This window comes from Schistocerca cancellata, chromosome 7 (assembly GCF_023864275.1).
Source record: "Schistocerca cancellata isolate TAMUIC-IGC-003103 chromosome 7, iqSchCanc2.1, whole genome shotgun sequence".
Classification (NCBI taxonomy): Eukaryota; Metazoa; Arthropoda; class Insecta; order Orthoptera; family Acrididae; genus Schistocerca; species Schistocerca cancellata.
The window spans coordinates 482173392-482317570 of NC_064632.1; the positions used below are offsets into that span (position 1 = coordinate 482173392).

Below are 144179 nucleotides of genomic sequence, written 5' to 3' on the forward strand. Positions count from 1 at the left end.
TGTTTATACTCAGCCTAACAGAAAAAGTGAAGAAGTCACGAAAGATGGTGGTATTTCAATGTAACTCCGTACACGCACACATCATTGTCTTGTATGTAAGTCATTGAAGTCACGATCCTCTGTGACAGGTACAGTGGCCACCAGAGCACATCAATGTTGGTCCATCATATTTCGGGCTTGCAGTCGGATCACGTTGACATCTTGGCACGATATTTCGCCTAACAAACATGCAGCCATCTTCAGGTGAGTACTCACCTGAAGATGGCTGCATGTTTGTTAGCCGAAATATCGTGCCAAGATGTCAACGTGATCCGGCTGCAAGCCCGAAATATGATGGACCAATCAATACGCCGGGAAAACTTCAAGATACACATCAATGTTGTTCGTGTTTAGATTGGTTACTAGGCATGGACATGAACAGAGGCGGATGTTGATCAGTCACTATGAAGGTCACTGAGAAGACTCGTTTCAACACATCACATAGGTTAAAATGGGCCTCATTGTGGGCACCCATTTGGGCTGCTGGTAGAATAGTGCAACATCTCGACTTTTGGGGTTCTCGGATGAGACAGTAGCCCGACGCTACATCTCGTGTCCATTTGCACCTCCCATCCGAAAAAGAGGAATGACCTCTCCCTGAACCGTTCTGTGTCATCTCGCAACATTGGCTGGAGATTAGCTGCAGATGGATTAGAGAAATATTAGTCTGTAGTCAACACCACAAGGGGAACGACTGCGTTTGGAATCGTGCAGTGCGTGGGAAACAAAGACTGTTGATGAATTGCGTCACAGTTGGTGTAGCGATGAATTCCACTTCTGGACCATCCCGGATGACCTTCGTCGGCGAATATGGAGGCGAACTTGGGAGAGGTCTCATTCATTCAGTGTTTTGGAGAAGCACAGAGGTGTTACTACTGGAATCTTGGTGTAGTGAGCATCGAATTGACTTCAGGTCACAGCTGGTGGTGATTGAGGGAACTCTGCCAGGACAATGGTACACTACAGACATCTCGTGTCCTCACGTGCAACTTCCCATGCGACAGTACCATAACGTGAGTTATTACTGTGCTCTTACACACATATGACGTGTCTTGTGTGTTGCGGTACTCCTGTGGCCAGCACGATGCCCAGATCAGTCCACAATAGAAAATGTGTGGGACTAGTTGGGATGTCATTTCTTTTCCAGTACCTCTGTCTAGGATATCACAGACTAGTTACATCGCTCATGATCCAGCTTGCCTCACCATACTAGGGCTGTATGAAACCTTTCCCACCCGAATCAGTGCATGGATGTATGCCAGAAGAGGGGCTGTAAAGTCATTATCACATGTGGACTCATACTGCCAAGTTATTTGTAATGTGATTGGATCTTGGAGCAGTTCATTTCCCCCCCCCCTACATCTATATCTAACTAGATATTCACCAAGCCACCGTACGGTGCGTGGCGGAGGGTACCATGTACGACTACTAACCATTCCCTCCCCTCTTCGACTTGCGAATACAGAGAGGGAAAAACGTTTGCCCGTATGACTCCGTATGAGCCCTAATTTGTCGTATCTTATCTTCGCAGCCCTAACGCGCAACGTATGTTGGCAGCACTAGAATCGTTCCGAAGTCAGCTTCAAATGCCGGTTCTCAATAGTGTTCCTCAAAAAAAGTCACCTTCCCTCCATAGATTGCCTTGAGAGTTCTCGAAGCATCTTCGTAACACTTTCGTGTTGTTCGCATCTAGAAGTAACAAATGTAGCAGCCCGCCTCTGAATTTCATTGACGTCTTCCTTCAATCCGACATGGTACGTATCCCAAACAGTTGATCAGTACTCAAGAATAGATCGCACTAGGGTTCTATATGCAGTCTCCTTTACAAGTGAACGACACATACCTAAAATTCTCCCAAGAAACGAAGTCGACCATTCGCCTTCCCTGCCACAGTTGCAACATGTTCGTTCCATTTCACATCGCTTTGCAACGTTACACTCAGATACTATAACGACTTCACTGTTGTAAGACGTGTATATTTCTATTGTCTATTGTCAAATCACAATTTATGAAAGATGTTTATATTTTATTAATAGGATTAAGCAGGAATAATTAATATTTGTCATGGAAATAATTGTGGTTGCAGGGAATGTCTGCACCAAAGTATTGTTGGCAGGAGAGACCGCACATTGATATAATTTTAAAAAGGGCGGAAGAGACCGCGTATGGATACATTTTAAGAAAAGAGCGGGGGAAGACCGCGCATTGATACATTTTTAATGGTAGCAGAGACTGTCTGCACCAGAAAGTATTGTTGGCGGGAGAGACTGCTTTCGTAGGAAATCAGTAGTAAGAGAGATGTGAAGCGAGTCGGTAGCAGGTCTGAAGCGAGAGGTTGAGAGGAGCGGTGTGCCTGCCAGCCACTAGCTATGATTTACAAGAGATTATAAACGGATGTACAGAGACATCAGCTAACTATTATCATAAGAGGAACTAATATTATTGAATTATTTTTTTTGAGAAACTCAAGACTACTGAAGGTATGTCTGCGCAATGCTAGTTATAAGATTATTGTAACAAGTAAGTCCCAGTTGAACGTTTGTAAATTCATTTCATTCAAAATATAATTCATTTTTGCCAGCAATATTGCAATACTAATTATAATCCATCCCAAAAACCATCAACGTAAAACTTTGCAAAATTTTATTGTTGTCAAGGAAAAGTTTAACTGTGAATTACGTAACATCAGTCAAATTAATTACAGAATAGCGTCAGCTTTGCTATTACAGAATAACGTCAGCTTTGGTAATAAATACAGCCACTTATTATGACAGCCCAATATTCATTTCGCAGTTTCATTTAGCAGTCAGATGGCGATCCAGTAACAGTAGAAAAGGTAAGGAGCAGTTTTGGGTTATTGCAGTTAAAGTCTGAGGGCCACGACGACGACGCATTCTATGTTTCGTCGAAATAATCAGAAAATCACTTTTAATAAGTAGTAATTAAATTTATACCAGAAGATAGAGAAAGAGAATAAACATCAAAGGGAAGGTTTCATTTGTTATTATTAAGCAAGAGATAGAAATCCTAAGGGAAGGTTTTATAGGTTATTGTAGAAGAGAAGGTTGCATAACAAAAGACATATAGAGGAGCGGGAAGGTTTCACTCTGTCAAACAGGACACTACTAATACTGTATCCGAAAATTACAGGTTTGCTCTTGCTAAGCATCCGATTTAACTTACATTTTTCCACATTCAGGGCTAACTAACATTCATTACACCAACTAGAAACTTTGTCTAATTGGTCTTGTATCTTCCTACAGTCACTCAACTTCAACACCTTACCGTATACCGCAGATCATCAGCAAACAATTACAGGTGGCTGCCCGTCCTCTTCACTAAATAATTTATGTATATAGTAAACAAGAGCAGTCCTGCCACACTTCCCTGGGGCACTCCTGAAGATACCCTTGTCTCTGATGAACGCTTGCAGTCGAGGACGACGTCTATCAGTTAAGAAGTCTTCGAGCCACTTACATGTCTACGAACTTACTCCTTATGCCCGTACCTGCGTTAACAGCCAGAAATGGGGCACTGTGTCAAATGCTTTTCAGAAATCTAGAAATACGGACTCAGCCTGTTGCCCTTCATCCATAGTTCGCTGTATATTATGTCAGAAAAGGACAAGCTATATTTCTCACGAGCGATGCTGTCTAAAACTATGCTCATTCGTGAAGATAAGGTTCTTAGTCTCATGAAAGTTTATTATGTTCAATTTAGAATATGTTCAAGGATTCTACAGCAAACCGAAGTTAGAGATATTGGTCTGTAACCTTGTGGGACCGTTCCTTTACCATTCTTCTAAATAGGAGTCAGCTGTGCTTTTTTTCCAGTCGGTTGAAACTTTGTGCTGGGAGAGAGATTCATTGTAAATGCAAGGTAGATAAGGGCCCATTACCGTAGAGCAGTCTTTGTAACACCGAACATGGATTTCATCCAGACGTGGTGATTTACTTTCTTTCAAATCTCTCAGTTGTTTCTCTGGGCCAGGGATGCTTATAGCTACCTCGTCCATTCGGGAGTCTGTCCGATGGTCAATTGACGGTATGTTTGAACGATTCTCCTGACTAAACGAGTTTTTGAAAAGGAAATTTAAAACTTCGGCTTTGTTCTCGTATACAACCACACCAGACTGGTCAACAAGGAACCGAATGGAACCCTGAGATCCCCTTTAAAGTCGGAAACGTAGCAACACATCAACTGTTTTCTTAACAATTATTTCTCAACACCACCCACCCTGCGACACACTTACATGCATTTCACATTATTTCTGACCACCTCGTATTCACACTGCCAGCATGACTGATAGATAAGCAGTTGTTGGAATCTCACTTAGACAGTGAACTGACGTCACTTGGTTCCAGAAAGATGGAAAAGATGGACGAAGAGGAATTATGGACAAAGTTTAAGCAGATTGTCTGGAGAGTAATGTGCCTAGTAAGCGCATGAGGGATGGAAAAGACCCACCACATTATAATAACGAAATTCGTAAGATGCTGAAGAAGCAGAGGCTTTTGCACTCACGGTTAAAAAGAGAAGGCACAGATAACGACAAGCAGAGGTTAACAGAGCACGGGATTCTCTGCCATATCTTTTGCCAAGATATGGCGGTGGCAGCTGACGTACACGAGTCGCAGCGTAGCTCGTGATGAGAAATAATTGTTATGAAAACAATCGATATATTGCTGCGTTTGCGACCGTAAGAGCATTGAAGTTAGCCAACAGCTCACTGCGCGCAAAAAATCAAGCAGACCGGCAAAGACGATCTCCGAGCTTGTTCTTATTTCGATTTCCAACAACAGAACAGGCGGATGATGCAAAGGCTGACCAGTCTCTTGTGCTGTTTTTATACGCTATAACAACAACTGACACTAACTGTATCTAGCGGGCAGCTTGAATTAGCTTGCGTAATGGCCCGATTGACTGCCATGAATGCTAATTATTTGCTTTCTGTCTTGATGGAATCTTTCTCCTTGTTCTTCACTGACAGCTCGAAGAGCTACCAGAATATACCCCTGATGAGAATGAAGGAAATGAACTTTAACGCTTGTGTTGCAGTTTGTACTTAGTTAACAGATACGCAACAATATTCTTGTAGTTTGGGACTTTTTTACTTCCTAGAAAGCCAGTTACCACTTGTTTAAAAGACTTCCATGCTCTGCTTTCGTGGTTTTCTATTTTCAACTCGAAGTTTTCTTATATCAGGCCCAATAAATACACCTTCTTTTATTTTTGAATCAGAAAGGCCACGGAATTTCTCACGAAGGCCTTTAAAACACTCTCCCTCTTTAGAGCAATTTTTCTTTCCAGACCTGTATTATAACTTCAGTATCTCATTTCGTACGATGTTAACAATTTATTAAGCTGTGACATAGTTTCTACAGACATGTGATCCTTAAAATGTTCTCCTGTCTAGTTCACAAAGAGTTTTTATTATACTAAATAAAATAAACATGGAGACACGCATCAAAAGGTCTCAAGAAGGGCAGAGTACAAAATAAAAAAAGGTCGACGAAAGTCAGCTGAGTTACAAGGAACAACACAATGAACTTTTATAAAATATTCAAAAATAGTTCGAAGAAGCGCACCACCAAGTGTACAGCTTGTAGATCTAAAATCACAAATGACGGCACACAATACTAAGAAATTTAAAATACCTGAGGAATGGTTCAAACTGCGATCCCACCAAAAGAAGAAATCTAATCCATTATCAATGTAATCCACCACCCGGAGAACCATGGACCCTCCTATTGGTGGGGTGGCTTGCATGCCTCACCGATACAAATAGCCAAACTATAGGAGTAACGATAACAGAGGGGCATCTATTGATACACCAGTGAAATTTGTAATTCCTGAATAGGAGCAGCAGCATTGTAACATTAAGCAAAAGGGCCTTGCTGCGCTAGTTCCGCGAACAGCTGAAAGCAGTGGGAAACTGCAGCCATAATTTTTCCGGAAGGATGCAGCTTTACTGCGAGGTTAAATGATGAGGAAGTGCTCTTGGATAAAAGATTCCGGAGGTAAAATAGTCCCCGATTCGGATCTCTCGGCGAGAGCTACCCAGGAGGATGTTGTCATCAAGAGAAACAAAACTGGAGTGGAATGTTAGCTCCTTGAATCGGGCAGGTAGGTTAGAAAATTTAAAAAGGTAAATGGATAGATTAAGTTAGATGTAGTGGGAATTAGTGAAGGTTAGTGACAGGATTTTGGGTCAGGTGAACAAGGTTATAAATAAATATATAATGAGGGTAATGGAGGAGTGGGTTTATTAACGAGTAAGAAAATAGGAATGCGGGTGACATACTATGAAAAGCTCCTGAACATATTTTCGAAGCCTAGATAGACACAAAGCCCACACATACCACAACAGTACAAGTTTATATGTGAACTGGCTCCGCAGATGATGAAGAGATTGAAGAAATGTATGATGAGATAAAAGACATTATTCAGGTAGTTAAACGACACTATACCTTCATTGTGATGGGGGACTGGAATTCGATTGTAGATGAAGTGAGAGAAGGAAAAATAGTAGGTGAATATGGACTGGGGAAAGGAATGAAAGAGGAAACCACTTGGTAGAATTTTGCACACCACATAGTGTAATCATAGCTAACATTTGCTTTAAGAGTAAAAAAAGGACGTTGTATTGTGGAAGGGACCTTGAGACGCTGCATGGTTTCAGGTTGACTGTATAATGGCTATACACAGAGACAGATTTTAAATTGTAAGACATTTACAGGGGCAGATGTGGACTCTGACCATAATTTATAAGTTATGGACTGTAGATTAAAACTGAAGAAATTGGGAAGAGTTAGGAAAAACTGGTAGAGGCCGCCGTCGGAGAAGAACAGTTTGGATTCCAGACTAATGGGGGAACACATCAGGCAATACTGACCCTACGACTTATCTAAGAAGACAGCTTATACGCTCTTTGAAATTCAGAAGGTAGCAGGAGTAAAACACAGAGAACGAAAGGCTCTTTACAACTTGTAGAAAAACAAGATTGTAGTTACATGAATCTAGGGGGAAGTAGGGGAAGCAGCGATTGAGAAGGGAATGGGACAGAGTTGTAGCCTATCCGCGATGTTATTCAATCTGTAGATTGCACATGAAGTAAAGGAAACCAAAGAAAAATTTGGATCAGTAATTAAAATTCATGTAGAAGAAATAAAAACTTTGAGGGTTGACGATGGCACTGAAATTCTGTCAGAGATAGCAAAGAATTTGGAAGAGCAGTTGAACGGAAGTGACAGTGACTTGAAAGGAGGACATGAGATGAACATCAACAAAACCAAAACAAGGATAAGGGAATATAGTCGAATTAAATCAGGTGATGCTAATTAGATTAGGAAATGAGATACTTAAAGTAGGAGATGAGTTTTGTTATTTGGGCAGCAAAATAACTGATGATGGTCGAAGTAAAGAGGATATACAATGCAGACCAGCAATAGCAAGAAAAGCATTTCTGAAAAAGAGAAACTTGTTAATATCGAATATAGGTTTAAGAGTTAGGAAGACTTTTCTGAAGGTATTTGTCTGGAGGGTAGCCACGTATGGAAGTGAAACATGGACGATAAACGGTTCAGACTAAAGGAGAATAGAAGCTTTGCGAATATGGTGCTTCAGAAGATTGCTGAAGATTTGATGCGTTGGTCATCTAACTAACGAAGAGGCACTGAACAGAATTGGAGAGACAAGAAGTTTATAGCAAAACTTGACGAAAAGTAGAGATCGGATGATAGAACACATTCTGAGACATCAAGGGATGACCCATTTAGAACTGGAGGGAAGTGTGGTGGATAAAAATCGTAGAGAGCGACCAAAAGATGAACACTGTAAGAGGATCCAGAAGGATGTAGCTTGTAGTAGTTATTCGGAGATGAATATGCTCACACAGGATAGAGTAGCAAGGAGAGCTGCAGCAAACCAGTCTTCGGACTGAATACCACAGCAGTAGCAACAATCAAAACAATGTAATCCACATACAATCAGACTCAAAGCCACCAACAATATAGGAAACCAGATAAATCGTACAATAGAAAAAGCTAATCATCAGAAGAAGAAAATAGTTCCTGAATTGTAGAAATAGTCTAGTGGCCACATTATTCAGTCTAATAGAAATTATTACTGAAAATTGGACAACACACAGCTTGCCAACAGAACGGACATCGGCATTAATACAATCACTACATAAAAATGGAAAGGAAACCAATCCTAACATAGAGGTATCTCCCTCTCGCCAGCGACGTATAAGATTTTGTCCTGGCAACTTTACGATAGCTGCAAGAATACTCGACCCACAACTAGGGAGTATCAAGTGGGATTTAGGAAGGTAAGATCTTGTACAAAGCGGTTATTAAATCTAAAGAACATAACAGAAATGAGAAAAATCAGAAACTTAAAATACGTGATAAGTTACATAGATTTCGAAAATGCATGTGACTCAATTGATAGATATGTCACTAACCGACATTAAAGGAATTCTGATTTGACAGTAAGAAAAAATAAATAATGGAAGGAATTTTAACAAAAACACAATATCAAAAGCAAAATTATTAGGTTATGGTCAAAATCTTTTAAAATAAAAATTAGAAGTAATACAGGGAGTTGGTTTATCACCCCTACTTCTTAATTGAGCGTTAGATACGGTAGTGAGAGAATTAAAGGAACCTTAACAAACACTACATCAAAAGGAAAATTGTGAGAGAATTGTGAAAACCTCTTGAAATAAAATGAGGGGTAAGACAGGAAAATGGTTTATCACACCTACTTCTTAACTGTGCGTTAGAGAAGGTAGAGAGAGAATGAAGAAAACCTGTCAATACTAAGAGTGCCCAACTATGGAGAATCCCAAATAAAATTCCAATACATCGTCTAACTTTTGCTGATGAACTGCCATTAATTACTTACTCGCTTGATGGTGACAAAGGACACATCACAGAGCTACATAAACAGGCAGACAAAAAAAGGGATATTAAATATCATTTCAACATTTCCTGACAAATGTCAATCATAACCCTCCAAATCTTAAAATTCATATCTAAGACAAACTATTTTAAACATATAGAAGAATGGATAACAAGCACCACAAAAGAAAAGATAGCCATAGAAAATAGAGTACATAAGATATAAATGGCATTCTAGATGACAAAATACACAAATAAGAAAGAACCGTGTTCTATGACACAAAACTAAGACGCCATCAAAGAGTGGTAGAAAATAGAGATCATAAGATGTAAATGCCATTCTAGATGATAAAATACACAAATAACAAAGAACCGCGTTCTGTGACACAAAACTAAGACTCTATCAAAGAATGGTAAGGCCAGAAATACTTAAACTAGTACGATTCGAGGATGTTGAAACATTGGAAGAGGAACTGCAAGAAAAATACAAGGACCTAGAAGTAGTAGTAACGTTGAATACAGTTTAAGATCAAACAGAGATGGAAAAGATAACTGATGTGGTAAGGGAAAGAAGGCTACAGGTATAGCGACACATATACCAAATGAATGACAACAGACTAACGAAGCAGATCTTCATCTTACTAAAAACCCACATGGTTCATTGAAATTAACGAAGATACGAAAAACTTAGTAATTAGAATGGATTAAGAGATAATTGAATACATTTTATGTAAGCAACGCAAAAATCTAGATTTCAGGAAAAAAAGGTGACTAGAAAAGGAAGAAAGTGGAGATAGGAAGAAATGGAACGGCAGTGTCAAAGCATGAAAGAAGTCTGGGACGTACAAAAATGAACCACTAAGAACCAAACCAAGGCTAATTTATCGTACCCTTCAAAACGGGTTTCGTATTACTGAAAAAGGAACATTTGTTACAGATGGCCCAAAATCATATGTTAACCATGTGCCAAATTTACGTATCCTCCTGCACAGTATCATTTGAAGACATTTTCGTTTCGATGTCATAAAAGCTTATGTAACAAATAGAGGATCATTGCTTATAATATGAAAAGGGATCCGGAAATTATGTCGCTTAAATGATCGCTTACGTAATTTCTTTGACGGCAGATAAAATATGTGATATTTTTCGACTTTTGAGCGCCTCATTGCTGCTAACGAATGTAGGTAAAAAGCAAATGCTAGCACTGACAAAAGGTCGGTGTAGGCGGAAGTCCGTGCGTTTGATGTAGGCTCACAGGAAGTGATTGTAGCCTGCCTCGACCGCTAGACGTCAATAGCTGGGATTCTCTCGGTAGCGGGAACAGCGGAGCGGATTCGTCTCTGTGTCCTCATTTCCAGCCTGCAGTGTGTTTGCTCTCACAGTGGTCGCTGTACAAACACGGACGTGAGCGTGGGTGGCCGAGCTGGGCAAACCCATTCACCGGCTGATCGCTACATCCCGTCTTACTCTTCTGTAGAGACGATGCGCAGAGAAAGAGTACGTTCTCATTTACAGAGTGAAGTTTATCTGAACAACTAGTAATCGTGCCATCATACCTGCAGCGAATAGTACCGCGTGACTGAAAGCGACAGCAGGACAGAATTGTTTACAAAGAAAATAAAAGGTGACACACGCGGATTTAAACACCAACATAGTTCGCATCTGCCTGTTACAGTTTCCTAGAGGATATTATAAACTCAAATATTACAACATTCCAGGAGTAAGACACGCTTGTGTGACAGAAATTGTGGTAAGGCTCTATGGGACCAAACTAAGCACTAACTACACTAACTTGTTTGGTGGCCACCGGAGTACTATAAAATCTTGCTGCTCATGGAACCACGCACTTACGGTGCGGAAGTGTGACTTTGCATTATCCTGCTGGTAGATGCCATCTTGCTGAGGATAAATAAACTGCAACGGTGGACAGGGTCCCAAGGGACACATGCATACTTGTTCCGATCCAGTGGGCCTTTCAGAATAATGATGTCGCCGGGGGGAATGCCACACGAAAAGATTTTCCCCAGACCATAACATTCCCTTATTGTTGGCTTTCAGACGTTTTTCGCCGTAGACGCCAATGGCAATCTGTCCGATGGATCACAATTCATGATTAAACTGAAAAGGCCACCTGATTCCACTCAGCAAAAGTCCAGTTACGGCACTGGAGTGTAAGTTCCAGCCTTCGTCACCAGTGAACTGCAGTCAGCATGAGTGCATGAACCAGGAACATGCTGCAATGGTCCTACACAACAACCCTCGCTGAAAGGTCGTTGGGGATACGCTTTTGATAGCCCCTTACTTGGTTCATCTGGGCAGTCAGTTGCTCAACAGTTGCACGCCTACTCACTTATACACGTCTCCGCAGCCGGCGTTCACCCTGCCATCTATTGGCCGTGGTGATCCACAGTTGCCTCGGAGCCGGTGTTGATTAGCTCCATTTTGCCCTGCACGGTATATCCTAACCACGGCAGCACTCAAATTCTCCAAGCTGTTTCGGAAGCGCTTCCACCCTTGGGCCGAAATCAACGATCGTGGACTTCAGGTGAATCGCTCCGTTTCCGCACTACGATAACGACCGCACTATTTTCCGCGTCCCCAGACACGTTTTATGAATCCTCCATCGCTAATGCTATCACAAGCCATCTGTGAGAGATTATTGCACGTGAAGTCGAACGTAGGTGGGTGTCACATTAATGTGACTCGACTGTGTATTCCACACTCATGCTCATAAATTAAGGATAATGCTGATACATAGTGAAACAACGCTCTGGTGGGCGGTTTGATGGGTTTAAATCACCTCGGAGGGGGGATGATGATGTTTCGGTTTGTGGGGCGCTCAACTGCGTGGTTATCAGCGCCCGTACAATTTCCCAACCTTTGCTCAGTCCAATTTCGCCACTTTCCTGGATGATGATGAAATGATGAGGACAACACAAACACCCAGTCATCTCGAGGCAGGTGAAAATCCCCGACCCCGCCGGGAATCGAACCCGGGACCCCGTGCTCGGGAAGCGAGGACGCTACCGCGAGACCACGAGCGGCGGACTAAAATCACGTCGGGGTATGACCATGCGGAGCATTTGACCAGCAGTCGTCGCATGATAGCGCTGGCAGCAGTCCACATACGCAGAGTTGTGTTGGTGCATGTCAGAGTACGGTGTAGCCAGTAAGTGTGCAACGTTTTCAGACGTGATAATGGTGACTGTGTGTTGGAAATGGCTCAAAGAACACATATTGATGACGTTATGAGGGGTAGAATACTAGCTCGACTGGAGGCTGGTCAAATACACCAGGTCGTAGCACGGGCCCTCCGTGTGCCACAAAGTGTGTACTCAAGATTACGGCAAAGATTCCAGCAGAGAGGAAACGTGTCCAGGCGCTACAGTAAGGGACGTCCATAGTGTAAAACACCACAAGAAGACTGATATCTCACCATCTGTGCCTGTAGACTGCCACAGAGTACTGCAGGTAGCCTTGCTCGGTACCTTACCGCAGCCACTGGAACAGTTGTCTCCAGACACGGTCTACAGACGACTGAACAGAAGACATGGTCTATTCGTCCGGAGACCTGCAAGGTGCATTCCACTGACCCCTGGTTACAGGAGACCCTGTAAAGCCTGGTGTCAAGTACACAGTACATGGTCGTTGGAACAGTGGTCCCACGTTATGTTCACGGACGAGTCCAGGTATAGTCTGAACAGTAATTCTCCCCGGATTTTCATCTGGTATGAACCAGGAACCAGATACCGACCCCTAATGTCCTTGAAAGAGACCTGTATGGAGGTCGTGTTTTGATGGTGTGGGGTGGGATTATGATAGGTGCACGTACACCCCTGCATGTCTTTGACAGAGGAACTGTAACATGTCAGGTGTATCGGGACGTTATTTTGCACCAGTATGTCCGCATTTTCAGGGGTGCAGTGGCTCTCACCTTCATCCTGATGGATGATAACGCACGGCCCCACCGAGCTGCCATTGTGGAGGAGTACCTTGAAACAGAAGATATCAGGCTACTGCCTGCCTGTTGTCCAGACCTAAACCCCATCGAGCAAGTCTCGGTCGACGTATCACTGTACTTCTTCAAACCCCTACGACACTTCAGGAGCTCCAACAGGCACTGGTGAAACAATGGGAGGCTATAGCCCAGCAGCTGCTCGACTACCTGATCCAGAGTATGCCAACCCGTTGTGCGGCCTCTGTACGTGTGCTTGGTGATCATATCCCATATTGATGTCGGGGTACATGCGCAGGAAACAGTGGCGTTTCGTAACACCTGTGTTTCGGGACGGTTTTCTCAGCTTATCACCAATACCGTGGACTTATAGATTTGTGTCGTGTGTGTTCCCTATGTGCATATGCTATTAGCGCCAGTTTTGTGTAGTGCTACGTTGTGTGGCACCACATTCTGCAGTTATCCTTAATTTATTAGTGGGAGTGTAGTTTAGGGGAGTGTGTTGTAGCTAGAAGGTAGGGTACCTGGGTCACAGGAAATTTTTTCGTCGGTACTTCAGTCTAGTAAGTGATTTTAGGCTCACATGGCGGAATACGTACTAGAGGCCACCATAGAAGTTCCCGTCATGTTCCGCTATTCTTACTGTTGTCAGTCATGAATGTGAGTTTTGTGCAGCATTTGTAGATACTTCGCATTCCACACATTTGTGTGCTGTATAACATGTTGTTGCTATTTGGAAATTAGTGCCATTTCTTCCGGTATTGAATTTCATGGTGATTAATGTGCTATATATTTTATAACTCATACGTAACATGTGGACAGTTAGGCCATGCTTCACCTGTCCTACACCATTCTGTAACTTGAAACCGAAGAATTTCATTTACCATGGAACTCGTGGTAATTGTAAATGAACTGAATTTCTTTAATATTGTTTTTGCATGCAATAGCTTCTGTTTTAAAATGTATTGAACTTTTGGCTGGTTTTGAGAATACTTCTGCTTAATTTTGATTTCATTTACCGATTTTTGCTGTGTAATAGCGTAATAGTGTATTAGTTAAATACAAAATGACAGAATTTTTCTGGAGTGCTACACTTTTTAATTTCAATAGAATATATGTTCGTGGGACCAGGACCATGTTGTAACTTGAATTAAGTTATCATATTATGAAAAACCTTAATTTTCCGGAATAAAACTGTGATTTCAGAAAAAGATTACAGTATATAAAAGTGAATGCCACCACTTACAAATGAAGTAAAAATTTATTATAACCTATATTACAGCGTTGGTTGGACACAATGTCTGGAAAGTGTAGCAACGTACAGTGCTCTCTCCTGCTGTTCCAGTGTTTGGACGCGCTCCAGTGATGTAACAGGCCCGTGTAACAGCAATGATCGGGAAACTTAAACGGGATACTTGGAAGCAAGACGACGTTCTTACAGCAAAACCATGTTGGATATGAAACTTCCTGGCACATTAAAACTGTGGGCCGGACCGAGACTCGGACTCTCGACCTTTGCCTTTCGCGGGCAAGAGCTCTACCAACTGAGGTACCAAAGCACGACTCAGGCCCGGTCCTCCCAGCTTCAATACCGCCAGCACCTCGTCTCCTACCTTCCAAACTTCACAGAAACTGTTCTACGAGGTACTGGCGGTACTGAAGCTGGGAGGACCGGGCCTGAGTCGTGCTTGAGTAGCTCAGTTGGTAGAGCAATTTCCCCCGAACGGCAAAGGTTCCGAGTTCGAGTCTCGGTCCGGTACACAGTTTTAATATGTCATTAAGTTTCATATCAGCGCACACTCCGCTGCAGAGAGAAAATTTAATTCTCATATTGGTTACATTCAGAATCCGGTATTCGACGATGACAGTACAACCACAATGCTGGCACCAGTGTTTACCAGGCGTCGGGTTCAAGTGACTAAGTGAGGTTAGCGTGCGTACTGAGTCATACAAACCAATTTTCCGTCACTCAATAAGCGAACAGCCGGCCGCGGTGGTCTAGCGGTTCTAGGCGCCCAGTCCGGAACCGCGGGACTGCTACGGTCGCAGGTTCGAATCCTGCCTCGGGCATGGATGTGTGTGATGTCCTTAGGTTAGTTAGGTTTAAGTAGTTCTAAGTTCTAGGGGACTGATGACCACAGATGTTAAGTCCCATAGTGCTCAGAGCCATTTGAACCATTTGAATAAGCGAACAGAAAAACAAAAAAACTGAAAAATATTCGTAACAAGTAAGCTCCGCCCTGCATGTTTACTACGGCTTGTTATGCATATATGTGGGTGTTAACTTAGAAATTTTGTCACGCTGTAGAAGCTGTGTACCATCCCTCAGATTTTATTTACTAAACTTTTGATACTGTTTCGTATGAACTAACGTGGGTCTTCTCCTCGTTGCTCCGTTTTTTTTTTCTAATTTGGTAAGTGGGTAGGGTCTACCGTCAACACAGATACACGTCGACAGAAACATTGCGGAGATTTCCATCATACAACCGATGTTAAATGATTACAATTTCACTCCCTTCGTAACAAATGTCCATCATCATCATCGATATGAGGTGTGAGGCCAACGGAATCCAAGAATATTCCGTCGTATTCCTTGTGACATTGAAGGAGAGACCATGAGAATGGCATCTAGAGGTATTCCTTGCAATGCGTGTAACATACGTAGTGCTTACCAACTGGATCCTGGCCTGAGTGTTCTTCCTTTTCCATCGAAAACCAAATAGGCGCTATATCCAAAAACGTGAGTTGACCAGGCAGGTCAGTCACGCTTTTTTAAGACGTTCATGATGTCAACTACAGGGTGGTGTCTTTCATTATCCTCTTTGGATACGCTATTTGGTATCCATCCCACAAATATTGTAACAACAAGTATCATATCTCCCTGTACACCTTTATCGGTTGTCTGCCTACTTAGCTGCATGGTTACGTGTTTGCGTCACGTACACCTGGCTCGCGTTCGATTCCGGCTGGATGTAAAATTTTTTCCACTCGTGGACTGGGTGCTGTGTTGTCCTCCTCGTCATTTCATCCTAGCCGCCTCATGTGGCGTCGACTGCAGTACGACTCGCACTTGGCGGCTGAACTCCCCCGGATGGGGCCACCCGGCCTGCAATGCCATACGATCATTTCATTTTTTTTTTTCATTTATCAGTTCAGTCCGTAAAAGTATGCTTCTCAATGGTCAGTCTGTTTTGCTGTCTCCATTTTTCTGCACAGTCGATCACTAACCCAGCTGCCACCTTCAGATGTAGCATTATGCAATGTCATAAGTTAATTAGTTTGTCACATATTCTCTTGGTCATTTGAACCATTCTCTTATGGAAATAACTTGCAATGAGACAGTTTACCGAATCTCTATATGTGATTGTTTGTAACATTAATAAATACTTTATTTTTAGTCCTACTTATGGGACTAGACTTAAAAGTAGGTTTTCTTCATTTTTAAAATTTTTTACAGGCTGCAGGGTTTTGAATAGAAATAAGTCCACGGAATTGAAGGAGTTGTTTAGGAGAAATGATTTTGGGTTAGATCTAAAACTATCTCTGCAACGTGTTAGACATTTTACGTTACTGGTGCAACTGATTAATAATATTTTGTTGTTGCAAACTGAACTTCTGTCTTAGCCACTACACGTTTAATAATGTGTAATAAAGGTCATTTTTCCTCAAGTGTTATAGGAATGAACACACTGTTGTTTTAGATTGGTGATGGATTATTTAGACGAATTTCGCTAGCGATGATATGTATTGGAACAGTGTGATATAAATGCACACCTTGAGGAGCTACCGGTTTGACAATCACAGGTGGAAACCACATAATATTGTTGCTCATGGCTTTTGTCGAATCAGAACTTTGTTCCTGAGTAAAGAGTTATCCCAGAAAACTATTCCATGGCCGGCCAGTGTAGCCGACCGGTTCTAGGCGTTTCAGTCTGGTATCGCGTGACCGTTACTGTCGCAGGATCGAATCCTGACTCGGGCATGGATGTGTGTGATGTCCTTAGGTTAGTTAGGTTTCAGTAGTTCTATGTTCTAGGGGACTGATGACCTCAGATGTTAAGTCCCATAGTGCTCAGAGCCATTTGAACCATTTGAACTATTCCATGAGATACTTTGAGTGAAAATATGCAAAATATGTCAGGAAGCTGATTGTTTGTGTGCAAGGCCAGCACGTGTGCGAAGAGTAAAAGTAGCTGAATTTCATTCTTTGAGAAGCTCAATAGCATTCCTCTCCCAATCCAAATATTAACCAGTATGCACACCCAAAATTTCGGAGCGTCCTACCCTATACGTTGAAATCTGTTTGTTTGCTACACAAATTACTGGTGTCACACTATTTGTTGTACACAAATGAATATAGTGCGTTGCCTCAATATTTAGGGACAGTCGATTTTCAGAGAAACAGTTAACAATTACTTGAAAAACATCGGTAACAATTTCTTCTGTTTCTGTGTTTCTAATAGAATTTGTTATCAACCTCGTGTCGTCTGGGAAGTATACAAGTAATGCTTGCTGAATGTTAAGTGGATGATGATTCCCTCATACAACCTGTAACGGATATACGTGCAGATATTTCTATTGATGACTGAGGACAGTGTACTGAACAATATCAGCTGCGCGAAGTGGACGCATGGTTTGAGGCGCCATGTCACGGATTTCGCAGCCCCTCCCGCCAGAGATTCGAGTCCTCCTTCGGGCATGAGTGTGTATGTGTTGTTCATAGCTTAAGTTAGTTTAAGTTAGTTCAAGTAGTGTGTAAGTCTAAGGACAGATGACCTCAGCAGTTTGGTCCCTTAGGAATTAACACACATACATTTGAACCGTATTTTATCAGTAATTACGTAATCTGTAAACTAATGAATATAGCTATTGCGAGTCACATATTCTTAGGCTGCACAGTATATCCAAGTACATGTGGTAATAGCAAGCCGTTAATGCTTGTTTTCTCCTGGACACCAGGTAAGGTGCTGAGGTGTGAACACGTGGACATAAAATGGTTACATTTTACGGAAACGGGTAGTCCACTTAGTGGTGCAATTAGGACCACGCAGAACACATCAGGTACATCCCGACGGCAACTCCTCATGGTACGTCAGACATGTAACTTCCTTACAGCTCCGAAGTCATCTGGTTGCTCTTCCACCTCCTGGACGCATCTACCCCAATCGTCCACGAGCAACGAGGCCGTTTCGGATCAGCGTGGCATCACTTGATATAGAGCGAGTACAATCCTAAATCCAGCGTTTTAACCGTGTGCCATACTGGTTACTGCAGATGCCCAGAATAATTTTAGATCTGGTGCTGTTCAGGAGAAATTGGACTCTATCTGATGCTTTTAGCATATTATCTTATGACATTTTACGTGAGCAACACAACTCCATCGCTGTCTTTACGGGCGGGTCGAAATTCGCCAATCTCCAATTCATGTGTTTGTAATTTCGTTTCTATAAAATTGTCTTCAAGTTCATCTCCCTTGTATAGACCCTAGATATACTCCTTCCATCTTTCGACATTCCCTTTTTTGCTTAGGACCGGTTTTCCATCAAAGTTCTTGATTTTCAGACAGCTGTTTCTCTTTTCTCCCAAAGTCTCATTAATTGTCCTGTAGGCTTTATCTATCTTTCCTCTCATGATATTTGCTTCTATATCCGTACATTTGTCCTCTAGCAATTCTTGCTTAGCCATTTTGCACTGCCTGTCAATTTGATTTTTTAAACGTTTGTATTCCCTTTCGCCTATTTCTCTTGTCGCGCTTATATAATTTCTCCTTTCATCAGTTAAATTCAATATCTTTTTCGTTACCCAAGGATTTCCGTTAGGAACTGTCCTTTTATCTGTTTGATCCTCTGCTGCCTTCATTACTTCATCTCTTAAACCTACCCATTCGGCTTCTACTGTATTCCCTTCCTCTGGTGGTTGCTCTGTTGTTTTCCCTGATTGTGTCCGCCAAGTCCGACTGCCTCGAGGCTTTTCTGTCTTGGACGAAGAATTATTTGCGACTTTGCAGGCGCTGAGACAGATGAGATGTTCTTAGAGTGCCAAATTCCTTGTCTATTCCGATTCTGGAAGTGTTCTTCACTCTTTACAGCGCTTGTACCGAGTAGATAAAGTAGTCCAGAATATACAGGACGCCATCCTCGAACTACAGCGGCTTCGGGAGAGGTGACTTTTTGCTGGGTACCAGGGGACATGGGTACTGCTGGGAAAAAAAGCGCGGATGTAGCAGCTAAGGAGGCGTATCTTGATACTCAGTGTTTTTGGTGTTCCGTCCCCCTGCATGCTGTCACCTCGATGTTGAGGTACAAAGTCATGCTTCGATGCTTCGATGGGAAGAAAATGGCTCTGAGCACTATTGGACTTAACATCTTAGGTCATCAGTCCCCTAGTACTTAGAACTACTTAAACCTAACTAACTTAAGGATATCACACACATCCATGTCCGAGGCAGGATTCAAACCTGCGACCGTATCAGTCCCACGGTTCCGGACTGTAGTGCCTAGAACCGCACGACCACCGCGGCCGGCTCGATGGGAAGAGGAGTAGCTGGAAGTGAGAGATAATTAGCTACGTGTGATAAAGCCCACTATGCGGCCGTGACGTACCTCCTTTTAGCTACGAAGATGGGATGAGATCTTGCTTGCTCGTCTTCACGAAGGCCTCAGTCCTCTGATGCAGTGCTCCTTGCTCCGGCGACAGGACCCTCCAATGTGTGGTGCTTATGGCGTACAGAATATTGTGAGCCAAATAGTATTCGACTGTGTTTTATTTTTAAATCAGAACGCAGCTGCATATTTGCCGGCGATCTGTCCTCTATTTTAAGTAACGTTGAAACGAATATGGCTAGAGTTCTATGGTTTTGTGATGTGTCGAACTTCTTTCCTAAAATTTTAGGGAGACGTTGTTAATCTGTTAATAGTGTGACTGGCTCACTCATGGTTTTTAGCAAATCGTCAGCCAGTAACATTTCCCTATGTCTTTCTTTTACCTCTTCTGTGGCTTTTCTTATGTTTTAATCTCATGTATGGCACCTTCTCCTTTATATCAAGGCCTTTGAAGAGCGGCACTGGAAAGAAATTCGAGAGAACCGCTACTCCATTTAGCACTTCAAACAAATGTCTCAGTAGAATCTGCTAAAGAGTACTGATCAAACTGAATCACAGACATTAGAAAATAATAGTAAAACCAACTATATACTGCTGTTCCGTGTTACTACTGCAGATGACTGCTGCAATCTATTGTGGTTGGTTGGTTGGTTGGTTTGGGGAAGGAGACCAGACAGCGTGGTCATCGGTCTCATCGGATTAGGGAAGGAAGTCGGCCGTGCCCTTTCAGAGGAACCATCCCGGCATTTGCCTGGAGTGATTTAGGGAAATCACGGAAAACCTAAATCAGGATGGCCGGACGCGGGATTGAACCGTCGTCCTCCCGAATGCGAGTCCAGTGTCTAACCACTGCGCCACCTCGAATCTATTGTGAGATAATAAATGATGTTGATATATATGTTACGACGAAAGGTGTTGCAGTTGACTTCTCCGGGTGACTCATAACTGTGAGGCGCCTAGAAGTGGAGATGATTCTATTTCTTAGGAATGTGTGAGAGGGATAACTGGCAATTAGGGAGAGTAAAGGCGCTGTCTGTGTCTCCTGAACCAGTAATTAAAGCTAGGATGGCGCACCTGGAAAAAATCAACATCAAGGCCAGTGCACTATATGCGCGTTACTTGGAAAATCAGTCTCGGAGTACAAACCTATTACTTGGCATGCAGTTCCGATAGGGTGAAGTAAATGAACACCACAATTCCACGAACTTAAGGGGACTCTGCGTCTTTGAAGAAACCGAAAAAATATCATGTCGTGGTTCAGAATTAAATCTATTTGGGAAAATACATGTGGGAGACTTAACAGTCTGAAAATAAGAAGTGTCAAATCTGAAATCCTCGATCGTTTCAGTTGGAATTCGTACACATATTGATTTATGGAGAAATAAACTGTTGGGGCATTCTAAACGTGGTCTAAGTCGTATTCTGGTGAGTATGGCCACTTCATGTGATGAGTGTTTCAGTTCAGAGTAAGGATATTAGACTGGAGGAGGAAGTGCTCTGAAGAAACGCTACAGCCGGCATTTCGGCCGAGACGGCACTTGCACCCCGCTTGCCAACAGCACTCGGCAACTAGATGGTCTCCAGTTCAAGTGCTAGCTCACTCCGACAGCGCTTAATTTCGGTGAACTGACGGGAACAGGTGTTACCACTGCGGCAAGGCCGTTGGCGAAACGCCTCTAACACTCAGGCAAAAATACGAGATGGTACTGCGAAAAATACTCCGGTGCACCTTTTTTGAACAATTGGGTCCTTACTGCATCAGTAATGCACACCCATAATACTATTTACAGTTACGGTACAGTCTCATGCTGTGTTGGTAAAAACTATTCGGCATCTATACATTCTGCTTAGAAGTTCGATAATGTGAAAACACGCTGGGCTAACAAGAACGTGAACAACAAATATGTTTTTCCATTTCAGGTGCAAAACGTTTAAATTGAAACGACGCTACGTCAGATAAAAGGAAGTCGGCAGCAGTTGTACTTTCGTGACGTGCAAAAATGTTTGAAGAAGTGACAAAAAGTATTCATAACACGTTCTTGCTGATTGAATGCCTCTCATGCATAACCTCACGAACAGGAAGCATTACTGAGATCAGTTAACGTTAATTTTATTGCAGTCAACAATAAACACCTAAAACTGAGAATTATGTCAGTAAAGTAACGAATCAAACAATTTTCTGTACAGGCATAACCTAATAAATATCTATGATGAAAAGATATGCTATTATGGAGTTTGTAGCTGGCCTGCTTAGGTGAGTCCATGAGAGATAAGATGTTAACGCCACAAATATGTGTTGAATTCACGTTCCTTCCTACTACATTGATACCAACTGTAAATTTTTACCCTTCCCTCAGCCTTTTTCTAAGTTAGTTCTTCTGTTGGCTGATGCAGAATATATTTCCATCCATCTGTCATCACACAGAAGACAATAATAGAGCATTAGTATTGTTTAGGTGTTTAGCATCGTAAGTGTTCCTCAAATTTTTGAGGTGCCCTTAAAATGCATTCATATCTACCTGGACGCAGATCTACTGTACCCTGCACTCAAATACATCATAGTTCAGGTCACTCACTTTGAGAATGCAACAAGGAGGTACAAATTTCAGTCAAGAATTTCATATGTTGTGTTGTGTCTAGTACAAATCACGCGAATACAATCTCTTTACCTCAAATTAGGAATCTTCCAGTTGCAAGCAACAGTCAAGAATTGCACCTCCCTATTGCACTATGCTATGAAGTTTCCTATGTACATGGTCTTCATCAACAGAAGTCGATTAGAATAAGCTCATTGGTTCATAGGCTCTAGCAATGAAAAATGCTCTCGAGGACAGATGAAGCACTTTCCTATGTACGTGGTCTTCATCAACAGAAGTCGATTAGATCAATAATAAATGCTCATGAGGGTCAGACAGGCACACAGAATGGGCTGCCTGTGTTCATGTTGTTACTCAGTGCTTCTTTGTCTGTGTGGTGAACGGTGAGCTGCCTTCATTTTTATAATATTTCTGATAATACGCGGGACAAGTTTAGCATCATTTATCAATATTTGTTTTATTTAATTCACAAAATTTGATGTAGTGTTATGCGCTGACAAAAACCTGCCTCCTACCCACCTGGAGACAGACAGAAGAGGAAGTACATGAGATTATTCAAACCAATATTCGAGGAAGAAATTTCATGAAATACTCAATTGGATTTTCCAGGAGTGGTGTGGCTATAGGCTACAGAAAATTTTCTGAAAACGTCATGTAACTCAGGCCTATTAGAACACCTAGAACTACCGCAAAATTTGATTTATTTTCACTATAACAAATAGATATGTTGCAAACTGTGTGTGAGTAAGATTGAAATCAATGAAAGCAATATCTCCATTTGTTGTTAGTTAACAATACACATGGATACCTTTACAATTAAACTTTGTATTAAACAGAAGAAAGAAAGACCAACATACAAGAGCATACGAAGTACTCATGTAGATTTTCTGCATACAGTAAGTGAAATTTACTCTCATTGTACAGATGTGTCGCTTGATGGTATGGAGTAATTTCAACCAGGACACCCACACCAAGAAAATAAAAATAGCCACACACAAATTCAGAATAAAGCTGGCGTGATACTCAATGCATAAACAGGACTGATGGACCTTTATTGGACATTGATAGCAAATCATTGATATCTAACATGCAGCCCACTGCATCCAGGTGGTATAACGATTCTTCCTCTGTACAAATTAGAGGACAATGAAAATGTAGGAAAGCACAGATCTGTCTCAGCACTGCCGGCCGGTGTGGCCGAGCGGTTCTAGGCGCTACAGTCTGGAACCGCGCGACTGCTACGGTCGCAGGTTCGAATCCTGCCTCGGGCATGGATGTGTGTGATGTCCTTATGTTAATTAGGTTTAAGTAGTTCTAAGTTCTAGGGGACTGATGACCTCAGAAGTGAAGTCCCGTAGTGCTGAGAGCCTTTTTTTCGTCTCAGCACTATCATCCTATTCAAAGGTACTGTAAATTACTGAAAATAACGGGTTCGTGACTCACTTACAGCAGGCTACTCGGTAATGAACAATTCGGCCTCAGGACAAGAAACTGGACAACAATTTCAGTAGCACCATTTGAAACTGTAGTTGTAGAAACGTCAGATGAACGAGAATATGCAGCTTACTAGGCCCAACTAAATTCCTTAACACACTGAACCATGGCATTTTGTTAAAGATAGTTGATGTGCATACAATGATGTGGATAATAAGAAAATTCTTCCTAAGCGAGATTTTCACTCTGCAGCGGAGTTTGCGCTGATACGAAACTTCGTGGTAGATTAAAACTGTGTGGCGGACCGAGACTGGAACACGGGAGCTTTGCCTTTAGGGCAATTGCTCTACGATCCGAGATACCTAAGCACGACTCACGCCCCATCCTCTCAGCTTTACTTCCGCCAGTACCTCGTCTCCTACATTCCAAACTTCACAGAAACTCTTCTGCGAACCTTGCAGAACTAGCATTCCTGGAAGAAAGTATATTGCGAAGACGTAGCTAAGCCACAGCCTGGGGGGTGTTTACAGAATGAGATTTTCACTCCGCAGCGGAGTGTGCGCTGATATGAAACTTCCTGTAGGATTAAAACTGGTAGAGCACTTGCCTCCGTGAGGCAAAGGTCCCGAGTTGGAGTCTCGGTCCGGCACGCAGTTTTCATCTGCCAGGAAGTGTCAATAAGAAAATGGTTTTTTCCCTACGTAGAAAACATAATTGAATGGACTGAGATCTTCCGTTTCACTGAAACTTTTAACTGTATTGGGAAACGTCTCTTAAATCAAGAGCATGTAAATGTAGTGGTTTCAGTGGATTGGATACAATGCAATTCCAAGTTTACGTTTAGGATGACGCAATAAGAGGAGGAGGAGGATATTAGCGTTTAACGTCCCGTCGACAACGAGGTCATTAGAGACGGAGCGCAAGCTCGGGTGAGGGAAGGATGGGGAAGGAAATCGGCCGTGCCCTTTCAAAGGAACCATCCCGGCATTTGCCTGAAGCGATTTAGGGAAATCACGGAAAACCTAAATCAGGATGGCCGGAGACGGGATTGAACCGTCGTCCTCCCGAATGCGAGTCCAGTGTGCTAACCACTGCGCCACCTCGCACGCAATAAGAAGTATATAGGTTATGCATCATGTTTGCTCCATGTAATGACTTCTTTCAAGACCTACATGTTTCCACACAGCAGAGAATGATGAGCAAGAGAAATCCAACCCCGACAAACTAATTTTCTTATAAATGAACTATATAACCCTGAATTTCCTGTTATGAGGCCCTTCCTCCTCGCCATCAGACTGCCATGTTTGATTATGTCACGGAAGGGACGACAGCGACCTGTGGTGGTGGTATTATGTACTAGACCCACCGCTCATGGTGAACACACACGATGGTGGTACTGTCTCTAATTGTTTAAATAAATAGTGCATGCAAAATAAAGACTTATGTCAAGTACAGGTCGAGCCATCTCCCCACCATTTCCCAGGATGAGGTATCGGTTGGGTCACAAGACCAAGTGACCTTTCTTTACTGCCAAAATTCAAATTTCCGGTCACTTCCTAGGACGAAGTGGCGGTCGGGTGACTAAGGTTAGAGGAGGTAACCCAAGTGACCTTTCTTTCCCGCCATTTTCTTAGGTTAGTAGAGGTTGTGTTGTCCCGATAGAACTTGAACTTCCCACCAGGAGGCACGTGGCAGTACTTGTAAGGCATTCTGTTTCGATGCAATGTCAGAGAGTCGGTGATACATCCACTGGGCTATAGGCAATCGTTGATTGAGAAGGATCACAAACAGTAGTAGATGGTGTGATGATTGAGGTCGTAAGAAATGTACACATACTTTTCAGATCTCTAATGCCACGCTCTCTGCTAGAAATGCTGTCAGGGATTTGGAATCAAGTCTTTCCATTCAATCTCATACCTATGGAGAAGTCCATTAATGATTGTGGCCACTAGTGAATCATATTTCTGGCACTCACATATCTCAAAACGAGTCACCTTTTCGTACCTATCTTCTACAGTAAAATTACCACCTCATTTTAGGTAGCCCCTATGCATCCTGCAACTGCCCCCTCAGACTCTACGCTATCATCCCTGCAGCTTTGCGCACGTGATTGTTCCATTGTAAGTCGGAACTGAGTAGGGGTCAAAGGAAACTATATCTACCACCTCCTGAATTCTGTGTAGAAACAGGCGAGGCTGAGCTACTGATACAGAACTGTGTTTGGACCATTCGACGGAAACAAAGCCTGCTACTGCAACACGAAGTAATATAAAAGACAGTATGGGACCTGGGAAAGTACGTGGACTTCGCTATTGCTTTTTGGTGCATCTCTAAACTACATACAAATACTACAGATCCACGTCCATTCACATCTATCTCCCCAACATGCTATCTTCGTTGTTCTGTACCATTCATCAGAGAAAAATTAAGAAAAGCTCAACTAACTTCATCCAATAGATAAGTAGATAAATCTTTTACCGCATCTCCCTCCTCCTATATATCGAAAACAAATATCACATGCATGCAGGCATTGAGCACATGCGACGATCCTATTAAATATATAGGTATTGATCAACTGCACAGATCATTTTAAAGTTCCATCACCTGTGCTGTAGGAGGATGATCATATCCCACAGACCATACTGTAAGCCTCAAGAGACGCTCCCTGCGACCCTATTTTGTTTTCTAAGCCACATCTGGGTGCAGCATTCGAACATCGTACACGGCACACTTTCTGTAACACTTTGTCCAGTCACTTTACCTCATAACTGTACCAACTACATCACAAAACAGAGCAAGTGCTCAAAAATGTAAATCGTTTGCACTGAAGCCAAAATCATGACTATGATCACCAGATAGCTCTAATGATATCAGGTTTAGCGAATAGCTTCAAAAATTTTAGATGAACATGTCAGGCAACAAGATTTTGAGGGTTGTATTAAACGTAAAGAGCTCCAAAACTTTTACATATCTGAGATTATGTAATTAAAACCGCAGACAGCTCTTAAACCGACAATTTAAAGGGGTCGAATCGCTTACAACACACATTGCAGCCAACACTGCTAAAACTATAACGTGTTCTAATTAGACATCGAAGTGTTTCAAATCTTTTGTAGTAAATGCATATGTACAGAAATGCTTGACGATTTAAGGAAATTGAAATGCTGCAAGAGTTCTTGTTGTTGTGTTCTTCTGTCGAAAGACTAGTTTGATGCAGCTCACCACGCTACTTTATCCTGTGCAAGCCCCTTTATCTCTGAGCAATTACTGCCATATACATCCATCTGAATCAGGTTACTGTATTCCCCTCTTGTCTCCCTCTTCGGCTTTTACCCGTCACGCTTCTCTCGAATACTAAATTGGTGATCCGTTGATGCCTCAGAATGTGTCCTACCAACCGATCCCTTCATTTCGTCAGGTTGTACCACAAATTTCTCTTCTCCCTCATTCTACTCAGTACCTCTTCATTAGTTACACGATCTACCCATCTGATCTTCAGCACTCTTCTGTAGCACCTGAAACGTCCCATTAGAAAAATTAATGAATTACTGTCCTGGTAAAGCCCTTACGTTATTTGATTTACAAACAGCTGAGCAAAATTAAACGTACTCAGACAATTCTCTCCTTATTTATTCTGATCATCAGTAAACTGACACACAATATTTTTAGCGCAACGCAATCTGACTTTCAATAATTCCTACAAAAGAATGGTCCTGACTAACAATAACCTATATCTTTCATGAATCACTTACCTCACAAAAATCTTTGTTACTCCAACTACTGCAATACAGCGAGCGCCAATACTGCCAGCTAAATAAAGGATTCTAATTACTGAAGGCACTAACTACTGATAGGCATAGTTGGCAAATGAGAGATTTTGATAGAGAACAAACAATGTATTTACCTTAACAGTGTTCAAAAGTCATTATATCAGTTCATGACATCCAGTCTTACAAATTTACTCTTTCTGATGGACACACGTCCTGATCATCCGCACTCAAAACTCCGCATCTCTCTCCCCACATCCACCACTGCTGGCAGCTCACCTCCAACTGCGCAACGCTACGCGCTGTTAACAGCCAACTGCCCAACACTACAATAACAAATTCCAACAATGCAAACCAGCCACAGTACAGTCAGTGATTTTCATACAGAGCGATACATGACGCTACCAACATAAAAACCTAAACAGCCTACTTACACACCACATATAAAAAGCTTCTAATCCTTTTCTGTCTCAATTGTTTGTCGTCCATGTCCACTTCCATATAGGCCTACACTCGATACAAATACTTTCGGAAGGGTCTTCCTGACACTTAAATCTACGCTCGATGTTAACAAATTTCTCTTCTTCAGAAATTCTTTTCTTGCCATTGCCAATCTACATTTTATATCCTCCCTACTTCGACCATCATTAGTTATTTTGCTTCCCACACAGTAAAACACACGTAGTACTTTAAGTGTTTCACTTCATAATGTAGTTCTCTCAGCTTCACGTGATTTAATTCGACTACGTTCCATTGTCCTCGTTTTGCTATCGTTGGTGTTCATCTTATGTCATTCTTTCAAGAGGACGATTCCATTCCGCACAACTGATCTTCCAAGTCCTTTGCTGTCTCTGACAAAATTACAATGGCATCGGCAAAAATCAAAGTATTTATTTCTCCTCCCTGGACTTTAATCCCTGATCCAAATTTTTCTATTGTTTCCTTTACTGCTTGCTCAATAGACAGATAGCATAACATTAGGGAAAGGCTACAAATCTGTCTCACTCCCTTTTTAACCACTGCTTCCGTTTCATGCCCCTCAACTCTTATAACTGCCATCTGGTTTCAGTACAAATTGTAAGTAACCTTTCGATCCCTGTATTTTACCCTACCACCTTTCGAATTTGAAACGGAGGATTCCAGCAAACATTCTCAAAAGCTTTCTCTATCTAAGTCCAGAAAATTCATAAACATTGGTTTATCTTTCCTTAACCTGTCCTCTATGAGAAGTTGTAGGGTCAGTATTGCCTCGCATGTTCATACATTTCTCAGGAATCCAAAATGATCTTCCCAGGGGTCGGCTTCTACCTACATTTCCAATCTTCTGTAAAGCGTCCGTATTCGTATTTTGCAACCATAACGTATTAACGTGATAGTTCGGTAATTTTCACACCTTTAAACACCTGCTTTCCTTGGAGTTGGAATTACTATATTCTTCTAGAAGTCTGTGGGTATTTCACCACCCTCACACATCTAGCTCACCAGATGGAAGAGTTTTGTCATGGCTGGCTTTCCAAAGGCTATCAGTAGCTCTAACGGAATATTGTCTATTCCCGGGGCATTCTTTCGACTCAAGTCTTTCAGTGCTTTGTCTAATTCTTCACGCAGCATCATATCTCCCTTCTCATCTTCATCTACATCCTGTTCCATTTTCATAACGTTGCCCTGAAATACATCTCTCTTATATAGTCTCTATATATATTCCTTCCACCTTTCTGCATTCCCTTCTTTGCTTAGGACAGGTTTTCCATCTGAGCTCTTGCTGTTCATACAGGTGGCCTCTTTAATTTGCCTTTATGCAACATCTATCTTGCCACAGGTGACATATACGTCTACATTTTTACACTTGTCCTCTAGCTGTTACTGCTTAGCCATTTTGCATATCATGTCGATCTCAGTTTTTAGACATTTGAATTTCCTTTCATCTATCTCATTTACTTCATTTATCTATTTTCTCCTTCCATCGATTAAATTCAATATCTCTTGTGTTACCGAAGGATTTCTAATAGCCCTCGTCTTTTTACCTGCTTGGTCCTCTGCTACTCTCACTATTTCATCTCTTAATGCTACCCATTCTTTTTCTACTGTATTCCTTTCCCCTGTTTTCGTCAGTCATTCCATAATACCTCCTTTAAAACTTTTTACAACTTCCGTTTCTTTTAGTTTCTCCAGGTCCCATCTCCTTACTTTCCTACCTTTTCACAGTTTCCTCAGTTTTAATCTGCATTTCATAAGCAATAAATAATGGTTAGAGTCCACATCTGCCGGTGGAAATATCTTACAATTTAAAACACAGTTCCACCATTTTTGTTTTACTGTCATATAATCAATCTGAAACCTGCCGGTGTCTCCAGGTCTCTTCCACGTGTACTACCTTCTTTCATGATTCTTAAACCAAGTGTTAGCTATGACTAATTATGCTCTGTGGAAAATTCTACAAGGCTCCTTCCTCTTTCGTTCCTTTCCCACGATCCATATTCATCTACTACTTTTCTGCTCTCTTCCTTTTCCTATATCGAATTCCAGTCCACAGTGTCTCTTAAATTTTCTTCTCCTTTAACTATCTGAATAATTTATTTTATCTCTTCAAACATTTCCTCAATCTCCTCCTCATCTGCGGAGCTATTTGGCATATAAACTTGTAGTACTGTGGTAGGTGTGGGCTTCGTGTCTAACGTGGCTACAATAATGCGTTCACTATGCTGTTCACAGTAGCTTACCAGTGTTCCTATTTTGTTATTTGTTATTACACCCACTCTTGCATAGGCCCTATTTGATTTTGTATTTATAAGCCGGTATTCAAATGACCAGAAGTCCTGTTCCTCCTGCCATCGAATTTCACTAATTGCCACTGTATCTAGATTTAAACTGTCCATTTGTCTTTTTAAATTATCTAACCTACCTGCCCGATTGAGGGATCTAACATTCAACTAAAGTTTTGTTTCTCCTGATAACACCCTCCTGAGTAGTCCGCGGCCAGAGATCCGAATGTGGGACTATTTCTCTCCAGAACATTTCATCCAAGAGGATTCCATCATCATTTAACCATGCAGTACAGTTGTATGCCCTCCGGAAAAATTACGGCAGTAGTGTCCCCCTTCTTTCAGTCGTTCGTAGTACCAGCGCAGCAAGGCCGTTTTGTTTGATGTTACAAGACCAGATCAGTGAATCATCCAGAATGTTACCCCTGCAACTACTGAAAAGGCTGCTGCCCCTCTTCAGGTACCAAATGTTTGCCTGGCCTATCAACAGATATCCGTCCGTTGTGGTTGCACCTACGGTACGGCTGTCTGTATCGCTGAGGCACACAAGCCTCTCCACTAAATGCATGGTCCATGGTTCTTTTAGGGGGCAGGGGATGCAAGAGTATTCAGGACTAACTTAAGAGTTGTGGCTCTATCGTAATTAATAAAATATAAATTGATGAGGGCTTAATAATCCCTTTAACTTTTTCATTCCATTATGTTTTTCACAACGCCCTACATATTTACTTGCCAACGGCCTTGCCGCAGTGGTAACACCGGTTCCCTTCAGATCACGGAAGTTAAGCTATGTCGGGCTGGGCTAGCACTTGGATGGGTGACCATCCGGTCCGCCGAGCGCTGTTGGCAAGCGGGGTGCACTCAGCACTTGTAGGGCAAACTGAGGAGCTACTTGACTGAGAAGTAGCGGCTCCGGTCTCGGAAACTGACATAAAGCTGGGAGAGTGGTGTGCTGACCGCATGACCCTCCATATCCGCATCCGGTGACGCCTGTGGGCTGAGGATGACACGACGGCCGGTCGGTACCGTTGGACCTTCATGGCTCGTCCGGGCAGAGTTTAGTTTAGTTTTTTACTTATTTACTTACTTCGTAATTCCACATATTTACAAAGTAATTACGCACACAGTGCATGCTGAACACTATTCATATATATATATATATATATATATATATATATATATATATATATATATATATGAATAGTGTTCAGCATGCACTGTGTGCAGCAATCAGTCGTCCTTTTTTAGATTTTATACGCAAATCCAGATTTCGGCTAGTAGCTAGCCATTCTCAGTGCACTATTTTCTATTCTCAATGTATGTAAGTTCCCCTTGTAAGGACGCTAGTCACAGTTTTTTGAATTTTGATAGATTTTGTCTCTGCATGGTCATTGAGTAGCTGCAGTGCTTCGCATCAGGTTCTTTTCCTGAATTAACCCATGACTTATCTCCCTGGCTAAGAACGTCTTTGTCGTCCTTTACCTTATCAGTAACCATCTGGCCAGTTGTTATAGTTCAGTATTGTCCTGTAACCTCATTTTACTTCTCATGATACAGTCATAACGTACATTTATTGTATGTTTTCTGCATCATTTGTGGATATTGCGTCGTTGGCATTTAGTACTGTGTTACAGAGCCATATCCACTGCTGCAGGTCTGAAGACAAGCAGAAAACCTAACAGTGGGGTTGTGGTCTAATCCTGAACCTTCTCTCGAAACTGTGTGAAATGTTCTTGTTTCATGTAGCCATACAAGAAGTTGATGATTTTGGCGCATGAAACGATGTGAATCGTTAGTAATCACATTATTGCTTGTGTGTGGCTCGACGTTTGGGCTGTTGGATTGTTTTCCATGATACATCTGTCGCGACATGTTAAATAGAAGTTATCACAATATTGTCCGATAATGAGTAAAAAATCCAAATTAGCAAATAGTTAGCAATTCTGAAAATGATAGACATCAATACTGGAATGTTATCATTTGAATTCCTATATCGTTCCATGTAAATCCTCACTGATGCACCCTAATGTTACGAAACTGATAATTTTTTATCCATAAATTCTGAGTATGTCTTGATTAATTATCCTCCGTTCTCTTTAATTCGGCCAGTATTTTTGAATGCCATTAATGTGACCTAAGTTGATAACAGCTATTGTATCAATAATATTTCTTCATTTTTGCCGCACATTTTATTCTTTGAATCAGACACCTTCCTTCTTCAACCTGCACTCCAATGTAGTGGGGGGATTTTTCTGTGATAATGATATCATTCAACATGCGGCTCATGCAAGCCTACATTAGAAATAGGCTGATAATGACCAAAATAAATTTTTAACGAGTCAGCAACTCGTTATCTCTTAAAAATATTTTATCAATTGTACACAGTTGTTTATATCTTGTGAATTCAGGAAAAGAATCGGCTATGCTCTGAAGCGTGCTTGTTTTCATAACTCGTACCCACATGTGTGGAGATACAGATTTATCTCAGTGTTTCCTTTCACTTAACCACGTGAAAGCTTTTTCCTGGGGGTTACGTACGTAAACAGAAGAAGAGCTAAGAAAACAAGACAGAGCGGAAGTCTGGAGAACACCTGAGTAAAAGAACACCTGAGTACATGCCCACGAATCCGGGAGTGTGTTCCATTCAGATAACTCACATTTTGGGGCCTCTCATATAGACCCAAGGCAGAGAAAAGGATTATACAAAGTCACAATATTTACGCAGAGAGTACTGCTGCTAAAGTAAATGAAATTATAACGTGTAAACATACTATTTGGTCGTGGGACGTGCAAACTGTAGTTCATCAATGTTCAGCTATTACCACTGATGTTCATTAAACTACTTACTCATGATACCACGTTCTTAACATCATTATTTTAACAAAACTATTGGAAAGGTGATATCCTAGTATGACTATAGTAGCAGTAACGTCAACTTACGATTTCAATGTGTTAATTATTAATTCTTCAGATTTAGCTTAATCCATCATCCCACTAAATTTCAAACTTTTTTAAGTATACGCTTCGTCACAGGGTTTCATTTTCACGTATCTGGCCAGATCTTCGAAATTATTTCAACTGACGTGAGTCAGAACTAAAATAAAACAGTGATAGCAGTATACCATAAGTGTCACATGCAGTCATATCAAAATGTCTTTCTTTTTTTTAAATCTGCTATCTTTAAACATAAAATTTACGTATCTGATTAGTGATTTTAAGTCGCTACGGATCTCAAGAAAGTGCCATTTAATATCTCAATTTCATTCCAACACCTTTAATTTTTTTAGACACAGTAACGTTTAATGACTATGGTACTATAGATACCTCTGGACACTTTTGTTACAGGTGTCGTCAGTTTTACAGTATTCGGGCGAAATGGTCTTATATTAACCCACAAAAATTTCTTACATTCAGCATTTATGTAGTACTAGCTTTCGCCTTGTAGGTCTCCTATCTGTAAGACAAGTGCTGTTCTCCCAGAATTTTTTGTCTCCAGCCTCTTCTCAGCATATTTTCTTTTTTTTAATTTTTCAACTGCCTGTCTCCTGATTTCATCTAAAGACGTCTATGCTCTAAGTGAAAATAAATACAGCGGTCACTAATTCTGTCTTGACTGAAAAAGTCCAAGGTCGATGATTTAAAGGAATGGGTGTTATCTCACTTTATTGTTGCCATGAGAAATCACGTGTCGTGCAGCAACATATTACTGACCGAAAGCCTCTACAGTGAAGATCACGATGTCTGCTCAGATACAAGAACTATATCAAATGAAATAGCAATCGCCACTGGAATCAGTATCCAACGAGGTGTTAACGCTAAGAGTATCAGTACAGAAAATTTTGAGCTACACTTAATACCACCGATGGTCTGCGACTTGTGGCTACAGCTGACTCTTCCGACTTAACACGACGGCAGACCCTTTCAGACTGAAGACTGTAGGGGACCACTTCGCCAGCACAAATTATAGTTCGTCAGTGATCGGCTATTACCACCCAAGTTCATGGTACAGTACTCTTACTCACCATACTACGTTCTCAGCATTCATTATTTTATCAGAATTATTAGAAAGATTAGTTGCTACTTGGACTACACTTTGCAGCAGGTAAGCTTATGTTTTCAACGTTTTAATGGTTAATATTTCAAACTTATCACAGTCCAACTTGCATCCAGTTTTCACTCAATTTTTTGTGTTTTTACATACGTGTCATACCAATGTCTCAAGTTTATCCCGCAGACTCACTCCCATGCACTTGGCAACCGTGTCTGACCATGCTAAGCCACGAGCGTGTTTTCTACCTATCTCCCTGACAAGCGTACCTGTGTCACTCGCTGTGACTCAGTGACAAAATGAAATGATGGCAGCAAAGTGGTATACAGGCGATAGCATGGTAGTCGTAGGACGCAGACCAATGCGGTCAGCAATGTAGCAGAACGACAAAGCACTGTCTTGGTAGTCTACCGTTCTACTGTTGTCGATTTCAGACACGCTGAAGTAGACCTATCTGCTACTGACACATTGCCTAACATAATCTTCTCACCAACAATAAACATTCGAATGAGATTTACGTGTGAGAAACACTGCTTGTCTACTTTTCTTACAAGCAGACTGTAGACTACGTTTTTACCATTGTCGCATGTGGTAGCGCTAAAACGCTTGTCACTTTTGTATACAGGTAGGTAGGCCAGTTCATTAGAATTTGACGATTCTTCTGCACGCTTCCTTCATGATGTTGCAATTTCAGTGGTCAGCAATTTATAACGGAGTGAATCAGTGCTTGCGCAGAAGGTGACTTTTACTGCGAATTTCATGACGCTGAGAATCGATGTTTGATTATCTTTTGTACAAAGTTGGCTTTCACAGACAACTGAGCAAATGTACACACCAGTTAACCGTATGATTTACTTCTAGTAGTATTATAGCAATCATACAATCATTCTCAGCTTGCTGCAGTCTGTGCTTTACATCTCAGTCCCGATCATGATGTATGTATAACCCAACGCTCGTTATAAGTAAGTTCTGTAAGGCCCATACTTAAATTTACTTCATCTTTTCTTTGAGAAAATGATGGTAATATACCGACATATTTTGACGAGTACTTACCCATTCCGTATAAGAAATGTAAAAGGGGGATAGATGTTAACTACGAGATGATAATTTAGCTTTTACATGAGTAAATAGTATAAATATAAAAAAACGTTCTATTTTCTATTTCCTGATACTTATCGTTATCCTGCATTCTACACTAATAATAAGGGATACTTGCACATGCTACAGTTTTGTCTGTTAGTGTCTCTTTTACGCAACTAGAACTCTTTGGCCATAGGACGACTCCATGCTCTGTGACGGTAATTGGACGGCTACTTTCAAGTTCTGCGATCCATAGTTCTGGCTACGAATACTGGCAGTACATGCAAACATAATGGGAAACGCGAGAGAACTGCTACGGGTAGCCAAATAGCAAAGGGATCCACTAATTGGCCCTGTCTGGGAGACTCCGAGCAGAAATGTTTGCCAATTTGGCAACAGGGCAGCGCTAAACCGGGGTCCAACAGACTGCGCACATAGTGGGGTAAATGTACACTAAAGGATGTTAAGTAGCGCAAATGCGTAATTTTGTACGTAGGTCAACAAAATTTTGGTTCGACCTCTACTAGTTTTTCATATAATTAATGAATTCAACATCCCCCCAGAACATGATTTTAGCATTTTGGTCCTTTTCACGTCCTAGCTAGTCGTGCAGTTTTAAGTCACGTGGATATTTATAATTGTTCATCATCAACCTGACTGCATTAGAGTATTATTTTCGAGATTTATCGTAAACTCTGTCATTTCAATTAGTTAGAAATGGAGGTATCTTCAATGGAAAACTGTTAATCAGTTGCAGTTGATAAAATAATTAATTATTTATCTTAATGAAAATACATTACAGTGTAGCTTCATCAGAACGCAAAGTGTTTAGCTTTCACATCGAAACTAAAAGCTTACCTTTGCACCAAATGCATGTTGCCGGATACTATTTCTCCATGCTCCTCGTCAGTCTGGAATAGCTATGAGATAGGATAGACAGGAGAAAGATGGATGATCCAAAGGAGAGAAGAGCGTTTCGCTACAGGTTCCTTTATAAGCACGAAATCATCACGAAGATGCTCAGCCAACACCAGTGTAAGACACAACACAACGGCGTCGTTTACTGCGAAAATACAGACTGTAGGATCCTGAAATAGTCAAAATTTTGTTTCCTCTCACTTATGTATCGAGAAACTGCCATAAACGTAAAATTACGTGTATTCGGACTCACAGTGAGGTTTACGAAAAATGATTCATTCCACCAATCATTCTTGACTGAAAAGAAGGGGAAAGTGACATTGGTATACATATTACCCGACGCGTAACACTTTAAAACGGCTTGCAGAGTGTAGTGTAGATCATAGTGTGGCTCATGGCACACTGCGACGTAAGAAGAAATAACACTGCCGTCACCACTGTGAAGAAGAGAAAGAAATACGGCCAGGTTTCACATGATGACACACTGTGGCAGCGTGGTCACAATTTAGAGCCAGTTGGGACAGGGAACTGAATCTTTTCATACCAGTATACGTAAATTGTGCGGAACATTATATGACGAACGCGAAATGACTGTAACGAATGTCTATGGAAGCTTTTTGTGAAAATGTTTCACTTCCTCATTAATCACGGGGGATTCGCACATAACCTTCATCAGTCAAAAATGACAGTCACCTCTGTGCAAGTGCGCTCAGTATTGAACACTAATCATTTCATCGACAGGCAAAAACGCATATACCACAGCGTCTACTAGAAGTTCATCACTATTTACACTCTAATGTGAAAAGTTATCGATAAAATATGTGGTGAAAACTCAGATTTACCTTTCAGTCACCAGGAAAATATTTGACTAATGCTAAGTTTTTCCACCGAATTTAAACACAATAGTACTGTATTTAAATTACAACAAATCGACATCTGCTGCTGGAAATATGATATATTTTGGAATATAGTGCTGATAAGTCTATCTTGAATAATCTGAATACAGATAATTGTCAAGAGAAGAATATATAATTTCCAAAAAAGGAAGAGTCAAAACGGACTTTTTTGGGATCTTCAGTCTTCTGACTGGTTTGCTGCGGTCCGCAATTTCTCTCCAGTACCTTTCTCTACCTCTCAGAGTAGCACTTGCAACCTACGTTCTCAACTATTTGCTGGATGTATTTCAATCTCCGTCGTCCTCTACAGTTTTTAACTTCTACAGCTGCCTCTAGCACCAAAGAAATTATTACCTCATTTCTTAACAGATGTCCTCTCATATTGCCTGTTTCTTCTTTTTCGTCAGTTTTTACGGCTTAGTCCTTTCTGAGCCGGTGAACCTCTTTTATTACCTTATCAGTCCACCAAATTTTCAACAATCTTCGATTCTCTAGTGTTCCGGTTTCTGCACAGTCCATGTTTCACTACATACAATGCTGTGCTCTAAACGGACATTCTTAAAAATTTGTTCCTGACATTATGGTCTATGGTTGTTACTAATAGACTTCTGTTGGCTAGGAATATCCTTTTTTCCAGTGCTAGTCTGCTTTTTATGTTCTCCTTGATCCGACCAACATGAGTTATTTACATCCTAGGTATGAAAATTCCTTAACATCATGTACTTCGTGATCACCAATTCTGATGTTAAGTTTCCCCCTGTTGTCATTTCTGCTACTTCTCATTACTTTCGTCTTCCTCTGATTTACTCTCAATCTATATTCTGTATTAATTAGACTGTTCATTCCATTCAGCAACTCCTGTACTTCTTCTTCTTTTTCACAGAGGATAGCAATTCCATCAGTAAATGTTATCACTGATACCCCTTCACTCTGAATCTTTAACCCACTCTTGAAACTTTCTTTTAATTCCGTCACTGTTTCTTGTATGTATAGATCTAACAGGACGAACAGGGTGAAAGACTACAACCTTGCTTACACCCTTTCTAATCCGAGCACTTCGTTCTTGGTCTTCTTGTCATATTATTCCCTCTCTGGTCTTGTACATATTGCTTCTTACCGGTCTTTCCTTGTGACTTACCACTTCTCAGAATTTCGAACATCTTCCATTATTTTACATTGTCGAGCCCTTTTTGCAGGTTGACAGCAAGTTGCATGCATGAGCTGCTAAGGTGACAGTGAAATAATTCTCGCAGTTGTCAACTCTGACTATCTTCGGGATCGTGTGAAATATGTTCTTCCGAAAGTCTATATTTCTAGTGTCATAGATTCCACACACCAACATGAATAGTTGTTTTTTTTTGCCACTTCACCCAATGATTTTAGAAATTTTGATAGAATGTTATGTATCTCTTCTGCTTTACTTGATCTTAAGTCGTCCAGAGCTCTTTTAAATTCTTGTTCAAATACTGGATACTCTACCTCATCCCTGTCGACTCCTATTTCTTCTTCTGTCACGTTATCGGACATGTCTGCCCCTCAGACGACTTCAGTGTACTCCTTCCACCTGATCGCTCTTTTCTCTACAACTAACCTTGGAATTCCCATGCCATCGTTAATGGTAGGACCCTTGATTTTAATTTCATCGAAGGTTGTTTTAACTTTTCCATATGCTGAGTCATTCTTTCCGACAATCATTTCTTTTTCGATTTATTCACATTTTTCATCCAGCCACTTAGTCTTAGCTTCCCTGCACTTTCATTCCTAAGTGATTTGTATTTCTGTATCTTCAATTTCGTCCTGTTACCCGTGGTTTCCTACAAGTTACCTTGCTTCAAGCTACGTTTTCTTTCCAACTTCTGTCATTGTCCTTTTCAGATATGCTCATCCTTGAGTTGCTTCCCAAACTGTTTATTATCTCAGACAACTTCAAGCAAATCTCTTCATTCCTTAGTATTTGAGTATCGTATATCTTTGCACATTAATTCTTCCTGATTATTCTCTCAAATTTCACCCCACTCATCATTATTACTAAATTGTGATCTGAGTCTATATCTGCCCTGGGAACGCCTTACAGTCCAAATGATTTCGAAATCTCTGCCTGACTATGATGTAATCTTACTAGAATCCTCCAGTATCTCCTGGCTTCTTCCAAGTATATTTTCTCCTCTTCAGATTCACTTTTACTGATATTTAATGAAGAACTCAGTTAGTCTTTCACTTCTCTCATTCCTACGACCAAGCTCAAATTCTCCCGTAACCCTTTCTTCTACTTCCTCCCATACAACCGCACTCCAGTCCCCCATGATTATTATACTTCCTTCTCCATTTACGTACTGAATTACCCGTTCAGTATCCCAGCATACTTCCTGCCTCCCTCTTCATCCTCTTCTACCGACGTCGGTATGTATAACTGCTGTATTGTTGTCGGTTTTGATTTACTGTCGATAATGATGAGAACAACCTATCACAGAACTGTTCACAGTCACTTACTCTTTGCCCTACTTTCTTATTCATAATGAAACCTACTCCCGTCGCACAACTTTCTTCTGCTGTTGATATTATCCTATACTCGCCTAACAAGAAATCTTTAACTTCTTTCCACTTCACTTCACTGATCTCCACTATATCTAGATTGATCCTGTGCATTACCACAGTGATAAGCGCTAGTTGGCTTTTGTTCTACGTATTAATTTGTTGTGTTAACCGGTTTTCGGCTTACAAGCCATCATCAGACATTTACTGACTATTGTCACCATAGAAGTTACAATGTTTGTAAACAGCGTTGGAAAAGAAGTTAAACATACAGATTGAAGCACAAACCCACAGTAAATGACATCTTTGGCAGCGTAGGTAATGCAATGTAAAAAGTAAAAAACTGAAAAATAAATAAGTGTAAAAGGAGTAACCAGGAAATTTTTTTTAACAAAAATTGGAAAAGTATACTTACGTAACAGTGTATATTAATAAACGAAACCCATAAAACAGGTACATGACAAGGCTACTTAAAGAGGTACAAAATATGGGGAGTGATACACAAACCAATTAAAGGAACAAATTTTCAGTTCTGGCTACAGAATGTATGAAGAACTTAAGTAAGATCAATAAGATAAACATACATGAATGAAGGCAGGAAAATTGAGGAATTTGAGGGACATACAGTAAATGCCATCTTTTAAAGTGTGGTGATACTACATTTTAAAAAGTAAAGATTTGATCAATAAATAATAAAGGGAACGAACAGTAAAAACATTAATACTATACTCAAAAACTGTCCCTATATAAGAGATTGCATTAAATAAATGAACCAAGTAAAATAATAATAGTACTTTACGAGACAAGTTCAGGAGATATTAAACATGTAAACTAATACAAGTACCATTTAATAGAAAGACTAACAACTGTAACTGCAAGCTATATGGATTACGTAGGCATTTTCAATAAAATAACAGAACTTAATGAATATAGGAAAATGGGGGCATGAAGGAACAGACAGTGTGGAAAGTAACGAAAAACTGAGAGGATTAAGAAGTTTAGAGGAGGGAAAAGTATTAAGCTGTGTCTGGTCATTTCAGATTAGATCTGTACTGAGAGCTTTATGTTTGTTAATTTCCAGAGCTCTGCATGAGCCTTTGCCAGATTTTGTATCTTCCCTACCATGTTGAAATTTCTGACGTTCCACGCACTGACTCGTAGAACGTTATCCAGTCGTTGGTTATTGAATAATTTTTCTCTTGGTCACCTCCTCCTCCCAGAGGTCGGAATGATGACTAGACTGAATTATTTTTCCAATGGAGATTTCATCATGCCAAGTTTTCAGTTACAGGACGTATCTCCTGTGACACATATTATGTGTCATTAATGCAGTAACTTCCATGGCCTTCTGAATTCTTTGATCGTTGCTCATTCTTCCGCCACATAGGAGCAGTTTCCCACCGCAAGGGCGAGAGGACCACTGTCCACTCCCCTGCCGTCCTTGACAAGGCCGTTGGAAGAACGATGGTGACTTCTTACGGCTTCTTCGGCCGCCATTGCTGATGATATGTTTTAGAAATTTAATAAGTGGCGAGGTTCGAACCTGGTACCGAGGGATTTTTGATTACTAGGCAATGATGCTACCCATAGACCATGTTTGCAACACCAAACACTGACTACAAAAGTTGAGAGGATGTGTGACATGAGAAGGCAGGAATGATTGAGGAGAACTACAAAGCCATACACGCATGTTAGAATATGGGATAGACAGATGCCGCTTATGGGAAATTAAAGAAACCTTTGGATAAAAGCAATACACGTATGTAACATCAAGTGGTTAAATGGAGTGTGTGCCGTGCGGAGAAGGGATGGCTGCAATTTGAAAGAATTATTCAGAAGAGCTAGAACAAAGAAAACGAACTTGAAGATAATATTATGGAAAGGGTCGAGGAATTACACTGAAGCCCCGAAGAAACTGTTATAGGCAAGCGTATTCAAATACAGAGATGTGTAAACAGGCAGAATAAGGCGCTGCGGTCGGCAACGCCTATATAACGAAACAAGTGTCTGGTGAAGTTGTTAGATCGGTTACTGCTGCTACAACGGCAGGTTATCAAGATTTAAGTGAGTATGAACGTGGTATTATAGTCGGTGCAAGAGCGATGGGACACAGCATCACGGAGGTAGCGATGAAGTCGTGATTTTCCCGTACGATCATTTCACGGGTCTATTGTGAATGTCAGGAATCCGGTGAAACATCAAATCTCCGACATAACTGCGACCGGAAAAAGATGATGCAAGAACGGGAACAACGACGACTGAAGAGAAATGCTCAGCGTTCAGAAGTGCATCCCTTCCACAAATTACTCTAGACTTCAGTCCTGGGCCATCAACAAGTGTCAGTGTGCGAACCATTCAATGAAACATGATCCATATGGACTTTCAGTGCCGAAGTCCTAATCGTGTATCCTTAATGACTGCACGAAACAAAGCTTTACGCCTCGCCTGGGCCTGTCAACAATGATATAGGCCTGTTTTCTGGTCCGGCGAGTATAGATGGAACTGTACAGGTGTAGAGACAACCTCATGAACCCATGGACCCTGCGTGTCAGCAGGGGACTGTTAAGCTGGTGGAGGCTCTGTAATTGTGTGGGGCGTGTGCAGATGGAGTGATATGGAACCCCTGATACACCTAGAAACAACTCTGTCATTTGACATGTACGTAAGCATCCTGTCTGATCACCTGCATCCATTCATGTCCAATGCGCATTCCGACCGTCTTGGGTAATTCCAGCAGGATAGTGTGAGACCAGCACTACCAGGATCGCAAGAAAGTAGCTACAGGAACACTCTTCTGAGTTTAAACAGTCCAGCTGGCCACCAAACTCCTCAGACATGAACATTATAGAGAATATCTGGGATTCCTTGCAATGTGCTGTTCAGAAGATATCTCCTGGCTCTGGCCTATTGCCCCCGCCTCATACATCGCAATAACTTCAAGCAACGCTGCAGTTTCCTGCCTCGCTCTTGCTACACACCAAACACACCGTGCCTGTAATAACGCCGTCGCAGCTCCGTACCCTGTTTACTCTGCCTGGCCTACTGGCTGCCGACAATTACCACACACTGTCAGCGGCCCCGGACTTCATCGCCCAACCTCGCCTTTACTGAATTTTAACCAAATTTCCCTTTTCTACCACTAAGACTAACACTAGCGCAGCACATCTCCCTCCTTTCAACAAGATTCGTCCCGAATCGACATATAACAGCCTGGCCTGTGGCTGCGTTGATCGCAAAACTTACATTCTACAGACTAAAACTAGCGAAAACATCAAAACATTAACTCTACACCTATATATTGTTTGCACTGGTTACCCATGCCGTAGGCAACTGATGTGTTGGCACCTCCTCTACGGGTGCATGTTTCCACACTATCCACAAAGCTACACTCAAGAAAAATAGAAAAGCGGCACACCCTGTGGCTGAAATGCTCACTGTCATTATTCTGTCGCTGCGATGCAGTTGTAACGTCCGAACATGTTCCAATACTCTATTAATCGTGATAGATCCTTCCTGTGCATTTATATAGGAATGCAACGTTTCCAAGAACTCTGCAGTAAATGTGGAGTTTAAATATGTCATATTCTGCATTCGTAATATCTCTAGAACCCCTTCGCACTACAAGTCACTACAACATCGTACGACATCCTCAGAAATTCCCGATAGTTCACCCTGCCCCCATCGAATTCTCTGAAAATAGTCTCCCCAGTACAATGACAAAACTAAAACAACAAACAAGAAAAACGCAACTATTATCTGAACCACCATAACACAAAAAAACGTTAATCATCCCTTGATACAAAAACACAAAATATTACACACATAATCATTTACTCCCTCCGTGACCATAACGCATACGGAACGTTACGCGTCCGCTGTTGTCCCTCCGCCGCGACCTTCTTCTTCCGTTTGCTTTGCCTAGCCTCTGTATTTGGGTCACTTCCTTGTAACTGAGATAATCTGTCCACCATTCCTTTAAAAGGCTTCAGTCTACTCACGTGGATAACGGATGATTCTGTTGGCAGGTGCACTTTAACAATTACAGGCGAAGTCATGTCGACGACCTAGTATGGTCCGTGGAACTTCGTCAAGAATTTTTTCGTCTTTCCCTTATGTGTATATTGATTCGTAATCAGTACCCATTGACCTACCCTGTACTGTGGTAAAGGTCCCAACCGCTAATTCTGCTCTTCCTGCCTTTCCAACACTTTCGTATCGGCCTTCTGTATCCTCTTCCAGACTTCCCGTATTGTCCGAGCAAATTTCCTCACTGCGTCCCCTTTCGCTCCCGATTTTCGACATACAGCGTCAGACGGTGATGGCATCTTTCTTCCATAGACCACCGCGAACGGTGACGTGCCGCCCCCCGAACGTATTTTGGTTTTATAACTCGATACCACGTACGGAAGGTAAACGTCCCAGTTATCATGGTTTCCATTCACATAATAACATCTCATTTTTGAAATTGTCTTGTGTACTTGCTCCGTTCTCCCATTCGCCTGCACATGAAATGGACTGGTCCGTAACTTTTTAATTCTCAATAACTGACACAACTGTGACATTAATTCGGACATGAAGTTCGTTCCTGATCCGTAACTATGCTATTAGGCACCCCAAACTTCAATAACCAGTTATTGACTAAAGATTGTGCTACCGTGCTTGCCTGTTGGTCTGGAATTGCGACCATGCTAGAAACCACGAAAAATTATCAGTTATAGTTAAAACGTAACGATTTCCGCAGACGTCTAGCCCGATAAACTCGAAAAGTTTCGAAGCCTCTGGTAACCGTTCCAATTGAATTCTTGCGCGCGTCACATCCGCACGCCTCGCACACGGTACACAATTTGTTACGTATTGTTCTACATCGCTTCTCCGAGTGCGCCACCACAATCGTTCTGCTACTCGTCTTTTCGTTGCTCGACGACTCCCATGCCCTGAAAGCACATGATCATGGGTCTGCTTCAAGACTTCCTCTCTCAAGCTCTTTGGTACCACTACCCGTGGTCCGCACCTGGTAACTATCGTGGTTGAGTTCTAAAGCCCTGGCACTCCTCACCCTCTGCTTGTGCCCTTTGCCATTCCGCGACACTTTTAATGCATCTAACTTGCGACTTAATGCATCTACATTCCTGTGTTTCTCCCTGGATCATGAATTACTTCAAAGTCAAACTCACTTAATTTTAGAGCCCACCGTGTTAACCGTGTTAACCGACTAGAAGAATCCTTGAGTTCCAGTAATCATCTCAACGCGGCATGATCTGTCACGACCTTAAACTTCCTACCATAAAGGTAACAAATGAAAATACGTTACTCCATATATTACAGGCAAAATCTCCTTTCCGTTGTGGAATAATTCCGCTCTGTCCTATTTAACTGTCTGGAAGCATACGCCACCGGATGTTGCTGTCCCTTTACCATTTGCCCCAGAACACATCCTACTGCGCCATTTGAAGCGTCGCAAGATAAGATGAAGTCTTCTTCAAGATTAGGATACACCAACGCCGGACCAGAAATTATTCTCATTTTTAATTCATCGAAAGCTTGTTGGCATTCGTCCTTCCATCGAAATTTAAGCCCTTTCTTTAATAGCTTTGTTAACGGCTCGGCAATTATAGCAAAATCATTTACCAATTTACGATAATATGAACATAACGCAATATATAACTGTAACTGTTTCGTTGTACGTGGTGTCGGAAAATTTTGAACTGCCTCTGTTAACCGAGGATAGGTTTGAACCCCTTGTTCACTGATTATATGACCAAAATATTTCACCTGCGTCTGCGCAAAATTACATTTTTCTAATCTTAATGTCAACCGTGCCCGCCGCAATCTTCTAAAGACTTCTCTTAAACGTGATACATGTTCTGGTACATCCTTCGATAATACTATAATGTCATCTAGGTAAACCATACATGTCTTTGGTTTCAATGCCCTTAAAATCCCATCAAATAATCGCTGAAAACTGGCTGGTGCATTCTTCAACCCGAACAGCATACGTATATTCTGATAGTGTCCCCCAGGAACAGTAAAACCTGTCTTTGCCCTATCCTCTGCCGCTACTTACAACTGGTGGTATCCACTCTGTAAATCCGTCTTCGTAAAATACTTACATTGTCCGAGATTATCCAATGTGTCCGTGATTTCGGAATCGGATACGAGTCCGAACCGGTTTTCGCATTCAGAAACCTGTAATCACAACACAACCTATATTTCCTTCTACCATCCACCGACTTCTGAGGTACATGAACTACATTGGTTAAATACGGACTATCTCTATGCTCTATGATTCCATCCCATAGGTGTTCTATAAACTCCTCTAGTAAGGATTGCATATGACCCTAAATGGTTTCCTAAACACTGGTGTATTATCCTCCGTTGGTAGGTGATGCTTCGTAATCGGTGTTGCCGGTAACCTGCCCTTTGTTTCGAATAAATCGCTAAATGTCAGTAACAGTTCCTCTCGCGCGACCCTGTCATCTCCCTGCAAATGCTGTAATTTTCCCCTCAATTGCGCTGCATCGACATTTTGCTTGTGGCTCGCCTCTAAATCCTGCCTATCGATGTCCATCAAAAAACCCCAATGTCGACAATAACAACCCTTTCGGCAAGGTAAAATCCGCTCTGCCGAAGTTATCTTTACTTACAGGAACCCTATAAACTCCTTCCGGATAACTTGCGTGAGCTAAACTCCTCCGCACAAAACTGTGCGCATTATCCAACTGCTCATTACTCGAGAGCGGCTCCACCATGTACAACGTCTCCTTTGGTAAGTCCATATATATCGAAACCCAGACCACTTTCCCTGTACCTGCCGGTATGTAATCTTGCTGATCGACCTTTAATGAATCCGTTCGCAGTTTACCTGTCGTCAGCCGGCCGCTGTGACCGAGCGGTTCTAGGCGCTTCAGTCTGTTCTACGTTCTAGGGGACTGATGACCTCACATGGTAAGTCCCATAGTGCTCAGAGCCAATTGAACCATTTGAACCTACAAGCGCATTACCTAATTTCATTGAGACCCCACTACTTTTACTCCTGCAGTTGGCTGCTCGTGACCCATTTTCCCACGTGAGTGACACCGCAACTGACGCTGACACTGCCTCCTAATGTGCCCTACCTGGCCACAACCAAAACACTTAATTTCCGCTGCCAGAACTTTATGGTCCACCCTTTGCTTCTTCGCATAATATACCTCCTCTAAGTATGTGGCAATCCTTAGAGCCGCCGTAAGATCACTGGGATTCCCCATTCTCACCCGACCTGACATCTCCGGCGGTGCTCCCCGCAAAAACTTACCCATTGGCTTCAGCTACTGTGATAATGTCATTAACGAATACCAACACATTCTTCGTTGTTTTACCCGAAAAGGGGTTAATCGATTCCGCGATTGCCGCATCAAACGGTCTATGACACTCCCTGACCTGCAGTTTACTTTCACCTAACGTCCCTTCCCCTACTTGCAATGCCTCAAATCTCCCCGCTAATTCTTCATATTTTTCTTTGTCCCCTATCCTCGCCTCTGACAATACCCGAATTAGCTCAGCTAGAGCGGCTACAGCTTCCGCTGTAGCCACTGCCGCAGCCTCCGCTGCTTGCCGTATTTCCACCATTCTTGCTTATATCTCTACTGTCAGTATTAATTCCACTCTGCTACTCCTAAAACTTAGTTCTTTCGGCGAATCATCGCCCATCTTTATTCCGAACAATTACGCACCAAATGTCCAAATTTGTTACACATAAAACAACTCTGTGGCATCCACTTTGCAGACAGTAATCCGTGACCTGACAGGTTACAAAAATTACATCGCTTAGGCACTATGTCGTCATGTCCCCCCATTTCCCCTGAATTCAGATAATCTACAGGCTCCCCTGGCTTTACAAAGGAAACCTCCAAGAATCTGTCCTAATTGACACTTAAACCCTTAAAACACAAAATAATGACGCATCAACAATCAATCAAACGTCACTCACCCGTCCCCATCGAGCTCGCTCGCAGGTGACAGTCCTGATGTCTTCCCTATACCGGTAAGGACGAACACTTCCCCAACAACGAGACGTAACAAGAAGTGTACAACCACCCATCACGAATGCAACCAAACACCTCAACTACCCCTCTACACAGGCACACCTCAACGCTTCTTGCTCGACCTAAAATGTGGGAGTGGAAATCCGGTACCCGCGTTGTAACCGGCACCACTTGTGATACAACTGTTGTGGGGTGTTGATGGTCGATCCTGGAACTTCAGGTGGCCGAGCTGAAGCCGGAACCCACTGCGCCGCCTTTCATCAGGAGGCCGAGCAAATTCAATAGCGTCCAGGGGCAGTAATACAGCGGTATTTGGAAGCAATGCTTTATTCAGTTAGTTTACAGAAGCGTGCTGTCGGCGCGCAACCCGCGCACTGTTCCGTGAGTCAGGTCGTCTCAGCGATCCAGAACTGCCAACACCACTGCTGGCCGGCCGCGGTGGCCGAGCGGTTCTAGGCGCTTCAGTCTGGAACCGCGCTACGGCTACGGCCGCAGGTTCGAATCATGCCGCGGGCATGGATGTATGTGATGTCCTTAGGTCAGATAGGTTTAAGTAGTTCTAAGTTCTAGGGGACTGATGACCTCCGATGTTAAGTCCCATAGTCCTTAGAGCCATTTTTGAACCACTGCTGCCCGTCATCAAGGCCGCCCGACGATGGAAGTCAACCACGCAAACTCGGGCGCCACTCACCAAGGCGTAGCGACTGACGCCGTTCCGTCCGCGATTCCGGAGGCTCTTACAGTCCCTGGTCCCAACCACCTCCGCCTCATTTGACCTTCTCTGTCCGTCCATGGGATGAGGGTCGTTGTACTGGTCACCGGTAGCCCTCGGGCCGCCACTGCTCCCTGGACAGGACTGGGCTCGAATCCGAACCTTTCTCGATGCTGTGCTGCAAATTCTCACTGGTGGTGTATGCCGGATGGCAACACTTGCCACCAACTCCAACGCTGTTACAGCATTGCTGCTCCTCCGGCAGCGTACGCCTCACCCAGACCCCGATACGCCAGCTGGGAAGCTCAAAATGGTTCAAATGGCTCTGAGCGCTATGGGACTCAACATCTTAGGTCATAAGTCCCCTAGGACTTAGAACTACTTAAACCTAACTAACCTAAGGACATCAGACACACCCATGCCCGAGGCAGGATTCGAACCTGCGACCGTAGCAGTCCCGCGGTTCCGGACTGCAGCGCCAGAACCGCTAGACCACCGCGGCCGGCTACCAGGTGGGAAGCGAACATGGCCCATCCTGGACCCGCTTCAGACCGCTGTCACTGCCCTCCTCCAGACAGACTGTACAGTCTCCAAGTACCCGGCTCCCATTCTGTCCCGGCCCGGTATTGCGTCCATGGAGGTGGAATACAGTCCGAACAAGTACATAGAAATAAAGAACAGGTTACACAGAATATTTACAACATTGCTGCCAGACTTCTCCCTATAAACATAGACCAACACAGGTCCGACCAAAGTCTCGACTGACCTGGCACACCCCTGTCTCTAGCTAAAATTGCCCGTCTATTTGTACTGCTTTTCCCCTCGCTTCTGATGTAGTGTTAGAGAGAGACAGAAATTATGGCAGGGGTTAATTCCCATACTTCAGCCACTTACACATCGCTCTCCTGGCTCTGGCCTAGTGCCCCGCCTCATACATCGCAATAACTTCAAGAAACGCTGCAGTTAGCTGCCTCGTTGTTGCTTCACATCAAACACACCGTGCCTGCAATAACGCCGTCGCAGCTCCGCGCACTGTTTACTCTGCCTGGCCAACTGGCTGCCCAATATTGCTACACACTGTCAGCGTCCCCGAACTTCATCACCCAACAGCGCCTTTACTGAATTTCAACAAAATTCCCACTTTGTATGACTAAGACTAGCACTAGCGTAGCAAGTGTATGATGAGATAAAATAAATTATTCAGGCAGTGAAGGGAGATGAAAATTTAATAGTCATGTGCGACTCTAATTCGATAGTAGGAAAAAGAAGAGAAGGATACGTAGTAAGTTAATATGTAATTGGAGTAAGGAATGAAAGAGGAAGTTGCCTGATAGAATTTTGCAAAGAGTGTAATTTAATCATACCTAAATAGTGAAGTCAGCTGAGAATCAAGCAGGTAAAAAGACGAGGGCTAGTAGAAATCCTTGGGTAACAGAACAGATATTGATTTTAATTGATGGAAGGAGAAAATATAAAAATGCAGTAAATAAAGAAGTGAAAAAGGAATACAAGCATGTCAAAAATGAGATCGACAGGAAGTGCAAAATGGCTAAGCAGGGATGGCAAGAGGACAAACGTAAGGATGGAGAGGCATGTACCAGTAGGGATAAGATAGATACTGCCTACAGGAAAATTAAACAGTCCTTTGGAGTAAAGAGAACCACTTGGACGAATATCAAGGACTCAGATGGAAAAGATTTCTAAGCAAAGAAGGGAAAGCAGAAAGGTGGATGGAATATATGGAAGGTATATACAAGGGCGATGTACTTAAAGGCAATGTTATGAATGTGGAAGAGGATGTAGATAAAAATGAAATGGGAGATATGACACTGCATGAAGAGTTTGATAGAGCTCTGAAAGACCTAAGTCGAATCAAGGCTCTGGGAGTAGACAACGTTGCATTAGAATTACAGATAAGCGTGGGAGAGCCAACCCTCATAAAACTCTGCCATATGGTAAGCAAAACGTATGAGGCAGTCGAAATACACTCAGCTTTCAAGCAGAATATAACAATCACGATGTAAAAGAAAGGAGGTGTTGACAGGTGTGGAAATTACTGAACTATCGGTTTAATACGTCATGACTGCAAAATACTGACACTACTTCTTTACAGACGAATGGAAAAGCTGGTAGAAGCCGACGTCGGGCAAGATCAGTTTGGAATCCGTAGAAATGTTGGAACACTCGAGCAATACTGACCCTACGACCTGTCATAGAAGACGTTTAAGGAATGATATCCCCACATTTATGGCATCTGTAGACTTAAAGAAAGCTTTTGACTGTGTCGACTGGAATAATCTCTTACAAATTCTGAAGGTGGCTGGGGTCAAATACAGGGAGCGAAAGGCTATCTACAGTTAGTACAGAAACCAGACGGCAGTTATAACAGCTGAGTGGCGTGAAAGGGAAGGAGTGGTTGGGAAAGGGAGGGAGACAGGGTTGTAACCTATTCCCGATGTTATTCAATCTGCATACTGAGTAAGCAGTAAAGGAAACAAATTAAAAAGAGTAGGAATGAAAATCCATGGAAAAGGAATAACAACTTTGAGGTTTGCCGATGACATTGTAATTCTGTCAGAGACAGCAAAGGACCTGGAAGAGCAGTTGAACGTAAGGGACAGTGTCTTGAAATGAGGATATAAAATGAACATCATCAAAAGCAAAACGAGGATAATGGAATGTAGTCGACGTAAATCAGGTGGTACTGAAGGAATTAGATTAGGAAATGAGACCCTTAAAGAAGTAGATGGGTTTTGCTCTTTGGGGAGGAAAATAACTGATGGTGGTCGAAGTAGAGAGGATATAAAATGTAGACTGACAATGGCAAGGAAAGCGTTTCTGAAGAAGAGAAATTTGTTAACATCGAGTATAGATTTGAGTGTCAGGAAGTCTTTTCTGAAAATATTTGTAGGGAGTGTAGCCATGTGTGAAACATGGACGATAAATAGTTTACAGAAGGAGAGAGTAGAAGCTTTAGAAATGTGGCGCTACAGAAGAATGCTGAAGGTTAGATGGGTAGATCACGTAACTAATGTGGAGGTACTGAGTAGAATTGGGGAGAGTAGGAATTTGAGGGCCGACCTGACTAGAAGAAAGGATCGGTTGGCAGGACGTGTTCTGAGGCATCAAGGGATCATCAATTTAGTAATTGAGGACAGCGGAGAAGGATAAAGATCGTAGAGGAAGACCAAGAGAATTTTTTAGTCATTGAGGTAATAGTTGGGAAGGAATGTAGAAAAGGTTCACATTCGGTAAGGATGAGAAACGGCAACGAAGGTGTTGCTCTACGGCAGCGGCCGGGAGATGATGCACCGGAGCATCACACTTCGGGCGGACGTAACTAAGAATTATCTCAGGAATATAAGATCTTGGTGTGACCCAGAGAATTGTTCTGGCCAAGATGGAAAGTGTCATAAGCTTGTGTTCAACGCCGGTGGAAACCCAGACGCCATTACCACTCTGCCGCCGGTGTCAAGAGAAAAGGCTGGACACACACCAGACCGGTCTGCATCTGCCACGCTCCAGATCGGCCTCCTCGATCGAGCAAGGGGCAGATGGGGCCTGAGCATCTCGCAACCCTCAGTCAAAATTGGGAGAAAAGAGGGAGAAGTATTCAATACAGGGCGAGTCCGGCAGTAACACCAGCAGTTGCTGCTCTCACAGCAAGGCCGGCCCCGTTCCGGAGCCGCCGCTGCAGCTTCGTCATGATCGGGCATTAGGAGTCCAATGACTAAAGAAAATACATCGCATATCAGTGTGTTTTGTATCCGACCTTGCCAGCATTAAGCTGATAAGAACAGATACTACACTTTGATCTTAGCCAAAAGGCCGAGGGCTGACGTGACTAGAAGAAAGGATCGGTTGGCAGGACGTGTTCTGAGGCATCAAGGGATCATCAATTTAGTAATTGAGGACAGCGGAGAAGGATAAAGATCGTAGAGGAAGACCAAGCGAATAATACACTAAGATGATTCACAAGGATGTAGGTTGCAGCAGTTACTTGGAGCTGATGGAGCTTGTACAAGACAGAGTATCATTGAGAGCTGCATCAAACCACTCTCTGGACTGAAGACCACCACCAGAACAACAACACAATATTTAAGAAACGCGCAGATAAAGCAAAAATCTTCAAATGGACGTGTACTCGATTCCGAATGGTTTCCTAGAACTAACACATTTATTTTTGAGCTAGTGGCACACACTTCTGTGTCTCACCTTCGGCGCTGGATTGGTCGCGGTAGTACACTTAACTGCCCTCCAAGATCGCCAGAGCTTAATCCATTACATGTTAGTTTATGGGAATGAATGAAGACTGAAGTGTGTAAACGAAAAGTAAGTGAGATGAACTGCTTGGTCGTATCATGGACGTCACTTCTCTCATTAGAGGCACTCAGACTAGCAACACTTTCTCCTAGGAGCGCACAAAGTCATTGAAGCTGACATTGGGATATCTGAACATTTGTTGCAAACCGTGCAACAGCGGTAATGTGGCGTGCGCGACATGGCTTGGCGATGAAAGTGTGTAAAATACGTATTTACAATTGATAGTTTTTAAAACTTCTGTTGTAATATTTAAAAACTTTTGTACATGTGTATCTGTGTAAGCCTAGCAATGTACGAGTAATACAGAAAATAACATGGTAAATTAAATGGGTTCTCTCTCGCAAACCATTCGAGAGAATAGGGAAAGATCCACGTGAACCTTTTTGCTTCCTGTCCTGCCATGAAGAAAAACAATCGCTATGGAATTTCTTGTTCACATGGTAGTGAACAATGAATGGCCGCGCAACATTCTTTGGACAGACGAAGACCATTTCCAAGGAGAACTCAATATGCAGAATTTCTGAATATGGGAAACGGAAAATGCGCACCCTCAGCCAGTACTACATTCTTCAAAGGTGACTGTGTAGTGCAGATTTCCGGTATCTGTTATCATAGGGTGGCATTCTTTCAAGGGGGTGAGTCTTGTTACCTGTACCATCATCGGTGAACGCTGCGCACGAACTTCACTCCAAGATTTCAAAAGCGTGGATGTGTGCGTAGGATAATTTTTATGCAAGATGGCGCTAATCCGCACATTGCACAGCCATGAAGCGGCTACTGCAGAGGAATTTCGGAAACGGTAGAATTATCATCTGTGATTTCTCTACAGCCTGGCCGTACTGATCACCTGATCACAATCCGTGTAACATGCAGCTGATGGTTATCTGACAGGTGTTGTGTTCAGTGATCCGGCTGCGAACGTACACGAACTGAAAGTAAGCGTTGCACAACGTATTCTGAACATAGCTCCCGAGACACTCCAATTTGTTGTGGAGCTTGAAGTTTCAGATTTCAGCATTTGGCAGAAAACGATGGACAGCATACTGAACACGTCTTGCGCCAATCTCTCAACCCTATGTTAGTGTAATACGAGGGGCTTAAAAAGACGGTTTCAAATATGTGTATATGACAATATTTAGGCGAATAATTTTTGAGATACAGATATGTTCTCGTATCGTGTTCGTCCTTCGAAGCGGCGTTGTCTAATGCGACCATTCCTGTTGTGTAGAGTACATGGTAAACGCCGCGAGACCATCCTTACACAGACACGCCCATTTACCCGACAATAGTAATACATACTGCGATATTTTGCGCAAAAGTTAGCTGATGATGTCGCGCAAATATCATTCCGTTATTTGACAACTGTGATACCAAAATAGTTGACAACATACAGTATTAAAAAACTGCAAGATGTTAACACATTTTAAGTAACCGAAATATAAATGTAAATTAGGAGGTCCTTATTGGTCACAATTACTTCGTACGTATTTGTTTTTTATTTGAAAATATTTACCATTGATCACATTACGAAGCAAATACACACAAAGATGCAAAACACGTACTATAAATGAGTCAAAACTTTACTGAAGCATATGCTCAAAATGCCTCCCCTCTGCTGCAATGCACATTTGTAGTCGCCGTTCGAATGATTTGTGAACGGCTGCGAGGGTGTCATGTGAGATACAGAAAAAAATGGTTCAAATGGCTCTGAGCTCTATGGGACTTAACTTCTGAGGTCATCAGTCCCCTAGAACTTAGAACTAGTTAAACCTAAATGACCTAAGGACATCACACACATCCATGCCCGAGGAACCGTAGCGGTCGCGTGGTTCCAGACTGTAGCGCCTAGAACCGCTCGGCCACCCCGGCCGGCTGAGGTATCAGAGCACGCTTCAATGAAACGTTGCTTCCGGCGTAGTTGGTATTTGAGTATACACTTAATGTTCGATTGCTCCCCACAGAAAAAATCAAGAAGGGTAAAATCACGAGACCGGCCTGGCCGCTTCACTTCAGCACGTCGTCCTATCCAACATTACGGGAACTTTTCATTTAACAGCTCTGTAGCCACTTGGGAAGAGTGAGCAGGACAGCCGTCATGTTGGAACTACATGCACTGACGCGTAGTTGTCCGCCGCTCGTGGTCTCGCGGTAGCGTTCTCGCTTCCCGAGCACGGGGTCCCGGGTTCGATTCCCGGCGGGGTCAGGGATTTTCACCTGCCTCGAGATGACTGGGTGTTTGTGTTGTCTTCATCATTTCATCATCATCCAGGAAAGTGGCGCAATTGGACTGAGCAAAGATTGGGTAATTGTACGGGCGCTGATAACCACGCTGTTGAGCGCCCCACAAACCAAACATCATCATCACTGACGCGTAGTTAGTGGTAACTCTTCCAGCAAATTGGGCAGAACGTTTCGCAGGAACTGTGCATAGCTATTGCCATTTAGTATACCTGGAATGACGTACGCCCCCACAATGATATGCCGCCCCACACGTTAACACTCCACGGTTGCTGGTGCTGTACCTGTCGAAGCCAATGAGGGCGTTCGAAATTCACACCGGAGAGTGCTTGGTGCAATAAGAGGTGAAACGGGTGAAATCTATGCCGGTGCAATACGCATAGAACACTTCTCTGACTTATACCACATTCCGAGGCTATACGTCGCGACGAAACAGTAGGGTGTTATGCGCCAACGCTACAACGCCCTCTTTATGTACCTCGCCAGTTGCAGTTTTCTGCCTTGTCCTCTGTATGGCGTTCCCTGATCCCGATTAAAGTAGTTTCTTGGAAATATGTGTGAGAAGCTGGCGCGTAGGACGCTCACGATCAGGATACAGCTCTTCATATCACGTTATTGCTCTTACAGCATTTCTTCTGCTTTCACCGTACACTAGACGCATAAATAACTTTTCTTCGTTGGTGTACATGTCTGCTCCAAGAACCTGTGACGGAAATGTGATCTGTCATTACCCCAACAGCACATTTATACCCTTCTCTCCAGCTACCTCTTTCGTCACCTTGCGGAGTTATCGAGAAGCAGGGAACCAACGCCTTCCCTGTTAAGTTCCTCAGTGGTCAACAGGAAAGGTCGCATTGGACAACGCCGCTTCCAAGGACGAATATGCTACGGGAACATATCTGTGTCTCAAAATCTATTCTCCTAAATATTATGATTTACACATATCTGAAACCGTCTTTCTAAGTCCATCATATTACGCTAAAATTTAACATAGGGTTACATAAAAAAAAACAAAGATTGCCTCATATTTCTGTAATAAAAAGTAGCACAAACATGAAATGTGATGTCTTCAAGTAGCCCCTGTCAATTCAATTCACAGTCCCAACGACATCTTTGTATCTATTACGATTGGGGAGATACAAGGGGTGTTATGACTTAGCTGCTTCACCATACATATATATATATATATATATATATATATATATATATATATATATATATATATATATATATATATATATACTACAAATTTGGTAATAAAGACAGGCCTATTGCTTTTGCATCAAAAGTGTTGTCCAAAGCTCAGTGTAACTATTGTTGGCAAACAGAGAAAGATGCAATGTGTACTGTGATGGTGTCACCAAATTCCATTACTATTTGGTGACAGTAGAAAAAGAAGTGTTGCAGTTACTTCACCAAGAAGACTGGAGGATTGTTCGTACGAAACAGTCAGCGCGTCGGCACAGTACCCATTGCATCTTTCTTTGTTTGCCAATAGTTACACTGAGCTTTGCACAACACTTTTGATGCAAAGCAATAGGCCTGTCTTTATTACCAAATCTGTGCGATGGCACTGCACCGATTCCGTAACAGGAAGCGTCAACTTCCAATGCAACTGGTTTGGCAGGATCAAAGTGAACTAAGCATCGATCACTGAGCAATGCATCCCTAAGTTTTTGAAAAGCTGCTTGGCACTCATCTGTTCAAGCAAAGGGGACATTCTTGCGAAGCAAGCGATGCAATGGAGCTGGAATTTGTGCAGAATTCGGTATGAATCGAATATAATAGGTCATTTTCTCTAACACTGAGTGCAAGTCTGTGACATTGCGAGGAATTGGCAGGTAACGTATGGCTAATAAATGTCACCTAAGAGGAATTACACCTTGATTGTTAATGACATGACCAAGATACTGCAACTCAGGTTTACGAACATCACAGTTGTCCAGTCTACACTTTACTCCTGCATCAAATAACACACGAAACAAAGTACGCAAATTTTCAATGTATTCTTCAGGTGTACACCCTGCTACGACAGTATCGTCCAAATAGTTTGAATTGTTTGGTACTTGAGCAGTCAGCTGTTCCAAATACCGTTGGAAAATCGCGAGTGTGGAAGCACTACCAAAAGGCAAACGGAATTATTTAAACAAGCCCAAATGAGTGTTCATAACACAAACGGTTTTAGATTCTTCATATATAAGTCGCGCAAATCAATTTTTGAAAAGTAGCGACCAGCGCCTAATCTGTCCATAAGAACCTCTGGGCATGGCAATGGATAAGTACCAGTCACAGTTTGTGGGTTGACTGTAGACTTAATGTCTGCGCACAGGCGAATGGGACGTGAATGTCTGGGGAACAAAACCAGTGGTGTTTCCCACTGAGTACCTTGCGTGGGCACAATAGCTCCGCTACGTAGACGAGATGTGGCTCAAATTCAAAGATGTAGTAGCAACAGCAATTGAGAGATTCATACCTCATAAATTGGTAAGAGATGGAACTGATCCCCCGTGGTACACAAAACAGGTCCGAACGCTGTTGCAGAGGCAACGGAAAAAGCATGCGAAGATCAGAGGAACGCGAAATCCCGAAGATTGGCTAAAATTTACAGACGCGCGAAATTTGGCACGGACTTCAATGCGAGATGGCGTTAATAGGTTCCACAACGAAACATTGTCTCGAAATTTGGTAGAAAATCCGAAGAAATTCTGGTCGTATGTAAAATACACAAGCGGCAAGACGCAGTCAATACCTTCGCTACGCAGTCCGAAATTCCTTCACCAGGGAAGACGAATGGAATATTCCAGAATTTGAAACACGAACAGCTGCTAGCACGAGTTTCTTAGAAGTAGATACCTTAGGGGTTGCGAAGCAACTCAAATCGCTTGATACTGGCAAGTCTTCAGGTCTAGATTGTATACCGATTAGGTTCCTTTCAGATTACGCTGATACAATAGCTCCCTACTTAGCAATCATATACAACCGCTCGCTCACCGATAGATCTGTACCTACAGATTAGAAAATTGCGCAGGTCGCACCAGTGTTTAAGAAGGGTAGTAAGAGTAATCCATCTAACTACAGACCTATATCATTAACGTCGGTTTGCAGTAGGGTTTTGGAGCGTATACTGTATTCAAACATTATGAATCACCTCGAAGGGAACGATCTATTGATACGTAATCAGCATGGTTTCAGAAAACATCGATCTTGTGCAACGCAGCTAGCTCTTTATTCGCACGAAGTAATGGCCGCTATCGACAGGGGATCTCAAGTTGATTCCGTATTTCTAGATTTCCGGAAAGCTTTTGACACCGCGACTTCTAATCAAGCTGCGGACCTATGGGGTATCGTACCAGTTGTGCGACTGGATTCGTGATTTCCTGTCAGGAAGGTCGCAGTTCGTAGTAATAGACGGCAAATCATCGAGTAAAACTGAAGTGATATCAGGTGTTCCCCAGGGAAACGTCCTGGGACCTCTGCTTTTCCTGATCTATATAAATGACCTGGGTGACAATCTGAGCAGTTCTCTTAGGTTGTTCGCAGATGATGTTGTAATTTACCGTCTAGTAAGGTCATCCGAAGAGCAGTATCAGTTGCAAAGCGATTTAGAAAAGATTGCTGTATGGTGTGGCAGGTGGCAGTTGACGCTAAATAACGAAAAGTGTGAGGTGATCCACATGAGTTCCAAAAGAAATCCGTTGGAATTCGATTACTTGATAAATAGTACAATTCTCAAGGCTGTCAATTCAACTAAGTACCTGGGTGTTAAAATTACGAACAACTTCAGCTGGAAAGACCACATAGATAATATTGTGGGGAAGGCGAGCCAAAGGTTGCGTTTCATTGGCAGGACACTTAGAAGATGCAACAAGTCCACTAAAGAGACAGCTTACACTACACTCGTTCGTCCTCTGTTAGAATATTGCTGCGCGGTGTGGGATCCTTACCAGGTGGGATTGATGGAGGCATCGAAAGGGTGCAAAAAAGGGTAGCTCGTTTTGTATTGTCACGTAATAGGGGAGAGAGTGTGGCAGATATGATACGAGAGTTGGGATGGAAGTCATTACAGCAAAGACGTTTGTCGTTGCGGCGAGATCTATTTACGAAATTTCAGTCACCAATTTTCTCTTCGGAATGCGAAAATATTTTGTTGAGCCCAGCCTACATAGGTAGGAATGATCATCAAAATAAAATAAGAGAAATCAGAGCTCGAACAGATAGGTTTAGGTGTTCGTTTTTCCCGCGCGCTGTTCGGGAGTGGAATGGTAGAGAGATAGTATGACTGTGGTTCGATGAACCCTCTGCCAAGCACTTAAATGTTAATTGCAGAGCAGTCATGTAGATGTAGATGTAGATATCTTGCAATTCTTTAAGTTCAGCAATCATATTGTCCCGTAATACAATGGGAACAGATCTGGCACGGCATAATTTCGGCTGAGCATTTTCTTTCATAATAAAACGTGCAACAAAATTGTTAGTCTTGCCTAAACCTTCAGAAAAAGAGTCCGCATCTCGTGGTATCGCGGTCGCGTTCTCCCTTCCCGAGCACGGGGTCCCGAGTTCGATTTCACGCGGAGTCAGGGATTTTCACCTAACTCGAGATGACTGGGTGTTTGTGTTGTCCTTATCATTTCATCATCATTCATGAAAGAGGCGAGGTTGGACTGAGCAAAGGTTGGGAATTTGTACGGGCGCTGATAATTGCGCAGTTGAGCGCCCCACAAACCAATCATCATTCAGAAAAGAGTTCCAGGAATTACTTCAGTAACCTAGCTACACTGTCTTTGGCACTGAATGCAGTCACTGACAACACATTGTCCTGAATTTTAAAGCCAAAGAAATCGAACGAATCAGGGTCAAATGTATTCTCACAATCGCGTGATTATGCCACAGTGAAAGGCACAGTTCGCGTATGCGCGCGATACATGTAAAATGTCCTGTCTCATGGGTCAATTATTGTTTATGTTGCCATCTACAGACATGACTCGATATAACATGACATTTCCAGTGGCTTCGTAAAAGCGAACATATGACTTTTTAGTGCTGTGAAGATGAGTTATGGTGACATCTAGACTATAATTATCACAAATGTTTCAACACAGTAGCGTATGCTGATGCGTGACTAGATCGAAGTACTAATTTTGCCTTTCGACTTACATATTATCGAGTTTATTTACAGTCGATTGTGGCTATGGACAATGGAAACCGAGGCATTGGAGAGCATGCTACCACTCCTAATGGTAGCATACTGCTTTGCACCATCGACGCAGTCATGTCCATAACCAAAGCAGTCTTCTTGTGTCGTGCACACAGGGGACGAAGATGTAGAGTGCGTTACAGTTAAGTGCCAAAGATTGCAATCAGCCAGCGTTGTGTTAACAATTCATTATCCAGTATCCCGCTGCCGCTGCGCGCTACGTTCATCTGTCAGCATTTTCCATGTACGCAATACAGGCATATAGTGAGCCAAAATGTTACAGTACTGCCAACACAGTACCCGGAGGTCTACTATTCTACGAATTGTGTATTCTCTCAGAAATACTGAACCCTTTTAATGCTGACAAGATATATATCCATTTACTTTCAAGTCTCCACAATTTTTTTCTGCCCTTAATATATTGAGGTTATCATGAAGGTAAACTTCATGGTCACGCAAGAGTGGTCTTTGCTGTGCCAACGTGTGTTATATCTCAATGGAGTTATTATTTATTGTTGCTGGTAAGCCGATTTACAATTCGTCTAATTTTTCATTCATTCGCTTATTACATCCTTTACATCCTAGATGTTCTATTCCCTTTTTTTCAGAGTCATTTCAACAAAATTTTCAAATCCTGAGTATTAATTTCAACTGAGATCCTCCAAAAAGGGTGTTTCTTGAAAGCAAGTGGTACAGTTGGGATGCAGCACACTAATGTAGCAGTGGTCAAGATTTACCTCCTTGTATTATCGCTGGAAAGTCTCCATGCTACAAATTTGGGTCCAAACCATGGACTCTTATGTCATAAAGGTCCCAGCGATGTATTACATCTAGCCTACGAACAGACAAACTGAAAATTGGGTGACGCCACGATGCTTCATTTATTTTCACTTTATGCCTTTGTCTTAAGCAAAAGAAGTCATTCTACTATAAGGACCATCATCTTCCTTTTTTAATAAAACGTTAAACGGCGATGGAGTTCAGTCATCTTCAGAAATGATCGTTCTGTATAATTAGTAAACTGAAGCCACAGACGAGGTAAACAGAAGGTATGAGACACACATTTTCTGAGGGTGCGAGACCTTCAGAGTTGTGAGTATCTACACTGAGAGAGTGAGTATCTACACTGGCGGTAGATATTCACTGCACACTTCTTTTCCCGACAGTTATAATTAGATTTCATCGTGATCCTGCTTACAGGAAAGCGATGCTACGTGATTCCTGCTGACATGAACATAAAACACACTGTTTGTTTGAAATATTTGTGTATATTGTTTATTTTAACGTAGTCAACTTACTTTCGGTGAGTTTTGCGTACGCTCTCAGGATATACATGAATTTGTTCAGTATGTAGCATATTTCGGCTGGCTACCACTAATTAATTTATGTGAGTAAAAAAGTTTCTGGAATGGTAGCACTCATCAGGAATCTACCTAACACCTCAGTATTACAACATAAAGTAAATGTTTTCGAAGGCAGTGCGCGGATTAAACAAGCAGCTAAATGTACGATTAAAATAGCCGGATTTTAAATCTCTTAATTTTAAAAGTGCTACGTTTCACTCCTGTGTGAAAAACACTTTGAGGCCATGACATGTAATTGCGGTTCTCTCTCAGGTCACCTTTTTAAGCGAGGTACAAAAATGAGTGGCAGTCCCAGAGAAATTAACCGCTTATTAAATTAGCGCGCGTTAACACCGAAAGTAGAACTAATCCTCTGACTTTACTCATTTTTTAAAAACACGAGGAAGCTTTTACACGACGCAGCTCGTGTTAACTGATTCCTCCGCCACTTTCTGGTAGAGTTATGAATTAAAAACCAAACATTATGTATGTTCTAGGGTGTTAATTTATTTTATTGATCGATTTACGCCTTACGAGGCCATCGAAGAAGGTACAGTATTATGGATCAAAATTGAAAGAGACGTTACACTTCAAGAGCGAAGTACGGACACAGAGTAGATGTCATTTTTAAAATTTTTAATTGCATTACTACTGTACTGCCAAACATGGCATTTACTTTGGGGTTGGTTGTTTGATTCGCGGGCTGGGAGCCAAAAAGCGAGGTCATCTGTCCCATGGATGAGGAATGGATGGAGAAGGAAGTCGGCAGTGCCCCTTCAAAAGAACCTTCCCGACCTTTGCCTGAAGCGATTTAGGGAACTTACGGAAATCTAAATCAGGATGGCGGGGTTGTACCGTCATCTTTCCTAATTCAAGTCCTGTATGCTAACCACCCCACCATCTCGCTCGGCCATTTACTTTGTGTCCGTACGTCATTTTTGAAATGTAACATCTTTATTTTAATGTTCTTCACGAACAGTGTCCCTTCTTTGAAGACGACAGTCTGACGATGACCTTCAAAGCCGAAAACCGGTTACGTAAGAAAATTAATACTGTCGAACATTCAGAATATTATGGTTATAATTTTTGCTGATGCGGTTTATTGACAAAAATAACATAAATAACGCATGTAAATACCAGGAACCCTATAGAGATTGTCATAAATCATTACAGACTTGTAAAGTTTTCCGAATGTACAAGTTCCTCTCTGTAGGCATATTAGTCGTACCAGATATCCCAACTTTCGTGCATACTTTCTGCGTGCTTGTTCGACATAACAACAAGCAAAGAGAAAAGGTACTGGCTGCATTATATGTACAGAAAATTCCCATAAAGTTAAATAGCCTACAAAAATTTTATTTTACGATTATCTATGATGTGTTAGCGTTCTTAAACCATTATTATTATTAAACATGTATTTGTGCCATTAACAGATTTTTTTCTATGCATAAGAATGCTCCATTTATGAAACAAACATTTCAAACGCAAAGCCATGTTTTCAACTTATCACGCGAGGTTGCGCAGTCAGTGAGTGACGATGGACGCTTTCTAAAAGTACGACATTTCGCGTACAGATGAATTTGTGAGTATGTACGAGAAATATATTTAACCTTTGTGTAGGGTCTATGAATTAAAGGTACTGAGTAGTTACTGTGTACTAACAGATGCAATTTACAATTGTACAATACTCAAGATCGATGCGTTTACTGCCGGCCGCTGTGGCCGAGCGGTTCTAGGCGCTTCAGTCTGGAACCACACGACCGCTACGGTCGCAGGTTCGAATCCTGCCTCGGGCATGGATATGTGTGTTTCCCTTAGGTTAGTTAGGTTTAAGTAGTTCTGAGTTCTAGGGAACGGATGACTTCAGATGCTAAGTCCCATAGTGCTCAGAGCCATTTGAACCAAACATTTTTGATGCATTTACTTCCTTATTATTACTTGGTATTTTCCCTTATTTTGACAGGAGAAAACAGCAGTAATAATGTACTGCGGTCAGTTTTTATATCATGCTTATCATCATTAGCCATGTGCCACAGAGCCGGCCGGAGTGACCGAGCGGTTCTAGGTGCTACAGTCTGGAACTGCACGACCGCTAGCGTCGCAGGTTCGAATCCTGCCTCGGGCATGGATGTGTGTGATGTCCTTAGGTTAGTTAGGTTTAAGTAGTTCTAAGTTCTAGGTGACTGATGACCTCAGAAGTTAAGTCCCATAGTGCTCAGAGCCATTTGAACCATTTGAACCATGTGCCACTAAGTGATGAATAAAGTTCCCCTACACTTCGGCTCGCACAACGATTTGTATCCGCAGTCATCCGGGCAACTGCTTTGGGTTTTCTTAACTGTCTTTTGGTCTTTGCTCATCTGTAGGAATTTTACAAAAAAGCTTTTTTCTATATCAGCCATCCATTCACCTGCCTGCGTGTACTACTACTGTCCATTTCCTCTAACATGCAGCCAGCTAACAATTACACTAGTTTGTTTGCCTCAATCAACTAGCCACACTCTAAGTGTATACCTCCGTTTCACACTGTACAGTCCTTAATATTCGAGGCCTGAGTACCAGAAATCGAGACGTAGTACACACTAACAAACTTTCTGTTTCAAACCCATCAGAAGCTTCTTTTTGAAACCTATCTTTAGTTTTAAAGAAACTTCTCTACACTGTGCTCCACACTACTTATAAACACAAGTGAGGCAACTGTTGTCCATTTTGAGACTGAATGTAGGGTGATGACCTCGCGGGTACGTGCCACGGTAAGGAAAATATCTAAGCGGAGAAGAGATGAATGGGGTACCGTCCTAGCTATGTCACGAATGGTGAAATTCACTGACATAAGCGACTTTGACACATGGCAATTTGTTACGTCGATGCAGAAATAGCGTCTGACTTAGCAAAGAAATAGTTACAGAAAGTATATATATTCCAGAGCAAATCAAGTGATTGTTATTAATACATATTTTCTAACCAAAGTTGCCTTTTGCCACTCAGACAATAGGAGGAGTCTACGAGTCATAAATACTAACTTTCAGCAATTTTACAATGCCAGGAAACGATAATATTAATAAATGAATGAAAAAATTTGGTGTAATGGAAGATATCCGATTTTATACGAACTACATCGATGGTGCACTCAAGCTACAGACAGTACGCCATAGCTGGCAGCTGCCGAAAGGATGTCTGTCGATCTAATCATGCTGCAGACCATACCCTCGTACCGTTAATGGTCTGTAATCAGTGTGGACATAGCCAGTGGTATTACACTTTCAGAATCCGACCGCGCAGCTACTGCTGTGCAAGGAGACGTAAAACTGTGGTGTCACCGCCAGACACCACACTTGCTAGGTGGTAACCTTTAAATCGGCCGCGGTCCTTTAGTATACGTCGGACCCGCGTGTCCCCACTATCAGTGATTGCAGACCGAGCGCCGCCACACGGCAGGTCTAGAGAGACTTCCTAGCACTCGCCCCAGTTGTACAGCCGACCTTGCTAGTGATGGTTCACTGACTAAATACGCCCTCATTTGCCGAGACGATAGTTAGCGTAGCCTTCAGCTACGTCATTTGCTACGACCTAGCAAGGCGCCATTACCAGTTACTATTGATGCTGTAAAACATGTACCGGCAAGAGCGATGTTCACCATTTATGGATTAAAGTTAAGTTTTCCACAGCTACGTCCTTTTTTGCTAGTCTCATTTCCTTGACCTGTTCCAGACCTCACGCCAGCCTGCGTGAGCTAAAACGCGTGCCTTTCGGCTTCCTCTCATAGTGGGTTGGCTCTCTTGCCAATCCACAACAAAAACTACGATAACACTTCCACTTAACAGATAGGGAGAATTCCTACTTGGCGGCTCACTAGGTCAGTTCAAGGACGTACTAGCTTCATTACCATAAAACTCGGGTGGGAAAGCGTGCCCAGTAATACTGTATGCCCCTTATACCACCATCTATGGACTTACCGGCTAAACTGAGACATTTCTTGAGATTTAATATGAGTGGTGGGTTCTTGCATCACCGAGATTGGATCAATGTTGAACTAATCACTCAGTTTTCATGTCACGCAGGTCGATGATTGTGTCAGGATGTGCCGTCGTCCAGGCGGAAAGCAGTTGGAAGCATCCACTGTGCCAAAGATGTAAGCTCATGTGCTGACTACCAAGCTAATGGAGATATACGCTTGGGATTCCCTGCGACCTGTGGTAGTAATTGAAGGCATGCGACACGTGTGGATTAAATGAACAGTATTTTGGACCAACGTGCTTGTCGTCCTCTCCGATGCCGACGGCAACAGGATTATTGTCCCTGTCATACACATGTTAACGTCTTGACTACAGTATTCGCCTGATGTGAAACTTATGGGACATATTTGGCTGCCATAGAGCGCATGCTCGGCACCCACAGTCAACCAGCCTGCAATTTACTGGAACTGTCGAATCCACACCACACAGAATTGCTGCTGTATTTCTGTTCAAAGGTGGACCATATTAACCACGTGGTCATAATATTTTAGAACATCGGTGTACATGTTTAAGTATAAACACCACGAACCTTCTAACATATCTATTGGTCTGGAACTAAGATTGGCCTGGAATTTTGTTGGTTAGATGGGGGAGACTTTTAATTAGTTATTTACCTGTTCTATAAACCATCTGAACGATTCTTTTATCGGAATGATGTGGAACAAGTCGATTTACAAGTCGTGTATACATGATTAGTGGAAACATTAACGAAAACATTATTACCTTTAGTCCTACTCATACTACTACATTTTATTTTTTTTACTACCTACCAGTACTTAAGCAGAAATTCGTTAACGGAATAGAGAAAGTTTTCCACGAGAAATGACCTTGAATTACATTCAAAACGTGTTATCTTCATGACTGTTGGACAGTGGAAACGAAAGGGTATTTCTGTAAGAGGGATGACTGGTGATAGTAACAAACTGGAAACTGAGAAGTAAAAGCTATGAGAAAGTAGGAATACTGAGACCAGAGAGTAGTTAACAAAGAATGAGTACTTCACGGCAGTAGTCATCAGATTCAGTGTCGTGCTTTGTACAAAGCAAAACAAACCAGATGGCGACTCTCTCAAAGACAATCTTAAAACACAAAGAAAGTTAGGCCCATGAAGCTGCTTTGAAAATATCGCCTGGTGCAAGTGATAAATATTTGAAACCTGTGATAAAACACTGGAGAATGACAAGTCAGTTACAGCTAATCTTTTCAGAACTGCTTACGAAGTTGTGAAAAGGAATCGACCGTTCAATGACTGTGAGTCGGAAATTGCAGTTTTGAAATTAAATGGAGAGGACATAGGTCGTACTCTTCATTGCAAGTTACCATGCGTCAACATATCAAGTCATACTGCTGCGGAAATCACAGTCAGAGTCATCAAAAATATGAATAACTGAAAGACACAGCTAAATTTCCTTGATACTTGCTAAAAGGTAAACAGTCAGCCAGTTGTCTTCACTGATTATTTATTTTCGAACGACGTACCTGATGAACCAGTTAATAGTTTGCTAGATTCTATTGAAATAGAATTCACGACAGCTAAAGGCACAGTAGTGGAAATCAGACTAAGGGCTTTGATATTAGTAGGAAATTAACATTCTCTGTTTGGATAGTTGCGTACGGTGTATGCACAGTACCATGAGATTTAGTGTACTGAAAAACGAAGTCAAATGGTATCGCATTTGATTTCATAGTAATGTACATAACAAGATTCTGGTGGCACAGGGTTGAAATCGGTATAAAGGCAGTCGGCTCTGTGCGGTGTTAGTGTGTCCATACATGCGTTTCCTGCACATAGGAAACAGACATCATTACTGGCAGTGCATATAGTGTCATAAAATACGACTGTGACATAGTCATGTGGAAAATAATTATCATGTAATGAAAAATCAAAAATGGGTGCGTAGAAGGTAATGGGAGTCTCTAACTGTCAAATCGCAAAGAAGCTTAACCTTTCAAGTACAGTGATTTATAAATTCGTTAGATTAGTCATACAACATGCACAGTACGGAAAATATGGACGAACTAGGAAGTTATGTGAGGCTTCAAAACGGCTACTTTAAAGCAAGGGCAACAAGCTGTTATTCTTCTAAAACGTTATTCTTCTAAACTTGTTGCTGAATCACAATTGTCAGTAGCTGCCAGACCTGTACGACAAATTTTGTCAAACGAAAATGTTCGCATTCGAGAAGCGACTGTAAAAACCTGCTCTACCATCGAAACACAAACAAGCTGCATTGGATTTTGCTGAAAAATGGATGTCATTGATAAAGTGATATTCAATGATGAGCAAAAGTTTAATTTAGATTGTCAAGATGAATTCCAATAAGATTGGCATGAAATGAGAACAGAGCAGCAGGTAAGAATGAGCAAAAATTTTGATGGTGGAAGGGTTATATTTTGGGCAGAATTTGGCACTAAAGGTAGATGACACAATGCTTTGGTGAGCACTAAAATGAACTCAAATGCGTCCACAGAGACCCTAGAGACAGAATGGATTAGAATGTATGAGGACCTAGGAACAAAAAGTCTAATATTTCAACAAGATAAGGCACCTGTGCAGGTTCCTACTCAACAAAAGACTTGTTTGAAGACGGAGATATAGATGTCTTACCCGGGCCTAAACGTAGCCAGGACTGGAACCCCCTTAGAAAAACTTCGGAGAATAATTGGAAGGTATTTTTATCGAAATGGAAAGCAATTTGTTGCCGTGTGTGAGCTGAAAAGAGCGATACGAGAAGAGTGGGCGACAGTTTCAGTGCGAGAGCTATAGAAAGAACATAACATAATCAGTGCCAAACTGAGGTGGTAATTTGTGAGGTAATCAGGAAGAACTAAGGTTGGACAAAATACTAACCATGCAACAACACAATAAGACAGGGAGTGCCTTTGTACCAATTTGGTTCTAGGAAATGCCTCATTTTGTTACTCGTGTTAAGAAAGATACTATGTAATTGCTTTATGATTGTTTATGACTTATATGTACCTACTACTTTCATAAAAAAAATTCGATACCTGTATGCTTCGACATTGAATATTACTTTAGTGGGAACCCTGCTCTTATACAGATTTCCACTGCTGTATAGTCAATGGTGCAATGAATAACTTCTCAAATAGTTTTTGATGAAAATCAGATATCCGTTGCCACTGAAGGTGCATCAGTTATGTTCAAAAGCAACAGATACACTGTTGAAACACGCTTTTCCACAAATTTCAAATTGGCGCTATGCCAACCATGATATAGAGCTGTACGTTAGTGATGTTGTAAGAAATGATTTTTTTTTCAGATATCAATCACATCCTCCACCACCAGTCACCCAAAAATAACAGAGAACTAGTAAGTCATGAAGAAGAACTTGAAACAAAACTTCCAAAATTTGGCAGAGTATTGCGTCCTCCGTGGGTTGCCTCTAACTTTACAAGGGTTTCAGAAGTTTGGCGCAATAATGAGGCACTAGTGTCACATTTTAGCAGTTCTAAGAGTGATATGACTAGAGACAACACCAACATGAAAACGTATGAAGGTCTTCTAAATAAAATCGCCAGTATTTGCCTTATTTTGTCTGAACTTAGTTTATAGCTGGAGGCCAATGATATGACCGTTTATACAATAAAATTCTCTGATAGCTGTACTGCGCTTAAAGATTTGGAGTTCAGTACGCCCTTGCCGTGTTATGCCTACCCTCACAGTAATACTTCGACCACCAAAACTATCGTTTACGAAAGTGCTGTATGTCCCCTTACATGGCAAGAGGTGGGAACCCCGTAACACACCCAGGTAAATATTGTCACACATAATCGTTTTCTTGGTGCAGCTGTGATGGTGTGGGGAGGCATAACGTGGCTTAGGCGTACGGACCTCCGAATCTCCGAACACGATACAATCACCTGTCAACGTTATTATGACACTGTAGTCCTTCCCTGTGTGAAGGGATTTTTTCGGCCCCGACTTAATTTTTATGGATGACGACGCGCTACCGTATCGAACAGCGTGTATGAAGGAGGTCTTGGAACAGGATTATATTCGGATAATGGACTAATCCATTATTCCAATTTAAATACCGTCAGACACGTGTGCAATGCGTTGGAAACACGTATAGCAAGACGTCAACAAGCGCAATCAGACATCCAGAAGCTATCAGCCACGATGGTGAAGGAATGGAGCGATCCCCTGCGGGTCCGGGGATTAGAATAGGCCCGAGGTATTCCTGCCTGTCGTAAGAGGCGACTAAAAGGAGTCCACCCCCTCACGGTGGTAGTTAGCGCCTGCGTCCGGAGACGGACGGTTCCACGACCTATAATTGTGGTCTTATTGGTTTTTCACTTCTCGTTTCTTCCTTCCTTTGGTTAGTTCGTTTCTTTGCTCTTCTCCACCTCACCGTCTTCCTTACTCTTTCCCTTGACTTCTCCTTGCCTTCTCATTGCCTTCTTCTCCTTGCCTTCTCATTGCCTTCTTCTCCTTGCCTTCTCATTGCCTTCTTCTCCTTGCCTTCTCATTGCCTTCTTCTCCTTGCCTTCTTCTCCTTGCCTTCTCTGGTCTCCGCCTCGGCGTTTGAGACAGTCTGTCCTCTTTGTCCCTCTCTCTCTTCTTTTTCCTCTTCTTCCTTCCTCCCTGTGCGTGCCTGAAGGCCGACCCACGCGTTCGCACGCGTAGCCGGTGACGGGGTAACGCGTAAGTCCCCGCCCTGGGTAGACATGTAAGGCACGCACGTACCCCCTGGTAAAAGCCAGGCCCGGGGAGGGGTGATTGCCTGAGCTGATACCTTCTGACCATGCCGATTGGTCCCTCCGTCTGTTTCTCGGGAGGTGTGACCTGAGGTGTAAACATTCACCTAAGGCGGGAGTGCCCTCTGAGAGGGTCCCCACAAGGAAGGAGCGCGCCATCGGAGACGCTGGCAATCATGGGGGATTCCTCCGCAATGGATTCTACTCCATCTCTCTCGACTTCTGCCCAAAAACGGAAACGTGACCAGCCACCAGTGACAAAAGTACTACCGCCTGCCCCACAGTTCCTCGTCGTTTCTCAATCTGAGGACGGAAAGGATTTTTCCTCTGTCAACCCTTTCGTTATCTAGAAGGGCGTAGATGCCATAGCCGGATCTGTCAAATCTTGTACCAGGTTGCGTAACGGTACCTTATTACTAGAAACTGAGAATGCCTTTTAGGCACAAAAACTGCTTCGGGCCACACTCCTGTACACGTACCCTGTCCGGGTGGAGGCCCACCGAACTTTGAATTCGTCTCGTGGTGTAGTCTATACTAGCTCCCTCGACGGATTGACTGACGAGGAGATTCAATCTTTCCTCGCTGAGCAGGGCGTGACGGCTGTCCATAGGGTCATGAAAAAGGTCAACAATGACCTTGTACCGACCCGGACACTTTTCTTGACCTTCGATAGTGTTAAGCTGCCATCGCGCATCAAGGCGGGCTACGAGGTTATTTCTGTTCGCCCCTATGTCCCGACACCTACGCGCTGCTACCAGTGTCAGCGTTTCAATCACACTCGACAGTCTTGTTCCAATGCGGCTAAATGTGTCACTTGTGGCAGGGATGCCCATGAGGGTGACTGTCCACCTCCGTCTCCTCGTTGTGTGAACTGTCAGGATGACCATGCCGCATCCTCCCGCGACTGTCCTGTCCATAAGGAAGAACGCTGTATCCAAGAAATTCGGGTCAAAGAGAAAGTGTCCACCTCGGCTGCTCGCAAGCTATTGGCTAGTAGGAAGCCCGCGCTGCTCCCAGCGGGGAAATACAGTACTGTCCTCGCCTCTCCTCGGACTACCAGGGAGGTAGCAACCCAGACATGCGATCTGACCTTCAGCACCACGGTCGTCCGTTCGGCCAGTGCTAAGATCGCGCGGTCGACGTCTCCTCTTCCTCCCATCACCCCACAGACACCAGCCCCTTCATCAGCTTCTGCTAAGACGAAGACCCCGAAGTCAGATGCACGGGCCTTCAAGAAGGAACCATCCCGTGCAGACTTCCTACGTACCTCGACCTCCCAGCCTTCGACCGGTACTTCCACCAAACGTCCTTCTAAAAAGGCTCATAGGAAGCACAGTTCTCCTTCTCCGCCACGGCGCATTTCTTCTCCTGCGCCACCCAGCGGTTGCCGCCCCAGGCCGTCATCCGTTTCGCCTGGCCGCACCGCTGGTAGCCGTACATCTGGCCGTTCATCGGCGGAGGAAGCTCCCCCTCCCGCCCATCCTCCCGAGATGGCCGATGAACCTATAGACCCAATGGACGATGACTGTCCGCCTACTGATAGCGGCGGCAGTGTTCGCTCGAAGCCAGGCCCTCAGCGGCCTTCGAGGTGACCTCTTCTTTCATCTTCCTTTTCTTACGATGGCACTTATTCACTGGAATTTTCGCGGCATTCGCTCCAACCGAGAGGACTTGAAGTTGCTGCTCGGCTTGCACCGTCCGCTCGTCGTAGCCCTCCAGGAAACGAAGCTACGCCCATGCGATCAAATTGCCTTGGCACACTACACCTCTGTGCGTTTTGACCTACCCCCTGTGGTAGGTATCCCAGCTCATGGAGGGGTTATGTTGCTGGTCCGGGATGATATTTACTACGATCCCATCACATTGCACACCGGCCTGCAGGCAGTTGCCATCCGCATTACTCTCCCCACTTTTACATTTTCCATTTGTACCGTTTACACTCCATCGTCGTCTGCCGTTACCAGGGTAGACATGATGCAACTTATTGCTCAGCTACCTGCACCATTTTTGTTAACTGGAGACTTCAATGCCCACCATCCCCTTTGGGGCTCTCCAGCATCCTGCCCGAGGGGCTCCTTGTTAGCAGACCTTTTAAACCAGCTCAATCTTGTCTGCCTCAATACTGGCGCCTGTACTTTTCTTTCGGACACATCTCACACCTATTCCCATTTAGACCTCTCTATATGTACTCCCCAACTTGCACGCTGGTTTGAGTGGTATGCACTTTCTGATACATATTCGAGTGACCACTTCCCGTGTGTTACCCATCTCCTGCAGCATACCCCCTCTCCGTGCTCCTCTAGTTGGACCATCTCCAAGGCAGACTGGGGGCTCTTCTCTTCCAGGGCGACCTTTCAGGATCAAACCTTCACAAGCTGCGATCGTCAGGTCGCACACCTCACAGAAGTCATTCTCGCTGCTGCTGAATATTCCATCCCTCACCCTACTACTTCTCCACGTCGCGTACCGGTCCCCTGGTGGACCGCAGCATGTAGAGACGCTTTACGTGCTCGTCGACGTGCTTTACGCACATTTAAACGCCACCCTACAGTGGCGAATTGTATCAATTATAAACGATTACGTGCTCAGTGTCGTCGTATTATCAAAGAAAGCAAGAAAGCCAGCTGGGCTGCTTTCACAAGCACCTTCAACAGTTTTACTCCTTCTTCTGTTGTCTGGGGTAGCCTGCGCCGGCTATCTGGCACTAAGGTCCACTCACCAGTTTCTGGCTTGAAGGTTGCGAATGACGTCCTTGTGGCCCCTGAGGCTGTCTCCAATGCCTTCGGCCGCTTTTTCGCAGAGGTTTCGAGCTCCGCTCATTACCACCCTGCCTTCCTCCCCCGCAAACAGGCAGAGGAGGCTAGGCCACGTAACTTCCGCTCCTCTAATTGTGAAAGTTATAATGCCCCATTCACCATGCGGGAACTCGAAAACGCACTTGGCCGATCACGGTCCTCCGCTCCAGGGCTTGATTCTATTCATATTCAGATGCTGAAGAACCTTTCTCCTGCGGGTAAAGGTTTTCTTCTTCGTACATACAATCGCATCTGGATTGAGGGACATGTTCCCGCATGCTGGCGCGAGTCTATTGTTGTCCCGATTCCTAAGCCGGGGAAGGACAAGCACTTGCCTTCCAGTTATCGACCTATCTCGCTTACCAGCTGTGTCTGTAAGGTGATGGAGCGAATGGTTAACTCTCGATTGGTTTGGCTGCTCGAGTCTCGACGCCTACTTACCAATATACAATGTGGATTTCGTAGGCGCCCCTCTGCTGTTGACCATCTGGTTACCTTGTCGACCTTCATTATGAATAACTTCTTGCGGAAGCGCCCGACCGCGGCTGTGTTCTTTGATTTGGAGAAGGCTTACGACACCTGTTGGAGGGCGGGCATTCTCCGCACCATGCATACATGGGGCCTTCGCGGTCGCCTCCCTCTTTTTATTCGTTCCTTTTTAATGGATCGACAGTTCAGGGTACGTGTGGGTTCTGTCCTGTCCGACACCTTTCGCCAGGAGAATGGGGTGCCACAGGGCTCAGTTTTGAGCGTCGCTCTCTTCGCCATCGCGATCAATCCAATAATGGATTGCCTCCCAGCTGATGTATCAGGCTCCCTTTTCGTGGACGATTTTACCATCTATTGCAGCGCGCAGTGTACACGTGTCCTGGAGCGCTGTCTTCAGCGTTCTCTTGACTGTCTTTACTCCTGGAGTGTCGCCAATGGCTTCCGTTTTTCTGCCGAGAAGACGGTCTGTATTAACTTCTGGCGCTGCTTATGTCATCTGCTCCGACTCCCTGAGCGCCATCCAGAGCCTCAGTGATCCGTACCCGGTTCACCCTTTCGTACACCGGATCCAACGCTCTCTTCAGCAGCTGGTGGACGTCGGTTCTCCGGTTAGCTTTATGTGGGTTCCTGGCCATGTCGGTATCCCTGGGAACGAAGCGGCAGATGCCGCGGCCAAGGCTGCGGTCCTCCAGCCTCGGACAGCTTCTTGTTGTGTCCCTTCGTCCGATTTTAGCAGGGTCATTTTTCGGCGCATTTTATCGCTGTGGCATGCCGATTGGGCTGCACTTACAGACAACAAGCTTCGGGCCTTAAAACCTCTTCCCGTGGCTTGGACGTCCTCCTCACGCCCTTCTCGGCGGGAGGAGGTAGTTTTGGCCCGGTTAAGAATTGGACACTGCCAATTCAGCCATCGCCGTCTGCTGACGGCTGCGCCGGCGCCGTTCTGCCCATGTGGGCACTTGCTGACGGTTCGACACATTTTACTGTCCTGTCCAGATTTTAACACACTGCGTCTAGATCTTAACCTGCCAAGTAATTTCGATGCCATTTTAGCGGATGACCCACGAGCAGCTGCTCGTGTTCTTCGTTTTATCAATTTGACAAACCTCTCTAAGGACATTTGATGATGCTGTTTTTTAATCCTATGCCTGTCAGTCTGTCTTTTATCGTGTTTTCCCTTTTAGATGTTGTTGACAACTTGTGCCTCGCGGTGCATTATTAGAGTAGTCAGGGCGCTAATGACCATTGAAGTTGTGCGCCCTAAAACCACAAAAAAAACAAAAAAAAACAGTTCATTCCCTGTAAACACAGCCCATATCATTATGGAGCCACCACTAGCTTGCACAGTACCTTAATGACAACTTCCATGGCTTCGTGGGGTCAGCACCACACTCGAAGCCTACCATAAGCTCTTAATAACTGAAATCTGGACTCATATGACAACGTCACGGTTTTCCAGTCGTCTAGGTTACAATCTATGTGGGCACCAGCCCAGTAGAGGCGCTGCAGCTGACGCCGTGCTGTTAACAAAGGTACTCGCGTTGGTCGTCTGCTGTCGTAGCCCATTAACGTCCACTTTCGCAGCACTGTCCCAACGGACACGTTCATCGTACGTCCCACACTGATTTCTGCGGTTTTTTCACGCAGTGATGCTTGTCTGTTAGCACTGACCTCTCTACGCAAACGCCGCCGAGCACTGAGTTGTCCGTAGTGAGAGGTAATTCCTGAAATTTGAAACTCTCGACACACTTTTCACACTGTGGATCTTGAGTAATGAATTCCCTAACGATTTCCGAAATGGAATGTCTCATGCGTCTGGCTCCAACAGCCACTCATCGCGCAAAATGGGTGAATTCCCATAGTACGTCCATAATCTCGTTGGAGACATGTTCACATGACCCGATGAGTGCAAATGAAAGCTCCGTCAATTCACTGCCCTTTTATACATTCTGTGAGCGATACTACCGCCATATGTGTATATGCATATCGCTATACCATCACTTTGTCACCTCAGTGCATTTCCATACCGTAAATGTCTCATGCCTTAATTTCTTAAACGGTTTGTCTAGGTCTGCCATGCTTCTGCATGTAATGGAGTGTAACACTTCGTGTGTGTGTGTGTGTGTGTGTGTGTGTGTGTGTGTGTGTGTATTAGGAGCTATCTTCCATTATTTGTACGAGTTTGATAATTTGTCAAATTCTAGTTACACATTACTGCAAGTTTTACTCAATATAAATTTTTTTCATAATCTTCGATTATCCTGGGACTGGAATAAAATTTTATTTCCCTTTTGATGTAACAGTAGGGATAATAATTTGTGAGGACACAGTTTATCATGAATTATGAATGATTTCGTTGTGTAGAGACTGAATGATTGCTGCGTTCATAAGAGGTCGAATACGTCTTGAATTCAGAGGAAAAACAAAAACATGAAAAAAGTTATTGTTGGAGCAGGAATGAGATGGACGTAAGGAGTTTCCTTTGAACTTCGAAATAAGCAATGACAGCTGTACGGAAGTTCATCACTGTACTGTGACCTGCCTTTCACATGTTCATCGCAATAGGGAGACCTCTCTTGTAGCAAGGATTTATGCTCTACCTAAATGCTCAAATCATATTTGCATACTCTGCTGGTGAAATTCATGACCGTACATGCAGTTTTAGGACAGCTTCGTACCGATTGCGTTTAATCAAGTTGCAGTACGAGGCAGCCTAATTACCTGTGTCACACTAAATAAATGAGTTGGTGACTTACAGCTGGTTTCGAGTCGCAAGACTCTCACGTGGCTCCTTCCAAGTTTTGTAACTTGGTGGCCCAGCTCCAGAGTCACTGAGTTTCCAGTTCCGTAGCGCCATTAGCTAAGTGCACGGAACGTCGCTGGCGAGCCGCCGCTCGCGGAGCTACCTCCATTAGGCTGGGTAACTCTCCAGTGCGCGGTTCCGAGTCCTTGTAACACCTGACCTCTGGTGAGAATTAATTTCCTTCCTTCTAGCATCCTAGGTGACTTGCCACGATCACCTCCTATGTCTAAGATAATCGACTGTTGACGTCAAACTGGTTCCATTGCATCCCAAGATGTCGTATATTGTGACTGATTATCCCTCCAATAAGCATGTGTTGTAAACCACTGTTTACTTTATCAAATGCACTTGGCATCAAACATAATAATGTGACATAATTAGGACAACTTATCACTGAATATGGTTCTGTTATTAGGTGGCTCAGTTACAAGCAGTAAATATATACACTCCTGGAAATTGAAATAAGAACACCGTGAATTCATTGTCCCAGGAAGGGGAAAATTTATTGACACATTCCTGGGGTCAGATACATCACATGATCACACTGACAGAACCACAGGCACATAGACACAGGCAACAGAGCATGCACAATGTCGGCACTAGTACAGTGTATATCCATCTTTCGCAGCAATGCAGGCTGCTATTCTCCCATGGAGACGATCGTAGAGATGCTGGATGTAGTCCTGTGGAACGGCTTGCCATGCCATTTTCACCTGGCGCCTCAGTTGGACCAGCGTTCGTGCTGGACGTGCAGACCGCGTGAGACGACGCTTCATCCAGTCCCAAACATGCTCAATGGGGGACAGATTCGGAGATCTTGCTGGCCAGGGTAGTTGACTTACACTTTCTAGAGCACGTTGGGTGGCACGGGATACATGCGGACGTGCATTGTCCTGTTGGAACAGCAAGTTCCCTTGCCGGTCTAGGAATGGTAGAACGATGGGTTCGATGACGGTTTGGATGTACCGTGTACTATTCAGTGTCCCCTCGACGATCACCAGTGGTGTACGGCCAGTGTAGGAGATCGCTCCCCACACCATGATGCCGGGTGTTGGCCCTGTGTGCCTCGGTCGTATGCAGTCCTGATTGTGGCGCTCACCTGCACGGCGCCAAACACGCATACGACCATCATTGGCACCAAGGCAGAAGCGACTCTCATCGCTGAAGACGACACGTCTCCATTCGTCCCTCCATTCACGCCTGTCGCTACACCACTGGAGGCGGGCTGCACGATGTTGGGGCGTGAGCGGAAGACGGCCTAACGGTGTGCGGGACCGTAGCCCAGCTTCATGGAGACGGTTGCGAATGGTCCTCGCCGATACCCCAGGAGCAACAGTGTCCCTAATTTGCTGGGAAGTGGCGGTGCGGTCCCCTACGGCACTGCGTAGGATCCTACGGTCTTGGCGTGCATCCGTGCGTCGCTGCGGTCCGGTCCCAGGTCGACGGGCACGTGCACCTTCCGCCGACCACTGGCGACAACATCGATGTACTGTGGAGACCTCACGCCCCACGTGTTGAGCAATTCCGCGGTACGTCCACACGGCCTCCCGCATGCCCACTATACGCCCTCGCTCAAAGTCCGTCAACTGCACATACGGTTCACGTCCACGCTGTCGCGGCATGCTACCAGTGTTAAAGACTGCGATGGAGCTCCGTATGCCACGGAAAACTGGCTGACACTGACGGCGGCGGTGCACAAATGCTGCGCAGCTAGCGCCATTCGACGGCCAACACCGCGGTTCCTGGTGTGTCCGCTGTGCCGTGCGTGTGATCATTGCTTGTACAGCCCTCTCGCAGTGTCCGGAGCAAGTATGGTGGGTCTGACAGGCTGATGTCAATGTGTTTTTTTTTTCCATTTCCAGGAGTGTAGTTCCGTAACAGGGCCAAATAGGGTTGGGTAACACTAAATGAATACTACTGTGGCGAAGATCACCAACATTTTACACAAAATTTTATTGACAGAATGTGTACATTACTTAAGGTGCATGGCAGTCAAGGAATAGTTTTTAACCCCGGTCTAGTCCTGAATCCAGCGAACGATTACTACTACCGTTTGTAGAAAGTACAGATGGGCGTTTTTGGTTGACAGCTATAGAAGTTGCCCTAACGCTGTCTTGAAGTACTGCTGAATCTATTGCGATAATCTGCACCCATACTGACGGATTGACAGAGTGTAACTGTGTGTCAGCTTATATCCGTTTCTGGCATGGATGTCCTCTTGGTAAACACACTAACGGAAGAAAAACCGAACACTAAAAAATAATAAACATAGAGTTATGAAGTTTCGGAAAAATATTTTTCTTGATAAGATATTTAAGTGATTAGAATTGCAAGATCACAGCATAGTACAAGCACTAGATAAGACATTGCAAATATTTGTACGTTACTAACAGGTGCAGCCGGCCGGTGTGGCCGTGCGGTTCTAGGCGCTTCAGTCTGGAAACGCGTGACCGCTACGGTCGCAGGTTCGAATCCTGCCTCGGGCATGGATGTGTGTGATGTCCTTAGGTTAGTTATGTTTAAGTAGTTCTAAGTTATAGGGGACTGATGAACACAGATCTTAAGTCCCATAGTGCTCAGAGCCATTTGAACCATTTTTAACCGGTGTAACTGCCACAGTATTGAATGCAAGTACGCAAATACGAATAAATTGTCCTAAAGGTGTAGGATGTCGGTTTTTGGGATGGAGTTCCATGCCTGTTGCACTTGTTCAGTCAATACAGGGACGGTTAATGCTCTTCGGGGCTGACGCTGGAGTAATCATCTGACGATGTCCCTCCTGTGCTTGTTTGGAGATAGGTATGGAGATCGAGCAAGGCAAGGAAACATGTAACCTCTTTTGGGTTACATTTTGGATTACAACAGTGATATGTGGGCAAGCGTTATCTTGGTCGGAAACACTTCCCGCCGGCCGCTGGTGGCCGAGCGTTTCTAGGCGCTACAGTCTGGAACCGCGCGACCGCTACGGTTGCAGGTTCGAATCCTGCCTCGGGTATGGATGTGTGTGTTGTCCTTCGGTTAGTTAGGTTTAAGTAGTTCTAAGTTCTAGGGGACTTATGACCTCAGCAGTTGAGTCCCACAGTGCTCAGAGACATTTCAACCATTTGAAAGACTTCCTGGAATGCTGTCCACCAAAGGCAGCATAAGAGGTCGACTCACCAGATTGACGTACAAATCTGCTATCAGTTTGCGTGGGACTACCGTAGGAGTGCTCCTGCTGTCATACAAGATCGCACCCCATTTTTTGATGTAATTATGGCCCAGTATTCTAACAACATAAACCTTCCTACAACCGTTCAGTAATTGCTATCTCTACAAGAGGTATTAGCAGTCTGGTAGCACCTATTGTGTTGAGTGGGCTCGCCAGGCACCAGAGCGAAGTGGGGCAGCAAGCAGCCACCGTATGGGTGCCTTCCTGGTGTTGGTGTCTGTTAGTTGATGGGCCTCTCCAGTGCCACTCCAGCAGCAACTCTGACTGGCCTTGCGGGGCATCAGATCAAGACCCAGACGGTGCAGCCGCTCGCTCTAGTAAGCTGGTGTTGGCGGTGTGGAGCCTCGCGCAGTCACTCACAGGGGCGAGATCCACTACCAGAGACTGTCATCCCATAAAAACAGTGTTCCACGCCGCTGACATCTGATATGAGCCGCGACACCGCTCTCATAGGCCACGCGTTTCTGACCGTGCTTCTGTGCGTGTCACCATTCCTGGGAGCCGAAGTCACGGGCGGTCTGTTGGTTGCCAACCACCTGCCTTAAGTCTTAAGCACACGGGACGAGTTAGCTAACGATGACGTGGCGCTCTAAGAGCTTTGTAACGTGACTTCCTGCTATTCACGTTGAGGAGCCCTTTCGTCACGTGAAAGGCAAACAAGTTCTACCATATTTCGGCGACATGTCACGAAAGGGAGAACAACAGGAAACAACAACGCTGCCTACAGGCAGAAAGCTTGGAACCCGCAGAAAACAAAACGTCATATTGTACTTGGCATGTTCAGTAGAAGCCGCTATGCAGTAGTTTTTATCTTAGACCCAACACCCATTGAATACATGCCGTTTCTAGTAATCATCACTTTAAATTTCTCGTGAATCAGTAGTTACTCGTATGATTTCTTGATTAAAGAATTTTCGTATTTAGTGATAATCGCCTTATAACATGCGTATTGTCAGAGTAAGCCGTTTTAGGGTGATGGCAAATTAAAGAATCATAAAAATTATCGTTCTTGTTAGGGCTTTTTACAACTAAATATAAATTAATTACATTTCGTCTGTTAAATCCTACAGAAGACTTTTCTGAAGATACTACAACCCAGTGTGGCGTACAGGGTCGCCTGTTTGACGAGTTGGGTCGGTATTGGGCAAGTCCTGTTTAATCTAATATTTTCTTCACTTTCGCGTTTTTCAGAAGCTTGTTGGACTTTCTTACGAAAGTAAAAGAAATAATTTCTGCAATACGTGATGTTATGTAAATACAAGAGCGTCTGCTCTCAAGAGCGGGGATGTTCGATTTGGTGAACTTTTATAAGCTGATGCCTTTATTGACTAGATAAGTATCTTCCGTTTCCTCTTATTACATGATCACGGTTATTGGAGTTTTTTTTATGTATATGTAGTACAGAGAGAACAACGTAAGTATTATGTGTAACAAAGGAGAAAATGTAAGTCCTACTACAGTGAACGTAGGAATTTTACACCTGTTCTTTTTCGTGAACAAAGTGGATCTTTTGTGAGCCAAATAAAACCGACGACTGTCGCTGAAGAGCGCTAAGAGCGGAGGATTACTGTTATCAGAGTGTCTCGTGTGCTGTAGCGCATGCACAACATCCTCATCATGTGCTGTGTGTGGCAACCTCACAGAAGCACTAAAAGTGTAATGGAACAAGTTGTAATATTGGCTTTTGACTTTCTCTGAGCTGCCTAGAGCCTGCATCCCTACCATTACACTTCGACGCTACACAACACAGGGTTCACTTCATTTAGTGTGAGAAGTTTTTGGCTCCTTTAGATAGCACCTGAGTAGTCGACCACCAAAAAACCCGAAGTGATAGTCACAGCGACACAGTGAACTTTTACAAATCTGTTACTTCAAGGACCGCCCCGAGGCAGATGGCCTGTAGTGTGCATACCACTGACCCCAAACCACCGCCATTTGCGACTTGAGTCATGACAAGGGAGAGCTTATTGGAGGGCAGGGTGCAGATCTAATGCAATCTGGTTCTGCTCAAATGGTTCAAATGGCTCTAAGCACTATGGGACTTAACATCTGAGGTCATCAGTCCCCTAGACTTAGAGCTACTTAAAACTAACTAACCTAAGGACATCACACACATCCATGCTCGAGGCAGGATTCGAACCCGCGACCGCAGCGGTCGCGCGGTTCCAGACTGAAGCGCCTAGAACAGGGGCGGGCAGGAATTCTGCACGTGTGCGGTGCACATGCACGTGTGCAGTTAACAGGTGTTCTGCGTGCACACAGGGGCAAGCTGGCCACCCGCTTCTCACCCCTCCCCACCATACCGTCTCACCGCTTCTTCCTCTGTAATGCGTTTTGTTTCCTGGCCTGCTTTATTAAATGAAGGAATAAGGTTAGTAGGAGTGCTTGACAGAACTAATGGTTTGAAAGAGTACCTATTACCTGCGATACGTTTTATTTAATTATCACAGGTGGAGTTTACAATACGTTTAATGTCTGGAACAAAATTTCTACATATAGACAAACGCAAACAGTTACGTAAATTTTCATTACTGATGTTTGTTCTTAACCGAGACTTATTAATTTTCATAACAGAAAAAAATCTCTCACAAAAGTATGTCAAGCCCAACATTGACTATCTTCATGGCTTCACGATGGAGACGAGGAAACTCTTGCTGTGGAAAGTCGTGATAGAAATCTATTACACGTCTCGCCAAAAGGAACTTGTCTCTCAGACGAGAATTACACTGTAGATCTATTAACTCCATTTGCAAACTGAGATGAATATCATCTACAGAAACCAGATTCTCTCAAGAACTATTCAAAACCTTGGGATAAGTAAGATATATCCCCAAATTACTCGAGAAATTCCTCTTTTATTGCACTAAGAACGGCAACATACTGAAATTTATTATAATGGCGTTCAATATTAAACTTCCGCTCACCAGCGACAATACTGTCACATATTATACATTTCCAATTTTCACGTTTTTCCACAGAGAACAAATGATTCTCCCATTCCTTTTTAAAAGATAGCAAATCTCCAATTCTCCGTTTCCTTGATTCACTCTGCATTTTCCGGTTATTGAAATACAACGTTCACTACGTAGTGGTCGCTTCGCTTCAACGTCCGCAGCTTAGCCTGGTACTACACTGCCGCAACCTGCAGGCTGTCGGCACTGTCCCGTTCGACGATTGCACGCGAGCAGCACACGTGCAGCGCTGTGTGCTCATGAGCCGCGTGCAGCGTTTGCCCGCCCCTGGCCTAGAAGCACGCGGCCACACCGGCCGGCAGTTTTCTTAAATCTTGACATTAAATCCAAGCAATAACAAAAATGTTTCACAAGATCAGCAATGTGGCATTTAACTATACATTCCGCGGGGTAGACGCGCAGTCTCATGCGCCTTGCCCATGTTCACATGGGTGCCCCCGTCTGAGATTCGAGTCCTCCCACGGGCATGAGTGTCTGTGTTGTCCTTAGCGTAATTTAGTTTAAGTTAAGTAGTGTGTAAGCCTTGGGACCGACAACTTCAGCTGTTTGGTACCAAAGAAACTTACCACAAATTTCCAAAAACAATACATCCCGAATTTATACTTTAGGAGCCGACTGAACTGATTAACAGGAAATTAACATCAAACTTCCAGTGGCAGTTAAAGCAGATAGCATGTAATTAAGAAAAACAAGCAAAGCCAAATGAATATGCTGATGACAAGTCAGCATAAATTTGCGGTCCATCTCATAATGTATAAACAGATCAGCTGCGTAGGGTTTCTGTAACTGATGCAGCGGTGCTGTTACTTTCTGCAGCAACACACAAAAAATAGTGACTGTGCTACAGCATCAACAACTCCCGCTTAATTGCCAATATTTTTCATTTCTTGACGCTCGAAGAATTGTAGAATTTATCTAGGTAATTGAAAATCTCCTAAGGCTGAACTTGTAGCAGAGCATGAAAATAAAACAAAAATTAATATTTTGTGGCATCTACATCTACATCTACATGGATACTCTGCAAATCACATTTAAATACCTGGCAGAGGGTTCATCGAACCACCTTCACAATTCTCTATTATTCCAATCTCGTATAGCGCGCGAAAATAATGAACACCTATTTCGTACGAGCTCTGATTTCCCTTATTTTATCGTGGTGATCGATCCGCCCTATGTAGGTCGGTGTCAACAAAATATTTTCGCATTCGGAGGAGAAAGTTGGTGACTGGAATATCGTGAGAAGATTCCGTCGCAACGAAAAGCGCCTTTCTTTTAATGATTTCCATCCCAAATCCTGTAACATTTCTGTGACACTCTCTCCCATATTTCGCGATAATACAAAACGTGCTACAGTTCTTTGAACTTTTTCGATGTACTCCGTCAGTCCTACCTGGTAAGGATCCCACACCGTGCAGCAGTATTCTAAAAGAGGACGGACAAGCGTAGTGGAGGCAGGCTCCTTAGTAGGTCTGTTACATTTTCTAAGTGTCCTGCCAATAAAACGCCGCCTTTGGTTTGTATTCTCCACGACATTTTCTGTGTGTTCTTTCCAATTTAAGTTGGTCGTAATTGAAATACCTAGGTATTTAGTTAAATTTACGGCTTTTAGATTAGACTTACATATCGTGTAACAGAAGTTTGACAAGTTCCTTTTAGTACCCATGTGGATGACCTCGCACTTTTCGTTATTTAGGGTCAGCTGCCACTTTTCGCACCCTTCAGATATTTTTTCTGAATCGGTTTGCAATTTGTTTTGTGTGGTGTCACCGCCAGACACCACACTTGCTAGGTGGTAGCTTTTAAATCGTCCGCGGTCCGTTAGTATACGTCGGACCCCCGTGTTGCCACTATCATGATTGCAGACCGAGCGCCGCCACATGGCAGGTCTAGTAGAGAGAGACTCCCTAGCACTCGCGCCAGTTTTACAGCCGACTTTGCTAGCGATGGTTCACTGACTACATCCGTTCTCATCAGCCGAGACGACAGTTTAACTTAGCCTTCAGCTACGTCATTTGCTACGACCTAGCAAGGCGCCATATTGAGTTACTATAATCTGCACAGATAATATTGTGAATCATGTACCGTCAAGAGCGACGTTCATCATTAATGGATTAAAGTTAAGTATAAAACTAATTACGTCCACTTTCTGAATTCTCATTCCTTGTCATGTTCCAGACCTCACGTCAGTATAGTTCTTCCCTCCTCACGCCAGCCTGCGTGAGCTAAAACGCGTGCATTTCGCCCTCCTCTAGTAACATCGTGTTGGCTCTTCTGCCAACACAATATTTTGATCTTCTGATGACGTTATTAGTCGATAAACGACAGCGTCATCTGCAAACAACCGAAGACGGCTGCTTAGATTGTCTCTCAAATCGTTTTTATAGATAAGAAACAGCAAATGGGCTATAACACTACCTTGGGGAATGCCTGAAATCACGTCTGTTTTACTCGATGACTTTCCGTCAATTACTACGAACTGTGACCTCTCTGACAGGAAATCACAAATCCAATCACATAACTGAGACGATGTTCCATAAGCACGCAATTTCACTATGAGCCGCTTGTGTGGTACCGTGTCAAAACCCTTTCGGAAATCCATGAATACGGAATCGATCTGAAATCCCTTGTCAGTAGCACTCATCACTTCATGTAAATAAAGTGATAGTTGTGTTTCATAGGAACGATGTTTTCTAAACCAATGTTGACTGTGTGACAATATACTGTTCCTTCGTGGTAATTCATAATGTTCTAACACAATATGTGTTCTAAAATCCTGCTGCATATCAACGTTAACGATATGGGCCTGTAATTTAGTGGATTACTTCTACCGCCTTTCTTGAATATTGGTGTGACCTGTGCAACTTTCCAGTCTTTGGGTACGGATCGTTAAAAAATTTCTGCAGCTGAGGACCGAACTAAAAACACACATATCAAAAAACGTTTTGTATCACCCTCTTTCCCAGAACTTCTGAAGACAGACATTGACTGTGGATATTGTGTCACAGACCCAGTCCCTTTGACTGTTCAGAAATGTCACTAAACCCGGCCAAAGAAGTAAACAGCTGGATCAGGTGATCAATAAGGCACCACAAAAAATGGTTCAAATGGCTCTGAGCACTATGGGACTTAACTGCAATGGTCATCAGTCCCCTAGAACTTAGAACTACTTAAACCTATCTAACCTAAGGACATCACACACATCCATGCCCGAGGCAGGATTCGAACCTGCGACCGTTGCGGTCGCGCGGTTCCAGACTGTAGCGCCTAGAACCGCTCGGCCACTCCGGCCGGCGCACCATAAAAGCTAGCGGTGGTTCCATAATGGTGTGGGCTGTGTTTACATGGAATTGACAGGGTCATGGTTTTGTACGGCTACTTGCAGACCATTTTAAGTCATTCATAGACTTCACGTTGTCAAAAAAAGATGGAATTTTTGTGAATGTCAATGAACCAAATCACCATACCATAATTATTTGCGACTGGTTTGAAGAACATTCTGAAAAATTCAAACTAATGATTTGGCCATCCGGATCACCCTACATGAATTCCATTGAACCTTTGCGGGGCATAATCGAGTCGGCAGTCCGTGCCCAAAATCATGTACCACCAACACTTTCACAAGTGTGGACGGCTATTGGTAGAGAGAGGATCAATGCGTCTGCATGGGACTTCCGACGGCTCTTTGAGTCCATGCCACGTCGCGTTGCTGTCTTGCACCGGGAAACACGAGGACCGACACGATAGTTGGTATCAAAAATGGTTCAAATGGCTCTGAGCACTATGGGACTTAACATCTTAGGTCATCAGTCCCATAGAACTTAGAACTACTTAAACCTAACTAACCTAAGGACATCACACAACACCCAGCCATCACGAGGCAGAGAAAATCCCTGACCCCGCCGGGAATCGAACCCGGGAACCCGGGCGTGGGAAGCGAGAACGCTACCGCACGACCACGAGATGCGGGCGATATTTGGTATCCCACGACTTTTGTCACCTTAGTATACACTGGAGTGCAGACCCTTCGGACGAAAGTAACTTTCGCATGATATGGTGCTTCCAAGGAAAATGGCTTGATGAAGCGGATTATAGAAAGATAGAACTCCTACAGTAAACTACAGACGGTAAAAGAAAGAAATACTCACTTAGGCTAACAGAAAAAATACTTTCATTCAAAGGCAATAGTTACACGAAAGTCACCGTGATTTCAGAATCTTTCATGGACAATACAAAAGACATGTCATGGTTCTTAATAGGATGTTTGAGCACCTTGGATAGCAATGTATGCTCTGAAAAGTGTCAGTCGTGACCGTATGGCTGGCAAGGAGTTCATGTGGCAGGGCGTTCCATTCGTCCACCAGTGTGGTTGCCATTTACTGACTGATCGTTGTATCGTGTGGACGTTCGTACAACGCATCCGATTTATGTTTGACGGTTTTTAAGTTCCCTGGTGGGGGACGTGCGGCCGATTTCATTCGCCAAATATCCTCTCGCTCCAAGAGATACTCTACTTGAATAGTTCGACGGGGTCGGGCGTTGGCATCCATAAAAACCAATCCTGCCCAAATGCAGTCGTCGAAAACCGCACAAGTACAGTGTGTGTACCAGGTTCGATGTTTTGGAGGTCATTACGCCCGACAACTTTATGGTGCCCCACACCATAATCTGTGTGGTGTAGTCGATGGGCGGACCGCTGCCTCCTGATATCGACACCATAAAGTAGCGCCTTCCTGTCGGAGCATCTCTGGCGGCAACAATGAGACGGAGGTAGCAAGAGACAAAAGTTCCCCGGCGGCGCCGTCGGCGGTCTGTCTTCAAATAGACCGACAGACGGACACGAGATTAGTTGTGCGCCAGGCTATGTTCCTGTCAACGCCTAGTCCACAGTAAGCAGGCAGAATGGTATGGTGTCTGGCGACGACAGAGCTAGAGACGATTAGTTAGACCCCTCAAATTCATGTGCAAGTCCTTGCATATGTTTGTGAAATTTGTATCTGATCAGTACTACGAAGAAGAGTTTCTGCTGAACGAATAGTGCTACGAGACAGAGTTTCTACTCAACGGTTTGAAAAGTGCTCCTAGTTGTATCACCAATGACAGTGTTAGATAAGTTCTGTCAATTTATATAAATGTACCTACGCTCTGACGCACACTCACAGCAAAGAAGTTATGTAATAACAGATAAGTGTTCATTTTGACTGTAAATGTATTTCAATTCTTATATTTTATATGTGCAATTATCATGTTATTCATCACCTGTTCATAAATCTGTCACAACAAAACCATTACGTTCGATAATATTCATGGAGGCTCTACGTGTCCCACTTCTCGCCATATGAGGGCACATCCATTACTGTCCAACACGATCCTTTTTGTGATCGACGTATTATGGTGTGAGGGGCACTATGTTGCATGAGTGTACTGACCTATAAATCTTTGAACACATGACACTCACAAGTCAACGCTATTTTCATACTGTACTCCATCGCTACGTGAGTCTTTTCACTTCACTTTTAAGTATGACAATCCGCGTCCCAACCGAATTGCGCAGGTGGAGGAGACGTCAGAACGATAGGATACTCTGCGAATGGACGGCCCCACCCGTTCCCCCGACTTAAATCGTACCGAGTACTTTTGGGATGGGTTGCGGAGCCGTATTGCAACACGCACACATGTACAATGACCATCCTGCAGTTCTCAACCGCTCTGGTTGAGAAACTGAATGCTCTACCGTAATAATTCCCTAAGAAACCTGTGGCCAGAATGTAAGCACGTTGCAGAGCATGCATTATGGGCGGTGATGATAATACCTATTTAGAACCAATACCCGTCTTTTTTAGTGTCAAGTGGACCATTATAAACGACAAAGACTTCAGTGTATAACACTCCTGTCTGCCACTGCTGTACCATAACCTTAAAGTTGTAGGCAGGTCGAGAAATAAAACTATGTTGTTAAAGCAATTATGGTATAAAGCAACAGAGCAGTGTTACCCTCTGAGAGGAATTTTGTTATGTTGACCGTGTTGTTACTAACGGAGGTCGCTTATCGGAAATGAAAGTCAGAATTACGTAAATATTTGAACAGTAACAAACAAAATTTTGCTATCTGCACTGTTTAACTCATAAAGAAAACGGTCGCCAGCCTAACTAGGCACGAGAATGATTATCATTCTCGTTCAAGAAAATAGTTATTAGTAACTTTAATGGATAAACACAACCTATACTTTGTCACACGCGAATGCAGTGAACTCTGACACATACATATGTGCAAAATTATAACAGATACCGAAACACACTATTACTTTCAGGGCTTATACAAACTGACTGGTCTTTATAACGTTATTATTACTATTCACTGCAGAATCATTAATTGGATATAGGTTAAGTCTCTCTCAGTTAACTACTTTACTATTTAAAACGAAAGTTAGTTGAAATTCACTGACAGGTTACTTATCACTGTCTTTCTAATAAATAGATTATGGTTTTCATAAATAGAGATCTTTTCGTTACTTGTTACCTAGCATTAGCACAATAGACAGACTGTGTATCTTGTTACACTATTAATATGCACTTCCAATACACAAGAGAGACAAACACTTAGCAATCATGAACATATAATTTTCTGCTATTGCAGTTTCCCACTTTTACTACAGCGAAACACAATGTTGACAAAATTGCAAGAAACTGACTCACCTTTTAGAATTTACTACAGACAACCATGTGATCATTTACTTTATAAGTCTCAGTCTTAAGAACTATTAATTTTGAAGTTGGCAACAGCACTTTAATAAGCAGTTTTAATAGGAATATTTTCAGCAAACAATATTTACTTTAACTCACTCTCTTGCCACATTAACTTTAACTTTCTTTTTACTATGTTGAAGAGGCATTAATTAGCAAAATACTGGGCTTTAATGTTATTTTAGTAAGGACACTCGGTAATGACTTTAGTTCAGACGGAGAGGAACCTGAGAGGTGTTATGATAAGGGAAACAAAAATCAAGGTAGGTACATGAATTCAATTACAAGTTACCTTATATTTGAGCACACTAACACATCCAATAAGCTGATCCTTCACTGTACATTATTATAGTAATCTGTTACAGTGATTGCGCAATGTAGTGACAACTGCCTGTTGGTAGGTGGATTTGCAGGCAGAATTGCTGGACTCTGTCCCTTCTTGGTGGCGATGATGGATACCAATTCCCGAATCGTTCCAGCTATTTATCCATACATCCGATGCATTGGACAGTAGCAGGAAAAGCCTCTCTCGGAATCAGCACAATATGCATCTTTTACATGGCAGTGCACAGTTTGGTAGCTCATCCCCGACTCGTAGCTCGTACCCGACTGACTCTTGTTCCACCTTTTCTACATAAGCCAACCACAATTTGCACGCGCTACACAGTTCCGTTCCCGAGGGGAGCCACAACAACTTTTACATACAGAATAACTGAGAACCCTAAGTGAGGATCAGCAGTTTACATAACAGCAACCAAACACATTAAATAAAACAGAACATTTGCACATATTAGTATTTCTTCCAAAAATTATTCACACAAAATTACAATTATATACAGTAAGTTTTATTCCATCCAAAGGGGACAAAGAATTTAAATTACAGATATACCACATTGCATAGAATCAAATCATGATATCAAAGTTTTAACAAAGATAGGAGTATACAATTTTGTGTCATCGAGTCATACATTTACAGATACTCAATGATGAAACATTGAATGAAACAAAAGCAAAATAAATCAGTACAGCATTAGAACTATGGTGTTACAAGCGTAATTACTGTCTTTGAATAAATGTGCCGCCCTTGTGAGTCTCACTGCGTATTTATTTCAGTTTCTTTCTGTTCTGTACTGTACTGTACTATACTGTATTGTGCTGTACGGTACTTTACGACACTGTACCATAGACAGGGGTGAATGAATACCTCCTGAAATTGTGTCGGACCTCCTTTTCCCCATCACATTGTGGCAACTCGACATGGCATGGACCTAACAATTCGTAGGAAGTCCCTTACAGAAATACGAGCCAGGCTGCTTCTGTAGCCATGCACAACTGCCAGTGCAGGATTTTCTGCAACAGATGACCTCTCGATTATGTCCCATAAATCTTCGATGATACTCACGTCGGATGGTCTGGGTCGTCAGAACATTTTCTCGTATTCTCTAGAATGTTCTTCAAACTAGTCTCAAACAACTGTAGAACGACGCATGGCGCTATGTTATCCAACTTTGCCTGGGTACACGAAGTCTATAAATGGCTGAAAATGGTCTCTAAATAGCCGAACTTAACAATTTTCAATCAACGATTGGTTCAGTTGGACCAGAGGACCGCACTTTTATGGAGCCACCTCCAAATTGCACAGTGCCTTATTGACAACTTGAGTGTAAATCTTCGTGGGGTGTTTACGACACTCGAATCCTAACGTCAGCTTTTACCATCTGAAATCGGGATTCACGTCATCAGGCCACGATATTCCACTCTTCTAGAGGCAACCAATATTGTTACGAGACTATGAGAGGCGCTGCAGGTCATGTCGTGTGTTAGCGAATGCACTCGAATCGTCGTCTGCTGCCATAGCCCATCACCGCCAAATTCCGTAACTCTGTACAACGGATACGTATTTCGTATGTCCCACACTGATTTCCGCGACTATTTCACGCAGTGGTCCTTGTTTGTTAGCACTGACTCCTCTACGCAAACGCCGCTGCTCTAGGTCGTTATGTGAAGCATGTTGGCCAATGCGTTATCCGTGGTGAGACATAATGCTTATAATTTGGTACTCTCCGCACGCTCTTGATACTGTCGATCTCACACTATTGAATTCTCAAACGATTTTCCAAAAGGAATGTCCCATGCGTCTAACTACAGCTACCACTTCTAAATCTGTTAATTCCCTTTGTGCAGCCTTAATCATGTTGTTGTTGTTGTGGTCTTCAGTCCTGAGATTGGTTTGATGCAGCTCTCCATGCTACTCTATCCTGTGCAAGTTTCATCTCCCAGTACCTACTGCAACCTACATCCTCCCGAATCTGCTTAGTGTATTCATCTCTAGGTCTCCCTCTACGATTTTTACCCTCCACGCCGCCCTCCAATACTAAATTGGTGATCCCTTGATGCCTCAGAACATGTCCCACCAACCGATCACTTCTTCTAGTCAAGTTGTGCCACAAACTTCTCTTCTCCCCAATCCTATTCAATACCTCTTCATTAGTTATGTGATATAACCATCTAATCGTCAGCATTCTTCTGTAGCACCACATTTCGAATGCTTCTATTCTCTTCTTATCCAAACTATTTATCTTCCATGTTTCACTTCCATACATGGCTACACTCCATACAAATACTTTCAGAAACGACTTTCTGTCACTTAAATCTATACTTGATGTTAACAAATTTCTCTTCTTCAGAAACGCTTTCCTTGCCATTGCCAGTCTACATTTTATATCCTCTCTACTTCGACCATCATCAGTTATTTTGCTCCCCAAATAGCAAAACTCCTTTACCAGTTTAAGTGTTTCATTTCCTAAACTAATTCCCTCAGCATTATCCGACTTAATTGGACCACATTCCATTATCCTCGTTTTGCTTTTGTTGATGTTCATCTTATATCCTCCTTTCAAGACACTATCCAATCCGCTCAACTGCTCTTCCAATTCCTTTGCTGTCTCTGACAGAATTACAATGTCATCGGCAAACCTCAAAGTTTTTATTTTTCTCCATGGATTTTAATACCTACTCCGAATTTTTCTTTTGTTTCCTTCACTGCTTGCGCAACTTACAGATTGAATAACATTGGGGATAGGCTGCAACCCTGTCTCACTCCCTTCCCAACCACTGCTTCCCAACTCTTATTACTGCCATCTGGTTTCTGTACAAATTGTAAATAGCCTTTCGCTCATTGTATTTTACCCCTGCCACCTTCAGAATTTCAAAGAGAGTATTCCAATCAACATTGTCAAAAGCTTTCTCTAAATCTACAATTTCTAGAAACATAGGTTTGTCTTTCCTTAATGTAGCTTCTAAGATAAGTCGTAGGGTCACTATTGCCTCACATGTTCCAATATTTCTACGGAATCCAAACTGATCTTCCCTGAGGTCGGCTTCTACTAGTTTTTCCATTCGTCTGTAAAATATTCGCGTTAGTATTTTGCAGCTGTGGCCTACTATACTGATTGTTCGGTAATTTTCACATCTGTCAACACCTGCTTTCTTTGACATTGGAATTATTATATTATTCTCGAAGTCTGAGGGTATTTCGCCTGTCTCATACATCTTGCTCACCAGATGGTAGCGTTTTGTCATGACTGGCTCTCCCAAGGCTGTCAGTAGTCCTAAAGGAATGTTGTCTACTCCTGAGGCCTTGTTTCGACTCAGGTCATTCAGTGCCCTGTCAAACTCTTCACGCAGTATCATATCTCCCATTTCATCTTCATCTACATCCTCTTCCATTTCCATAATATTGTCCTCAAGTACATCGCCCTAGTGTAGACCCTCTACATACTCCTTCCACCTTTCTGCTCTCCCCTCTTTGCTTAGAACTGGGTTTCCATCTGAGCTCTTGATATTCATAGAAGTGGTTCTCTTTTCTCCAAATGTCTCTTTAATTTCCCTATAGGCTGTATCTCTCTTACCGCTAGTGAGATAAGCCTCTACGTCCTTACATTTGTCCTCTAGCCATGTCTGCTTAGCCATTTTGCACTTCCTGTCGATCTCATTTTTGAGACGTTTGTATTCGTTTTTGCCTGCTTCATTTACTGCATTTTTATATTTTCTCCTTTCATCAATTAAATTCAATATTTCTTCTGTTACCCATGGAGTTCTACTAGCCCTCATCTTTTTACCTACTTGGTCCTCTGCTGCCTTCACTACTTCATCCCTCAAAGCTACCGATTCTTCTTCTATTGTATTTCTTTCTCCCATTCCTGTCAATTGTTCCCTTATGCTCTCCCTGAACCTCTGTACAACCTCTGGTTTAGTCAGTTTATTCAGATCCCATCTCCTTAAATTGAAAACTTTTTGCAGTTTCTTTAGTTTTAATCGACAGTTCATAACCAACAGATTGTGGTCAGAGTCCACATCTTCCCCTCTTAATGTCTTACAATTTAGAACCTGGTTCCTAAATCTTTGTCTTACCAATATATAACGTATCTGAAAGCTGTCAGTATCTCCAGGCTTCTTCCATGTATACAGCCCTCTTTCATGATTCTTGAACCAAGTGTTAGCTACGGTTAAGTTGTGGTGTGTGCAGAATTCTACCAGGCGGCTTCCTCTTTCATTTCCTAGCCCCAATCCATATTCACCTACTACGTTTCCTTCTCTCCCCCTTCCTACTACCGAATTCCAGTCACCCATGACTATTAAATTTTCGTCTCCCTTCACTATCTGAATAATTTCTTTGATTTCATCATACATTTCTTCAATTTCTTCGTCATCTGCAGAGCTAGTTGGCATATAAACTTCTACTACTGTAGTAGGCGTGGGCTTCGTGTCTATCTTGGCCACAATAATGCGTTCACTATGCTGTTTGTAGTAGCTTACCCGCACTCCTATTTTTTATTCATTATTAAACCTACTCCTACATTACCCCTATTTGATTTTGTATTTATAATCCTGTAGTCGCCTGACCAAAAGTCTTGTTCCTCCTGCCACCGAACTTCTCTAATTCCCACTATATCTAACTTTAACCTATCCATTTCCCTTTTTAAATTTTCTAACCTACCTGCCCGATTAAGGGATCATTTCACGCTCCGATCCGTAGAACGCCAGTTTTCTATCTCCTGATAACGACGTCCTCCTGAGTAGTCCCCGCCCGGAGATCCGAATGGGGGACTATTTTACCTCTGGAATATTTTACCCAAGAGGACGCCATCATCATTTAACCATACAGTAAAGCTGCATGCCCTCGGGAAAAATTAAGGCTATAGTTTCCCCTTGCTTTCAGCCGTTCGCAGTACTAGCACAGCAAGGCCGTTTTGGTTAGCGTTACAGGGCCAGATCAGTCAATCATCCAGACTATTGCCCCTGCAACTACTGAAAAGGCTGCTGCCCCTCTTCAGGAACCACACGTTTGTCTGGCCTCTCAACAGATACCCCTCCGTTTTGGTTGCACCTACGATACGGCTATCTGTATCGCTGAGGCACGCAAGCCTCCCCACCAACGGCAAGGTCCATGGTTCACGGGGAGCCTTAATCATATCGGAACCAATTTCACGTGAAACACCTGAGTACGAGTGTAAACTCCACCAGTGCACTGCCCTTTTATACCTTGTCTACGAAATACTACAGCCTTCTGTATTTGTACGTATCACTGCCCCATGACTTTTGTGTTCGAGATCAGTATGGCGAAGGCTCCTCAGTTGTCGAATGGCGAATGATCACCAGTTATAGCGGGCAATGAGAAAATAAAATACCGTTTTTTTTTATCATCAGTCTTCTGACTGGTTTGATGCGGCCCTCCACGAATTCCTGTCCTGTGCTAACCTCTTCATCTCAGAGTAGCACTTGTAACCAACGTCCTCAATTATTTGCTGGATGTATTCCAATCTCTGTTTTCCTCTACAGTTTTTGCCTCTACTGCTCCCTCTAGTACCATGAAAGTCATTCCCTCATGTCTTAACAAATGTGCTATCATCCTGTCCCTTGTCCTTTCCATTGTTTGATATTTGATGTTAGTAGACTCCTCTTGGCCAGGACAGTCTTTTTTGCTAGTCTGCTTTTGATGTCCTCCTTGCTCCTTCCGTCATGGGTTATTTTACTGCATAGGTAGCAGAATTCCTTATCTTCATCTATTTCGTGACCATCAATCCTGATGTTAAGTTTCTCACTGTTCTCATTTCTGCTACTTCGCATTACCTTCATCTTCCTTCGATTTACTCTCAGTGCATAATGTGTACTCATTACACTGCTCATTCCGTTCAGCAATGGCAAGGAAAGCGTTTCTAAAGAAGAGTGTCAAGAAGTCGTTTCTGAAAGTATTTGTATGGAGTGTAGCCATGTATGGAAGTGAAATATGGACAATGAATAGTTTGGACAAGAAGAGAATAGAAGCTTTCGAAATGTGGTGCTACAGAAGAATGCTGAAGATTAGATGGGTAGATCATAAAACTAATGAGGAGGTATTGAATAGAACTGGGGAGAAGAAGAATTTGTGGCATAACTTGACAAGAAGACGGGACCGGTTGGTAGGACATGTTCTGAGGCATCAAGGGATCACAAATTTAGCATTGCAGGGCAGCGTGGAGGGTAAAAATCTTAGAGGAAGACCAAGAGACGAATACACTAAGCAGATTCAGAAGGATGTAGGTTGCAGTAATTACTGGGAGATGAAGAAGCTTGCACAGGATAGAGTAGCATGGAGAGATGCATCAAACCATTCTCAGTACTGAAGACCACAATAACAACTATCTATAGCAGTCCAAAACTAACAGAATGGGAGATCAGATTTCGAAGCCTTAGTGAAGACAGTCTATCATCGATAGATCAATTCTGAAATAAATTCAGCTGGGACGGAAGATTAAATGTCATTGCCGATCCTTGTCCTACCCACTGTGGCACTCAAATTGCTAAAATCCAAAGAAAATTTCATGCAGGTCTAATCATTACTTGACGATCCATGAATTAGGATAAATCATATAGATCAGAAACGTTGGAAATAGCAACATGAAATGTAAGAGGTCTGACACATAAAGTAACAGAACAGGAACAAGAACTACGCAAAGATAAATTCGATATTGCAGTTGTCACTTAAATGAAAACAAAATTACAGCTAATGTTCGAATTTCAGAATTATGTGATGATCTAACACGGAGTATCACAAGAACAAAGAGCTGCTCCTGAAGTCTCCATATGGGTACGGAAATCATTAAAGGAGGGAATGCATTTGCACGCTTTTATAAATGAAAAAATATTAGTGCTACTTCTTAAATTTGAGATATGATACGTCTCCATATTCTCTTTGTCTGCGACGAAAGAAGAAATAACTTGAAAAACAAATGAATTTTAGGGCCTGGTACAAAACAAGTAGGAAAAATAAATAAATGTAATTATATATCTTTTGTGTCCTAGAACAGCGGTTGGCGCGACAACACCTACCCTTTGCTCCACTCCACCCTGAGCCATTCAATGCTCGCATCAGTGAGAGTGAATTTCTCAGTGCCCTTGTTGATTTTCCTAACTTTTACCCTGTACCAGACCACTTCCATTCAGCGTATTATCAGCCCCATCTCCTTGCTGTCTTCAACCACACCTAGAGTGATGGCGAATTCCTGCTGCAATGGCGAGAAAGCATCATCGTTCCATTGTTAAAACCTGGTAAGAATCCGCTATGTGTGGATAGCCTCACCAACTTTCTTGCACGCTGCTAGAAGATATGGTGAGCCAGCAGTTGAGTTGATTCCTTGAGTCTCATGGCCTTCTGGCTCTGTCCCAGGGAGGTTTTCGCCAAAGTCTCTCCACCACTCATAACTTGGTCTACCCGGAGTCTGCCATCCGAACGGCCTCTTCCCGGCGTGAATACTTTATTGCTGTCCTGTTTGATCTAACGAAAGCATACTATACCACTTGGCGGCATTACATTCTCGCTAGTCTGCACGAATGGGGTCTCCGGTCTCCACTCCTGATTTTATGTGGAACTTTAGGTCGCACCGCACTTACAGAATTCGAGTCGATGTTCCACACAGTTCGTCCCAAACCCATGCAGGGCTCTACACCGTGCATCCCACTGTTTTTAATTTGCCATTAACGGTCTGGCAGCAGCAGTTGGGTCCTGAGTATTTCCTCCTTATATGCTAACGACTTTTGTATTTACTTCATCTACATCTACATCTACATTTATACTCCGCAAGCCACCCAACGGTGTGTGGCGGAGGGCACTTTACGTGCCACTGTCATTACCTCCCTTTCCTGTTCCAGTCACGTATGGTTCGCGGGAAGAACGACTGTCTGAAAGCCTCTGTGCGCGCTCTAATCTCTACAATTTTACATTCGTGATCTTCTCGGGAGGTATAAGTAGGGGGAAGCAATATATTCGATAACTCATCCAGAAACGCACCCTCTCGAAACCTGGCGAGCAAGCTACACCGCGATGCAGAGCGCCTCTCTTGCAGAGTCTGCCACTTGAGTTTGTTAAACATCTCCGTAACGCTATCATGGTTACCAAATAACCCTGTGACGAAACGCGCCGCTCTTCTTTGGATCTTCTCTATCTCCTCCGTCAACCCGATCTGGTACGGATCCCACACTGATGAGCAATACTCAAGTATAGGTCGAACGAGTGTTTTGTAAGCCACCTCCTTTGTTGATGGACTACATTTTCTAAGGACTCTCCCAATGAATCTCAACCTGGTACCCGCCTTACCAACAATTAATTTTATATGATCATTCCACTTCAAATCGGTCCGCACGCATACTCCCAGATATTTTACAGAAGTAAATGCTACCAGTGTTTGTTCCGCTGTCATATAATCATACAATAAAGGATCCTTCTTTCTATGTATTCGCAATACATTACATTTGTCTATGTTAAGGGTCAGTTGCCACTTCCTGCACCAAGTGCCTATCCGCTGCAGATCTTCCTGCATTTCGCTACAATTTTCTAATGCTGCAACTTCTCTGTATACTACAGCATCATCCGCGAAAAGCCGCATGGAACTTTCGACACTATCTACAAGGTCATTTATATACACTCCTGGAAATTGAAATAAGAACACCGTGAATTCATTGTCCCAGGAAGGGGAAACTTTATTGACACATTCCTGGGGTCAGATACATCACATGATCACACTGACAGAACCACAGGCACATAGACACAGGCAACAGAGCATGCACAATGTCGGCACTAGTACAGTGTATATCCACCTTTTGCAGCAATGCAGGCTGCTATTCTCCCATGGAGACGATCGTAGAGATGCTGGATGTAGTCCTGTGGAACGGCTTGCCATGCCATTTTCACGTGGCGCCTCAGTTGGACCAGCGTTCGTGCTGGACGTGCAGACCGCGTGAGACGACGCTTCATCCAGTCCCAAACATGCTCAATGGGGGACAGATCCGGAGATCTTGCTGGCCAGGGTAGTTGACTTACACCTTCTAGAGCACGTTGGGTGGCACGGGATACATGCGGACGTGCATTGTCCTGTTGGAACAGCAAGTTCCCTTGCCGGTCTAGGAATGGTAGAACGATGGGTTCGATGACGGTTTGGATGTACCGTGCACTATTCAGTGTCCCCTCGACGATCACCAGTGGTGTACGGCCAGTGTAGGAGATCGCTCCCCACACCATGATGCCGAGTGTTGGCCCTGTGTGCCTCGGTCGTATGCAGTCCTGATTGTGGCGCTCACCTGCACGGCGCCAAACACGCATACGACCATCATTGGCACCAAGGCAGAAGCGACTCTCATCGCTGAAGACGACACGTCTCCATTCGTCCCTCCATTCACGCCTGTCGCTACACCACTGGAGGCGGGCTGCACGATGTTGGGGCGTGAACGGAAGACGGCCTAACGGTGTGCGGGACCGTAGCCCAGCTTCATGGAGACGGTTGCGAATGGTCCTCGCCGATACCCCAGGAGCAACAGTGTCCCTAATTTCCTGGGAAGTGGCGGTGCGGTCCCCTACGGCACTGCGTAGGATCCTACGGTCTTGGCGTGCATCCGTGCGTCGCTGCGGTCCGGTCCCAGGTCGACGGGCACGTGCACCTTCCGCCGACCACTGGCGACAACATCGATGTACTGTGGAGACCTCACGCCCCACGTGTTGAGCAATTCGGCGGTACGTCCACCCGGCCTCCCGCATGCCCACTATACGCCCTCGCTCAAAGTCCGTCAACTGCACATACGGTTCACGTCCACGCTGTCGCGGCATGCTACCAGTGTTAAAGACTGCGATGGAGCTCCGTATGCCACGGCAAACTGGCTGACACTGACGGCGGTGGTGCACAAATGCTGCGCAGCTAGCGCCATTCGACGGCCAACACCGCGGTTCCTGGTGTGTCCGCTGTGCCGTGCGTGTGATCATTGCTTGTACAGCCCTCTCGCAGTGTCCGGAGCAAGTATGGTGGGTCTGACACACCGGTGTCAATGTCTTCTTTTTTCCATTTCCAGGAGTGTATATTGTGAAAAGCAATGGTCCCATAACACTCCCTGTGGCACGCCAGACGTTACTTTAATGTCTGTAGACGTCTCTCCGTTGATAACAACATGCTGTGTTCTGTTTGCTAAAAACTCTTCAATCCAGCCACACAGCTGGTCTGATATTCCGTAGGCTCTTACTTTGTTTATCAGGCGACAGTGCGGAACTGTATCGAACGCCTTCCGGAAGTCAAGAAAAATAGCATCTACCTGGGAGCCTGTATCTAATATTTTCTGGGTCTCATGAACAAATAAAGCGAGTTGGGTCTCACACGATCGCTGTTTCCGGAATCCATGTTGATTCCTACATAGTAGATTCTGAGTTTCCAAAAACGACATGATACTAGAGCAAAAGACATGTTCTAAAATTCTACAACAGATCGACGTCAGAGATATAGGTCTATAGTTTTGCGCATCTGCTCGACGACCCTTCTTGAAGACTGGGACTACCTGTGCTCTTTTCCAATCATTTGGAACCTTCTGTTCCTCTGGAGACTTGCGGTACACGGCTGTTAGAAGGGGGGCAAGTTCTTTCGCGTACTCCGTGTAGAATCGAATTGGTATCCCGTCAGGTCCAGTGGACTTTCCTCTGTTGAGTGATTCCAGTTGCTTTTCTATTCCTTGGACACTTATTTCGATGTCAGCCATTTTTTCGTTTGTGCGAGGATTTAGAGAAGGAAATGCAGTGCAGTCTTCCTCTGTGAAACAGCTTTGGAAAAAAGTGTTTAGTATTTCAGCTTTACGCTTGTCATCCTCTGTTTCAATGCCATCATCATCCCGGAGTGTCTGGACATGATGTTTCGAGCCACTTACTGATTTAACGTAAGACCAGAACTTCCTAGGATTTTCTGTCAAGTCGGTACCTAGTATTTTACTTTCGAATTCACTGAACGCTTCACGCATAGCCCTCCTTACGCTAACTTTGACATCGTTTAGCTTCTGTTTGTCTGAGAGGTTTTGGCTGCGTTTAAACTTGGAGTGAAGCTCTCTTTGCTTTCGCAGTAGTTTCCTAACTTTGTTGTTGTACCACGGTGGGTTTTTCCCGTCCCTCACAGTTTTACTCGGCACGTACCTGTCTAAAACGCATTTTACGATTGCCTTGAACTTCTTCCTTAAACACTCAACATTGTCAGTGTCGGAACAGAAATTTTCGTTTTGATCTGTTAGGTAGTCTGAAATCTGCCTTCTATTACTCTTGCTAAACAGATAAACCTTCCTCCCTTTTTTTATATTCCTATTAACTTCCATATTCAGGGATGCTGCAACGGCCTTATGATCACTGATTCCCTGTTCTGCACTTACAGAGTCGAAAAGTTCGGGTCTGTTTGTTATCAGTAGGTCCAAAATGTTATCTCCACGAGTCGGTTCTCTGTTTAATTGCTCGAGTTATTTTTCGGATAGTGCACTCAGTATAATGTCACTCGATGCTCTGTCCCTACCACCCGTCATAAACATCTGAGTGTCCCAGTCTATATCTGGTAAATTGAAATCTCCACCTAAGACCATAACATGCTGAGAAAATTTATGTGAAATGTATTCCAAATTTTCTTTCAGTTGTTCTGCCACTAATGCTGCTGAGTCGGGGGGTCGGTAAAAGGAGCCAATTATTAACCTAGCTCGGTTGTTGAGTGTAACCTCCACCCATAATAATTCACAGGAACTATCCACTTCTACTTCACTACAGAATAAACTACTACTAACAGCGACGAACACTCCACCACCGGTTGCATGCAATCTATCCTTTCTAAACACCGTCTGTACCTTTGTAAAAATTTCGTCAGAATTGATCTCTGGATTCAGCCAGCTTTCTGTACCTATAACTTCTGCTCTTCTTCTATTGGTGTGGCTGAACATCGACTGCAGGGAGCCGCACGAAAGGTGCAGTGATGGACCCTCACTCATGGCTCTCAGTTTGCACCAGTCATGCACTTCTGTCGTTGTCATACTGTCCACAATCATTCAGAACTATACCTTGATGATCATCTACTTAATGTAGTAGAGACATACTGCTTCTTGGGACTAGTCTCCATCCTTCCCCTCCTTCTTCATCTTAAGAAAAGTGCTGGCGGCATCTTAATATTATCTGATGCCTGAGCGACTGCGAATGGGGTGCTGATCGTTCTACACTGCTGCAGATGTAAAGAGCTCTTGTGCGGTATTGTCTTGACTATGGGAGTCTGGTGTATGCTTCAGCATCGCCCTCAGTGATGCGGCTGCTGGACCCTATACACCACTGTGGAGTTCGACTTACGACAGGAGCTTTCTGAACGAGCCCGCTGAACTATCTCTTTGTGGAGCCTGGCGATGCTCCACTGCGGATCAGGCGACAACAACTGCTTGCGAATTATACCACCAATATTCATAGTTCGCTTCACCATCCAAATTACTGTCTCGTTTTCCCTAACACAGCTATCCATCTCCTGCAACGGCGGATCTATCGGGTGTTCCAATTATAGTCCTTGTCCAGTCATTTCTTATGGAACTCGACACTTCCCTTTGCCACCTTTCCTGTGGGTCCACTTACGTACATCTCCATGGACCATTCCTCGGCCACCAGTTCGTCTGGTTTTATCACAAGGCCTCACGTCCACCTGGGACGATCCGCCGGCAATTTTTCTGTATTCTCGGCGAGTTACAGGGCTGTGACATGGTCTACACCGATGATTCGATGGTCGACGGTCGCGTTGGCTTCGTTTACGCTCGCGTTGGGCATACTGAACAGCGCCCCTTGCCAGATAGCTGCAGTGTTTTCACTGCAGAGTTTATTACCATACCTCTCGCTCTTCAGCATATCCGCTCCTGCATAGGTGAGTCCTTCGTCAAGCGTAGTTTAGTGACCCCTTGAGCAGCCTACAAGCTCTCGATCAGTGCTTCTCTTGCCATCCTTTGGAAAGACTGTCGAGGAGTCTCTTTGCGCCCATGAAAAGGTGGTCACCAGGACATATCAGAATCCTGGGCAATGAAATTACTGACAAGCTGACCAAACGGGCTACCAATAAACGAACTCTGGAGGTCAGCCCATCAGAAACTGATTTCCGATTAGTCTTACGCCACAAAGTTTTTGGGATCTGGGGTGTTGAATGGCGCACCTTCAATACACTAAGTAAACTATAGACTGTGAAGAAGACAGCAATTGTGTGGCGGTCATTCATGCAAGCCTCTTGCAGGGACTCTGTTGTCCTTTGAAGGCTCCACATCGGCCATACTTGGCCGATTCATGCTCACCTCCTCTACTGCGACAACCACCTCAGTGTCTTGGCGTTTCCTACTTCATTGTCATCCCATTTTGTTGGACTGCGCAATTTTTGCAGCTCTCCGGTGGAGTTTTAACCTTTGAGCCACACCTCCTACGGTTTTGGGAGACAATACCTCAATAGCTGTAAAATTCTACGTTTTATTCGTGAGGAGAGATTTTATCACACAATCTAAGGGTGAGCATCTGGCCTCCTCTCCCAGGCCTCCACCATGGTTCTATTTTATCTCTTCCTCATACTTTCTTTGCTGTTTGTTCGGCTTAGTGTTCATCTTTCTCCTATCTGTTTTCCTCTAGCCTTGTCTATTAGAATGGAGATTTTAGTGGGTCGCTGAGATGGGGGTGTGGCTCTGAGCACTATGGGACTTAACTTCTATGGTCATCAGTCCCCTAGAACTTAGAACTACTTAAACCTAACTAACCTAAGGACAGCACACAACACCCAGCCATCACGAGGCAGAGAAAATCCCTGACCCCGCCGGGAATCGAACCCGGGAACCCGGGCGTGGGAAGTGAGAACGCTACCGCACGACCACGAGATGCGGGCAGTCGCTGAGATGCTGGCTCATTCTATTTTCTTCTTGCGATCAGCCAGTCCAGACCATGTGTTGCATTATTTTAATACCTTCTACCGCTTTCATTTTTTATCGCCTCTTTCGTTTTATCTTTCAGTGTATTTCAAAGTTAGTTTTGCGCCTTTCTTACATCCCAGACTCACTTGGGAAACGGTTTTTCTCCGCTACCTGTTTGATTGTGGAAAACGGGAATGATGACTCTGTAGTTTGGTGTCTTCCTCTCCAGACCGACCAACCAACCAAGCAACCCTTCTTCATCAACATTCCATCAGCCCCCATGCTCTCGACTGGCTAAGTTCCCACGTCACTATTTGGCGTGTGGACAAGTAGTTACAGCCTCAGCGAGAGGCATCTTCAAGTAGGCACTGCCACTGGTGTATGAGCCGTACGGCAGCTATGAAGTTTCCAGACTTAGCGCTCTTTGAGCGTCAGCGCCTGCCACTCCAAACATTCTCAGGGAGCCCGGGTTGAACGTAGGGTGTCTGCAAGTTCCAGCTAATCACCTTGGACCACGCACTTTGTACACCAGTCTCCACTGCTTCGAAGCTAACTCACGATTTGTGTCAGCAAGCAGGATGTCGCCACCAACAATCGTTCTCCTGCCCCAGCATTCGGTTCCCACTGCACATTCACTCGCTTTCCGCTAATCATAGGCATCTGTCACACATCAGTCATTGGCCTTGTATGTGGAAGCATCTATTACTAAAAAATGTTGGAGTATCGATGCTAGACTCAGGTCTCACTGCTGTTCAGGAGATCTCATGCCTCAGCTTCCCGCACATTTCGGTTTGGAAACAGTGGGCCCTACGAGAAATACGGATCCTGTAACGAATTTGTTACATCACATTAACAGGCTATTCCCACCTAGATCATGAATATTCGTCTATGGCTGGACCCTGGACGGAAATCAGTGAGTGAATGAAAAGGTATCGAAGAAAATCGCTAATTTTGTCACGTGTTATCAGGAGCTCGAGAGCGTTTAAATGAGGAGCTACCAAGTATTAAACTGGTCGGAAATTCTAGCTTGCCCTTCGCCAGAGGCGGTCGCTGTGAGTCATAACAGCTGTATGTCACGTGCTGCAACACATGAGAAAAGGTCCAAATATCTTGCTGGCCTTGGGAGACAGAAGTGACTATCCTACGGGAGTGGTGTCAGCATAGAGGTAATAGCACACAGTACCACCACTTCTCCTCGTAAGACTAGCCTTATCCGCAGGGAATCCGGTACACACTAGAGGCCGAAAACAGGCTGATTTGAATGTAACATTGCGGGTTGCCTATATCAAGTGTTAAGGTGCCACTGTTATAATGGCTGGAGCCAGCGAGATATATGGACACCACGGCGTGTGTCACAGCACATGACAGTACAGGTCTCAACACTTCCAGTGGACATCTATGGCTGGGACAAGTTACGATTTCAGACGAATTTAATGATTCTTTACTGCGTCTTTAAATACATGAAAGCTCTCGATAACATATGACAAAGTTAAGGTCTTTAGTGGGTACCGTTTCATTCACATACTGATTTCCATATGCCACGGACAGAGCCGAACATTCGTGATGAAAGTCGGCAAGGCAGTTAGAGTAATATCACAAATCGCTAAAGAGTTTCGTGGGCCTCATGTACTGCCTTCTTGTTTTCTCGTCACAGTTGCGCGAGTATGAAGAGAAGGAAAGCGGTGTGTCTATACTCGCATCCCACTCGTCAGCTATCTTACTGAAGACTGCAGTATGAGGCTGGTCGTGACTCAGTGTGACTGATTGTTGTAATCAAATGGCCTCTAAAGAAGCCCAGTAAGGATTATACGTTAAAATCAATTAACAGCAGCCTTTAACATATTTTTATGCACATAAATATATAAAGACATATATAAATATACGAACTCATCCATATGAGCTAACATATAGATACATACTTACAAACATGTACTATAGACACATAATCATAAACATACTACTGCACACTATATACGTGCTATACATGCATACATACATACATACATATGTGTGTGTGTGTGTGTGTGTGTGTGTGTGTGTGTGTGTGTGTGTGTAAGTCGAACAAAATGCTCTGGCAACCAATCAATCATTGTATTATTCAACAATAATTATCATGCCCAGCGGCTGGATGTGGGGCGGCAGTGCTTCAAGTCCTCGGTTATACCCAACAACAGTCTCAAGTAAAGCGTGTTCGCTTAGATGGGCACTGACGGAGACTTTCCAACCGTACAGAGGTGGCTAGTTCGAAGACGACTTCGTAACGCCCACTGGCCAGTTTGAAGCGAGTATACAGATGACATTACTGATATTCGGTACACACCTGGCTTTCAGAGACCTAGATAATCAATAACACAGAGGCATGACACCAGTTATACGTCACAGTCTGTCTGGAGTCTAGACAGCGTGTATACTTTATAACACAGCTCACAGCAGCTGAAGGGGGCGACTGGCTTGGTCGTCAAAACATTATGCAGAAAAATATAATCAACAAATATTGTGCACATCTGAAAGAAAACTGTTCAACAAATAAAATGCTTATATAAAAACATCCATCAAGTATTATTGACTTTTCTGTCCTGTAGCAGCAGATCTGCCATATCGCACTTCACAGGACTGTGTATACAAGTTAAATAGCGCAACGAAAAACCAGTCCAAAGTTGGAAATTTTACTCTTCTTATTATCTCGATGACTAGTTTCGAGCCCAAACCCACTTTCAAATCATTGTAACATAGTGGAAAATGGTATTTATGAAGATGTGAAAACGATGTCAAAAATGCGCATATCTATGAGAGAGCAGTGAATATACGTACCGTGAATTTAAGAAAAATGTAGTCCAGCGCCTAGAGAGTCTTAAATAGCACTAACCTAGCAGGTCTACTTGCTCCTCGACACGGAGTGCCTGGCCGCCATTACCGCACAGGAGTGCCATGAGATGTGGTTATCCATGTACCGATATACAAACTGCATTAAAACGGTGCCTGTTGTTCTCAAGTGTTCGTTAGGGACAGTGTCATCCATCATACTGAGCTTAATTGGATGTCGTATTATATTTTTCTGACGAACAGTTCAAAATGGTTCAAATGGCTCTAAGCACTATGGGACTTAACATCTGTGGTCATCAGTCCCCTAGAACTTAGAACTACTTAAACCTAACTAACCTAAGGACCTCAGACACATCCATGCCCGAGGCAGGATTCGAACCTGCGACCGTAGCAGTCGCGCGGTTCCGAACTGAGCGCCTAGAGCCGCTAGACCACCGCGGCCGGCGACGAACAGTTAATAGTTTCTAATAACAAAGAAATAGATTAGGCAAGATAACATTGGCCCAGAAAATATTATGCTCTTTAAAGAAGGCAACCCAGCCTAAATCACCTGCCTCAGATGCAGATAATGTAAGTTGTGTTGCACATGTTAATATGTATAATTTCTGGGCTATCTGGGGCAGGTGATGTACCTTAAGACGCATGAAGTATAACAAACTCTACAACTTTAGAAAATATGCAACTTAATTTGTAAACAGAGATATGTGATCAGACAGAATGCGGTGCTGCGGTCGTTAACACCTATATAAGACAACAAGTGTCTGGCGCAGTTGTTAGAACGGTTACTGCAGCTACAATGGCACGTTATCAAGATTTAAGTGAGTCTGAACGTGGTACTATAGTCGGCGCACTAAAGATGTGATACAGTATCTCCGAAGTACCGATGAAGTGAGGGTTTTCCCGTACGACCATTTCACGAGTGTACCGTGACTATCAGTAATCCAGTAAAACATCAAATCTCCGACATCACTGCGGCCGGAGAAAGATCCTACAAGAAAGGGACCAACGACGACTGAAGATAATGGTCCAACGTGACAGAAGTGCAACCCTTCCACAAATTGCTGAAGATTTCAGTGCTGGGCCATCAAAATGTGTCAGCCTGCGAACCGATCAACGAAACATCTCCGATGTGGGCTTTCGGAGCCGAAGGCACAGTCCTTTTCCGTTAATGACTACACGACACCAACCTTTATGCCTCGACTGGGCCCGTCAACACCGACATTGGGCTGGAAACGTGTTGCCTGGACGGACGAGTCTGATTTCAAATTGTAGTGATTTGGGACGTGCTCAGTGGGAGTGACATGGGACACCTGGTACGTCTAGATACGACTCTGACAGGTGACATGTAAGTAACATCCTGTGTGATCATCTGCATCCATTCATGTCCCATTGCGCATTCCGACAGACTTGGGCAATTCCAGCAGGACAATCCGACACGCCACACGTCCAGAATAGCTACAAAGGGGCTCTTGGAGCATTCGTCTGAGTTTAAACACTTTCTCTGGCCGCCGAACTCCCCAGACATGAACATTATTGAGCATGTCTGGGATGCCTTGCAATGTTCTGTTCAGAAAGAGATCTACACCTCTTCGTACTCTTACGGATTTATGGATAGCCCTGCAGGATTCATGGTGTCAGTTTCCTTCAGCACTATTTCAGACATTGTTGGAGTCCATACCGTTGCTGCACTTTTACGTGTTCGGAGGGGGGATGGGGGGACGTACACGTCATTAGGCAGGTGTACCAGTTTCTTTGGCTCTTAACTGTATTTTTTAATGTGATACTGTCTTAACGGCATTAGACTGTATGGTGTAAACCAGTCAATCAGGTGTGAGACGTAGCTGTAAATTTTACAGGAACAGACATTTCAATCCTCATTGGTTTCAGCGCCTCTTCTTCCGCGCAATCCTTCACATACATTGACAAGTCCGTTATACAACTTTCAATTGTTCTAATCTTGCTGATTTGGTATCAAACAGCCCAAGCCATATTTCTTTCAGCTCCCAGCTCTCAACTGCCTCAAGACAATCAGCGGCCCTTGACTCCTGGCTACTTTATGTCCGAGAAACCCTAAGACCAGTCATACAGACCATTGCAATGCTCATCATATGAGAAGCAACATAAAAGTGGTAACTTCATGTTCAGAAACCACTCAAAACACGGAAACCACTGGAGCGTGCCCCACAGGAGAAACCACTGGAAAATGACCTCTTAATGTTCGGGACACCCTCAGATCAGACAATGAAATCATTGGAGTGTGTGCCGTATGAGAAATCAAGCTCTTTCTGACATGAAAATCTATATTTTTCCTTTCTATGCAGAGCCAATATTCTCATTTTCGTCGCAGCAATAGGCATCGACGGTTTCTTTTTGTCACTGGTTTGACACTATTGTATGTTCAGATTAATCATTGACCACATATATCAACTTATTGATATTTCAAATATTCTCCAACTTGCTTAACGGCATGGAAGTAAGTCAACCGAAAATTTCAACTCAGAAAGTGATCTACATGCATCAGGAAATTCGATTCCTATGAAGTGGAGTAGCTATTTATCTCGGGGAAAAACAAGTTGAAAATGGCTTCCTACTGGATGTTTTTACTGAAATATATCAGTTACCATACAAATTTAGATTGATGTTTCAAACCAGTTTCGTATTTGTAATTTAAAATTTCCACTTGTCCGGTAAGGTGATTTCATCGAAATGGCGCTGGGTCTCGGTGAATGTTAACCTTATCATCTTCCAGCTGTATATTCGTATCAGAAAAACGAAATCTTAGTTTAACAGTTCTTTTTATCGTTGTAGTTCACTAAGGGTACTAAATATGTCCATGTTGGGCGACATGTCCTTGCAGCAGACAGCAGTGTTTCAACTTGACCAACCTCATAACTTAGTCTGAAATTCTGATTCTCTCTCCCATGCACTTAATTTTCTATATTTTCTTCGCCAGGTAACATATGCATATATTCTCTGTCCTAAAGATAGAGGCTAGCTATCTGTCTCTCTCATGGTCGCATAAAAATTCGCGGTGTAAGAGTTCCGTGTCAGACATGAATTTTATAGGCATAAAAATATTCGTTTCTGGTCGTATTATACAATGTTAGCTGGAATGGGGTATCTTCGTAGCACGTTTCTGGCTGAATATTAAATTTAATTTTCCCGCGCGAGACGGGAATTCACTGTCACTCGTGCGTGATCCGAATACTAGGGAGACTTTAAAGAAATTGTGAAACACAGACGTCAGAACAGAAACAAATCGGTAGTATTAGATTCTCACACAACGAATTTGCACAGTTTTAAGCGAGGGCGCTGCAGAGTGTAATGCAGAGGTGAAATATGACCACCTCACGCTGGTAAATAACGAAGTCTGTTCCAGAATTTGTATGAGTGTTTACGCGTATTGACACCACTTCGCGAAACACTTCAAAATTATACTTACGGGGAGAATTATTAAACATCTGATGTCAAGTCGCCGCAAACGTCTGACACTTGGTTTCTGTTTTGTTTATTTAAGTCATGACAAACTCTCATCACTTCCTCCTCGATTTTACCAATGTTGTGATACTCTTACTAACACGAATTACTTATTATTGCTAACAATCATAACGATCTGTGAACTAAATTCTCCGCAACACAGTCCCTCTATAGAATTTCACTGTATTCTTACCATTTGATAATATAATCGTAGGAGAGGATTTGAAAATTGAGGGAATGAAGAGAAATTTCACAATTGCCATCACTGTTTTATATCAGACATTAGCAAGATTTCTGACAAGTTGAAGGTAGGAGCGTCAGACGAAGATGATAGAAATTATCGTCGAACGTTCGTGTTTTGTTCTAATTTGACCTTCATAACTGTATCATCTATTCTGGCCTTGGTTGGCCCGTCACGTTTTCCTTGCTACAATAAGTAACATTCAAACGGTTCAAATGGATCTAAGCACTATGGGACTTAAAATCTGAGGTCTTTATTCGCCTAGACTTAGAACTACTTAAACCTAACTAACCTAAGGGCATCACACACATCCATGCCCGCGGCACGATTCGAACTTGCGACCGTAGCAACAGCGCGGTTCCGGACTGAAGCGCCTATAACCGCTCGGTCACAACGGCCGGCAAGTAACCTTCGATGCAGTGTATGGTCATACTTCCTACACCACAGACGCCCAAGTCGTCGGAGACCGTCTTGCTCTCGACATCTCAGCTGCCGAAAGTCACGACCTACAAGAGGAACGCCGTCCACTAGGTTCGTCAGACAGTCTTCCTTCACTCCGGCGCATCACCACCAACTGTAGTACTGAGAAGTGTATGGCCACCAACAGTAAAGGATCTGCTTCAACTGGGTTTCTGCCAGGACACATGGCGATAACGACAGTTGCCTGCGCCCAGGAGAGCAGCTCGGCATTTCTACGTAATGACCTGGATGCATTTCTGAAGGAACATTGCTGAACAGCACATACGTATCGTCTTCCACTGGGCGAGCGACTTTCAGTTAAAACGTATCCCCTATGTTCAAATATAAGAGTGTCAGTCCAAAAGCGCAATATTTTTTCTTTAAATCCATCTTTTATTCTACATGTTTGAATGTTTTACACTGTGTTGATACATCCTTTAGGAACAATATTTTCATTTCTCCACATAATTTCCATCCCTCTCAACGGCCTTACGCCATCTTGGAACCAGCGCCTGTATACCCGCATGGTAAAATTCAAGACCAACCTGTTGGAGCCACTGTTTGGCAGCGTCCACAATGGAGTCAACATCTTCAACCTTGTTTGGCGAAGAAAGTTTTACAGTTTCCCAAAGAGTTTATAGTCACATGGAGCCAAGTCAGGACTGTAAGGCAGGTGTTTCAGTGTTGTCCATCCGAGTTTTGTGATCGCTTCCATGGGTTTTTGGCTGACATTTGGCCGTTCATTGTCGTGCAACATCAAAACATACTGCTTTTGGCGATGTGGTCGAACACGACTCAGTCGAGCTTGAAGTTTCTTCAGTGTCGTCACATATGCATCAGAATTTATGGTGGTTCTACTTGGCATGATGTCGACAAGGAAGAGTCCTTCGGAATCGAAAAACACCGTAGCCATAACTTTTCCAGCAGAATGTGTGGTTTTGAATTTTTGTTTGGGGTGAATTTGCATGATGACATTCCATTGATTGCCTCTTCGTCTCTGGTGAAAAATGATGGAGCCACGTTTCATCACGTGTCACAATTCTTCCAAGAAATTCATCTCCACCATTCTCGTACTGTTCCAAAAGTTCCCGGCATACACTGGAAAACTTCGACTAATGCAGAACGAAAACAATGTTTATAAAAAGAGTGTGCATTTCTTTTGGAGTGACCCTCATTCAAAATGGATGTAAAAGTGAAGATTGCAGAAACATAGTTGACGACACATGGGAGTTTGATCTGGCCGTGAGTCGTGCTTGGATAGCCTACTGGCAATGAGACTGTTCGCGATCGTGAAATCCTGATTCAAGTCCCAGTCCGGTAGAAATTTTCATTGTTGTCATTTCATTATAAAGCCGATGGTTGTCCATATTCACAACTGCGAATACATTTCATGTATAGGAGTTTGCTTGAGGGTCGATAGCCTGGTCCCCAATCTGTTTGGCACTGTCTGACGGATCTGTTATGCAGGTGGCCGGTGTTCATACACACTCGATCGAGATGTGTTATTCCTACCCCACATAAGAGATGGGAGCTCAGCACATGTCGACCTCTTGAGGGATATCCTGCGCAACGACGGCTTCCAGTGTGGCTGGAGGGCTGGGAACACTTGCATCGGTGTGGAAGGCAGCATTGTTAAGGAAGTGGAAGATTCTGGTAGAGGCAACTCGATTTGTTCGAACTACGGTGGAGGAGCTGGATCTGTGAACAGAGAGGGTGGGATGTCATTGGGTCCTGAAAAGTTCTCGCCGTGAGGCCACAGCTTACTGATATGTTTTCGACATACGGCGCTGGTAAGAAGAATGACTTCAACCAGCACTCTCCCAGCAGAGAGCGATGTGGTCGCCCCTGGAGACGTTCAGCAGGAGATGAACCGTCTTGTGCAGCAGATCGGTAGGAAGCCAGAAGAGTGGCAACACTAGTTTGACAGGATGGCGGACAATCAGCTTAGGCCTTTTCGTTTTAGATGTGCGAACAAAATCTTCAGCAAGGCCATTAGAGGCTGGATGGAACGGAGCTATGTGAATAAGATCAATGCCGTTATTGGTGCAGAAAGTGGTGAACCCTGAAGATTAGGTCATTAACGGTGACATTGGTCTCCAGTATGACCTCAATAGAAATACTGCAAAATAGGACGTGGTCAATTCCACAAGCAGAAGTATTTGTCATTTGAGAGACATATAGAAAACCTGTACCAGCGTCCACTAGGAGAAATTACGTAAGTTCTAGAAAAGGATTCACGAAATCAAGGTGAACGCAAGCCACGGATCCAATGTACCCGGCCAGGGAAAAAAACATTCAGGGTGGGGCTGCTTGGTTTGAGAAGTGCAACAAAACATAACCATAGTGGTAACGGAAATTGGAAATTTGTGGTAAGTTCCTTTGGGACCAAACTGCTGAGGTCATCAGTCCTTAGGCTTACACACTACTTAATCTAACTTTAGCTAACTTACGCTGAGGACAACACAGTCGGCCATGCCCGAGGAAGGACTCGAAACTCCGACGGGGGAAACCGCGGGAACCGTGGCAAGGCGCCCAAGATCGCTCGGCTACCCTGCGTGGCAGTGGTAATGTCTGCTTTGATGCAACGCTAGTAGACATGCCGCCCCAGCCGCTTAATCACAGCCCTCCCCAGTGTCCTGTGTGAAGGAGCAGAGGATTCATTACTAGACAGTGGCAGATATGACGTCACAGGTCAGCCCATAGTCTCCATGAAAGTGGAGGACTCTTCTGAGGACTGAGAGTTCGTGTCGCCGATACCAGTATGCTTGTACTTCTGGACGCTGGAACAGTTTCTGGTCAGCTAGGCACCCAAAATTCGTCCAGTGTAGTTCCTCATGCAGAACTGGATCCTCTGCCGTTCGGTCAACCGACGAACATAGTGTCCAACAGCAACGTGGATACCTCTTCCTCAGCCATTACGTCCAGAAGGAAAGATACTTCAGATTCTGTGTCAAATGCCGGCTCCTGTCTCAGACGTAACCTAGAAAGAGCCTTAGCATTAGCATGATATATTATAGACCGAATTGGATGCCATACTAATAATTGGAGAGCAGAACAGCCCATTACTGGAGACAGAGCGCCATCTTCGTAGGCACTGAAACAGATATTTTAAAGACGGCAAGGAGACGTTGGGGTGTTTAAGGAGAGTGAACGGGCGACTGTAGACTGTAGAAATGATCGACAATGTCTCTTTCTCCACTTGACTGTGTTTTCTTTTTACTAGCAACAGGGTCCTGGAAACAAAGCCGATAGGGCGCTCTATGCCGTCCCGATTTCGGAAAGGACTGACCCTACTCCATAGTGCGACACATCCACTGCCAGGGTAAACTGTTTGGATGGAACATATTCCGCCAAGCAAGTGGGGCACAATGGTGACTGTTTTGAAGCTTGGAGGCCTTAACGCAATCCTGAGACCAGCTCCATTTCAGTAGCGGCAGCCTGCAGTATCAACTTACGGTAATAACTGAGGTGACTGTGAAGAGACATCAGTTCGCTAGTGTAAGAAGGACTGGATAGGCGCTGGACAGTCCCAAAGTATTGTGGAAGAGGGTGGATTCTTGCGGTATGTCCCAGATTTTCTTCTTGGTGTATGAAAAAGAACACTTGCGTCTATAAAACATGGGTTTACTCATGTGAAATAGGGTAATATGAGCCTCGAATCCGACAACACCCACCATAGACTAGTCAAAAACAGAATGGAATTGGCTAATCAATTCCTGAAGCTGCGAATGGTCAGTGAATGCCCTGATGGCGGAAATGGAGTGAGAGTAGCTACTGGCTTGTAAACGTGAAGGGCAAGCCTAAGGAATAATTACAGTACAGGTTTGTAATAATGGTTATATTTTCATGTGTTAGTAGTTAAAAGTGTTTTGCATATTGTGCTGAAATAAAAAAAATGGTTCAAATGATTCTGAGCACTATTGGACGCAACGTCTGAGGTCATTAGTCCCCTAGAACTTAGAACTAGTTAAACATAACTAACCTAAGGACATCACACACATCCATGTCCGAGGCAGGATTCGAACCTGCGACCGTAGCGGTCTCGCGGTTCCAGACTGCAGAGCCAGAACCGCACGGCCACTTCGGCCGGCTGTTGAAATAAAAGTAGTTGATCTTGAGCTTAGACACTGATAGAATAATTTCTGGGACACCGTGCTAGTTGTGCCTTTTTTTGCATTCGAGATTACTGTAACAGTGTTCTCATGAGGAAAGCTTAAGAAAGTAAATACTACTCAGAACACAGATTATGTCTATATAAAAACTATTTCAGTGACAGCATTTTCGAAATATTATGCTGACAAAGAACCTCGTATCCAGGTAAATAGCACATCATCAGTAATCCTTTGCATGTACTGAACATTAGATTTCCTACTCTAATGTACGGATAGTAAATGTTATTGAGATTTAGATGCATCCGAAACATTTAATATTACTTCTGTGTTGCTCATGCCAACCATCTGGTACATTGCTTGCAAACGTGTACTACTGTTTCGTGTCCTGTAAGTTAAAGTAGCGGTTCAGTAACAAGTGAAATAACCTTGTTTATGAACAATTGTCGTACTTGGTGCGGCTTTGTCTAATTCGGCTTGCGACGTTATTCTTTTACTTAGTTGCAGTTTACTTTGTAACTTATAGAATCTTTGTTTGAGTCTCGTTTGTTCTGCTAATGCTTCCTTTCATTACAATTCTTTCGAGAAACGAAATTTAATCCAACACATTAAGCATTATGCACGATCACGCTCATTCCACATTCCAATCATAGGAGTTACGTGAACGGAATATTGCTAATTTAATAAGAGCCGGTAATTTTATACTTGTCACGTGACAGGACATTCTTTTGGCTTGTTACACACCGTAGTGTATACAATAAGCACGAAACAAAACTATTACGAGCATTTAATGTGCTGCAACATCAATCTGTAGTGAACTGGATAAAGATCATAACAGCAATCATTACAGGATTTTATAAGGCAGATTCCAACCCATATTGGGTTAAAATCGATGCAAATAGTAGTGGATCAGAGCGAGCAGAACTAGGTGTACATGGCTTACCTGGAAGTGCAAAAAAATGGTTCAAATGGCTCTGAGCACTATGGGACATAACTTTTAAGGTCATCAGTCCCCTAGAACTTAGAACTACTTAAACCTAACTAACCTAAGGACCTCACACACATCCATGCCAGAGGCAGGATTCGAAACTGCGGTCGCGCAGTTCCAGGCTGAAGCGTCTAGAACCGCTCGGCCACACTGGCCGGCACACCTGGAAGTATCATGGAGCCCGATAGGTTACCCACAAGTAATACACAGATAGTACCACAGCAGCATTTATTACAATCGCGTGGCAGCCGCCAATGAAAACATACACTCCTGGAAATTGAAATAAGAACACCGTGAATTCATTGTCCCAGGAAGGGGAAACTTTATTGACACATTCCTGGGGTCAGATACATCACATGATCACACTGACAAAACCACAGGCACATAGACACAGGCAACAGAGCATGCACAATGTCGGCACTAGTACAGTGTATATCTACCTTTCGCAGCAATGCAGGCTGCTATTCTCCCATGGAGACGATCGTAGAGATGCTGGATGTAGTCCTGTGGAACGGCTTGCCATGCCATTTCCACCTGGCGCCTCAGTTGGACCAGCGTTCGTGCTGGACGTGCAAACCGCGTGAGACGACGCTTCATCCAGTCCCAAACATGCTCAATGGGGGACAGATCCGGAGATCTTGCTGGCCAGGGTAGTTGACTTACACCTTCTAGAGCACGTTGGGTAGCACGGGATACATGCGGACGTGCATTGTCCTGTTGGAACAGCAAGTTCCCTTGCCGGTCTAGGAATGGTAGAACGATGGGTTCGATGACGGTTTGGATGTACCGTGCACTATTCAGTGTCCCCTCGACGATCACCAGTGGTGTACGGCCAGTGTAGGAGATCGCTCCCCACACCATGATGCCGGGTGTTGGCCCTGTGTGCCTCGGTCGTATGCAGTCCTGATTGTGGCGCTCACCTGCACGGCGCCAAACACGCATACGACCATCATTGGCACCAAGGCAGAAGCGACTCTCATCGCTGAAGACGACACGTCTCCATTCGTCCCTCCATTCACGCCTGTCGCGACACCACTGGAGGCGGGCTGCACGATGTTGGGGCGTGAGCGGAAGACGGCCTAACGGTGTGCGGGACCGTAGCCCAGCTTCATGGAGACGGTTGCGAATGGTCCTCGCCGATACCCCAGGAGCAACAGTGTCCCTAATTTGCTGGGAAGTGGCGGTGCGGTCCCCTACGGCACTGCGTAGGATCCTACGGTCTTGGCGTGCATCCGTGCGTCGCTGCGGTCCGGTCCCAGGTCGACGGGCACGTGCACCTTCCGCCGACCACTGGCGACAACATCGATGTACTGTGGAGACCTCACGCCCCACGTGTTGAGCACTTCGGCGGTACGTCCACCCGGCCTCCCGCATGCCCACTATACGCCCTCGCTCAAAGTCCGTCAACTGCACATACGGTTCACGTCCACGCTGTCGCGGCATGCTACCAGTGTTAAAGACTGCGATGGAGCTCCGTATGCCACGGCAAACTGGCTGACACTGACGGCGGCGGTGCACAAATGCTGCGCAGCTAGCGCCATTCGACGGCCAACACCGCGGTTCCTGGTGTGTCCGCTGTGCCGTGCGTGTGATCATTGCTTGTACAGCCCTCTCGCAGTGTCCGGAGCAAGTATGGTGGGTCTGACACACCGGTGTCAATGTGTTCTTTTTTCCATTTCCAGGAGTGTATGATGGAACGGGCTTCTTAAGTTTTATGGGTACTTGGTCTACTCCTTTAAGTACATAGTACGTTTTAAAAATATTCAGTTTCTCTTCCATGTGGCTCAGAACTGTGTCATATGGCCGCAGCGTGTCAACAAGGATGGTGGGAACTTCAAATGGCACTTCATAGATGTCTAAAGCGCGCACACACAGGTCTGTGTGGTCGACTGCTACCATACTCACGTTACCGTCAGCGTGGCAGAAGAGGGAACCGTTGGTAGATCGTGGTAGGAGCCTGTCACAGGCCGCTTCCTCAATCAGTTTGAGGCATACTGTGTTGGATACATCTGCCACATGTGTGCCTAACAGTTCTGGCGGTTCTTCTCGGTAAAATCTTTCTGTTTCATAGGCCTACAGTCTTGTGGACGGTGTGTTACACGCTTTATTGGAGGTAGGTTGTTGATACGATAACGCCATGGCGGGTCGTTCCTACACTCCTGGCAATGGAAAAAAGAACACATTGACACCGGTGTGTCAGACCCACCATACTTCCTCCGGACACTGCGAGAGGGCTGTACAAGCAATGATCACACGCACGGCACAGCGGACACACCAGGAACCGCGGTGTTGGCCGTCGAATGGCGCTAGCTGCGCAGCATTTGTGCACCGCCGCCGTCAGTGTCAGCCAGTTTTCCGTGGCATACGGAGCTCCATCGCAGTCTTTAACACTGGTAGCATGCCGCGACAGCGTGGACGTGAACCGTATGTGCAGTTGACGGACTTTGAGCGAGGGCGTATAGTGGGCATGCGGGAGGCCGGGTGGACGTACCGCCGAATTGCTCAACACGTGGGGCGTGAGGTCTCCACAGTACATCGATGTTAGCGCCAGTGGTCGGCGGAAGGTTCACGTGCCCGTCGACCTGGGACCGGACCGCAGCGACGCACGGATGCACGCCAAGACCGTAGGATCCTATGTAGTGCCGTAGGGGACCGCACCGCCACTTCCCAGGAAATTAGGGACACTGTTGCTCCTGGGGTATCGGCGAGGACCATTCGCAACCGTCTCCATGAAGCTGGGCTACGGTCCCGCACACCGTTAGGCCGTCTTCCGCTCACGCCCCAACATCGTGCAGCCCGCCTCCAGTGGTGTCGCGACAGGCGTGAATGGAGGGACGAATGGAGACGTGTCGTCTTCAGCGATGAGAGTCGCTTCTGCCTTGGTGCCAATGATGGTCGTATGCGTGTTTGGCGCCGTGCAGGTGAGCGCCACAATCAGGACTGCATACGACCGAGGCACACAGGGCCAACACCCGGCATCATGGTGTGGGGAGCGATATCTTACACTGGCCGTACACCACTGGTGATCGTCGAGGGGACACTGAATAGTGCACGGTACATCCAAACCGTCATCGAACCCATCGTTCTACCATTCCTAGACCGGCAAGGGAACTTGCTGTTCCAACAGGACAATGCACGTCCGCATGTATCCCGTGCTACCCAACGTGCTCTAGAAGGTGTAAGTCAACTACCCTGGCCAGCAAGATCTCCGGATCTGTCCCCCATTGAGCATGTTTGGGACTGGATGAAGCGTCGTCTCACGCGGTCTGCACGTCCAGCACGAACGCTGGTCCAACTGAGGCGCCAGGTGGAAATGGCATGGCAGGCCGTTCCACAGGACTACATCCAGCATCTCTACGATCGTCACCATGGGAGAATAGCAGCCTGCATTGCTGCGAAAGGTGGATATACACTGTACTAGTGCCGACATTGTGCATGCTCTGTTGCCTGTGTCTATGTGCCTGTGGTTCTGTCAGTGTGATCATGTGATGTATCTGACCCCAGGAATGTGTCAATAAAGTTTCCCCTTCCTGGGACAATGAATTCACGGTGCTCTTATTTCAATTTCCAGGACTGTATAAGTCAACATCACGTTGGACCGCGCGCTAGCGAGTAAATAAGCACGTCTACGGAGCGCTGTTCGGCTCGACGAGCCCGTCCGCACCGTGTCACGGCTGAAGGCCGACTGCTTTTCACATTTTCTAGCTTCCCTACCATTTTCAAACTCCTGATATTCCACACCCAGACTCATTGGTAATTCAACACTTTTCTCCAGGTCTCTTGGCTGTCCCTTCTTGGAGATCTGAATGGGGGACTAAGCGGTAAGCCGGCTGCGGTTCAGTCTGGTACCGCGTGACCGCTACTGTCGCAGGTTCGAATCCTGCCTCGGGTATGGATGTGTGTGATGTCCTAAGGTTAAGTTAGGTTTAAGTAGTTCAAAGTCTAGGGGACTGATGACCTTAGATGGTAAGTCCCGTAGTGCTTAGAGCCATTTGAAGCTTTTTTTGTTGACTATCCGCTAATCTTTTGCCAGTAACGGGATCATCATGACACTTCTTCAGTTACATGCCCCATATACTGCGGATACAAATTATGTGCCCTTAATGCAATCGTTTCCATTGCGTTCTGCATCCTCATGCCGTTGATCATTTCTCATTCTTCCACCTTTAGGGGCAGTTCCCCCCCCCCCCCTCCCCATCCCCCAAATGCAAGAGAGTGCCCTGAACATCTGCCAGCTCCTCTGCCTTCTTTGATAATGCCGTTGGCTGAATGATGGTGACTTCTTATGTCAGAAGCCTTCGGTCGTCGTTGAGCATGATTTTTATTCAAGCGGATTAAAACTGAGTGCCGGACCGAGACTCGAACCCGGGACCTTCGCCTTTCGCTGGCAAGCGCTCTACCGACTGAGCTACCCAAGCACGACTCACGCCCCGTCCTCACAGCTTTAATTCCGCCAGTACCTCGTCTCGTACCTTCTAAACTTCACAGAAGCTCTCCTGCGAACCTAGCAGAACTAGCACTCCTGGAAGAAAGGATATTGCGGAGACATGGCTTAGCCACAACCTGGGGAATGTTTCTAGAATGAAATTTTCACTCTACAGCGAAGTGTGTGCTGATATGAAACTCCCTGGCAGATTAAAACCGTGTACCGGACCGAGACTCGAACTCGGGAAAGGTCACGAGTTCGAGTCTCGGTCCGGCAAACAGTTTTAATTTGCCAGGGAGTTTCATATCAGCGCACACTCCGCTGTAGAGTGAAAATTTCATTTTTATTCAACATTTAAGCAGTGACGTGGTACAAATCAAGGACCGAGGACATTTTGAGTGGTAATCAAACACACTATCCCTAGCTCAAGTGCGGTTTACATAAAGAAAGTCATCCAGTAGATTACGAAACTACTTCAGGCTCATTTGGCGCTTTCACGAAACCTACAATTTTGCACAGTAATAAAGGAGGTCCCTACGAAATTTTGTAATAAAAACTCGTGTCACATTTACATATCTTGTCAATAACGGTATTACATTCTCAACGATCAGTCTAGAGTTACCGCATCGTTTTAGTTGAGATTGTAGGGAAGGAGTCACACGGTTTGTAAGAGAATTACTCGATGATCCTGGGATCCCAAGCATCTATCATTCCATCACCCAGTACTCGTTCCACGGAAATGTATTGAGCCTACCGGTTTCAGAGGAGAGGTTCGACGGAACTGACTTATTAGGTGATTGGAGGAAAATTCAGCTCGCTCTGCAGAGAATGTAACTTTCTAGTCGACGTTTCCAGCGACACTGAATGGAAGTTCCCTGCGCAGTAAACACCGGTGACGCACTGCTTGCCGCAATGTGCAGGAGCGCTGCACAGTCGTGTGCGTTGGACAGCTTTAATCAAAATACCGCGTTGTGCCACAGGAATCCATTCTTGCCTCCGGCTCCGGGGGCAGTTAAATCTCTCTGAGTTAGGAGCGGGAGGGGGTGCTACTGCAGCGTTACGAGGTCTCGGCGGGAGATATTGGAATCCAATGTCATGCTGGTATCAGCATTGTATAGGTTTCGACAACCAATAATGTGAAATGGCACAGCAGCTGGCAACCTTTAGATGTTCGTCGCGAGTTGCTTTTACTACGAGGTTAAGCTAGAAAGTAGGTACCGATTGTTTTTAATTACCAGTTTTAATATATATTAGCAAGATTCGAGCCCTCTCGTCGTTTCTTGCATTAAACCAGTCTTCGTAAGAGCAGAAAGTGATAAATATTTGGAAATTAAGAAGTAGGAGCCTCATCAACGTTATTTTACGCAATTTCCTCACTAGGTTCTCGACGAATGTGAGTTTTACCAAAAATGTTCAAATGTGTGTGAAATCTTATGGGACTTAACTGATAAGGTTATCAGTCCCTAAGCTTACACAATACGTAACCTAAATTTTCCTGAGGACAAACACACACACCCATGCCCGAGGGAGGACTCGAACCTCCGCCGGGAACAGCTGCACAGTCCAAGACTGCAGCGCCCCACACCGCTAGGCTAATCCCGGGCGGCTGAGTTTTATCGTCTAACATAAATGTATGGTAGCAGTACGCATAAAGCGTCCCCTGTCAGTATTGCGAACAGCCGCCATACTGTCATTAGTTGTGTTTTTTTTTATCTCGTGCGAACAGAAACCAGATTGTCGCCGTGTTTTAGAACTGTGCCTGTCTATTTCTTCTGTGTCTTCATCCGCATCGTCACCGCAGTGTTTCTATATTTTAAATTGCACAACTTTCCGCCATCTTACAGTTTTTTACAATGCCACCGTCTTATCGCCTGTTTTTGTTTGTTTCTATTCACATTATGTTGTTTAACTTTTCTGTAGGCTGTAGAACAGCATATTACGCTACTGCTAGCCCCCCCCCCCTCCAATAAAAAAAAAAAAATACGCAACGAATCGACGGCGAGAAAGAGTTTACTACTCAAAGAATGAGCGGAATTTAGTAGTGTGAGATCAGGAGATGAGATGGAAGAAAGAACAGAAATAGAAACAAAGGGATGACAAAAGCGTCGGTGCTTTACAAAGTGAGAGAGATGCTGGTTCGCTGTTGGAAAGAATGAAAACAGCTGGAATGTTCCGAGAGGGAAGCTACCTCGATGATCTGACATGAATCTTTAATCTCCTTTTTAGTGGGGAGTGGTTTTGAATAAAACGCAGGTTACCAGGCGATGCGTTCCACAGGCGTGCGGCTGAAATGGGGACTGACTTAGTGCTATGTACAGGTTGAATCAAGGCGCTGGGGTTATCTCATGATAGGAATCTGGTAAGTGTATGACGTATTGTAGCCACCAGCGACAAATAAGGCTGTTAAGTAAATGGAATAAGTGAATCGCGTCACGTACACAATACGACACGAAAAATGATTTACAATGTAGAGAATAAGTAGAGAAAAAGTATGTATCCAGCACCATGCCGTTGTGTCCCCGCAAAGGAAAAGTCGGGTAGTTTTAAAAGCGATATGACCGGTGACATTGTAAGAAAAAGGGGTTCGTGATTATAGTAAAACCCGTACAGTTCGATGCGTTAAAAATATTGGCATTCTTTGCCTCTGAAGAGAGTTATGTTCTGTCATGTTCGAAATTTCGGACTACATTCTTTACCAATGAAAAGCTAAAAATGATTATTAGATTTAATAAAATTTTGGAAGTGCTGCTGGGGATAGTGTATCCAGTCGAAGTGTAAAGTTACGTCTTCTAGTGTGACTGGCCAAAAGTGTAAACGGAGTGAACTCTAAAGGGCACAAGCATTTGCGAAGTTTCTCTGCAGCGGCGAGCTCCACCCATCTCACCTAGCGGGACGCTGTAGGTTGACAGCATGTTCATGTCACTACATAAGCAAGATGCCGGGATTCACTGCTAGTGGCCGCAACTAAGTTAGGAGATGGGAATCATAATTATTACAATTAAGACAGTGAAATGTATAGCAATATTTACCATTAAATACAGTGCACTCATCCAAAACTCACTAGGTACTGGTAATGTCTTCCTCTTTCTTGAAGGCATTTGTCAACATGTTTACATTGAAGTGCGAACACTCTTAGCAATGTCTGCCGGCCGTTGTGGACGAGCGATTCTAGGCGCTTCAGTCTGGAACAGTGCGACCGCTACGGTCGCAGGTTCGAATCCTGCCTCGGGCATGGATGTGTGTGATTTCGTTAGGTTAGTTAGGTTTAATTAGTTCTAAGTTCTAGGCGACTGATGACCTCAGATGTTAAGTCCCATAGTGCTCAGAGCCATTTGAACCATTTTTAGCAACGTTTCACGCGTAAACGAATGTAGATAATCTGTTATCGCTTACTGCCCTTGGGTTATTCTGATACGCACATTTTTCGGTCGCACCACAGCGGAAATAGTCGGCCGGAGACCTTTAGTAATTCGTCTGTCTCCAAAGATTTCATCTAAAAGTCGTCGGAGCTGGTGTGCCGTATGAGCAGTGGCGTTGTCTTGTTGGGAAGTAAAGGACTCGTCCCATTTTTATGCACCAAGGCAAAATAAACTGATAAATTATCTGGGAGCAATAGACATCGGTAGTGACAATAATATAAAAGAAGTTCAGTCTTATTATTCGTGCTGGAGTTGCAAACCACACTGCGATTTTCTCTCCGTGCAGTGGTTTCTCTCTTAAGACATGCGGATTTTCTGACGACCAGACTCATGAATTTGGACAACTAATGTAGTCAGATAAGTGAAACCAAGCCTCATCAGTGAAAATGGTTCAACCTAAAAGACAAACTCCATGTCGGTTAACAAATTTCTGAAACAACTGACAATGTCCTATTCGTTTCGCGTGATCCGTACAATTTAATTGTTGCTTAGCAGTAATTTTATATAGATGCATCCCAGTGTTTGGTTACGGCCTTATGTTGTGCCGTATGAGAGACTTTAGCCTCTTGCAATAATCTCTTCCCTGAGTATGTTGGACTCCGCAATATGATGCCAGAAATGAGGTCAAGCTTCCGTTCTGTTAAAATTGTGTGCCTCCCAGTTCGTGGTGCATTATGAACTGAACCTGTTCTCATGAATTTGGGAATTAAATAACGTACAGTGTCGCTATGTGGAACACCTCGAAGCAGGAAAAAGCAGTCTAAATGGCCTCCTTACATACTCCGTAAAATTTCCACCTGCACGGAAAACGTCTTCCAGTAAAAGTGCTCTCTGTGGATTAGCAACGATTCTCACGAAACTCAGCTTACTCGAGAACTACACAGTAACACAACTAACGGTTGTAACACACATACAACACTACTACATCCGCACTACCACTGCATGTTTACGGAACACGTGCAACCGAAACTCGAATGTGTTACTGATCTTCCGCGTCCCTCAAGGCTCCCGCTAGGAGACTTTGCAGAAGCACGGTATTTGTTCATATATGTCCATCAAGTATCGGTTGTTCATCGTGTGTGGAATTACGATGTTATTTTCAATGCTGTGTAACGTGTGATTATCTTTTGCTTCTACGAGGAGAGCTACGAAAATGAATTTATTTCTTATGTTTTTATCTTTTCAGTTCCCTGCTCCATTTATCGGGTTTTAAAAGTACCTTCGCGTTTGTGCAAATCGCTAGCCCTGGTCCGAGCTGTATATGTAAGTCTTACCTCGTCGTAATGTGTAACAATGATGACTGCGCTTAATACGAGACATGTACAGTAGACTATGTTTCTTAAAAAGATCGCAGAGTCTATATGAGACCTGACGGCAGAAAAGATAGATTAGCTATTGAATCTCCGTTGAATCGTTGGCACAACAGTGTAACAGTAATGCCCATTTTACTTTTCGCACACAAGCTTCCATTCAGTACTGCCAATGTCCGTAGAAGATTACTACACGTATGCTTGTCTATATAGATTGAAATAACCTCAGCTTGATTCGTCTACTAATTTTATGTTTCGTGAATGAATAGAAAAGAAAAAATAACAATAAATGAATGAAAAATTATTTAAAATTGATTTCGATAAGACTTCTGTAGTGCAGCTTTATTCGTAATCAACGGCAAGTGCCTAGTTTTCTGAAAAAGTTTCAGTCATGCTTGGTTTGTGGAGAAGTTATTGGCAATTCGTGAAATGTTAACGACGTGTCTTTTCCCGGTGTGATTCATACAAAAAAATGCTGCGGCAAAATACTTTCTCGTGCTGATAGTAGTGTTCGTAACATCTACGTTTCGAATGTTTCTACACCTGCTATCAACCAAGTGAATGCATTAAATCTCCGTGAAGAATTACCATAAGAATGTGTGATGAGGTCCCATACTCCGCGGGGACGATGCGGGTGACCCGCACCGCCGTACCTTTTTTTTATAAAAACATTTATTAAAAGAAAACAATGTTACACATTCCAAATACGTACTAAGTACATTTACCAACCATGTACACATGTTATACATGAAGTTATTTAAACAAAACCGTTTGATCATTTCAATTACGCTGATGTTAAAGAAAGACAACAGAAGATTGTGTTACTGACTAAATTACCAGAAAGAATTAAGTTAAACATCAAGAAAAGTTTTTTTAAAGACATTCAAACTTCAACCTGAAGAAATAAAATCTGCACTTTGAATTACATGAGCTCCCATCTTTACAGCAGCATAATTAGTTCTTTATGATGGATATCAGCAAATTGGTGGGATAATTTTAAATATAAATCAAATTAATAATCATATTAAACAAATTCTGAAATACCTGAGAATAGCGGAAAGGAGATATATAATTAAGTTGACTAGCCTTCCAACTACACTTTCTGGACATAAATTGAATGTTGAGTATCTGAAGTGATCAGACCTATATAATCAGTCTTAAACCGTGAAACTGACTTACACATCACAGTGCAGAAATGAACAGGACAATGAGCCAGCCATTGAATATTAAATTTATCAGATAGAATATTATTGTTTTAATCAATCGATAAAGACATTTCTATAAAAACTATTTCCAGATTTCTAATATAAGCCAGTAATGCACCTTTAATGTTTTGCGTTTTGACACTATTAGACACACAATCTCAATGTCACATAAGTGCTGTACGTTAGCTTATAAATTTCAAAAACTACTCTCAGAAGTAGAAAAAGCACACATCATAAATATACTGTAAAATCTTAAATAATATCCTTAAGGTAACTACAATACATCACTGTCAACACAGTCTTCTTTTTTTTTATTAACCAATGCCCATTCTTTCAAACACAATTTTTAACATATTACCGAACTTTTTCTTGTGATTCGAATACCTTCTAATTTTGTGGAATTCACACAGCATGTGTTCCTTGAACTCTGTGATGCTGTCGGATCCTAATTTGTTAAGGACGTAATTAACAAAATTTCCCAGCAACCAGTACACAGCGTTATTTTTTGCTTCTGGGAAATAGCGTGCTTCAGGCCAGTGTATCAATGACAGCGATATACAGGGTGTTACAAAAGGGTACGGCCAAACTTTCAGGAAACATTCCTCACACACAAAGAAAGAAATATGTTATGTGGACATTTGTCCGGAAACGCTTACTTTCCATGTTAGAGCTCATTTTATTACTTCTCTTCAAATCACATTAATCGTGGAATGGAAACGCACAGCAACAGAACGTACCACCGTGATTTCGAACACTTTGTTACAGGAAATGTTCAAAATCTCCTCCGTTAGCGAGGATACATGCATCCACCCTCCGTCGCATGGAATCCCTGATGCGCTGATGGAGCCCTGGAAAATGTCGTATAGTATCACAGCCGTCCACAATACGAGCACGAAGAGTCTCTACATTTGGTCCCGTGGTAGCGCAGACAAGGGCTTTCAAATGCCCCTATAAATGAAAGTCAAAAGGGTTGAGATCAGGAGAGCATGGAGGCCATGGAATTGGTCCGCCTCTACCAATCCATCGGTCACCGAATCTGTTGTTGAGAAGCGTACGAACACTTCGACTGAAAAGTGCAGCAGCTCCATCGTGCATGAACCACATGTTGTGTCGTACTTGTAAAGCCACATGTTCTAGCAGCACAGATAGAGTATCCCGATGAAATCATGATAACGTGCTCCATTGAGCGTAGGTGGAAGAACATGGGGCCCAATCAAGACATCACCAACAATGCCTGCCCAAACGTTCACAGAAAATATGTGTTGATGACGTGATTTCACGATTGCGTGCGGATTCTCGTCAGCCCACACATGCTGATTGTGAAAATTTGATCACGTTGGCATGAAGCCTCATCCGTAAAGAGAACATTTGCACTGAAATGAGGATTGACACATTATTGGATGAACCATTCGCAGAAGTGTACCCGTGGAGGCCAATCAGCTGCTGATAGTGCCTGCACACGCTGTAGATGGTACGGAAACAACTGGTTCTCCCGTAGCACTCTCCATACAGTGACGTGGTCAACGTTACCTTGTACAGCAGCAACGTCTCTGACGCTAACATTAGGGTTATCGTCAACTGCACGAAGAATTGCCTCGTCCATTGCAGGTGCCCTCGTCGTTCTAGGTCTTCCCCAGTCGCGAGTCGTAGGCTGCAATGTTCCGTGCTCCCTAAGCCGCCGATTAATTGCTTCGAACGTCTTCCTGTCGGGACACCTTCGTTCTGGAAATCTGTCTCGATACAAACGTACCACGCCACAGCTATTGCCCCGTGCCAATCCGTACATCAAATGGGCATCTTCTAACTCCGCATTTGTAAATGTTGCACTGACTGCAAAACCACGCTCGTGATGAACACTAACCTCTTGATGCTACGTACTGATGTGCTTGATGCTAGTACTGTGGAGCGCCGGCCGGTGTGGCCGTGCGGTTAAAGGCGCTTCAGTCTGGAACCGCGTGACCGCTACGGTCGCAGGTTCGAATCCTGCCTCGGGCATGGATGTGTGTGATGTCCTTAGGTTAGTTAGGTTTGATTAGTTCTAAGTTCTAGGCGACTGATGACCTCAGAAGTTAAGTCGCATAGTGCTCAGAGCCATTTGAACCATTTGAACCAAGTACTGTAGAGCAATGAGTCACATGTCAATACAAACACCGAAGTCAACATTACCTCCCTTCAATTGGGCCAACTGGCGGTGAATCGAGGAAGTACAGTACATACTGACGAAACTAAAATGAGCTCTAACATGGAAATTAAGCGTTTCCGGACACATGTCCACATAACGTCTTTTTTTATTTGTGTGTGAAGAATGTTTCCTGAAAGTTTGGCCGTACCTTTTTGTAACACCCTGTTCTTGTAATCAGAGCTATTTGCTCCCGGATCCACTTCCAACTATTTATGTGACCACTGCAAGTATATCTATGAATTATTGTGTCAACTAGGTGGCATTGTTGACATAAATTTATTTCGCAGAGTCCGATTGCGTGCAGTCTTTCATTGGTGCTAACTATGTTGTTAACTGTCTTGTACCATGACGTTTTTATATTACACGTGACCACATTAGAACTAATGTTTTTCGCTTTTCTTTCGTTCCCGCGTTATGTCTCTCAATGTTATGTGTCGTGACTGCCTGAGTTCGACACTGACATATCTAAACTCAACATAGAAAATCTTCACATGCTGTAAGCGACCGTTGATATTCTGCACGTCAATCGGGGGAAGCAGGCTTCGAGGTTTAATGATCCCGAAAAGTTGGCTGGTTATGCTTTCTCGCGAGTCTCTTATTAAATTAACATGCCTTTTGATAAAAAGTGCAAAGGCCTTATCCATTACATTAGTTAATCCTAGTCCACCATTTTTAAGATCTAAAGTGGCTACTTTAGCAGGTACTCTGAACACTTCACCTCTCCACAAAAAGTTGGTGATTTTGGACATTTTTGTCCTCGCTATCATTCTCGGTATTGGAAACAGCTGGGCAGTATAATAGGCTTTAGCAAGGATACATGAGTTGATATACTGTGTTCTTTGAACTTGGTTCATATATCGAATTAAATTCTCTACAATGGCTCCTTGCACAATATCTGCTGCAACTTTCCAATTTAAAGCCGTCATTTTCATAGGGCATGCTGTCAGGGCGATCCCAACTGTTTTATGTTGTCGGACTAATTTTGCACACTCGACGTTGATATTATCAAAACCTCTGAGATTTAACATCTTACTTTTTTTTTTCGTTTGCATTGGCTGCAGATTCTCTACAGTACGAATCAATCACTGTTGGTAGCGTGGTTACCTCGTCATTATTCCTTACAATGACCCCTATATCGTCAGCATAGGCTCTTATAACTGTTTTATTTCCTGATAATGTTAAGCCTTTTAATCTAGTATGGACATGTCGGAAGAAAGGTTCCAGCGAAATGATGAAGAGCGACATGGACAGAGGACTTCCTTGAGGAACACGTCGTTGTATTTGCATCAGCCTGGATTGTTGACAATTCACCCCTATTTTAGCGTTTATTCCCGTTGCTATGTTCTTAATCAACTGTATGACCCTGTCGTTGAAACCTATTTTCTTCAATGTTTGTAAAAGATATTCATGATTTACTGCATCGAACGCTTTATAAAAATCTAAAAACAATAAAGCACATTTTATGTTTGTTACAGAAGTTATTGCAATAATGTCCCTGAATGCTGCTAGATTTTGAAAAATTGTTCTGCCTTGCTCACAGTTATGATGTTGACTAATAATTTTATCTGTAAGACATGAAATTGTCTTGTTTACTATTCTAGCTATTAATTTATAATCAGAATTCAGCAGTGAAATTGGACGAAAATTATTTAGATCTTTGTTTCCATTTTTTTTTGGCACCAGAAAAATTTTACTCTCCTTAAACTCAGCCGGAATCATTTTACCCTGAATAACCTCATTTACAATTTCCGTGATTTTCGCACCTACTATTGGCCAGTAACGGATGTAAAACTCTGCTGGCAGACCATCCGGTCCTGGGGATTTTTTTGGTGGTGAGGCGCACAGATTCTCATACACGTCTTCTTCACTAACAGCCTTGAGAAAATTTTCGTTGTCGTCTTCTGTCAGCTGTGGGGCTAGGATGTCAATGAATTCTTCCAAGGAAGCATCACTACTTTGATGTACAGAATATAGGTCGCAATAATAGCGATAAATCTCGTCCATGATACCCTACTGGGTTCTGAGAATCGTACCGTGTTTTGTTCGAATTTCATCAACAAAAGTCCTTCTCCCGTTTTTATTATGCTTCACTAAATGATATAAAGAAGTAGTTTCATCTTCTGACACCGAATTTGCCTTCGATTTTATTTTCAACCCTTCCATTTGACTTCCCTTGAGATTAAGTAACTTGGCTTTGACTTTTTTAATGTCTGCTATTCGAAGTGAGGAACCTGCTGTGACTTGATCATATAGATCTCTCAAAACGGAATAGTAGTATTCTATAGTGCATTTCATTTCCCTTGCTCTCTGGGCACTGTATTGAATAAGAACCTTCAATAACTTTGGCTTTCCCATTTTAACCCACCAGTCAATAACAGTGGCATATCTACTACGGACACGCAGGCATACTGCCCATGTTTCTTTAATCAGGTCATCTAAACCATGATTTTCTAACAAGGAAGTGTTCAAATTCCACTGATTCTTGAATCGGCGAACCGGCTGTCTTGTTAGATTTATGCAAGCTAAGACACTTGAATGGTCTGAAAAGTACGTAGGAATGGTTTCTACTTTTGTCACGGAAGTTTCAAGATTTTTAGAAATATATAGCCTATCAATCCTGCTACGTGATGTACTCAACAATGGAGGGGTGTTTGATTTCCCATACATCCTTCAATTCTAAACCAGTAACCAGTTGTTTTAGTTCACTTGAGAAATTAAAATTACGTAACTGATCTTTTCGATTTAAAACACAATTAAAATCACCTCCAATTAATAACTGTCTTGGGAGTTTTCCTTAACAAGTATATCAGGTCATCTTTGAAGAAACGTGCCCTGTCAGCTCGATGAGAACTTCCTGAAGGGGCCTACAAGTTGATGATAGTCAAATCATAGATATTTAGTCCTATTACCCTTCCGGATTCCAGTCGTTCCAACTCGCCTACTGTAATCCCTTCCCTCACCAAAATAGCTGTTCCAACACTTGTTTCGGGAGAAACATTTATGTAACTCACAAAACCGGGAATTACCAAATCCGAAATTAGAACTTCTTGTAACAGGGCAACATCAGTCGCGGATTCGTACAAAAATTCCTTAAGGGCCGATAATTTCAAACCGGTCGTAATTTTATTTATGTTTATAGTGGTGACAGAATAAGATTGCGTCATTTTGCTGTCACTATGTAGTTGTTTTGATGAACTAATTTACTTTCCTGTGGTTCAAGGTTCCGTTAAGCTGTAACAGTTTCCTCGGAAGGCTGAACATAAAATAAGACTTCAATCAGTTATTAGTTACTGTCCTGTTTTTTTTCTACTTTTGATGTTTTCTCTTGTACCGCAAGCAGGCTGATTTCCTGGTAAACTTTCTGATTTTTCCTCCAGTGATTCGTGTAGGACCGTTTCGGACCAAACATTCTTTGGGCTTGGGTCGCCCCTACCGGATTTTCCCTTCCCTTGGTTACGAGCTACGTTCTCATTTGGTTGCGTCGGTATTTCACTTCGCTTCTTATCTGGAGCAGCAGCAGACGCTTTCGCAATTTCGGTTGCCGGCGCCTGCCCTGAAGTGTTGACAGCGATTTCAGTTTAGGCACCACTTCCTCGTTCTTTATTAATTTCACTCACTTCCTGGTCGAGGGAAACAAATGAAGACTGCAGTTTTGCAACCTCTCCCTGAATTTGTTTATTAACAGATAGCTGCTGATCTTTGCAATCGGCTACTGCACCTGTTGTTTCTTGCAAACTAATGCTGTTTACACCCCCTTCATTTTCTGGTACCGTATGTGTATTACCTTTCTGTTCATTAGTTTCCATTCGCATTTTGCCATCAGGTTCCTCTGCCTCGTCATTGCACTGTTTTTGCTTGCGAAGTGAGGGAGTGGGACGAGACAGCTCGTCCTCTGAACAACTATCAGTTGTCTCCAGAGTTGGTTTTTTCGGTTGCATTTCAGTTTCACGAGTAGTGGCAACAGGGTTTCCGTTTGTTGTTAACAGGAGAAATTGCCTGTTATCGTGAAGGGAGACATCACCCTGGCCCGCTGCGTTAACATCCTCAACCAGTTTATCCGGGCTATTCTCTGGTACATATCATTTAAGGTAAGCTCCTGACGCTGTATCAAATCACTTTTAAGAACAACAGTTCGCCGCGGACATTCCTGTCTGAAGTGGCCGGTTTCGTTACATATATGACATGTAGCTTCCTGACCTGTATAAACAATTTGTGCCTTATACCCACAAACAGTTATATGAGAGGGAATATTCGTCTTAACGTCCATCTCTACACAGCAGACCCCGTTAAAACACTGCAGTTTAAATCGAGGTGACCATCTTTCATTTGCAATTGATTTAACGTCTCCGTAGTTTCAAAGAGCTTCCTTAATCCTATCATTTTCAATTTCATTGGGAAGATCCAAGACACGAACGGTTTTGTAATAAGTGTCCGCTCTATAGATGGAGACCTTACTTTTATAACCAGTTCTATGCACAAAATCAGCTTCATAGCCCCACTTTCGTAACACTTTATCAACAGTCGAAGCACTGATTAACTTGACAAAAACACAGTATTTTTCCTGATCCAGTTGCCAGGTATGGACGGTTTCAGAATTTAGACCAATTACCTGTGTAGTCCAGTCATCTATTTCCAGAGATGTCGGCTAACAGGGCGGGATTCCTTGTCAAAAGCAAATACCAGAGGTTTGTAGTCATGGTTAATCCAGCGAAGCAATTTCGGTTAAACAACCGAAATTCCAACAATTAGCAGCAGCAAGACCAGAAAGAGCGATCAGATAACAAGGAATAGAAACGAACACGGAGATTAACGGACGGACGGCACTCGGCGAAGCACAAGTACAGCGATGTAAACACGGAAGTGTGTGTTCGAGTATAATGACTTTTCTGGAGACTAGAAATCTACTCTGTAGGAATCAGCATGGGTTTCGAAAAAGACGGTCATGTGAAACCCAGCTCGCGCTATTCGTCCACGAGACTCAGAGGGCCACAGACACGGGTTCACAGGTAGATGCCGTGTTTCTTGACTTCCGCAAGGCGTTCGATACAGTTCCCCACAGTCGTTTAATGAACAAAGTAAGAACATATGGACTATCAGACCAATTGTGTGATTGGATTGAGGAGTTCCTAGATAACAGGACGCAGCATGTCATTCTCAATGGAGAGAAGTCTTCCGAAGTAAGAGTGATTTCAGGTGTGCCGCAGGGGAGTGTCATAGGACCGTTGCTATTCACAATATACATAAATGACCTGGTGGATGGCATCAGAAGTTCACTGAGCCTTTTTGCAGATGATGCTGTGGTGTATCGAGAGGTTGTAACAATGGAAAATTGTACTGAAATGCAGGAGGATCTGCAGCGAATTGACGCATGGTGCAGGGAATGGCAATTGAATCTCAATGTAGACAAGTGTAATGTGCTGCGAATACACAGAAAGATAGATCCTTTATCATTTAGCTACATAATAGCAGGTCAGCAGCTGGAAGCAGTTAATACCATAAATTATCTGGGAGTACGCATTAGGAGTGATTTAAAATGGAATGATCATATAATGTTGATCGTCGGTAAAGCAGATGCCAGATTGGGATTCATTGGAAGAATCCTAAGGAAATGCAATCCGAAAACAAAGGAAGTAGGCTACAGTACGCTTGTTCGCCCACTGCTTGAATACTGCTCAGCAGTGTGAGATCCGTACGAGATAGGGTTGATAGAAGATATAGAGAAGATCCAACGGAGAGCAGCGCGCTTCGTTACAGGATCATTTAGTAATCGCGAAAGCGTTACGGAGATGATAGATAAACTCCAGTGGAGGACTCTGCAGGAGAGACGCTCAGTAGCTCGGTACGGGCTTTTGTTAAAGTTTCGAGAACATACCTTCACCGAAGTCAAGCAGTATATTGCTCCATCCTTGTATATCTCGCGAAGAGACCATGAGGATAAAATCAGAGAGATTAGAGCCCACATAGAGGCATACCGACAATCCTTCTTTCCACGAACAATACGAGACTGGAATAGAAGAGAGAACCGATAGAGGTACCCAAGGTACCCTCCGCCACACACCGTCAGGTGGCTTGCGGAGTATGGATGTAGATGTAGATGTAGATGTAGATGTAGAAGTACAGCGCAACAGTATACAGCGGCCACTCGCGAGGGCGGCTGAAAAGGAACTGACTAGGAAGGTGGAAATGGTTTGCCATTGACTTCCTCCGACCGTAATGGGAATGAATGATGATGATACAGACGACACAACAACTCCCATTCATCTTGAGGCAGTAAAAATCTATGACCCCACCGGGAATCAAACCCGGGAGCCAGTGAGTGGGAAGCGAGAACGCTACCACAAGACCACGAGCCACGAATAAGCGTAAGAAGAAGTGGCAAGAATTAAGAAGTGATATAAGCATAAGATATAAGAATAAGAGAATCTAAAAGGACTGCAACACCCAAAAATATCACACAAAACACATATTATGTAATAAATGTGGACACTTAATGTGAAATCCAGCTGTAATTTTACAATTAAGATAACGCCCTTGTATCCCCTGCCTTGATAAAAATAATTCATGTAGTTACCTTCTACTGACGTGGGTAGAAAAATGAAAGAAAATAATAAAAGGAAATAAAATAAATAAAATGATAATCAGGTTTCAAACACCGTGTCGCTAGCCACTGTTCCACCACTTCGGCTGACATTACAGTGAGCTAAAAACCATCTGAATTATGTCGAAAACTTTGAAGGTTCTTGTCTCAGAAACTGTCGAACATCGACGGATAAACCGACGTTTTGAGCTCCTCTTACACTGAGGGGAGTTTATTAGAAATCGGGTTATGGCACTGGCGTATTCTCGTCGTAAGTACGTATGCTACTGTAGGTAGGCACCTAAGAGGAACTGCATACTTACGAGTGAAGGTACGTTCAGAAAAAATGTTTGGCTAACAAACTGAATAAATCATAATTACAATATTACTCTATAGCTAATCAGAAGGGACTACGAGTCGTCCATGCGAAAATACTGGAAAAACCTCATAACAGCTTCCGACAACAAACTGTAGCTCACCTTACACGTCGAGTAAACAAGCAGTCGGAGGAAAGGTTTTGTGTGAAATTAAGAAGGTAGGAGAGAGGGGACGGCAGAGAGTCTGTGAGGACACTTTGGAATTCTAATCCGAAATACAGAACTGGCATGAAAGGATAATTCCAAACAGTGCACACTCTTCCGCATATGATGTGTCTTTAGCAAACATTCTCTTGTGTTGCATAGAGAGTGACTGAAACTGATGAACTGTATCTCAATGCTCTGCTCGTGGAGAATCATGATGATTTTGCCATATGTGACATGTCATGGTCTCTCATTGACAAATGTGTCTTCTTCCGATACAGATTCAACAGCGGAACTAAGTGGTGACTCAGTTGCCAAGTTCAAAATCTTTCAATAGTGAAGGCATTCTAGAGGGAGTACGACGAATGCAGAGTGGAGACCATCCACCGGGAAGCATTACTTTTCCTCGGATGGACAGCTGTATGAAGGTTCGAACCATCTACAACGACATTAGCATTACTAAACTTAACCGAAAGCCCGCATCTCGTGGTCGTGCGGTAGCGTTCTCGCTTCCCATGCCCGGGTTCCCGGGTTCGATTCCCGGCGGGGTCAGGGATTTTCTCTGCCTCGTGATGGCTGGGTGTTGTGTGCTGTCCTTAGGTTAGTTAGGTTTCAGTAGTTCTAAGTTCTAGGGGACTACTGATGACCATAGATGTTAAGTCCCATAGTGCTCAGAGCCATTTGAACCATTTGAACTTAACCGAAAAGGGGAATACTAAAGCTCAATCTAGAATGAGTGCAGGTCAGTGAAGCGAAATGGAAGACTAGCATTTCTGGTCATATGAGAATGGGGCAACATCAACAGAAGCAGAAAAACGTAAAAGGGCAATAAGATTACTTATGAATGGGAAGGGAGGGCTGAGAGTGAGTTACTGTGAAAATTTCGGTGATAGGGTTGTTCTCATCGGAATCAACAGGAAACCAACACCAACAACAATAGTTAAGGTGTACATGCTTATGTCGCAACAAGAAGATGAAAAGATGGAGGAAGTATGTGAGGATACTGAACGTGCTGTTCAGTCATAAGGGACATGAAAATCTAATCGTGATCGGGGATTGGAAAGCATTTGTAGGGGAAAGAGAGGAAATGGTTATTTGAGAATATGGGCTTGGTACTACGAATGAGAAAGGAGAAAGACTAATTGAGTTCTGAATAAATTTCAGGTAGTAATAACAAATACTCTGTTCAAGAATCACAGAAGGAGGAAGTATATTTGGAAACGGCCGTCAGATACGGCAAGCTTTCAATCAGATTACATGACAGTCAGGCAGAAATTCCGAAATCAGATATTGAATTGCTAGGCACAGATAAAAACTCAGATCACATTTTAGTTGTGATTAAGAGTAAGTTGAAGTATAAGAGATTAGTCAGGAGGAATCAATGCTCAATAAAGTGAGATACGGAAGTACTAGGAAATGAAGAGGTATGCTTGAAGTTCTCTGAGGTGGCAGATACTGCGATAAAGAATAGCTCAGCAGACAGTTCAGTTGAATAGGAATGGCTACCTCTAAAAAGGGCAATCAGAGAAGTTGGAAAGAAAAACATAGATACAAAGAAGGTAAATGCGTAGGAACCATGTGTAACAGAAGAAGTACTTCAAGTGATCGATGAAAGAAGGAAGTATAAAACGTTGAGGGAAACCGAGGAATAGAGAATGCCAGTCACGTCAAATGTTTAACACATTTGTAAAGTAATCAGATATTTGAAATATTTTTTTCATTTGAGCTTGATCGTTAAATAATCAACGATGGGGGTGGGTGGATTACTGGTTTATCCGTAATGAGACAAACGAAACTAATATTTACGTCTACTAATATAGCCGCGATTTAGCTACGCCATTAATTCGTGATATGCAGCGTTCAAGTTCAATCAGACCAGAAGCAAGTGTCACGTGGTTAATGAGTATCATTAAACCAGACAATCCACCGTCGTTATTGTATTGGACCTACAAGGTCATATTCATAACACAGAAAAGGCAAGTGATGACTAAAGTTCACAGCGTTACCAAATACTGGTGTTCAGGGCAGTCACCACTGCTGCAAAGACGCCGAAATAGCTTGTTCTAAATCCTGATTATTTACATGATTTGGTGGACACCAAGCTCACGCTTCATCAACCTTACAACCCGGAAGAAGAAACGTTGTAATATTTCAGGAAGTGTCAACTGTCTTGGTTTGAATTACGGGGCGCAAAGTAAGGGGATGTGTGCGAAGAAGGACCACATTCCCCTCGTGATAATACTCGTATCTTGTTCTGGACCACGGAAAGTAATTTAAACATCAATAATCGGAAGATTTATAATTTTTTTTTAAAATTCTTCTTCTAACACAAAACAAAAGAGGGGGCATGATGTGTGTGTGGCCGTCTGCACCTCTGATTACAAAATACAGTAGAACTGAAAAAGAGAAAAATAATTTCGCCGAAGAATAGCAGGCACACATGTGAGAGAGCCCGTCATATATTGCCACTGAAGCTGCATCATCACAGATAGGCGTTTATTTGGTTGGCTAATCCATGAGCGGTGTTAAAAATGTACTTAAAATTCAAACTTTCAGTTTAGTAGAAAGATTATCTTCTAATCTCTTTTCAACAAGGAATAAATTTTGTTTTCTATAGACAGTATAAAAAGGAGATTGTGCACCCCTATGCCCTTACACCTGAAGGCAACAAAAGCTGAGTCTAAAGACAGACATAAGGGACCGAAGGACACTCAACGCAGAGATTGAGGCGGCGGTGGTGAGCAGCGGGAGATCCAGGTTCGTCTACCTGTGTGGCACAAATTTTCAATTCTCTTGGCTTACTCGTATGAGTACAAGTGGTGTCATTTCACACAATTGCATCTTCATTGATTTGTTCTCCATCGGAAAAAAACATTTCATTTGAATTAGCCTAATTTGTTTGAGATGTAGGAAAAGATTGAATTTTCCACGGAGCGCGGTATTATTTGGAGCATGGTGTTGCAGAGTCGCTAGGGCAACGACCGAAGCTGCGTCGAAGTTCAAAGGAGTCTGGCATTGGCTGCCGCTCTCCTCCCACAGCCCCGCAACTCCCCTCTCCCTCCCCCCTTCTCACCACTCCCCAACACCAAATCCTTTTGCGCCCTCGCTTCGTGCACATGCAGGCAATTTTTCGGTTGTCAAATCCCTTGGCATCCCACGCAGAATCCACTTCCTACGTAGGAAGTGGCGTTATTTAGTTCAAAATAGCCATATTGTACTTAGTTGTCGGAATAGATTATAGTAAATTGTGTAGGTGATGTATAAGAACTAATGAGTTTTATGTACTGATTTCTGCCGAAATCTATTTACAATCCCTATTTCATGTAGTTAATTTCCTGCATTTTCGGTCGAATAGCGTTATATTTTTTATTTCTGTACTTATATCGACAACGAAAATCACGTTTTCGTCTTGTGGCTGTTCTAGCGGAAGATCATTAATGTATATTAGGAACAACTAGTACAGAAGCCTGTAGTACAATAATTTTTAGTATTTAAAATTCTGAGCCCGTATAGCTGCGTGATGTCCATAAATATTGGGCACACTATTCACTATCAGACATGTAAGACAAAAGCATAACGCTGCCGGCTACCCAAAAACATTTTAAATTTGCGTACATATATGATACTTAACTGAATCACAGTCTACCAAAATCTCTACAGCGATTATAATTTCTGTTTGTAGCTTTCTGTACCTGAATCAATAAAAACGGAACTTTAGAGGATCACTTTGCTGTCTGTCCGACTGTTGAGATTCCTTTTGCTCTGGACCGGATGGACATGTCAAGGTGAAAATTATCTCGCTTCTAAGGGCTGCGGTCCCTTGGTGGTGTAAGGAATTGAAGCTTCTAATTCAATGCAATCAAAAGATAAGGCCATTAATGTCACATATTTTGATACTTGCAAAGTCACTTGTCAAAACCTACAGGGTACTTCCCGTTCCTCTAGAATCATGTAATTTGACAAGAAGCAAGTTTCACATACAGTCAGAGGAAAAAAGTCCGAAAATTATTAATTTGTAAATATACCACATGAAAAAAATTGTCCTTTGTTATCAGACTGTCCGTGTGTGTGTCCGTCTGTTATAACCCACTTTTTCTCAGGAAGGCGTAGTAGTATCAAGCTGAAATTTACGTCACATACTAATATCTATGGTCTCTTTGCGACGTAATAAATGGGAGCTTCTAAATCAGTCCAGACAAAAGATATAGCCATTTATGTGACCTACTTTGGTACTCTGAAACAAAAACATTACAAACCTATACGGTACTTTCTCTTTATCTAGAATCAGGAAATTTGGCGAGGAAAAGATTTCATGGTACAAGTAATGGGGAAAATCCGAAATTCTTAATCTGTAATTACATCCCACTAAAAAAAATATTTCTTTTCTCACTGCTATCCGACATCAAACATGAAATTAAAAATTCTCCAAAGTCTTGAAATCACTTGCACCGATAACAGGCTTAAATGGTCGTGATTCTCGATTCCCGGAATGGATGAACTGTCTACTTACATAATAAGTCTATACGGGACCTTCAGTGCACTAACCCTAAACACACCTGGCCAGTTTCATTCAATGAACACAGTTGAATTGAGTTATTTTTAAACTCAAACAATCTGTCTTTGAGGACCTCTTGCTTATGTTACGTGTTGATTATTTCTATTCTATATAAACTGTTAGAAAATGATGGCGAACGTTAATTTTTTTTTATAAATCCTTTAACAGTCAAGATCGCATTATTTTAACGATCTATGATTTCTAGTTCCGTCTGCGCATTCAGACAACCTCAAATAAATTAATAAAAATTACTCGGTCTCCAATCACAAGAATGGATGAAGACACACTGTCATCAATGTAGCACATGATTGTGCACGAAAGGAAGTAGGACAAGTTTTGCGTCTGACAAATCGATGTAAACTTTTGTAAGCGATACCTTTCTTATTCTAACACGTATCAACGGCTTATTTTAACTGAAACAACGGTAGCCCCTTATACAAAAACGAATAGGAGGATGGGATTCTATTATGAATGAGGATCAACGTGGGAGCGTCTTTATATGATTAAGTGTTTTATATACTTTTGGACGAATTGCTGTTATGCACAAAAGAAACCAAGGCATATGACTCAAAACAAGGGGACTTACATTGATACGAAAGTGTGATAAATGTAGTGAGAATGCAGGTTACGAATTTGACATTACGGGTGTCGTATTCTTTATGGTAGTGGGTTTCAGTTATCTCTCCTAACAGAGGTTACTTACTGAAGAGCACCGATCCGCTGGCACATGGTGTATGACAAAACACACTGAATAAATTGGTCGCTACTAAATGCTTCGTTATAGAGAAAGGAAAACGACACCGCTTTCGTTTAGTCATATTTGGTAAGTCCAATAACTGATGTCGTGACGCAACCACATAAATAGTTACAAGGCAAAATCGACCCATGTGATTCCAATCCCGTGTTCCAGAAGAACGTTCATACACACTGTAGCCTCGTCCAGCTTGACCCCTCTGTAGAATCTTAAGAAAGTTTTCCGGACGCTGCTACGGACTTGTTCGATGGAATGGGAGGCTGACAGCCAATCTTATGGCGTGACGAACAGGGCCCACCAAAGGGATAGAAAAAGCGTAGGCTGTTATTGCCCTGGGCCTACCCCACAACCGAAAGACCAGAACCTTCCACAACATTCCGAGCTGGCTTTCACAACGCCCAATGCATGAGTTTAAGACAAAAAGCGATTCACAAACTAAATAATTGTCGAAGAACCAGAAATAAAGAGACTTGGGAATTTGTCATACAATATTGCAGATGTACGCTGAAAATTAAGTTGACTGATAACTCAATAAATGAGAGCTTATAAATGAAAAGCACAGTATTCCGGGAGTTCTACGGTATTAATTTACTCCGTTAAGCGATTTTAGACTAACAAGACCCTCATCCGACTTTAACGGATTACAGATGTCCGATTTTATTCGGTAGTCAGTTAAACTTTGATGACGGGCCTGCCATCCGAAACCGGTCAATGATTCAGATTAATTCTGTAGCACATCCATTATATTGTACTTTTCATTTATAATTATGAAGTGCTTGTAGCAAGAAAAAACGGAAAAATCAGTTGAAATGAAGAACTGCTCTGGAAAATTAACAAGGACCAGAATATATGAACAAACTAACTAAAAAGAGAGACAGAATAATAGCAATTCAGTTGTTTGGGAATAACAGCCAGACAGTTGCAAAATACAGGTTTATTAAACCTTTACTATGGTTCCGACATTTTTAAAATTGTATTCTTCAGAAAGTATCGTACGTAGAGTCACATTATCTACATCCTATATGGAAGTCACATATACCACATTGGGTATAGATGATGTGATTCTAAGTACAGTACATTCTGATGGAGACAGTTTCAAAACATGGCGAATTCCAGTAAAGTACGACGAGAAGTTGGAAGCGGATTGTTCGATGAGGAAAAGATTGAACACCATTGGTGTTCTGTGCCACATTTCTCTTCTTGTATCTAAACTAATTCTTTTAAACCCCAAGATGAAATCAATTTTAAATCGCACTTTTTAGTACAAAATGCTATATTTGTAGCACGTTATATGTTTACTCAAGCAACAGCAGTACTGTGTTTTGAAATTCTGGAACTTTCATCTCAGATATTTCAGAAGGGCGTGTACCCTAGCCGCCAAATCAACTTAGCTACAGTACAACCAATGACAAAAATCGCTTGCTACATTTCCGGTTTCGTTCCAACGAGCGCCACATCTGGTCGGGAACAAGTATTTCAACTTTTGAAGCGAGTTGGTGGTTTCATCTCCAGCTTTCAGTTTCGGTGAGTTAATTTTTTTACTATTTAGTTGCCTTTATCTCTTATCACGTAGTGGTGTATAATTATTAACTCTCTGGGTTACCTTCCATTCAGAGGCTGTTGCACGGAGCAACTGTTATATTCACTTGTAAATAATATTCAGCTATCAGTCGTCCATTTGAAATGTTATTGGCAGATCTAGATTTCAGCTAGAACCTAACCATTCTAAATGCACTATCATTTCTGATGAATGCGTGTAATGCCTGTTGGTCGCGCTTCATTCACAGTTCATTGAATACTAGTATTCAATCTATTATTTACAAGTTATTCTTAATTACTGGTCTGAAGATACCTGTAGCCGATAAGTCATTATAAATAAACAATACTGGATGTTCCAGATTATATATTCTCAAAAACCTTTGATGTGCCATTACGTCCGATATTTTACGTATACTTACGTATATCTGTTCATTGCTTCTCACGTTCTAACCCCCTTTTATTTGCTTTACACTGACTATTTCTCTAATGATTTACATTTCAAATATTCCTAATGCAGACAGATTATATTTTGTTTTATAAATTTAAACGCCTTTTCTTCTGAGGTATATATTTATTTACGTTAAAGATGCGTTTCCCCTTTTCAGTAAAGTGCCTTCGGACGATTTAATCTAGATTAATACTGTATGCAGTAGGTATTATAGTTCAGACCAGCGGTTTCTAAATTTTAAGACGGCTGATAGCTCAACGAAATAATTTTGTCTAATGGGTTCCCTTATAAATTTATCGTAAATGAAAGACATTGCAGTTTAAAATAAGAACAAACACCGTTATTAGAAATATTTTCTCAGTGATGCGGTTCTATTCTCTAGTTCACAGTAAATTTTATTGTAAATGATGGAACTGTTTCACTATTTTATTAACAACTGTATTAAATTTCTTCATTGTTTTCCACAGTTGTATGGGTATATTTGAGGCAGTATCCATTCTCGATATATATTTATTTTTTGTATAACTATAGGCTGAAATGCCTGTTGCACAATGAATAAAGGCAGCAATGCTAAGTTAGCTTTTTTGGCTGCTGCAGAGTATTCATTCTTAAGAATAACCCAAAACTCATTCAGTGAGAAAGACTCAGATGAGTGTTTCAACGCAGATGAATTCTGAAGATCAATGAATGCTTCGTATTCCAAGATAGTTACCATCATAAGTTGGCATTTAAGGGTAACTGCACTATGCACCCAATCGATGTCAATATCAGTGTCTGGGAAGTATTCTGGTAAGGAAATCAGCAGGTTTAACAAATGACCGGTGATGATATTTCTCCTTTCAGCTGGTAGTTCCAACATGTTTTCTTGCTTAAAATTGTATAAAAGAGGAAAACATTCATTATTGTCCTTTTCTACGCAGGTAATTCTAAACTTTAACTTCTTTTTAAGGACTGATAGTATGTCTCTCGGAATGGATGTTGTTGTTGATTTTCCCTGCAAAAATGTAATTATTTCCTTGCCCTTTCCAAAAATTTCTGCAAGACAGGTTGATTTTGTAAGAAATTCTTCATCCTGGAGTGCATCTAAAAGTGTTACGGACGCTTGCATGGCTTCCCCCATTTGGAAAACCGATGGAAAGGCATCGAATTTCAGTGTGGAGGAGAAGTGATTCGTGCAGGCTACCCATTTCTTCGAGAAAGTTTTTGTTCAGTCTTGTCTGGAGAGAAAGGCTTTTCACTTAATTAATGAACTTCCCAATTTCTGTACTACAAGAGGAGAATAATGCGAAATATACATGTCAAAAAAAGTTTTGCATCAACCCGATTCCCAGAACTCTTGAAGATAGACGTTGACTGTGGATCTTGTGTTACATACAAAGTCCCTTTGACTTTTCAGAGGCGTCGCTAAACCCGCACATAGATGTAATCAACCATGCATGAGCAGCGCCTATTAGACGGAGGGGGTCCAACAGCCGATCAGTTCCAGTCATTCCATGAGGAGGGAGGTACACGGCTCTTGTTTGTAGTTCAACCATGCCTAGACGGTCAATAGCGAGGTTCGATCGTCTCCGCATTGTTACTTTCTGCCAGAAAATCTCCAAGGGTGTCGGAGTGAATCAAAGGGATATTGTTCGGAAGTGGAGGGGATACTGGGAGACAGGAACTTTCGATGATAAGCCTCGCTCAGGCCGCCCAAGGGCTACTACTGCAGTGGACGACCGCTACCTGCGGATTATGGCTCGAAGTAACCCTGACAGTAACGCCACCATGTTAAATAATGTTTTTCGTGTAGCCACAGGAC

General features: G+C 43.3%; 1 pseudogene; it reads right to left on the bottom strand.

The window, feature by feature from the left end:
• Positions 1-51988: 51988 nt before the first annotated feature.
• On the bottom strand, positions 51989-52109 carry LOC126093319 (U2 spliceosomal RNA; annotated as a pseudogene).
• Positions 52110-144179: the final 92070 nt, after the last annotated feature.